Source organism: Sciurus carolinensis, chromosome 14 (genome assembly GCF_902686445.1).
Source record: "Sciurus carolinensis chromosome 14, mSciCar1.2, whole genome shotgun sequence".
Classification (NCBI taxonomy): Eukaryota; Metazoa; Chordata; class Mammalia; order Rodentia; family Sciuridae; genus Sciurus; species Sciurus carolinensis.
This window is the reverse complement of record NC_062226.1, coordinates 39,049,295-39,193,473: the sequence shown is the minus strand read 5'-3', so window position 1 is coordinate 39,193,473 and position 144,179 is coordinate 39,049,295. Positions and strand designations below refer to the sequence as shown.

The 144,179-nt window shown below is 39.3% G+C and overlaps 3 protein-coding genes, 1 long non-coding RNA gene, 1 other non-coding gene and 1 pseudogene across 11 annotated transcripts; 2 read left to right on the top strand and 4 right to left on the bottom strand.

The window, feature by feature from the left end:
- Positions 1 to 53,546: 53,546 nt before the first annotated feature.
- Aptx (aprataxin) lies at positions 53,547 to 65,635 on the bottom strand. 5 transcript variants are annotated; one of them, XM_047525596.1, is made up of 8 exons: positions 65,558 to 65,635; positions 63,624 to 63,760; positions 61,717 to 61,763; positions 61,401 to 61,487; positions 60,510 to 60,569; positions 59,500 to 59,726; positions 59,117 to 59,220; positions 53,547 to 58,337 (listed from the first exon to the last, which is right to left on the bottom strand). In XM_047525596.1, the coding sequence occupies exons 2-8, from the start codon at positions 63,754 to 63,756 to the stop codon at positions 58,183 to 58,185; spliced, it is 813 nt and encodes a 270-aa protein (XP_047381552.1). In that variant the 5' UTR covers positions 63,757 to 63,760; positions 65,558 to 65,635; the 3' UTR covers positions 53,547 to 58,182. The 5 variants fall into 5 exon arrangements, with proteins under 5 accessions (XP_047381552.1, XP_047381551.1, XP_047381553.1 ...); XM_047525593.1 differs by having other exon boundaries at positions 53,550 to 58,337; positions 61,185 to 61,487; XM_047525594.1 differs by lacking the exon at positions 65,558 to 65,635 and adding an exon at positions 65,175 to 65,536 and having other exon boundaries at positions 53,550 to 58,337; positions 61,185 to 61,487.
- A 534-nt stretch (positions 65,636 to 66,169) lies between these two features.
- Positions 66,170 to 79,975, top strand: LOC124963935 (uncharacterized). Its single transcript, XR_007104844.1, has 3 exons — positions 66,170 to 66,617; positions 75,489 to 75,524; positions 79,874 to 79,975. It is a non-coding gene; the product is annotated as an uncharacterized LOC124963935 (long non-coding RNA).
- A 2,852-nt stretch (positions 79,976 to 82,827) lies between these two features.
- On the top strand, positions 82,828 to 93,428 carry Dnaja1 (DnaJ heat shock protein family (Hsp40) member A1). Its single transcript, XM_047525014.1, has 9 exons — positions 82,828 to 82,976; positions 84,130 to 84,271; positions 84,409 to 84,586; positions 87,062 to 87,166; positions 87,298 to 87,525; positions 90,714 to 90,828; positions 91,835 to 91,950; positions 92,253 to 92,353; positions 93,041 to 93,428. The coding sequence occupies exons 2-9, from the start codon at positions 84,140 to 84,142 to the stop codon at positions 93,257 to 93,259; spliced, it is 1,194 nt and encodes a 397-aa protein (XP_047380970.1). The 5' UTR covers positions 82,828 to 82,976; positions 84,130 to 84,139; the 3' UTR covers positions 93,260 to 93,428.
- A 5,055-nt stretch (positions 93,429 to 98,483) lies between these two features.
- Smu1 (SMU1 DNA replication regulator and spliceosomal factor) lies at positions 98,484 to 125,174 on the bottom strand. Of its 3 annotated transcripts, none has more exons than XM_047524132.1 (12): positions 125,055 to 125,174; positions 120,934 to 121,144; positions 118,559 to 118,711; positions 114,567 to 114,677; positions 109,479 to 109,607; positions 107,887 to 108,006; positions 105,507 to 105,623; positions 104,773 to 104,900; positions 104,057 to 104,183; positions 101,886 to 102,053; positions 99,606 to 99,758; positions 98,484 to 98,946 (listed from the first exon to the last, which is right to left on the bottom strand). In XM_047524132.1, exons 1-12 carry the CDS (start codon positions 125,078 to 125,080, stop codon positions 98,848 to 98,850), a joined length of 1,542 nt encoding a protein of 513 aa, XP_047380088.1. In that variant the 5' UTR covers positions 125,081 to 125,174; the 3' UTR covers positions 98,484 to 98,847. The 3 variants fall into 3 exon arrangements, with proteins under 3 accessions (XP_047380088.1, XP_047380086.1, XP_047380089.1); XM_047524130.1 differs by lacking the exon at positions 125,055 to 125,174 and adding an exon at positions 124,894 to 125,021; XM_047524133.1 differs by lacking the exons at positions 107,887 to 108,006; positions 125,055 to 125,174 and adding an exon at positions 124,894 to 125,022.
- Positions 125,175 to 125,704: 530 nt separating this feature from the next.
- Positions 125,705 to 126,587, bottom strand: LOC124964218 (proteasome subunit alpha type-2-like; annotated as a pseudogene).
- Positions 126,588 to 131,787: 5,200 nt separating this feature from the next.
- On the bottom strand, positions 131,788 to 131,859 carry Trnat-agu (transfer RNA threonine (anticodon AGU)). The gene has a single exon. It is a non-coding gene; the product is annotated as a tRNA-Thr (tRNA).
- Positions 131,860 to 144,179: the final 12,320 nt, after the last annotated feature.

Here is a 144,179-nt window from a genome sequence, read left to right as displayed (position 1 = left end):
TAAGATCTTACAATGAAGATTAAAGTGTAACAAAGAAATGAAAAGTGACAATAATGGAAATGAAAATGGATATGATAAGAAGATTTGAATGGCAACACCAAAGCAAAAATGAGAACTAGCCCTTCATAAAGCTACAGTATTAAATACATTTATGAAGTTTAAAGACTATAAAAAAAAAGGTAAAGTTCTTTCAACATATTTTAGCTTAAATTGCAGTAGAAATAGAAATCCACATATTATTGAAATGGAATGCTTATTTATACTTTGGATTGAAGGCTGCCATAAAAAGTAATCTTGGTGGGGCATGGTTATGCACACTCATAATCCCAGCTACTGAGGCAGGAGGACCACATATTTGAGGCCAGTCTTGACAGTTTGGTGAGATCCTGTCTTGAAAAATAAATCCCAATCAGTCTGGCTCACATTCCACACCGTTGAAGTGAATTGCCCCATTGAAAGATGGCAGTAATTCCAAGGAGACTGAAGAACACTTTGTTGCCAGAAAAAGATGGTTTCATAAATCAATGTCAATGTAAATCAATTAACGTTAAGCTATCTGATAATGTGGTAGAAGAAAATAAGAATGCTGCTATGAAATTTGAACCTAAATCCAGGGATCAGTTAAGACAAGTAGTTCTGCTCTCAAATATGGAAGTGGCTATAACCAACGCATGAAGTTGTCTTAGGGAAGTGATGCTGCCAAAAAAGCTCAGGCTAAATGGACTTTTGGGGGCTGGGGCTGTAGCTCAGTGGCAGAGCACTTGCCTGGCATGTGTGAGGCACTGGTTTTGATCCTTAGCACCGCATAAAAATAAACGAACAAAATAAAGGCATTTGTCCATCTACAACTACAAAAATTTTTAAAGGGGGGATGGGGCTGGGGCTCAGTAGTAGAATACTTGCCTAGCATGTGTGAGGCACTAGGTTTGATTCTCAGCACTGCATATAAATAAATGGATGAAATAAAGGTATATCAACATCTAAAAAATATTTTTAAAATAAATAAATAAAGGGACTAATTCACAACACTAAGAGTGCGAAGTTTAAAAATCTTGAAAGTTGATCCAAATTTTGAAAGGATTGTGACAATCTGCAATTGTGACATACTGATACAAGCTACAATACAGGTAAACCTTCAAGCATGCTAATAAAAGAAGCCAGTCACAAAAGATCACAAATTATCTGATTCCATTTACATGAAATGTCCCAAAGAAGCTAATCTATAGATATAGGGAGTAGAAATGATTGCTCAGGACTGAGGAAGAATAAAAGATAATAACTAAATGGTCTGGGGTTTCAATGGTCTATTTCAAGTTATCACGGAGCTAAAAAAAATGTTCAAGGTTTAAAAGGCCAAGATTCCAGAGAAATGAGAAGCTCAGTAGACAAGTCCATTTTGTGAACTTCTTTTCCCCTTGAGGTACTAATGATTCTTAAGATGGTAGGGGCTGAGCAGGGATCAGGGGTGAGATTACTGAGAAATGAGGCAGAGTAGATGGTATGAGGCAGAGGAACAAGAGGAAAAGAGACAAGATTCCTAGGGAGGACAGCCTGCTACTTAATCCTCTAGCAAGACTAAAGAAAAGAGAGAAGCACAAATTACAAATAATAAGAGTAAAAATGTTGACCTCACTCCAGAGCCTATGAACACCAAGGAGTTATTAATGGGCTATAAGAACAATTTTATACCAATACTTTTGAAACTTTAGATAAAACTCCTAGAAAAACAAAACTTACCAAAACTGACTCAAGAAGATCAGAAAATCTGAATAGTACTTTAACTATTAAAGAAACTGGATCTATCATTGAAAATCTTCCCAGAAAGACATCTCTGGATCCACTTGGTTTCACTGATGAATTTTTCCACTTAAGGAAGAAGAAATACCAATACTAAGAAAATTACTGTCGGAGAAGACAATCTATAATAAGTGAATTTATCAAGTTTATCAGTAAACAAAGTTGATATATTTTCCAAAATATTAGAAAATAAAATTTGAAAAATGATACAATAGTAACTACCCCTGCCCAGTAAAGCTCAGATTTCATTTTTAAAATAATCATCTGATACTGAATTTAAAACTTTGGAGTCATAAGAGACAATCTACACTTAAACAACTGGACTTCATTCAACAAACATGAGTGTGTTTGTATCTTCTTTAAGGCCTTCAGAACAACTCTGGCACTCAGCTACAAGGAAGTCCAAAGTCCCAGGTACCTCGACATTTCTAGTATGTCTGCCTGAGCTCTGAGGGAAGAAAGAAAGCTAAGTTACACAGCTGTTTTCCAGGGGCACTGGTCCGGTAAGGATATCTTCCTTGGCCCTGGCTGGAGAATCTTCCAGAAAGGTAAACTAAAGAGTAAGGACCAGAGGCAAAAAAACCCTGGCTAGTGATACCCTAAGGACCAGAATTTTATGAAGAACCCAAATACTTTAACTCTTTCCTTCCACTACTGTGTTACTGCCCCATGGTTGTGTGGAAACAATGATTATAACAGCATTATAAAGGGGTTATTAATGCCCTTAATATATAAGGAGCAAGCAAATATCTATCCCAAAGGCCCCTAAGGCCCCCAAGTACAAATGAACCATGATCCTGAGAGAATTTAAAGGGAAAAAATACCTAATACAAATATAAATGTCCAATAACCATGTATAAAGCATTTGTCTAAGGTAGATATCAAAATTAAAATGAGTTATTTACTTTGGCCAAACATATTACCAAAGATTTTTTTTAATAATAATTTTCCAAAACAATAGGATGGTGGCAGGAGTATATGAATAGATCTTCAAAATCTGTAGAAGCCAAAGATAAGGAAGAGATTTGACAGGGCTGATTCTAACCTAAGTGCTAAGAAGAAGCAAATGCCACGGGGGTGGTTAAAATGTCCCAACCACCTCATGTCCAAATGAGCTGAAACAGCTTCTGCTTGAAATGAGCACTGCCCTCCAGCTACAGCACATAGGAAGACTAGTGTCTTCCTTCATGCCACTGACCTGGTTTTTCTATTATGACTCAGAAATGACCTTAAGAGAGAGCTAAATTGACTGGCAAACTATATTAGAAAGAAGAGTTTGAATAGAACAGACTTCACGTTCAGATTGACAACCTGCTCCCAATATAACCCTCCATAGTGCACAAACACACACACATACTTGGACTCACATAAGCACACATAATTCATCAAAGTGTTTCTTGCCTTTATTTTAAAAGCTTTTCCAAACACACCCCCACTCAATACTCCAACTTCTTTCGACCACTTTCCACTCTGCGCACTAGGGTCACTTGTCTGACCCTTAAATTCCAAATACCAAATGATTTGCATTAACTTTCTTCTCTTTTAAGTTTATACCTTTTATGAATACAATACTCTCAAACTCTAATATTGCTGCAAGAATTCTCTCTCTCTCTCTCTCTCTCTCTCTCTCTCTCTCTCTCTCTCTCTCACTATACATATATATACACACACATATGTAAGAATAACATATATTCTATGTGTGTGTGTGGTACTGGGGATTGAACTCAGGAGCATTCTACCTTTGAGATACATCCCCAGCTCTTTTTAAAATTTTATTTTGAAATAGGGTCTCACTAAGCTGCCAACCCTGGACTTGAATTTACAATCCTCCTGCCTCAGTCTCCCAAGTAGCTGGGATCACAGGCCACTGCACTCAGTTAAGAACTCTATGTTCTGACAACTTCCACATCCATATCCCAACCCTTATGAACTATGCTTGCAAACACTAGATCAATAAATCTTTTATTGGTTTGAAATGTGCCAACTAAAATAAAACCTTTCTTTCTTACACCCATCCCACCTTTTTGTTCCATATTTACTCATTCATTCATTTATACAATCATTATTATTGCATTATTGTTTTACTACTTGTGTGATACTAGTTACTATCGATCACTCATTCTTCCCAGCTAGATACTTGAGAATGAAGTGTCAACCTTCATTCTTCTCAGTCCTTTACCTGCTCAGGTCAACTACAGATTCTACTTAAACAGGTCTCTTAGATTCAGCCCTTCTTTCTTTAAGCCAGTACTCATCATCCCTCACCAGGTGCCTGCAGCACCCTCCTACATATTTTCCCTGCCAGCAGAGTCGGTCCACCTTCCACACAGTTGGCAGAATTATCTTCCTAAAAAATAAATTGGGTCATGTCACTCCCTGTTCTTAAAAGCATTCATAGCCCATAGCAATGATAGGGTCTGCGGACCAAACACATTAGAATCAACTGGGGAGCTCATTAAGCTGTCATCTCCAACTGCATCCATCTCCTTGGAGAGAAGACCCAGGAATCCCCATTTTTAATGAGCTCCCCAGGTGATTCTTGTACCCATTATGGTAGAGAACCACTGCCCTGAAGGGGAGAACCCAAGCTCCTTAGGCAGAAATAGAAAGTCCTCCACCCTCTGAGCCCAGCTAGCCTCCATCCCCTCCATTCTATACCATACACCCTATGCACCAGTCATACTGAATTTCTCACTCTTGCCTAGACACTTCAGCTCCCCCCTTGCCTCCACACCTTTCTCTATACACTGCTCTTCTGCCTCCTTCTGCTTCTAGCAAAACTCTTATCTACCTTCCCCTGTGACTCCTTCCTTTCTGGTCACCCCCTCCTCCATGAGAGTTGTCTCTTCCTCATTCATTCTCCCACAGTCCTTTCTCCCCACCTTCATTGTGGCCACTGGATCACAATTTGTCATTTGTGTGGTGGGCTTCCAAACAGACTATTAGGTAATGGCATTAGCTGACAAAGAATCTTTTATAAAGATTGTCTAATGGATTAACTAACTTCTTTCAATAAGAATTTATCTAGAAAGTAATTGATTTGGGAAGGCCCACTGGATTTAGTAGCTCTTAAAATTTTAAGTTCTGAGAACCAAAGTTGTTTCATGACCAAGAAAAACAACCCTTACCATGTGAATCAGGCATGATTCTGGAGTTGACAGGTTGTAACCTCATAATAAATTATTTCACCAAGAAACTCCCTGTTTTAGTTGCCCACACCCCACATACAATTGTAATTTGATATTATGCTGAATTGTCAGTGTGATGGTTAATTTTATGTGTTAATCTGACCTGAGTGTGCCTGTAGGAATGTTTCTGGGTGAGGTTAACGTTTGCATCAGTAGACTTAGTAAAACTGATCCCTTCTCTCCCCTGCAATGTGAGTGGGTCTCATTCCATCAACTGAAGACCTGAATATAATAGAACAAAAAAACTGAATAAGAGTCTGCCTGATCTAGGACATCGATCTTTTCTGTCCTTCAGTCTCAGACTGAAACATCAGATCTTCTTGGATCTCAATTCTGCTGCCTTTCAGACAGAAACAAATCATATCATCGTCAACTCTCCTGGTTCTCAGACCTTCAGACCTGAACTAAAACTACACATTGACTCTCCAGAGTTTCTAGCTCACCAACTGCAAATCTTGAGTCTTATCATCCTCCATAATAGAGTAAGCCAATTCCTTATTATCATCCCCTGACTCATGTGTGTGTGTGTGCGTGTGTGTGTGTGTGTGTGTGTGTGTTTCTGGTTCTCTGGGATTGGCCATTTGAAAAATACTTCTATTAGTCCCACTGAAAACCTTGTCCAGTGGTCCACTGAAACAGTGACAGATCCAACTTGAACATGCTGCTCCTGCCCAAATGTATCTCTCTTACCAATCCCCTCACTTCCCTGACTTCCATGTTCATAGATCCAACTGTCCACTTAGCATCTCACCTGAGTTATTTCTTCATTGATTCAAATTAGTTCAAATATGTCCAAAAACAGAATTCCTAATTTTGTTCCCTAAGCCAGCCCCATCCTCACCCTCTCATTCATCCTTTTTTATTTTCTTTTTTTTTTTTTTGCAGTGCTGGCTATTGAACCCAGGGACTTGGTTCTACCAACTGAGCTATATCCCCAGCCCCTCATTCCCTCATTCATCCATTTTCTCAAGCTGAAGACCTAAAACAAAAATGAATTCTCTCCTTTGCTCATTACCCTCATGCTGTAAGTCAAACCCTTAACTCCACCTCCACCAGCTTCATTCTGGACAAAGCCACCACCATCTTTCACCCAGACTTTTGCAAAACCTCCTGATTGCTCTCCCTGCTTCCACTCTTTCCCCTTGCAGTCAACTCTCCATACCCCAGCCAGTGGAAATTAGAATTTGACTTTTTTTAAAGATGACATAGCTTCCTACTTAAAACTTCCAAAGCAATCAATCACGCTTAGGGGGAAAAACATCCAAGTCTCTACAAAGCTATACCTGGCAACCTTCTTCATCCTCTCCTACAATTTCCCTGCCACTCACCCCCAACACCCCTGTATCCCCCACCATATACAAGTCCTCTACATTCTCAAGTATTCCAAGTTTGTCCCTGACTCTGGGTCTTGGGAGTTTGCTATTCCTCCTTCTGAAATGCTCTTTGCATGGCTCACTCCCTTCATCATTCAGGCATCTGCTCAGATGTTGCCTACTCAGAGACCCCTTCCCCTGCCTCCCCAACCCTCTCTATCTCATTAATCCCCTTCATTTTTCTGCGGAGCTCTCATCACTGCCTGGCATTACTTTAGTTACTGACTTGTCAACCTCCTCTCCCCAAGAAACTATAAGCCCCATGAAGACAGGCATGGTTGTCTTGTACACCTTCATGTCCATGGTGCCTGAAACACAGCATGTGCACACAAATAGAAAAATGAATGAACTTTTTTTTGGTATGTAGTACCATACTAAGAAAATAAAATATTCTGTTGTTTGCAGACTGATCTACATCCTCTAATGAGACATGGAAACTATATAACTCATCGCATTTCCCTTTTTTCTTAACTTTCAGGAAGCTCACTTCTAAATTTTGTACTCAAGCCCAACAACTTACTTTAAAATGGGTTTTCTTTTTCTTTTTAGTTTTTTGGTTTTTATTTTTTCATTCTCAAAATTGAACCCAGGGCTGGGGATACAACTCAGTAGGTAGAGTGCTTGCCTTGCATGCACAAGGCCCTGGGTTCAATCCCCAGCACCACAAAAAAAAAAAAAAAAAAAAAAAAAAAAATTGAACCCAGAGCCTTGTGCATGCTAAGCACACGTTCCACCACTGAAAGCTGCTCCTCCATCCCGCTAGGTTTCCTTATTAATTATATCCCTACTGAATGACTCCATCTATTTTAACATTTATATAGTTCTCTTTTATTGTGAATCACTTCAATTCCTTGGTGCAGGCAGACTACAAAGATTAATATACGTCTGTTCTCTGCTTTTTTATTGATTAGTATGTACTAATATTGTCTCTCTAACATGATTATAAGCTTCTTGAAAGTAGGTCTTTGTACGGTATTCCTTCATGTGTCCTTGAGCACGTATCAAGGGAAAAACTTATGATATTCGATCTATAACATTCCTAATTCACTGATTTCTTCACTAACTGAATGAATGATCAATAGCATCATCACATTTTGGTTATGAATAAATAACCCAGGGTCTAAAGGAAATTGTCATCACCCTCCCAAGAACTTGACAAAGATTTGTTAGAAGCAAGAGATCAGGTGTTATCTGCACAAAAATGAAGAACTTAACTTGTGAGCTGCATTGGGAGGCCACAGTAGCACAGCCAAGCTTGACCCAAAGCTGCACAGTGGAGTTAAATGTGCCCCCTTGGGAAAACTGGTGACCAGAAAGTGATATCAGGAAAGGAAAGTAATTTGAAGGTGCCTGGAAGAGGGGAGGATAACTGAAAGAAAGGAGAAGATATTGATCCAGAACTTGATGGAGAAATAAAATTGCCTTGGCAGAGTGGCTGGGGTTGAGGGGCAGTGGGATAAATGTGGGATTAAAGGGATAGATGCAGTCAAAGTCTTTGTCATTAATGCAGAGTGAGAATAACCTGGAGGTGATCCTTTTAATCTATGGGGCCTAGACTGAGGTTAGAGCACAACAGATAGGAAGAAAAGAGGGGGAGAGGTGAGTTCTGATGGAAAGCTGGTAGGACGGCCCTTTCACTGTTATTTCTTGACATTCAGCAAAATCCTATCAATTTTAAAGACCAGTACTATCCATGAAGTGAACAGGAGTAGATGCTGGTGTGATGGACACAGTGTATTGGCATCTTTCCAGCTGGCTGGGCACTCTATATCCATACAACCCTATGACGACAGCTGCCGCATTGGACAAGGGCAAGGATTTGAGTTCTGTAGGTGTTTCCACACCCCACCCCCAATGCACACCCTTTGAATCCACAATTTGCATTCTTCACATCAGAAAAGGGTCTTGGGATCCTTCTCATTCAATGGGACAGAAATTTGAAAAGGAATGAACACTTTACAACAGCAACCCTACATCCACACCCTCCCTTTCCAGCATCCGGAGCTTCCTAATAGGCACTTTGCTCAGACATTTTCTACAGAGGGGCCCAGAAATAGGAGGGACAAAATGTGAAGATTTATCTAAAATTGAACCTAATAACTGCAGAGTCAGAGTGACTTACATAATATTCCTGGGTTTTTGTTGTTGTTTTAATGTTCTCTGAGTACCTTTCTCCATTGCTGAGTCACTTAACCTATTATAACACACACAAAAAAAAAGATAGCAGGGCCAATTTTAACATGTGAGGGAGAGCACTTTTGCTCAGAGGACATTTGTCCTATCAACCAACTAAACCTAGACCCATTGACATCTTCAAAATTCCTCCTGAGCATTCATGATGTGAAATAATATTTATCCCACCAACAAGGTAGGCTACACTGATGCAGGAGCTGAAAGCCTACTCATGAATCAAATCTGCTCAGTGGACCAAATGGCATAAAGTCATCTCTCAGTATCTGCAGAGGATTGGTCCCAGAAACCTCCACTTGAAGATGCTAAAATCCAAGAATGCTTAAGTCTCATATAAAATGCTGTCATATTTGCATATAACTTAGGTACATCCTTTTGTATACTTTAATCATTTCTAGATGACTTATAATACTCAACACAACATAAATGCTATGTAGTTGTTGCCCTATATTATTCAGGGAATAATGACAAGTAAAAAAAGGTCTGTACATGTTCAATACAGAAGCAATTATATATATTTTTTTTTCTATCCATAATTAGTTGAATTTGCAGATATGGAACCTGTGGATACAAAGGAAGACCATAAATTCACAATAAATCTTGGATGAAAGGGTCCTAATGGCTTTCATTTCCCTCCTCTCTGTACAAGTAGAGAGCAATGTCTAGTACAGAGATACAGATGTACTATGCAAGAACAACTGTATCTAAACAAGAACCCCTCCATCACAAAAATGAGCATTCACTGAATACCTACTATGTTCCAGACACTATGTTTACAGCATCATCCCATCTAAACTTCCCAGCAGCCCTGGAAGGAAGGTACCACCATGACCAAGTTTCACAGATGAGGAAAACGATCAAGATTAAGCCCTTGCCCAGGTGGTGGAGGGCTACTGAGAGCTTCCATTCTTAGCCTGTAAACAACACTGTCTCCACAGAATGAGACAGGCCCCATGGGGAGAGATGCCAAAAGAGGCATTTCATTCCACAACACCACCTCTGAAGAGCAAGATATGGTTGCAACTAAATCCATAGGAAATGGATTTACACATCAGAGACAGAAAGAATAGGCTCTCAAAGTTCTGAGCATAATAACTCTGAATATAAATAGTTCTATTTGCTAAATTAAACTACAGTGTTAGTTGAAATTACAGTAATGCAGCAATCAGTGCTGTTTTAATCTAGTTGACAATATTTGGAATTTCCTCCAAAAAACAAACAGTTAGGCTTAATAAAGCACTGACCAAATAACTTCTGAGGAGATGAAATATTTCAAAAGGACTTACCATTGACCTCAATGTAGAAATACTTTTAAAATATAAGCTCTAAACCCTGGGTCTCAGCTCCCTGCAGAAGACCACACACACACACACACACACACACACACACACACACACCATATTCATTACAAACACACACACACTACACATGAATGTACTTACACTACAAAAACACACTATTCACATGTAGCACTCACATAATCATCACATAAAAATACACCATAACTACACACACATACAACATATATACCCAACACACAAACCACAGACACATACACTACATATACAAGACACCTGTGCCACGCAAACTGCAGATACAACACACACAATATACACACATGTGTGCGTACACACACACACACTCACACACAAAGTCTCTGAACAGCAAAGTGGTGAGAGCTTCCTTTGTTATCCCCTTTTTGTACCCATTTATGTATAATTGCAGCATTCATTTTCAATTTTCAAAAGCACAGCTCTGCAGGGGCAACTGTTTCAAACCTGAGAAAGCCTCAATTAAATGATGATTTTACTTAAGTTTTTTACTAAAAATGCAGTTTACATTAGCAAAAAAAAAAAAAAAAAAGAAAGAAAAAACAGTATGGGGTTTAAAATTCATGCTCTTAAGCTTCCTAAATCACTGCAATTTTAAAATCTTGAATCTACCATTAGGAAGAAAAGAGGAATCTATTTTGCAATCTGCACATTCTTATGATGAGTTTCTTACTATGACTCATGCTATGGATGTCTTGTGCAACTGTAAAAGAAAATAACAGATTGGTAAGTGAGAAGAATTTCAGTGATGAGAGAGGAGCCATTTGGGTGAGTCAAGTCCTTCCCAGCCTTCACTGACTTGGGGCTCATTGGGTTGCCCACATTATGCTAATCAAAAAAAAAAAAAAAGGTATTCTTTCAGAGTTGGAAAGAACTCTCAGCATAGAATACCAGCGTAAAAAAGAATTTTTTTTTTTTGGTACCAGGGATTGAACCCAGAGGATTTAACCCCCAAGGCACATTCCCAGTCCTTTTATATCTTTAATTTAGTCAGGTCCTCGCTGAGTTGCTTAGAGCCTCGCTAAGTTATTAAGGCTGACTTCAAACTCATGATCCTCCTGCTTCAGCCTCCCAAGGCACTGGGATTACAGGTGTGTGCCATTGTGCCCAGCAAGAGGAGGATTTTTAAACTTGTCCTGATACTCCTATGTGTCCACTGACAAATACTCTGAGACCTAATAGCAAATAATTATTTTATTCTCGTAATTAAAAACCTTTATGATAAATACAACATGGTATATTAGATTAGATCCTGGAACAGAGAAAAAAATAGTTAAAAAAAAATAGTAAACTCTGAGTAAGTTTTTATACTTTAGTTGACAGTATTGTGCCAATATTAGTTTCCTAGTTTTGACAATGTAGCATGGTTACATAAGATGCTAACATTAGGCAAAGCTGCGTGAAGGGCATATGGAAACTCTCCCATACTGTCTTTACAAGTCCTCTGTAACTCTAAAATTATTTCAAAACAAATTTTTAAAAATATTTATGGTAGAGAATATCTTCCCTCTCAATCTATGCTTTCATAAAAAGAACACCAGGTGCAGCAATACTTTTGATGGAATTTATAGGATAGTTGAGCATAGTTTGAGCATAGTGTTATTATCTTTTTTTACTTTTTTGTTCTTTTTAGATATACTTGACAGTAGAATGTATTTTGACATATTATACATACATGGAGTATAACTTCTAATTAGGATCCCATTCTTGCAGTTTTACATGATGTGGACTTTCACTGGTCTTGTATTCATATGTGAACATAGGGAAGTTATGTCTGGTTCATTCTACTCTCTTCCCTATTCCCATCTCCCCTCCCTTTCATTCTTTCCCGTTTGTCTAATCCAATGAACTTCTATTCTTCCCTCCCCACTTATTGTGTGTCAGCATCCAAATATCAGAGAGAATATTTGGCCTTTGTTTTGGGGGGATTGGTTTATTTCACTTAGCATGATATTCTCCAATTCCATCCATTTACCAGCAAATGTCATAATTTCATTCTTCTTTATATCTGAGTAATATTCCATTATGCATATATTGTTTAGAACACTGAAAATACTAGAAATAGAAGAAACATTGTGAAAGCAATATACAACAAACCCAAGGCCAACATCTTTCTAAATGGAGAAAAACTGAAAACATTCCCTCTAAAAACAGGAACAAGACAGGGATGCCCACTTTCACCACTTCTATTCAATATACTCCTGGAAACTCTAGCCAGAGCAATTAGGCAAAGGAAAGGAATTAAAGGGATACAAATAGCAAAAGAAGAGCTCAAACTATCTCTATTTGCTGAGGACATGATTCTATATTTAGAAGACCCAAAAATTCCACCAGTAAACTTCTAGAACTCATAAATGAAGTCAGCAAAGTAGCAAGATACAAAATTAACACCCATTAATCAATTGCACTCCTATACTCCAACAATGAATCAGCTGAAAGAGAAACTAAGAAAACCATCCCATTCACAATAGCCTCAAAAAAAAAAAAAAATACTTAGGAATCAATCTAACCAACAAAAGAGGTGAAGGATCTCTACAATGAAAACTATAGAACACAAAAGGAAGAAATAGAAGACCTTAGAAGATGGAAAGACCTCCCATGCTCTTGGATAGGCAGAATTAATATTGTCAAAATGACTATACTACTGAAGGTTCCTAATACAGATTACAATGCAATTCCCATCAAAATTCCAATGACATTCCTCATAGAAATAGAAGATGCTGTCATGAAATTAATTTGGAAAAATAAGAGATCCAGAATAGCCAAAGCAATCCTTAGCAAGAAAAGTGAAGCAAGAGGCATCACAATACCAGACCTTAAATTATACACAGAGCCACAGTAACAAAAACAGCATGGTATTGGCACCAAAACAGGCAAGACAATGGAATAGAATAGAAGACACAGAGATAAAACCACGTAAGTATAGTTATCTCACATTAGACAAAGGCATCAAAAGATAGCCTTTCAACAAATTATGCTGGGAAAACTGTAAATCCATATGTAGCAAAGTGAAATTAAACTCTTCTCTCTCATCATGCACACAATAACTCAAAATGAATCAAGGACCTAGAATTGGATCAGAATCCCTGTACATACTAGAACAAAATGTAGTCCCAATTCTTCAACATATTGGCTCAGGAACTGACTTCCTTAGCAAGACTCCTAAAGCACAAGAAATAAAATTAAAAATCAACTAATGGGATGGTATCAAACTAAAAAGCTTCTTCACAGAAAAGGAAACAACCAAAAGTATGAAGCAAAAACCTAAAAAATGGGAGAAAATCTTTGCCACTTGCGCTTCAGGAAGGGCATTATTATCCATGACACACAGAGAACTCAAGAAACTTAACACCAAAAAATAAAATAAAGTAAAGTAAAATAAAATAAATGGGCAAAAGAACTGAACAGACACTACTCAAAAAAAAAAAAAGAAATACAAATGGACAACAAATATAAGAAAAAATGTTCAACATCTCTAGCAATTAGAGAAATGCAAATTGAAACTCATTGTACTCAGAATTGCAACTATCAAGAATACAAGTAGCAATAAATGTTGGTGGGGATGTGGGGAAAAGGGTATACTCATACATTGTTAGTGGGACTGCAAATTGCAGCAACCACTCTGGAAAGCAGTGTGAGAATTCCTCAAAAATATTAGGAATGGAACCACCATTTGATTCAGTTATTCCACTCCTCAGCATATATCTGAAGAATTTTAAATCAGCACACCACAGTGACACAGCCACATCAATGTTTATAGCAACTCAATTCACAATAGCTAAGCTATTGAGACAACCTGGGTGCCCTTCAATAGATGAATGGGTAAAGAAATTGTGGTATATGTACACAACAGAATATTACTCAGACATAAAGAAGAATGACTTTATGACATTACCAGTAAATGGATGGATCTGGAGATTATCATGCTAAGTGAAATAAGCCAGTCCAAAATAAAACAAAGGTCAAATGTTTTCACTCCTGTGGAAGCTAAACCACAAGAAAGGGACTGGGAAGGGGAAGAAGAGAATTTCCATGGATTAGACAAAGGGGACTGAAGGGAAGGGAGGAGTGATAGGAATAGGGAAGGAAGGGAGTGATAGGAATAGAAAGATAGTAGAATGAATCTAACATAATTTTCCTATGTACATATATGAAAATACCTGAGGGAATCCCACCATCATGTACACCCACAAGAATGGGGACCTGATTAGAATTAGATATATTCCATGTTTGTATAATTTTATCCAAATGGATTCTACTGTCATGTATAACTACAAAGAACCAATAAAAAATGAATGGATAAATAAATTGTGGTCAGTTATGCAACTGAATATTATCCAGCTTTAAAAAGGAAGGAAATTCTGCCACATGCTGCAACATGGATGAAGCTTGAGGACCTTAAGCTAAGTGAAATAAGTCAGTCACAGAAAGAAAAATATTGCATGATTTCACTTGTTTGAGGTACATAGAGAAGTCAGATCCATGGAGACAGAAAGTAAGATGACAGTTGCCAAGGTCTGGGAGGGAGGAGGAAATGGAGTGAGTGGTTTAATGGGGGTACAGAGGTTCAGTTTACAAGAAGAGCTCTGGAGACGGTTGCCAAACAACCTGAATGTACTTTACTGAACTGTATACTTCAAAGATGTTAAAATGGTAGATTTCATTATGTATATTTTACCACAATTTTTAAAATATTTTTAATCTTATTTCTAGGGAACTAGCATTCTAAGAATTTTATTCTTTCATCCCTCTTCAAAGTCAAGGGTTGAATGTGGGCTACCATGATCACAACTTTTTAGACTGTTAATATTTTTAACTATGCAAATATATATAGGAGAAAAGCTAGAAAACAGAGAAGCCAAAAAAGAAATACAATCTGTTTTAAAACTACCATCATCCCACCACCCAAAAATAACCCTGGATTACATTCTGTTGAGTCCAACCAGGCGTCTTTATTTTTGCAAACCTCAAGTTTGTTTTCAGCATGTTTCTAGCAGCAATTTAAAAGACACCCTACACATAGAGTGTAGGAGTCCACAGAGTGTGGGTGTCGAGTCAAAAGACTGAAAACGTTAGCCCTATAAAGGAGCCTAGAGGTTGACCAGCAAGAGTGTCCTTATTTTACGGGAAAGGAAGAAATCAAACTTCAAAGAGTAGCTATGCAAATAAAAGGTAATGGGAAAACCAGGCCTCAAGGGCACGTGTTAAAGACAGAAAGAATACTGATGGTCACCTCAAACAAATGATGCTGTGATTACTTGTGCCCCGATTACTTGGGCCCCACAATGGTCTAGGGGCAAAGTCAGGCTCCTAGCCAGGTAGCCTGGGCATGAATTCAGGTTCTTTTATTTTGTGTGGTGCTGGGGATCAAACCCAGGGCCTTGGGCTTGCAAAGCAAGCACTCTACTGACTGAGCTATCTCCCCAGCCCCTGAATCCAGGTTCTTTCACGTACTTTTTGGCTACTTGACATTGGTCCAGTTGCCTTACTTCTTAAGCCTCATCTGCAAAATAAGTATAGCAATGGTGCCTACATAAAGATGGTCAGGATTAAAGAAGCAGTGCAAGTAAATATACAATAATTTATAAATGTCAATTACAATCATTGTTACTAAAATAACATTTTCCTAACCAAGGACATTAAAGAGTAGACCCTGTTCACAGCATCTGCTGTACTTGCCCTGACACTGGCTGCTCTTGCAAGGTTCTCTGAATGCTCAGAGGAAATTGGCCCAGTGGGGGACCTCTAAATTGCCACCTTTCCCCACCTTATTTCTGTCAGCAAGTTACTCTTTGACTAGCAGAATGTTTGAATTGCACAAAACAGTTAAGCACAATAACACTTAGAGAAGCCCCGGGCAAGGCCACGCCTGTGAGGGAAGAGTCCGTTCCCGCCAGCATAGATGTAAAAGGTGTGTGAGGCCATCACTGCATGGGTCATTTTGAATGGCTTCTCGCTGACCACACACGGAGGGGCCAATGGACTCATCTCCAAGCCTGAAAAGAGCCAGTGAGGATGTTTTATTTCACTCTGCACACTAGACCAGCACACTCAGGTTTTGAAAAGAGGGTTTTTAATGAGATACTGAGATACAATATGGAAAACCACTGACTGTAAAGTTTTACTACAAATATCAGTGCCATCCACATTCCACAAGTATAGGGATATCATTAATTTACTCTCAAAATAATATTTCTAGGTAGTGGTGAGAAGGTCAGCTGTGACTACGTTTCCTGATCCTTGATAACCTCTCCTTTCACCATTCTGAGAGGTTATGGAGTAATCTGTAAAGTCCAAGTCGAATCAGAAGAATTTAAAGAGAACTATAGCTTGATAGTAGGTGATTAATCAGGCACTAAAAAGGAAATCAAAGTGTTGCACAGGTTGCGGACACTTACCTCAGTCCCCAGTCATTGACCACACCCTGGCTGCATAGATGCCCCTGCTTAAGACCCTGGATGAACTTGACTGGCACCCCTCTTCCCTAGGCATTTGCCCAAAAATGTATCTGTTTTGTTCACAAACATTTCCACATTATCTATTTAGATGTTATCTAAATTATTTAGGTGTTACCTATTTAGATGTTAAGACAACAGTCAATTGGTAGGAGAGTAAGGGGGGAGGATGTTCACTCAAAAAGAGGGAACTAGCCATGGTGGCACCCACCTGTAATCCCAGCAGCTCCGGAGGCTGAGATAGAAAGATTGCAAGTTCAAAGCCAGCCTCAGCAACTGAGTGAGGCCCTAAGCAACTTAGTGAGACCCTGTCTTGAAATAAAAATGAAAATGTTTGGGGATTTAGGTCAGTGACTAATCACCCCTGAGTTCAATTCCTGGTACAAAAATAATAAAAAATAAAAAATCAGAGGGAGATCAGAGCACAGGTGTCTGAATGACTAAGGAAATATAAAACTGGACAAATCTCATTGACGCTTGAAATTAAGGGCAAATCCCATCCAAGAGCCAGAAAATTCTGGAAACACTGAGAGTAGTAACCAGGATGAAGAAAGAGGGTAAGACCGAACATTCAACTCACGTCCCAGAGAATATTGGTTTGGGAAGTGAGTAGAGGAGAACCTGAATCTACTAAACATCCCACCTGCTCTGGAGGAAATTCTCATCAGTGGACAAGGAAGGCAGGAGGGCTGGGGGCCCAGGAGCACAAGCTCCAACCCAGAGCAGAAGAAGAAGGCACATCCTCCTGAGGTACAAGGATGGACCCTGAGACACTGACAGTAATGCTCAGAGGGGCTGGGCAGGGATGGGGGCATCCCTGGAAGAGTGGGCTCTTTCCTCATAGAGGGACAGGAACATGAGGAAGAAGCACAGCTGCTGTGCATCTCATGCCACAGTCATGTCCCCAGAGACACTTGTTCCCTATGTCCTGCCAGGACTACCCAAGGCTCAATGACCTATATGCTCCCTTCAGACTGTCCCATTCCTGATCCAGGATGTAGGCTCCAGGTCCACTTAGGAGGAAGATCCTCAAAGCATCCAAGTGGAACATGAGAAGGCCCAGGAAAAATATGCTTACCTGATTTGAGGATAAATACCAGTCTTGGATAGATCAAATTTGACTACATGGAATTATAGAAATCATGTACTGGGCCTATTTTTTTTTAATCTAATACTGGTAAAAGAACATAGAACTACAGAATAAAATAGTGATCATTACATAGTATAAATTTTCTATTTGCTATTTCGAGCAGTAGCAGGTCTGGGCCTCCTTCCTTGTGGAGGGTTAAGGCAGGGCAGAAAGTAGAAGTTGCTGTGATGCATCCTTTCCTGATTGCAGCTCCAAAGTCTGGCAGGACATATGGCACGAATGTCCAGAAGGAAAAAAGATTGTCTGAGGGGACAGGAAGGAAGTGTGAGTATATTCCCTAAGAAAAGACTCCCAGAAGCCTGTGGTGGGGATAAGGTATTGGGACTAATGACACATTAACTAACTCAGGCTGACTCCTTACTCCCTGGCGAGTGAGCAAGATCAAGGCCTCAAAGGCAGTTTTAATAGTTAATGATGATAAATCGAACCACGGTCAGGGATTGGTTAACAACAGTTCCAATAACGTGATCAGCTCGTGCTTGCCGTATAGTCCTATGGGACTCCCACCTGCGTGAACCACCCCCCCATGCCTTGCTGACCTTTAAGCTGATTGGTTCCCGCCTAGCCTCCACCCTACATAAAAGCTGTGTGACTTCCGATTTCCTGCTGTGACTGGTCTCCCTGACACATCTGATTGTCCCCCGCCTGAAGGGCTGGGTGCGGGCGGTTAGTCGGCCCTACCTATCCCAGTCTGACCTTGTTGGGGAGTGTCCCCTTCCCTTGCCACTGGTTGAGAAGAGCAAGGGAGCTTAAGAGCCCGACAATAAGGTGTCCAGTGACTCTGTACATAGCTGAGACCAGAGTTCTCTCCCTGGCTGATACTGGAATCAGCAAAGAAATTTGTGAGATGTTCCTGATTGTGCCAAAGAGCAAGCACAGTAACAGTAGCCCCAGGACCTGGAGGGAATTTGCTCAAAGATAATCAGTGCCAGGCCTGGAGCATCCACCACAATATCCTAAGGACTCCCTTTTTACCAACCTGGAATGGAAAGGACCATCAAAAATAAAAAGTAAAAAAAGGGCTGGGTCATAGCTCAGTGGTAGAGCACTTGCCTAGCATGTGTGAGTCACTAGGTTCAACTCTCAGCACCACATATAAATAAATTAATTAAATAAATAAAGGTTCATTGACAACTAAAAAAAATTTTTTTTAATTAAGTAAAAAGGAGAATGGGAAAGGAGATGGGGGATCAGAGGGGAAAGGGGGAGATCAAGAACTGAAATCAATTTCCATTCATGTATGAGTTTTTGGGGGAAAGTCCAACTACTATGTATAACAATAAAGCTCTAATAAAATATAAAAAAAAGTAAATGTTCCAAAAATCTAAAGACATTTGGTCCAGGAGTTAACTTAAGGTAATAAACTGAGAGTATAAAGTGTACTTGTTCTAGAATACCTGAGTAAGTAACTACTACATATCTGTTTTGTAGTTTCATTAAGTTGCTTAAAAAACGAATTCTATGTAAATAAGGAACTCCAAAACTCAATAGCAAAAAAATGATAATCGTAATAATAATCCAATTAAAAATGGGCAATAGACATTTTTCAAAAAAGAAAGACATACAAATGGTCAACAGATATCAGCAAAACTAATCATCAGGAAAATGCAAATCAAAACTACAATGAGATATCACCTCCCTCCAGGAGCAATGGCTATTATCAAAAAAGACTAAAAGAAAACAAGTGTGAGCAAAGATATGGAGAAAAGGGAACACTTGCCCACTGTTGGTGAGAATGTCAGTCAGCACAGCCATTAAGGAAAACAATATAAAAAAAATAGAATCTACCATATGATCCAGCAATCCCATTACTGGGTATATATATCCAAATGGAACTAAATCAGTATGTCAAAGAGACATTTGCACTCCCAAGATCATTACAATGCTATTCACAATAGCTAAGAAATGGAAACAACTTAAGTGTCCCTCTCCTGAATGAAGGATAAAGAAAAGGTGGTACGTGCACACAACTGAATACCATTTGGCCATTTAAAAAAAAATGAAGACCTGTCATTTGGACAACATGGATGGAGCTGGAGATCATTAAGTGAAATAAGCCAGACACAAAAAAAATTACTGCATGATCTCGATCATATATGGAATCTAAAAATGTTGACCTCAGAAGTTGAGAGTAGAATATGTAGTGGTTACTAGAGGCTGGGGAGCTCAAGTAGGGATAAGGAAAAGTTGGTCAATAATACAAAGTTACAATTAGGAAGAGAAGTTCAGGTGTGCCGTTACATAGTAGGGTGATAATAATAACATACTGTATTTTACAAAAAATCTAAGAAGGATTTTTTTGAAAGTTTTCACTATGAAGTAATGATAACTGAGGGGATAGATACATTTAATCTGATTTTAACATTATTCAATGTACATACACATGTATCAAACACTTTTTTACATTGCTGGTGGAGTTATAAATTGGTGCAGCCACTCTGGAAAGCAGTGTGGAGATTCCTCAGAAAACTTGGAATGGACCCCCCTTTTGACCCAGTTATCCCACTCCTCAGTTTATACCCAAAGGAATTAAAATTAGCATACTATAGTAACACATTCACATCAATGTTTATAGCAGCTCAATTCACAATAGCTAGATTGTGAAACCAACCTAGATGCCCTTCAACAGATGAATGGATAAAGAAACTGTGGTATATATACACAATGGAATATTATTCAGCCATAAAGAAGAATAATATTATGGCATTTGCAAATAATGGATGGAATTGGGGAATATCATGTTAAGTGAAATAAGCCAATCCCAAAAAATCAAAGGCTGAATGTTTTCCCCATAAGTGGATGATGATATATAATGGGGGTGAGGGGGGTGGGAAGTGAGAGAAGAATGAAGGAACATTAGATTATGTAGAAGGAAATGAGAGGGAGTGGGGTATGAAAAATGGTGGAATGAGACAGACATCATTACCCTATGTACATGTATGATAACATGAATGGTATGAATCTACATTGTATACAACCATAAAAATGAAATGATGTACCCCATTTGTGTACAATGAATCAAAATGCAGTCTGTAAAAATAAAAAAGATTTTAATTAAATAAATAAATAAATAAAATAATTAAATATTACATGATTACCCTATTTAATAGATATAATTCTTTTTTTTTTTTTTTTTTTTTTTTTTTTTTTGCGGTGCTGGGGATTGAACCCAGGGCCTTGTGCTTGCAAGACAAGCACTCTACCAACTGAGCTATATCCCCAGCCCCGATATAATTCTTATGATTTTGTGTATCCATTAAAGACAAACTTTTAAAAAATGAATTCCAGTCGGACCCCAATGGTGCAGGCCATAATTCCAGCAAGTTGGGAGGCTGAGACAGAAGGATTGTGAATTCAAAGTCAGCCTTAGCAAAATCAAAGCACTAAGCAACTCAGTGAGACCCTGTCTGTAAATAAAATACAAAAAAGGGCTGGGGATGAGGCTCAGTGGTCAAGTGGCCCTGAATTCAATCCCAGTACCAAAAAAAAAAAAAAAAAAAAGATTTCTATGAAACAGTAATGCCTAAAAAAATCTACCTAACTTCCTCTTTCTCTGGTCAGGTGATGAAGCCTCTTTAGTTCAAGTGTTCCTCTCTGGGCCATTCATCCCAGACCTGGAGAGAGGGAGGTGTCTCTGAGGTATTGTACTTGCCCCAATGGGACACATCTGGGACAAGATAGTAAGGCAGTTGTTTGCATCAGGAAAGAATCTGGCTGATATCCAAGCAAACTAAAAAGAGATGAGAACAGGAGGAATGTTCTGATACATGTGATGACATGTGATGACAAAAGTTTACCAAAATTGGAAGGATTGCAGAGTGGGATCAGCAACCCAAAAAATTAAATCAATACTCTCTGGGCAAATCTGAGACATTTAATCAGAAGGCTAAAGAAAAAGAACAGAGATAAAATTATGAGAAAGAAAATAAGAGATACTGAGAAAGAGACCAGCAATCTAACATAAAATATATATGCTCAAAGATGGGACCAGAACAAATAGAAAAGAAGTGACAAACTCAAAAAGGAAGAAGAAATACTTGCCTGAACTGAAATAAATAAATAAACAAATAAAGGATACCCCAGATGAGAAGGACTCATTAGGAGCCATTTCTCATTAGGAAATTAATGGCAAAAGACCAACTCCTAGACATGCAAGGATGGCAATAATGAACTTCAAGGTAAGAAATTAAACCTACAGTGTCAGGAAAGCAAAAACAAAGGAATCTACTAAGAAAGAGAAGTTAAGTTGACCTTTGCCACAACACAAAAACTAGTGTTTTAAGGTAGAAGTTGTAATACAAAAATTCCCTTCTAGACAAGTTGTTTCCCATGAAAAGCAGCATGAATACTCAGATGTGCAAAACCTCAGAGCTCACCATCTTCCAGGAAAACTCCTCACACAGCTCTCCCTCCAGCCAGCAGGAGGAAACCAGAGCATAGGAAGTCACCAAACAAAGACTGCAGTGACCACTACAATCCTATCAACATAAAAGCTCAAATGATTATAGAGATGCTCCTTCAAAAGCCATATTCTCATAAGATAAACAGCATTAAAAAATAGATATATGCACAGGTCTGATGCTGAATCATCTAGGGTGAGGTAAACAAGTTTTAGATTAATTCCATTAAGATGTAATAATAGTTAAAAAAAAAAAGAGAGAGAATAAAAGTAGGTCAAGTCATAGGAGATCAATTTAAAATCATCTAAAGCTACAAATAGGATTTTTCCTGAGGCTTTTTTCAAATGGGGTAATACATGCTTCTGCCATTGCCTTTTATTAAGGAATTCATGCATTATGCAATCATTAATGTTTAAACCAAAAAGTATATGTGTAAGTGCAATAGTGAATTTGTGGAAAAAATTAAAATTATTAGGGGGGCAGGAATCTACACATTAGAAGGTGCATGTTGTTTGAAAAAATAGAGGCAGCAGAGACTCACTTCACGTTCTACTGTGTGGCATAGCCCTGTCTTAGTTTGGGCTGGTATGACAAAGTACCACAGTCTGGGTGGCTTAAACAACACATCTATTTCTCATAGTTCTGGAGGCTGGAAGTCCAAGGGCAAGGTACCAGCAGATTCACCTCTACTGAGAGATCTCTTTCTGGCTTGCAGATGGCTGCCTTCTCACTGGGCTCACATGGCCTTTCCTTGATGCCTGTGCCCAGAGAGAGAGGAATCACTGTCCTCCTCTTCTATTAATAGCACTAATCCCACCATGAAGAGCCTACCCTCATGACCTAATCTAAACCTAATTACCTCCAAAAGGCCCCAGCTCCAAACATTATCACCTTGGGGGTTAGGGCTTCAACACATACATGATTTGGGGGAGGGGTATTCGAACATTCAGCCCATAACAGCCCCTCCTCCTCCCATCAGACAGGCAGCCTGCAGTGCTGCACCCAGCGAACCTGCTAGCCACACCACTGTCCTCTGTTGTCCAACCCGCCCCCCCACACACACACAAACATACACACACACACATACCACAACTATGTGCACTAGCTTGGCTGCAACAGAGCCCACACAAGGCAACTTTCTAGCTCTTCAGGTCCAGGTGCTAAACAGCTCCATCACCTAGCACACCCCCCAACCTCCCACTTGACTTCACAAAGCCTTGAGTGTGTCCTGTCAACTGTGAGACACTCTTCCATGTAATCTTTCTGGCACAGGGAGGTGACTCAGAGAGGATGGAGGATGATCCCCTAGATTCCTCCTAGGATGGGAGGGGAAATGGGCTGGGGCAGGGTAGGAGGGTTAGCAGGTTGATCCTAAGTGTGTTTCGTGTCCCCGCAGGGAGAAAACAGCTCACTCAGCTGGCTGCACATCTGACACATTCGGCTCTGAGTGGTCTCAATCACCTTCAAAGCTTAGAGCTGTGGAGGTCAAATGGAGAAAAAGGAAAAGACAGAAGATGTGGGTTCCTTCATGGGCAGGTTTCTCAAAAGGGGGGAGTGTTTGGAGGAAGGGGAAAGCACCGGTGAGGAAGGAGATGACATACATGACCAATAAGTGTGCAACTATTTCTGGCCATAATACGTGCCAAATAAGTTCACATTAAATCCATTTTTTGGTGCAGCCTTAATGAATTTGGGTTATATTGTAATTTGGGGTTATCCATGACTGCATAATTATCTCACCCTGTTTCTTACACACTGTGTTCAGGTTCCAGAGGGCAAAACTGTCAAGAATTGTTTTACCATTTTTTTTCAAATCACTGTTGTAGAATAAATCAGGTATGTGTTTTAATATATGTTGATTACAATTCGCTTTTAAGGTAAGTCTCAAGATTTTCCTGTGAATCATTTATATCACTAAACATGGGCAGAGGTATAGTTCCATGGAAAAGTACATGCTTAGCATTTATGAGGCCTTGGATTCAATCCACAACCCACAAAAATAATGAAAAAGGAATTACTGAACATTTGAGTCATTTATTATCTCTCTTCATATTAAAATAATATAATTTATCTAAACACTATTTCACAAGTGGTAGGGACAGTAAATTTAAAAGACTCTACTGTGTGCTATAAGAAAGGCAGTAACAAAATTGTTTTAGTACTAAAAAGAAGTCTTCTCCTAATCAAACAACATTACCCTATGTAAATTTATGATTACACAAATGGTATGCCTTTACTCCATGTACAAACAGAGAAACAACATGTATCCCATTTGTTTACAATAAAAAAAATTTTAATGAAAAATAAATAAATAAAATAAAATAAAATAATCATTTAAGAACTATAAAAAAATAAAGAAGTCTTCTCCTTGCACATTAAGAATGGAAGAACAGTTACTCAGTCAAAGCAAATATGTTTTGCTTGCAGACTTTCCTTAAACCTTCAAAATCCAGCTAATAAGCATTTTGCTGGTAGGTTGATTTCTATTCTTAAAGGGGGGAAATGTTATTTCTCTTCTTTTAATTTTCCTTATTTCTAAAGAAGGATTAATATAATTTTATTTCACACATCAGTTGACATAATGTGAAAATAGCATACTTCCAATGTACAGATAATTTTCACACTCTGTAATTCATCCCAGGGCATTACATTTGGGGAACAATTTCCTTCATTTAACAAAATTCACAAAGCCTGAACAGAAAAACAGAAAATCAGAAATCAAGCTCCTTATAGATTTAGAATCAAGCTCCTTATAGATTTAGGATCAAGAGAGGGATATCCAGTATTGTAGCTATTATTTAAATTGTTTAGGATATTTTGCCAAAAGGGGGTGGAAGGGAAGGCAATAAAAAAGATAAATATAACTATCAGAAGGTAAACAGGATTATCAGATGACAGTTTATCTAAAAACGTTAGTAAGTCAATTGCCAAGCTATCAGAACTAATCAGAATGTTCACTAAAGAAGTTAGTTATGAAATAAATAAACCAAATCACTAACTTTCCTAAATAGGAGCAATGAGCCAAAACCATGATGAAAAATATAGAACCTGCTCCAATAGCAACGGTATCTTTTTTACACATAAAGAATGACCACTTGAAAAAAAAAAAAAAAAAAAAGAATGACCACTTGCATTACCTTATATACATGTATGGAAAAAAATTTAATTTATAAAAGCATTTAAAAAAAGAATGAACATTTGGAATAAATTTAACAAGAGACATGGAAGATATAGATTGAGGAGAAAAAAACTACAAAACTATCCTGCAAGATATAAAGGAAGATTTGGACCCATTACCAGGAAAGTCAAGAGATGTACAATTGAAGTCCACCCAGGTTCACTGAGGTCCCATTCAAGAACAGAGCCAGTGATTATGCAATGTCAAACCTAAAAAAATTGGGCTTCTGGCAGGATCACTGGATGAGGAGAGGTCACCACACTATAAGCCTCACCAGGTCCATGTTTCTGTGATAAGAAGACTTCACAAAAAGAATATAAACAAACGGAGCTGAACTATTTCCAAAGACTGCCAGGTTTCCTGGGGCAAGAATATTACTTTTTTACTGTAAGTAAAGGTAACACTTGCAACTGTAAAGATAAACCCCATTGTCTCAATAGCAAGATGAAATTAGTTGCCTACTAAAAAATCAAATCTGCCTGAGACGGGGAGAAAGGATAGGAACCAGACAGATTGTGTCCCTGTCATCCTCAATGCTGGCTTTTCAGGTTGCCCTGAACTTCAATGGCACACCAATGAAGAAAGAGGGAGAAGGAACTGAAGCCAGGTCTGAATGAGAAGCCCTTCATTCTGCTCCTATTCCCCTAGATACACTCAGTCTCCATGGTGTAACTGCAAGGGAGGCTGGGAAGTGGACCATAATACTTCCCCTCCCTTACTTAAAGTTTATCGAATGAAGTATGTTTATCAATAAGAAGGAGCCACCCAATTATCTTCTTCATATTACTGGAGTTTGCCCTTTAAACACTTTTTTAATTTTTCACACTTGAAGAAAACTTTTCCAAAAATGCATAACAATTTTCCTGTTCCAAGAGAGTGGATAATAATGATTTTTTTCTATCCTCAAGTCCATCACTAAGAAAATCAGCTCCCTTAACTCTTGAAGAAATTCTGGTTCTTTACTACTATACTAAAAGGCCCTGAATTACTCTCTTTTTATAAACTCTTTTGGCATTTTTCTGTTTTGATTTTGCAGTGCTGGGGATTAAACCTGGCCCTCATATGCATGCTAGGCAAGCACTCTACCACTGAGCTCCATCCCCGGCCCTGTAAATGCTTTGAAATGGTTCACTCTAAACTCCTCTTTAAAGTAAGAATGACATCTGTCATTTCTTACTGCTGCCATCACTGCAGGCTTCTTACAGTTCCTTTTCCCTCTGATGTCTTCCTTCAACTGAGGGCTAATACTAAGGTATAAAAAAATGTGTCTAAAGTTCAAGCAAAAAGCTAGCTCAGACTGAGGCCCACTCCTAAGAAAAGAATAAGAATTTTTAACAACTGGATGTTTAGTTGATTTTGGTAATCCAATAATAGCCTTTTAAAATTTTTTTCTTCCCAAATGTTTACTGTATTTAGCAGGTATAAATAAATAATCATGCTTGATTATTATTGATATGATAGAATCCTATAAAAGAGAATAAAATTATGCTTCAAAGAGAATCACTCTGCAAATAGTTCTGTGAAGAAAATTTTAAAATAAAAAAAAACTAGAATATTAACTAACAAGGAAAGAGGTCTGCAATGTACTGTCATGTAGAAAAAAGCAAGCTACGAGGTGGCTACCGACAATCCTTTTTCTGTATAAAAAAAATTCATGTTTGTATAAGTATAGAAAAAATCTGAAGAAATTTCTGACATGTAGGATTACTGATGACTTTTACTTACAATGTGATTTATGTACTGTTTGCCTATTTTATAAGTAGGTATTTTTTAACCATAAAAACAATAAAACCAGAGAAACAACAGTTGTGCCCCATTTGTGTACAATGAATCTAAATAAATAAGTAAATATAAAAAAAATAAGGATTTTTTTTTTTTTTTTTTTTTTGGAGGCGGGTACCAGGAATTGAACTCAGGGGCACTCGACCACTAAGCTGAAGATGTTTGGAGACGGTGGTCCGCTGACGGTGAGGACGTCTGATGCCCACCTAGTGCACTCAGACATCGGAGACCAGGCTCTGAAGGCACAGATCTAATTTTATTTAGGGTTGTACAGGACATATAAAGGCACATTATCCAATCAGGTTAACACACTTGTTAAAGCATAACAGAATCAGCCTATGGGTGAACTATACGTTGAGGTAGTGTAAACAAACCAAGCATTCGTAAGTAATTCTGCCCAGCAACAGGTCTAAGACAAAGGACTGGGGGGATGGTAAGCTCCTGCACACAGCATGAGGCAAGGCAGCTCAGGCAAGCTCACATCACAGCTTGCTGGAATGCTTGACAGAACGAGGCCTCCCCTCAGCTCCTAACTCAGCCTCAAGAGCTGCAAAGACCTTCATTCCATGGCGAGTCTTTACCATTACCTCAGTTTCTCTGTCCAGACTGTTTGGCTTACTTAGACCATGGTGTCAGCGACTGCTGTCAGATAAGCTTGAGGAATGTTCCCTACACTAAGCCACATCCTCAGCCCCTATTTTGTATTTTATTTATTTTTGTATTTTGTATTTTATTTAGGGTCTCATTGAGTTGCTTAGTACCTTGCCTTTGCTGAAGCTGGCTTTGAACTCACTATCCTCCTGCCTTGGCTTCTCAAGCAACTGGGATCACAGGCATGCACCACTGCACATGGCAACAATAAGGATTTTTAAAGCACATTTAATGCTATCTTCTTAGAACATAAGTTTCTGGAAGTCCTAGCTAACAGATGAGCAGTCCTCTATATATTGCCTGCTGCCACAAATAAAAAGCCTCTAATAAACCTGACATTTTTAGACCAAAAAAAAAAGTATTGAACTCAAAAGTCTATCTCATAGACAGGGGAAGTTCCAGGAAGGGTTGATAGCTTCCCCCCAGAAGACTGCCTGGAAATCTGCTGGATACAATGTTAAATAAAGTTTCAAGAGACTATCAAAGCCCTCACAAGCTTCTTATAATTAGAGCCACAGTGTAACCTATACTAGAATTATGATGAAAATGTACTTTGCTGGGAAGAATTCTGGCAACTACACTGTTATAAAGGCTTTTCCAAATGTACTTCCTTTTCTAATTAAAATATTGGTAATTTAGCATGCAAAACCTAAAGGTACTTAATAGGCTTTTTCCTCTGGGTACCTTCTAAGGGGATCCCATAAGACACCATCTGCCCAGCATTTTGTCTCTATCTTGCATGAATGTCTATAAAAACATTTACATGAATTTAGGCATGAACTCCAGAATACCCCAGGTTAAATGAAAATGCATTCCACTGATATAAGTAATATGCTGCTTAAGTATTGCCACAACAGTACCACATAACAGATTCCCCCAAAATTGAGGGACAGGTAACAGGAAGAATTTATTCTCATGTTCCTAATTCTGCAGGTCTAGCTGGGACAGCTCAGCCTCAGACTGTGAGTCACTTGAGGCAATTCTGCTCCACATGCCACTCATTCTTCTGGGAATTACAGAAAATCTGGGATATGCTCATAGCAATGCAGACCAAGAGGGCAAGACAAAAGCCACAAGCATATTTGAAGCCTTTGCCATCATCATGCCCACTAGAATCTCATGGGTCAAAGCAAATCACATGGCCAATCCTAACATTAGTAGGACAGGGAAAGATACTCCACCTCTGATAAGAAGAACCACAATGCCAGGTTGAAAAACTGGGAACAGCAATGTAGTCTTCCAAAAGTAGCATTAAAAGCAGGACGATAGTTCATGCTGCAGAGCACTCGCCCAGCATGTGCACAGACCCAGGTTCGAATCCCCAGCACCTGGGAGAAGAACCAATAAGCCAAAAGTAGCATTAACTCATTGTTAACCAACAATACAGTACCATCTCTGTTTTTATATTTAGCTAGTCTTAAAAGGAGGACACTAGGGAAGAGGACAAAAGGAAGAGGGAAAGTAGGAGCTACAAACATGTAGCATTTTGGACACTGCCCAGAAAGGGAGGAAGGGTTGGGGAAAGGACCACAGAGGAGGTCCCTGGAAGAGGACATCATAAAGCAGAACACCCTTAGAAAAAATTCACTAATGAGAATTCAGAAATGAAAAAAAAAAAAAAAGAAATTAAGAAAAACAAGGTAAGATAGTAGGAAGATATAAAGGGTAAAATTTTTTTAAAATTCCAGAGAAACACAAATTTTAAGAAAATCATGTCCAGAAATAAAGCCATTCAGGCATGTATTTCTTTTTTTGATTTTTTTTTTAGTTGTGGGTGACAAAATACTTTTATTTTATTTATTTTTATGTGGTGCTGAGGATCAAACCCAAGTGCCTCACGCATGCTATGCAAGTGCTCTACCACTGAGCTACACTCCCGGTCTCATAAATGTATTTCTTCAATTGATGCCAGCACTTCTTATATGATCATCCAAAGCCTATTGTCTGTGGTTTATGATTTATAATCTGAATGCATCTATGAACCCCTATGAGAATCTCTCCACAAGAAAAAAAAAGTGTGTGAGTATGTGTATGTGTGTGTGTGTGTGTGTGTGTGTACAAACAAAATTTTTTCCTTGACCCAGGCAGATCAGTGACTCCCTGGAATGTGAAAGTTGAATATAGACAGACAAACTAAACATGGCAAAAGCTCACTCAGCTTTATTGTTGACCTGAAGAGACTGTCCCATGATTCCTGTCCCCCAGATCCTCAGAGTTACTCCACATTTCTGATCCCTCTGAAGCCCCACTCTGAAATCCTCTCCACATTTCTTTCAGTTCTGTGATTTGTTCTTTCATCCTACCAATAAGGATATGTTTCTGCCTAAATGAGCCAAAATTGGCTTCTGTTGCTTTTAATCAAAAAATTGCATCAGGTACAGGTCCCTTTCCCATTTCCTATTCCATAGATGAGGGGGGTGGGAAGGGATGTGACAGAGCAAGCAAGCACACTAAACATGCCTCAAGCAAATTACAAGGCACACTATCACTCAAGATCTAGTATCTGAAATCATTTCATGAAAACTACCATTACTATGGCAACCTTTCAATGTGTATTCAGTGACTTTATAATAAATTAACATCTTATTGCAAACCAAACTATATTGACTTATTTGGCCTTGATTCCTTTTTAAATATAGATTATTTTGTCTCATAGAAATTATCAGAGTTTCTAAACCAAGATAAGTGAGTGAGCCAGAAAATGTATTTTTCCCTTTAAAGTTTCTATGGAAATAACGATATAAATAAAAACTCTCCATACTTGTCTCCCACCAACACCACTATTCTTTATACACACACACACACACACACACACACACACACACATACACACACCACTCACTGGAGCCTACCTCTTGCCATCAGATCTGTTCCGAAAAAACATGGTTAATATGGTTAATCCCTTCCAGTTAATTGATGCAATTAAAAACAAAGTCAAAATGTTGGTGAGTTTTTTCAAAATACAGAATCTGGCAAGTTGAATAGAAAAATCATCTAGAAAAGTAAATGTATTAGAAGCAATAAAATGTAAAAGAAGAAGGAAACGGGCCAGATAAGACATGGTCACAGAGAAAGTCAAGGGGATGGCAGCAGAAAAGCCCAGAGAGATTATGGAGGTAGAGCCCAAGGGAGAGGTGTGCCTATTTCTCATGCAACCACACAATGCAACTTCCTCATTACCTGCATCCAGAACAAAGTTAGTCAGAATTTGGGACAACAAATTTTTTCCAAGGCCATAGGGGACCACTGAACACCATATAACTCATTCATGTGCCTCAGGATTCTGATGTCAGCCCACTCCCTAATTCAGAGAAGAATTTCATAATTGCAGAAAAAAAAAAAAAAAAACTCAGGCACCCAAAGAAGATGAATAGAAGAGAAATAAGCCCACACTAGAGGGATTTTTCTAAATCTAGTAATAAAGAGAAATAGAATATTTTATGCAATGTGGTGTGACCAAAAAGAAAAAAATGCAAAGAAAAACCAGGAGCTACAAGCAGCAGTTCTTCCCAGACATTGCAAATCCTGAAGTAGGGACACTGGGCAGAAAGAAAAAAAAAAAAAAAAAGGAAGAGTGATAAATAGGAAAGGATAAAAAGGATCCATGGTTAAGGAAACACAGACTGAAGCATGTGTCAGTTTGCCTCATGTTCATGTAAGAATTGTAAGTTTGTTTGTATAGGTGAAATAGAAATAGGAAAGAGAAAGGAGGAGTAGGGAAGAAAATGAATTGAAAAAGAAGAAAAAATAAATAATTTCTATGAAATTATAGTAATGAAAATTGTAGCATGAGTTTAATAGTAGCTCGATAAAACTGTAATAGGGGTCTACAACGAACTCATATATGTACCATCATGGATTATGTAACTTACCTGCACAGCTAATTTTTAATAATCAATATAATATCTTAACAGTAATATAAAGAAAAAGCAAAAAGCAAAGTAATTAAAACAAAATACTTAAAGTGTAATTGCACATGTATATCTATCCTAGAAGATCTTTTTAAAATCCCATAAACTTCCAAACTGCCCCCTCCCACACTTAAAACACCTCTGTAAGCAATAGGAAATCAAGAAAAGATTTTTTCTCCTTTTTTTTAATTTGTTCTAATTAGTTATACATGACAGAAGAATGCATTTTGACACTTCACATATAAATGGAGTATAACTTCTCGTTCATCTGTCTGTATATGATGTAGAATTAATAGGTCATGTAGTCATATATGCACATAAGGTAATAATGTCCAATACATTCTACTATCATTCCTACTCCCATACCCCCTCCACTCCCTTCACTCCCTTTTGTCTAGTCCAAAATACCTCTATTGTCCCCTGCCCCCGACCTTATTGTGAATTAGCAACTGCATATCAGAGAAAATATTCAGCCTTTGGTTCTTTGGATTGGCTTATTTCACTTAGTATAATATTCTCTGGTTCCATTCATTTACTGGCAAGTGTCATAATTTTATTCTTCTTTAAGACTGAGTAATATCCCACAGCTCCAAGAAAAGATTTTAAAGCAGGGACTACCTCCAAGTCTTAGCCTAGCTTCCCTAGAAAACTAGTATTAAGGCTAGTATTAAGTTTTATTGGGAAGTATAATCCCAGTGCAGTGAAGTAAAGGAAAAGGAAAGTGAGGGAAGGATGGAAAATGTAACTAGTCATTTCTCTATGACAGTAATAAAATTGCCCCTCTGATCACTTGGAAGGTAAAAGGTGTACCTGCTAGGCCACATAGGATATCACTGGACAGCCTATATGGAAAAATCATGCCTCAGATAACTCCATGGAAGGGAAGAAAGGAGAGGGGCTTTATGTCCTGACTCCTGGTCAAAGTTGCCCCAGGAGAGGTCATTTCTGTGTCCCTTTGGGTTGCCTCACCAGGTTTTCCAACCAGAAGTACAAAACAAAGCTGGAAACTCCAAGAGTCCGGCTGGTCAACCTAAAGAGGAATTTCAGGGGTCTGCACAGAGTAGTGATCCAAGGGTCTGGAAGTGAGTAAAACCAAGAGAATCTACAGAGGTACAAAAGATATATTTGGCACTGGTAATTAGATTTTCATTTTTAAAAAATTCTGGTAGTAATAGAGTATGCATTTGAAGTGAGGAAGAAGTCAGACAAAAAAAAAAAAAAAACAGGTAGGAAGTCCATAGACTAGGGTGCTCATAGTCAGATGGAGTGGCAGGAGAGGAATTGGTAACACTGAATAATAACCACAGGACAACTAGGCAACATCCACACATGCTCTATCTCATCTAATCTGCTCAAGAAGGAGGTTTCTAAGCCTGGTCAACTAGCTCAACAGCAGAACCACTAAATCAAGAGAGAAATCATGAGATCCAATGTAGTGGGAAAAGATAATGAGTCAGGTATTGGGTATCCCTAGCACCAGAAAAAAGAAAAAGAAAAAACAAAATCTAAGCATCCTATGATTCTGCCTATTAGGAGTTAACATGCACAACACATTGGGCAGAAAATGCACTGCTCTTAATACTGATGCTAAATTTGCCTATAGGCAGCAAATGTTTCCAAATGCAGATGAATGCCCAAAAGGAAGCAAGTGAAAAGCCTAATCCAATTATGAGCTCTTCTTTTTCCTTGACTGAAAATGTCTTAGAAAATGAGTGCACAGAATGGTCAGCAGCACTCAAGGAGGGTGTGCCTATTACAATTGATTAAGTCAGCAATTACAGAAGAAACTCGACCCCTACGACCCAAATTTTTGAAAAGAAGGAAAAAATATTTCTAAATGAAGAAAGAACTGTAGCTGGGCATGGTGGTACATGCCTACTGTAATCCCTGTGGCTTGGGAGGTTGAAGCAGGAGGATTGAGCGTTCAAAGCCAGCCTCAGCAAAAGCAAGGTGCTAAGCAACTCAGTGAGACTCTGTCTCTAAATAAAATATAAAGTAGGGCTGGAGATGTGACTCAGTGACTGAGTTCAATCCCCGGCAACCCTCCCCCACCCCCCCCAAAAAAAAGAAAGGAAAAAAAAGAAAAAGAACTTTATTTCCAGATAACAAGTAAAATACAATCATAAGTAAGCAGAGCCCATGTGCTTGGAAATGAAAGAATTATTCTTGGTAAAGCTGGAAAGGATGTTAAGAGTTTTCTGGTGTGATCAGAAAGTTTCCTACTTCACATGCTCTTATCACACCCTCCCTCACCTTGTAAAAGGTTAAAATGTGAAAGATGTATACTTGCACAGTCATCCCTATGTATCCATCGGGACTGGTTCCAGGACTCCCCTTGAATATGAAAAGTTGCAGATGCTCAAGTCCCTTAGATAAAAAAATGGCAGAGTATTTGCATAAAATCTATGCATGCCCTCCTGTACACTTTAAATAATACTCAATACAAAGTAAATGCTATGTGATAATTGTTATACTGTATCATTCAAAGAACAATGATGAGAAAAATCTGTGTATGTTTCAGTTTTTCCCCCAATGTTTTCATTTCATAGTTGAATGCATGGATGCAGAACCTGCAGGTACAGAGGGCAGATAGTATGTCAAAGGTATAAAATAAAATGTACCTGCAGAACAGATGTAACCCCTTTGTTGGATGAAAGAAATACCAGACATTTTACCAAGTTATGTTTGAAGACAGATAGTCTGTCCCATAGAATACCAAAATCCATTTTACTCAAATGGCCTTAAAGTACCGAACTATCTATATAGGGCAACACCTGCTGTTCAGGGCCTAGCACACAAGGTACTCAACAACCACTAAAATCCACTGCTTTCTTTATGCAGTCAACATTTTTGAGTGCCTAATAGGGGCTAACCATTGTTCTTGACATTAGAGATAGAATTAACACATTTTTTAAATTTTCTTTTTATTTTGATAGGGTTTTTTGGTCTTATAAAAGTATACATGATTGTTGCAAAAGTAAAACAATACATCACAACAATCTCTGAGGTGAGGTATTATTCTGATTTCATGTATACTTTTCAGGGAAATTGGAAATTTTATTCTGGTGGGCTGCAGAGCAAGTAAGAGGCAGAGATGTAATGATTGCAGGTCAATGTGATTCAAACCCTGTGTTCACTCTACCACATTGCATTATTATTTTTTCTTCCAGAAGGAACAAAAGAATAGACTTACTCCTAGATTTTATTCAGCACTGCAGCCAATTCAACAATAAACTGACATATTCGGATTGTCCCAGTTGTATTGATTTGCTTTGCTGAAAACTGGCTAAATCAGCTAATCAATATACCCATTACTTCACATACATTTTTTGTGTTTATTTTTTTTTATTTCAGAAAATAAAACAATACCCTTTTTTCCCTTTGACAATAGTTTTATTATTATACTTCTTATGTTTTAATTAGTTACACATGACAGTAGAATGCATTTTGACACATCATACATAAATGGAGTATAACTTCTCATTCTTCTGGTTGTACATGATGTAGAATCCCACCAGTCATATGTCATAAATGCACATAGGATTATAATGTCCAATTCATTCTACTATTCTTCCTAACCTCATACCCACTCCCCTCCCTGACTCTGTACTGCCTAATCCAAAGTAACTCTATTCTTCCCTAGCTCCCCCTCTTATTGTGAATTAGCATCCATATATCAGAGAAAACATTCGGCCTTTGGTGTTTTGGAATTGGTTTATTTCGCTTAACATAATATTCTCTAACTCCCTCCGTTTACCAGCAAATGCCATCATTTCATTCCTATTTAAAGCTGAGTAATATTCTACTGTGTGTATATATACCACATTTTCTTTATTCATTTTTCTGTTGATGGACATCTAGGTTGGTTCCATAGTTTGAATTGAATTGCTATAAACATTGATGTGGTTGTTTCACTATAGTAAGCTGATTTTAAGTCCTTTGAGTATAAACTGAGGAGTGGGATAGTTGGGTCAAATGGTGGTTCCATTCCAAATTTTCTGAGGAGTCTCCATACTGCTTCCCAGAGTGGTTGCACCAATTTGTAGTCCCACCAGCATTGTATAAGTGTATCTTTTTCCCCCACATCCTTGCCAACATTTATTGTTGTTTGTATTCTTGATAACTGCCATTCTGACTAGAATGAGATGAAATCTTAGAGTAGTTCTGATTTGTATTTCTCTAATTGCTAGAAATGTTGAAAATTTTTTCTTATATTTGTTGATCAATTGTATTTCTTCTTCTGTGAAGTGCCTGTTCAGTTCCTTAGCCCACTTACTGATTGAGCTATTTGTGTTTTTGTTGTTAAGTTTTTTTAGTTCTTTATATATCCTGGAGATTAATGCTGTATCTGGGGTGCATGTGGTAAAGATTTTCTCCCATTCTGTAGGCTCTCTCGTCACACTATTGATTGTTTCCTTTGCTAAGAAGCAGCTTTTTAGTTTGAATCCATCCCATTTATTGATTCTTGATTTTTACTTCTTGCACTTTTGGAGGTCTTATTAAGGAAGTCAGTTCCTAAGCCAACATAGCGAAGATTTGGGCCTACTTTTTCTTCTATTAGTGCAGGGTCTCTGTTCTTGTGCCTAAGTCTTTGATCCATTTTGAGTTGAGTTTCATACAGGGTGAGATATAGGGGTTTAATTTCATTTTGTTGCATATGGATTTCCAATTTTCTCAGCACCATTGGTTGAAGAGGCTATCTTTTCTATAATGAATGTTTTTGGTACCTTTGTCTAGTATGAGATAATGTCTCTGTGTCTTCTATTCTGTACCATTGGTCTACCTGTCTATTTTTGTGCCAATACCATGCCATTTTTGTTATTATGGTTCTGTAGTATAGTTTAAGATCTGGTATTGTGAGGCCACCTGCTTCACTTTTCTTGCTAAGGATTGCTTCGGCTATTCTGGGTCTCTTATTTTTCCAAATGAATTTCATAATTGCTTTTCTATTTCTAAGAATAATGTCATTGTGATTTTAATTAGAATTGCATTAAATCTGTATAATACTTTGGGAGTATGGCCATTTTGATGATATTAATTCTGTCTATCCACAAACATGGGAGGTCTTTCCATCTTCTAAGGTCTTCTTCAATTTCTTTCTTTAGTGTTCTGTAATTTTCATTGTAGAGGTCTTTCACCTCTTTTGTTACATTGATTCCCAAGTAAGAGTGAGAAAACTCAAATTACCAAAATATAGGATGAAAAAGTAAATGTCACAAATGACACTACTGAAATACAGAAGATAAATAGAAACTATTTTGAAAATTTATACTCGAAAAAAAATAGAAAACCTTGAAGACATTGACAAATTTCTACAGACATAAGGACTACCCAACTGAATCAGAAGGACATACACAATTTAAACAAATCAATTTCAAGCAATGAAATAGAAGATGCCATCAAAAGCCTACCAACAAAGAAAAGCCCAGGACCAGATGGATTCTCAGTCAAGTTCTACAACACCCTCAAAAAAGAATTAACACCAATACTCCTCAAATTATTCCATGAAATAGAAAAGGAGGGAACCCTTCCAAACTTATTCTATGAGGCTAATATCACCCTGATACCAAAACCACATAAAGACACCTCAAGGAAAGAAAACTTCAGTCCAATATCCCTGATGAACATAGATGACAAATTCTCAAATTCTGGCAAATTGCATACAAAAACATATTAAAAAGATAGTGCACCACAATCAACTAAGGTTCATCCCAGGGATGCACAGTTGATTCAACATATGGAAATCAAGAAAAGTAATTCATCATATCACATGAGATCAGTCATCCCAATAGATGTAGAAAAAGCATTTGACAAAATACAGCACCCCTTCATGTTCAAAACACTAGAAAAACTAGGGATAGTAGGAACATACCTCAACATCACAAAAGTTATATATGCTAAACCCAAGGCCAACATTATCTAAATGAAGAAAAATTTAAAGCATTTCCTCTAAACACTGGAACAAAACAAGGATGCCCTCTTTCACCACTTCTATTCAACATCATCCTTGAAACTCTCAACAGAGTAATTAGGAGAAAGAAATTAAAGGGATATGAATAGGAAAAGAATAACTCAAACTATCACTATTTGCCAATGACATGATTCTACATTTAGGCAATCCAAAAAATTCCACTAGAAAAGTATCAGCAAAGTAGCAGGATATAAAACCAACACCCATAAATCAAACATGTTCCTATATATCAGTGATGAATCTACTGAAAGAGAAAGCAGAAAAACTACCCCATTCACAACAGCCTCAAAAAAAAAAAATATGTGATACACTACCTTTTTAATATGTACACTTAAGATCTCAGGGCAATTTGCAAGAATACAATTTGTTGTGATTAACAATATATTGTTACATTGTATCATCCAAAGAACAATATAACCATCATATTGTACAATAGGTCTCTTACCTCATGTACATATATGATTGCATGACCAATGTGATCCTATAATATGTACAATCAGAAAAATGAAAAATTTTGCTCCATTTATATATGATTTATCAAAATACATAAATGCATTCTACTGTCATGTATAACTAATTAGAACAAATTTTTAAATTTTTTAAAAGGATTGAACAAAAATAAATTGAGATATAAGAGTTAAAGTAATTCCTTTGTTAAGCACCATATGAATCAGAAATACATTAAAGGAATTCTATCAATAGAATTATCTATAGCTAAAATCATTGTAGATTAAATTACAAGATTTTTTCTTCAGAAAAAAAAAAAACCTTTTTGGTTGATGTCAAATTAAATCCCACAAGCACAAGAACTATAGATCATATCATTTACCTCTTCCCAGCCTGCCAATCATAATTATTTCCCTCGGCTCACTTTTTTTTAACGTTGGCTTTTTGTGGTTGAAAATGACTGTGCAATTAAGTAATTCTGTTTTTTTAAAAGCAAAAAAATTGACTTTTCTCTCAAGAAACAAAACCAAAATTAATACAGTGAAGAGAAACTAAAAAGCAATTCAGAAACACTTTTTATTAAAAAACAAAGTCCTGGTAGGCTAACTACAAATGTGATCATGCACAAAGAACCTGCCTGTATTGTTCATCTTTAAAAAGCCCTTCTTTTCTCTTTGAAAACTCCTTTTTGGATTTTAAATAAAGGAGTAGGTATAGGGCAAAATATAATTACATCATGGCTACAGAAAAGGTCCAAATGGAAAGAAAGAAGTCATGAAAGAGAGAAGATGCCCTGATACCCACCTTTGCTATTAGTCATGTTGGTTTAGTGCTTTACAGGTTCTGTGGGGATAGAACAGGTGGAAAATCCTAAGAAAGGACCCAGAATGTGAATACTATGATAATAACTGGTGCTTATACAAAATGTTAATTTCCACACAGGCGTAACAAATGAGTTGGGGAGTTAATCTGCATGTGATCAAATGACAGCATTGATCTTGAAGTTAACTGTCACTCTAAACATTTGTAAAGTGGATTCACCTAAACTCTTCACCTATCAGATTAGTGTTCCACTTTAAAATATGATAGCTCAGTGGTAGAGCACTTGCCTGGCATGAATTCACCATGGGTTTGAACCCCAGGATTAAAAAAAAAAAAAAAAAAAAAAAGTTAATTAATTAATATAGAAACTACAACCGTAAGCTCTTATCTTTGAAGAGAGGCCAAATTATTTCCTTCCCAAAAATCTTTTGAATTAATAGTGATTTGTTTTGTCAGGGTTGTTTTATTGACTCTTAAGTCATAGTTCACATCACCAAAATCTGCTGGTTGTGCGTTTCCTTAAGATGGAAAAGAAATCAAGAATTCGGATGAATAAATAGACCAGCTTCACAGGAAAGTTTCCTTTGAAAAACAACTCATTATTATTGTCATATTTATTTGGTGACTATCTACAAAGTGCTTTACCCTCTTCTTTTTCACTTAATGTTCACAGTAATCCTATGCAATATAAGGTATTACACTTCTGTTTTGCAGGTGAGAAATCGCAGGGTCAGAAATGTTAAACAACTTGCCCAATGGAACACCATTGCTAAGTGGTCAGTCTGGAAAACTAATAATAACTGAAGCTTTCAGTGTGGGTGTTATCTCAGGTGTGGGTCGTTCTGGTTAACATGAGAGACTAAGAAAAACCAAGAATGGTCACTAAAGAAAAAAGCACAGACATTTCACCATAAGGCTGCAGAGAACCCACATTTAGGCTGGTCACCCTAGAGCCCTTCCTCAGGGTCCAGACCAGGAGCATTTGAGCCTACTGTTGCAGGATGAGCGGCGGGGGACAGGCACCTCCCAGGCCAAGCACCCAGCACCACTCGCAACCACACTTACCCAAGCAAGTCAGCTTGTTGCTCTTGTCCAGCCCTAGCAGGGTCAAGCAGTCGTCCCTATTGTCCAGGTTGTGCCCTGTCCTGGCCAATAGGAGTCCTGCAGGAAGGTTTCTACACCAGCGTCCCCAACCCCTTCTGGGCCCCAGCTCCGCCCACAGAGCAAACCCTGGAGGCGGTGGAGGTTAGTTCCAAGTCTCTTGAGGGCACCTGGTGCACGACTTGAGGCTTCTATCCCCAGCCATCTGGGACCCAGGACACCCTAGGGTTACCGCTTCCCAGGCCCTCCTTCCCTCTGGAGCCCCACTGGACAACCTCCAGGACCTACCATCAAGCCAAGGAGTTAGAAGAGCCCCGGGGGTGCTCTTCTAGTGAGGATTCCGCTGCTGGCTCCTGCAGCTTCTACCCACTCAGAACAGCCCACCAGGCTCAGCTCTCAGTCAGTGCCCCAGGAGGAACAGGCCAGAGCTTCCCAGTTGGAGGAACCACAGCTCCTGGTTGTTTTGCCATCCCTCGACTTCTTCCGGCTCTGCTCTGAGGGACTGGGACGCCATCCACACCTGCCTGATACCTTCTTCCAGCTGGCACTTCCATTCCACTCTACCTCATCACTGTTTCCTCACCCAGGAAAGAAGAGGAAATCAAAACGCACTGGCCAGGCACAGTGCTAGGCACTCCAGATACTTCAATTCATTTACTTCCTGCGGTGTAAACTCTTGATTTTATCCAAAGGAAACTGAGGTACAGAAAAGCCTTTCAGGGCAGGCTAAGAGCCACACCTACTTCTCTCTATGCTCTTCTGCCCTGTGGCAGCAGAGACTTTTTTTTTTTTTTTTTTTTTTTTTGACCACAGGAACCAAAAGGGCTTTATTCCACAAGTCTCAGACTTATATTGAGAACATCAGCCTATCAGAGAGTAGACTACCAGGAAAGTCAGCCTATCAAGGAACAGTCTCCAGGCAGATACCAGGATGGCCTCACATACAACAGCCAACCAGAGTTACTTCCTAAAACTTGTTTACAAGTGCAGCTATGTCTGGCAAGCTGCCAGGCGCCATCTTAGAGATCAGGCCACGGTGCGACTCTGGGGCCCTCAGAGCCCGCCCCTGACATCTCCCCCTTATTCTTTAAATAAAGAAAAGATGACTTGGGACCATGCCTGTCTTAGGTTGTCCATGGCAAATTACATCCTTACCCGTCATTGGAATTCTGACCTCCAGGCGTCAGAACCCTGTCTTAGGTTGGTATGCATTTCCACGGATCTTACCCGTCTTTGACTACTGGTCCAGCATGCTTAGCCATACTTGGGGGGATGTGCCTGTCTCAATGGCTGTCAAAGTCTGTACTATAGCCCGTCGATGACATCGGGCATCTTGGCGAGCTCTGATTTGGCTGCGTATAACATAGGCTATCCCTAAGCAGATAATAATCAGAACAGCTACTGTTCCAGTCCACTGTTTTGTCAATCCCAGGGCTTTAGATAACAAAGAGAACATCTCGGATACCAATGCAACTTGAACCCTGGTGGCATTGACTCTGAGTATTTCAGCTCGTAGCTGACTGGTTAAATTATCAAACGTAGATGACCAATTGCCAGTAAGGTAGACAGAGAGATTTTTAGATAACATAGCCGCAGAGCTAAGGTTATTATAAGCAATAGGGGTGACACACACTGCTCTTAAAAGATAAACCCATCCCAGTCCCAAAAGTTCTTGCAAGATATCCACTTGTTCTTGTAGTAAGTCCACTCTTTGATTTACAAGGAGTATGCCTGCTGTTAGATGTTGGTTTAGGGTCTCTTTAGTCTGTAAGGCTGCAGCTGTATTTTCGACCAAGTGATTGTTGTTGCTGTCTGTATGGTTGTGTCAATGCTGCTGCTGCAGAGGCTGCAATGGCAGTGATCACAGCTGCTGTGATGTCAAAATCTCTTCTGTTTCTTGATAATAGCACTGGCAGTTCTGTATCTGTAACAGAGACTGGGACTGGTAGGAAGGTAGGAATATGCATTAAGACTGCCCGTGAGAACCTGGAAGCATTCCAACATTGAGAGAGATAGCATAAATCTGAAGTACAATTGAGAGAAGCAGTTGTTTCGTTAGTTAGCAGAAACATAAAAAAGGAAAAACACACAAACTGGGATAGGTGGAAAGGTACATAATTGAACTGTTCCTCCTAAGAGACTAAAAAGAGGTTGTAAGTTAGTTCAAGCGGGGAAAGGCTACAAGCATCATGGTCATCAGGAGTATGTTCAGCATCTTCATTTTGTTGGTCTGAGTTACTTGTTGGTAGCATTGGCACTGGTCGAGTTAGTCGCTCAGGAACCCAGATAGGCGATGTTTTATCCTGTGGAAACAGACAAACCGAGCCGCGGCTCCATTAAAGCACTGGGTCCGGGCCGTTCCATTGTCCTGTAAGAACATCCTTCCATTTTACCGTCACTCTATCATGTTGTTTATGATTGCCATGTCTCTCAGCGGCACAGCGACCCTCATTATCCAGAGTTAAAAATTTTTTAAATAAAGAGGCAAAGAGAAAGTTTATCTTTAGGGGACCTGAAGGTCTCCCCTATTCCCCCTTTTTGTTTATATACAGACTTTCTTAGCACTTATTTAGACCCTCATATATTTTATCACATAAGCACTTTCTTACCCAGAAACATTTTGTTTTTCACTAAATATATTTCCATATCTAGAACCTTTTATTTTTTTTTCTTTCCTATCTGTTGACCTCTTTGTTCACATTCTGAAACAACTCTTAACAAGATTAAATATTTTGTTATTTATAGTACTCTAATTGAAACACAGTTGAAACTTTTAGAACCCTTTGTGTATACGCATTAAGACTGCCCGTGAGAACCTGGAGTTATGTACCTGTTAGGACATAACTCTTAGTAACCTTGTTTTTAGTTTAGTGATGACACAAAACAATTTTCTGTACAAACACATTTGAGTAATCCCATGCATGTCAATTCTAATTCACTTATTTTCTTAAAAAAAAACCAAGATATTAGACAAGTGTCCTGAACAGTATTTGCCAGCTTTTTCTTGTTGGAGGAAAGTCCTAGAAAAATTGATATTAGACATTTTATAAACATCAACATTATATTAGTTTGACCACTTAGAGACCTGCAAGTTATTTTCAAGACATTTTACTTCTATTAGTTTACCCAATTTAAATCGAACCTTTTTAAATCACGTGAATTAAAAGTATTTGGATCCATTTTTAAATTTTAATTTTAGGAGCACTCAGTTTTGATACAGACAAAACATGACATCAGACAGCACAACATACACATAACACAAAATCAAAGGCCTTGAAACTTTATAGGTGAATCTCCATTGCAATGTAACAGATGTTCAAAAACTCTAGTTGAATAAAAAATAGAACTGATCAAAAAAATCATGAGCTCAAAAAAAAAACATAATTAAAAAAAAGCAAGAGTCCTGGAAAAATGATACGGCCATTAATTACTTTAGTAAGGCACCATAAAATTTACTTTTGCTGGAGTTTAGGTAAGGCTCTTTTTTACCTTTTTTTTCCTTGGATTTGAGACCGGTCTCCTACTGAGCCTTCAGGCTTTCTCTATTTACATTTCAATGTAAGCCTTGACTGAGATTTGGATCTGAAAGGGGAGAAAATGTTCCAGCAGAAACTTGATGCCTAGGGCATTTTAACCCTTAATCCTGGTTAGTAATCAATTCAGGTTTGGACGCAGAAAATTGTGAAACAATTATCTCCCAATATTTGTGGGGACTGGGGCTACTATATTATACTCCTTACTAGGACATGCCACTGATGGTTGGGCTGGTTACTCCCTCCACACCGGCATATGTGGGACCTCATGGCAAGAGGACTAGGTGGGCTGGGTGGGGCAAACTTGGAGGAGGAGAAGGAATTAGCATAGAAGTGCAAGAAAGAAGAGACTTGAAGATAAGGAATCCCTTTCCATCTGCCCGCTCGCTTGCGGAAGCTGTGTGCCAATGTCTTTGGTAGCCACAATCCACCTTCCCATGGAGCCACCTTTCATCCCTGCACAGGCCAATTTGTTATCGGTAGTCATTCCTTCCCAAACTAACATTTTAACATTTACCGGGAAGGCCCTACAGGGAGGGGGGAGGTTAGAGTTTGTGAGTTTCTGGAAGGAGATGCAATTGGGAGGAGCCGGCGGTTCTTTAGGCAACGGCTCTTTGGGGAGAAACTTGGAGCCCCCTTTGGGAGGTCCTGGAGAGAAGCAGGCCTTAAGGGCGGATAACGTAGGGCAGACTCCTAATGGGGGACCCTCCCCTAAACTGATTTCCCTCTTCCTAACAAGTTGTTCCTCACACCCAGTTTCATTTTCCTTGTCTGTCTCTGATCTTATTGACGCCCTTTCTGATGCTTTAGACCTTTCCTCTTTTATTTCCTCCAAAATCTCTTCCCCTTGTTTTATGGCCTCTCTGCATTTGGTTCGGGCTGTTTTAGTTTTTAATGGCGTCCCATTCGCCTTTAGCATTGCCCGCATGGGTTGCTCCATACGGAGTCTAGACATTTCTGATCCCATAGTTTTCTAAATGATAACTGTAGTCGCGGTCCGTGCACTGCTTTCACTTTAATACCTTAACTTTAATAAAGACCGCTTTCCGCTTAGTCCAGGGTGTAGCTGCCTTTCGCGTGCTACTTTCACTTTAATACCCTCAATGTGGACCGCTTTTCGCTTAGTCCACTGTTTTACTTTCCTTTTTGGACCGCTTTCCGCTTAGTCCGGATAGTCGCGTACCGCGAACGTTAAGGCTGCCTTTCACTTGTTTATTTTTGACCTTTTTATAACCAGTTTAACTTGTTAAAATTTTAGAATATCTTACCTTGTTTTCTTACTTATCCTTGTAAAGTTTTCATTCCCGGGTTTCGGCACCACTTATGATCGCCCACCGCCCACGGGGACAATCACAACGCGTACGCTCTTCTTGACCACAGGAACCAAAAGCGGCAGCAGAGACTTTGATGGAATGATTCAGGCTTTTGTAATACTTTATCCTTTCTCTGTTAATGTGGTTAAAACTGGACCACCACCTTCTAGAAAAAGAAGTGTGCAGCTGGGTAGCAGAGGTGCTACCCTTAGGGAAGAAGATGGATTTTCCAAGTAGCATGTCCCAGCTATCAGTTAGTTATTTCCTTCAGTTCAGTCAGGTTTGGTTATTCTCAATTTTCTTTTTAACATACTGTAACAGAAATTCAAGGCTCAGTCACCAGCTTAAGGAGGCTGTTGTGGGGTCTGGCATGTGGAAGGTGTTCTACTTTCTAATTGCTAGATCCTTCACCTCCTTCCTTGACCTCTGACATGACCACTGAGCTGTAAATTCCTCAAAGGAAGGCATTTTGGCTTTGCTGCCAAGGTTGGTGACTGGCACAAAAGAAACCTCAGGACTATTGATTTAGTGTATCCATACCCAGCAGACCATATTTCCTAGGCCCCTGCAGGAGAGGGGGAAAAAATCTCATCTCAAAGGGACGGTTTCTATTCTCTTGGCAAACATAAAATGAGAATTACTTTTGTCCCCAGAGACTCAACCCCAAATCCCTCCTCACTGTTCACCCTATTGCTCTCTTCGCCATCTCCTTTTCAAGAATGAGTCCCACCCCTTTCTCCAAATGCAGACACTGCTCTGATATTTCTTCTACCACCTTTAACCAAAAAACACTCTGCCTACAGAACGAACACTGAGCTCAGCAAGTCAGCATGGCTCCTGGAAATGCAAACTGGTATTTCAAAAAGATGAAAAGATTGCTAGAGGATTTTTGTGTTTTGGAGAGTGCCTCTGGGCAGATCACACACTGTGACAAGTTCTTTCCAAATTGTGACAATTCAATCATGGGTTGAAGGATTGACTTTTTAGGCTTAATATTGATGATAGCTATTCTTGCTCATTTTCCCCCAAAGTGGTTTTGGTGTTAAGATATTGAGGCAAATGAACAGTTCTTTGAACACTGTTTCTATTCTGTGGAGCCCATGCACTGGAAGATGGACACAGGAGGTGAAAAGCCTCTGCTAATGGTTACTGTGTTGGTCAGATTTCTGCTACTATAAAAAAATACCTGAGATAAATAAACTTACAAAAAGAAAGGTTTCTTTTGGCTCATAGTTTAAGAGATTTCAGTTCATGGTTGTTTGGGCCTGTGGCAAGGCAGTAAATCATAGTGGGAACATGTGATAGAGCAAAGTTTCTCATTTCACAGCAGCTAGGAAGCAAAAAGACAGGAAGGAGCCAGGGTCCCAGTATCACCTTCAAGGACAAGCCCCCTATGACCAGACTTCCTCTCGCTAGGTTCTACCTCTTAAAGGTTCTATCATCTCCCATAATGCCATTAACTAAGGACCAACCCTTTAACAAATGGGACTTTGGGTGACACTTACCTAAACCGTAACAGTTACCTTAGAGTTGAAAACCATTTGATAAATCCAACCCAGAGAAGGCTGCAAGCTGTCAAAAGAAGAAAAAACAGGAGGAAGGATGGAGGTCTCACACTCTAATCTCCCTAATATGCATGGTTTTCTGCAATTATGTTCTTTTCCCTTGAAACTATTCTCCTTAATAGCAAATTCTCATGATCAGGAAATTGGAACAGTAGGAGAAAGAAACATTTCATCTAACAAAATTTCCCTATCAGATAATGTTTGAATCTTATACCTTTCTGCTTTTCTGTTGTTGTTGTTGTTGTTGTTGTTGTTGTTTTGTTTTGTTTTGTTTTTATGGTGCTAGGGATTAAACCCAGGGTCTTGTGCATGTGAGGTAAGCACTCTACCAACTGACCCATATCCTCAGCCCAACCTATCTATAAAATAATTTACTTCAAACGAACCATAGAACTAAATGTAAAATCTAAAACTATAAAACTCCTAGAAGATAACATAAAAGAAAATCTAGGTGACCTTGAGGTTGCCAATGACTGTATAACACCAAACGCATTATCCAAGAAAGAAAAACTAAGTTGGGTTTCATTAAAACCAGTGGGGCACTGTGGCTCACACCTGTGATCCCAGCAACTTGGAAGGCTGCAGCAGGAAAATCACAAGACAAGCCTCAGCAATTTAGGAAGATACTGACTCAAAATAAAAAGTTAAAAAATAAATAAATAAAAGGCCTTGGAATGTAGCTCAGTGGTAAAGCACCACTGGGTTCAATCCCCAGTACCAAAAGAAAAAAAGAAAAAAACAATGAAAAATCCTTTAACTGAGGACAACACTTTTTGTTGTGCAAATAGAGTTGAAATACAGATTCCTATTGGAAAGCAGTAATATTGAGATGCAAAATCATACTAAAATATAAAAGACTAATGGCGAATCTACCAAGCATTATCTGATAGGGAAATTTTGTGATATGGAATATATCCTTCTCTTCCAATGTTCCACTTCCCTTGTCTACATTGACTTGTTCCATAGTTATAGTGGGGATAGGCGAAAGGAAGACAAGGTAAACATCCTAATATAATTACTCATGTACAAAAAAATAGGAAGAAAAGTGTTTGTGAAACACACAAGGAATAAAGCTTCATCTGAGGAATAAACATGCCACTTGAGCATCTTGACATGCTCACCTCTCTGATGAACACCAAGAAACCTGATGGTTCAGGTCTTGAAATTAGAGTAAATATTTCTTGGTTATCAATAGCAAGGCAATCCATATAAGTCTCAGGTCCAACCCAGCATTCAATTTATAGACTTAAATAATTTCATTTTTTAAAATTCAGTTATTAATAGAAAGAAAGAAGAACTCTTAATATTCAGGTGTATTATGTGGGTTAAATACTTAGAAACATAATAAAAAAGAAGTAAAGGTAAAAATAAAGAATTTTTATAAAGACAATCATGAAAGTTACTAATAAACCCAAGAACTACTTTTTTGAAAAATAATATAAGCCAATATCTAGCAAGTATAATAAAGAAAAAAGGATCACAAAATGAAAAACAGAGAGAGAGAACATAATAGCAACAGAAATCAAATAAAAAATAAAGTACATAATTTTTGCTTGCATCACTCAAAAAAATACTAAGGGGATTCAGGTCATATCCAAGATAGCATCCCTTCTCCGAACCCCCTTTTCTCTTCCCCAAACCTCCCAGAGCATGTCACAGCTCCACTTCTCAGATGCCCCAAAGTCTTCCCCAAATATTCACCTCTTATGTCTTTTTTAGTCTTTCTCCTCCCCCTCTCTTCATCATGTAGATCGGTTGAGTTTCTCTAACTTCTTTTTGTATCCTCTCCACTTCTCCCATCACTTACTTCCTCTATCGCAAAGACTATCCTGGAAACTTATACAGCAAGCCAAAATTCTAACCATTCTTCTAATTTTCAAGCTCCATCTGTTCTTCCCCATCTCCTCATACTTTATGTCGAAGTCTGGGTACTATACAAAAAAACCCAGCTAAAAGGGATTAAAGATTTAAATGAAGGCCTAAAACTATGAAACTAGTAGAAGAAAATCTAAGGAAAATGCTTCCAGATGTTGAAATGGGGAAAGATTTTTTGGATAAGATCCAAAAGCAAAAATAGACAAATGAGGGGCTGGGGAGATAGCTCAGTCGGTAGAGTGCTTGCCTTGCAAGCACAAGGCCCTGGGTTCGATCCCCAGCACCCAAAAAAAAAAAAAAAAAAAAAAATAGACAAATGGAATTATGTCCAAGAAAAAAGCTCTGCACTGCCAAGTTTAAAAAAAGATCTATAGAATGATAAAAAGCAACCTAAGCATAGGAGAAAATATTTGCAAACTATTCATCTGTCAAGGAATTGAATATCCCAAACATATAAGGAACTCAAACAACTCAATAACCAAAAAAAAAAAAAAACTAAGATGATTTTAAAATTGGAAATGAACCTAATAAACATTGCTCAAAAGAAGACATACAAATGGTCAATAGGGTACATGAAAAAATGCTCAAAATCACTAATCATGAGTGAAAAGCAAATCAAAACCACAATGAAATATCACCCTACAGCTGTTAGATGAAAAATAACAACTGGCAAAGATGTGGGAAAAGGGAAGCTTTGCACACTGTTGGTAAGAATATAAATTAATATAGCCATTATGAAAAAAACAGTATCATGATTCCAAAAATAAAAATAAAATAGAACTACCATATGATCCCACTACTAGGATATATACAAAGGAAATGAAATCAGTATGTCAAAGAGAAATCTGCTCTCCATGTTCATTGCAGCATTATTCAGCAGAGAAATGAGAACAACCTAAGTGTCCACCAACTCATGATAAATAAAGAAAATGTGGTACATATATGCAATGGAATACTGTTTAGCCACAAAAAAGGATGGAATCCTGTGGTGTGCAACAACATGGATGGAACTGGAGTACATTACCTTAAGGTAAATAATTCAGGCACAGAAAGACAAATAGTACATTATCTTACTCATGTGGAATCTAACGAAGCTGATCTCACTGATGTTGGAAGTAAAATAATGGCTACTAGAGAGACTGGGGAGAGTAGATAGGGAAGAAGGAAAGATAGGAAAGGTCGGTGGATAGGTACTAAGATATAGTTAGGAGAAACAAGTGCTGAAGGTCTGTTGCACAGCAAGATGGCTATAGATTACAATAATGTATTATATATTTCAAAAAAGCTACAGAAAGAATTTTGAATACTTTCACCACAAAGAAATGACAAATGTTTGAGGAGGTAGATATGCTTACCCAGATTTGAACATTACACAGTGTATCCATACATCAAAAATCACACAGAACCCCATACATAATTTTTGTGCTTCAGTTTTTTAAAGTACCAGGTCAAAGCAACCTACAAATCTTATTCTTGATCCATACCCCATCACAAATGTTTGAGTCCAAGTCAAATTAAAAGAGTAACCCTGGAAAACCCCAAGCATTCATCCCCAGAATTCACTGGCAAATCAATATGTGGAAACCTAATGTAACATGTCACATCAACACAACACAAGGGAAATCATGGGATCGCAAAGGGTACTCAAGGTCATTTGTAACTACATATATGAAGTTGCTATGGATGACAATTTTGAATAACTAAAATATAGTTGGTATCTCTGAGAGGCAGAGATTGAGGTTAGGGCAAACAGACAAAATCTACTACTTTTCTAGATCTAGAAATCAGATCCAGAACATGAATTATCTTCAAGTGTGTCATCATTAGGCTCAGTTAAATTTGGCCTTGAAATCTGGCCTTGCAGGATGCCTGTCTGTCTCTGGAGGGCTGAAGAATATCGGAATAGAATGAACATGACTTGTAAAAATTATTAGTCATTTTTTGTTTTAATAAACAACCATTTATTAAATAAATACCTTGCTTATTCCAATAATATAAATAAAATTTATTATTTCAGATATTAATATAAATAACTGAATGTCAAATACATCCTTTGTGCCCTATCATTGTTTTAAATAAAATTGGGTTTTGTTTTCAAAATTGCCTAATATATATTCACTGTACCTAACTTAGAAACATGCACAACATAAACTGTGTGTAGTGGCACATGCCTGAAATCTCAGGTACTTGGGTGGCTGAGGTAGGAGGATCTAAAGTTCAAGGCCAGCCTGAGCAATTTAGTGAGACCCTATCTAAAGAAACAAAAAGGGCTGGGGATGTAGCTCAATGGTACCGTGCCCCTGGGTTCAATCCCCAGTACCACAAGAAAAAGGAAGAGGAAAAATGCACAATCTAACAAAATTAAAATTGCATCTCAGCTAGAGAATTCCACTAATTAACATATTAGGGTATTTATTTTCTTCCAGCATGAATTTGGGAATGTAAACATATTTGATGTTTAATAAAGACATAAGTGTGCTGCTGATATTGTAACAGTCCCAAATCCCTAAATGAAATATCAGTTATTACTAGATTAGAGGTCTGACAGATTCTCCAGGCAAGAGATTAAACATTTGTCTGTCTCACAGCACCAGCATGATTAGACACCTTCCCATTGATAGCAGTCCTTTTTAAATTTTATTTTGAGACACAGTCTCACTAAATTGTCCAGGCTTGAACTTGCCATTCTCCTGCCTTAACCTCCTGAGTAACTGAGATTATAGGCATGTACCACCACCCCCAGCACCTTGAATTTCTACCTTAATTAGGAGAGCAGTAAAACCACATCAACATTATTTTTAAAATTCCTTACATATTTCATTCTGAATCATTGGTTCTGAAACATAAATTATATAACATCTTCCAAAAAAATTTTTTGAATTACAGAAAAATAAGAATTTATTGTTCAAATGCTGCCATCTGGTGGTCAAATATTGCAAACCGTGAAACTAGGCCATTCATGGAAAAGACAGGAAAACCCCAACCACCTGATTTGTTAGTAAATCTGATAATCAGGAACGTACTGTGGAAAAATACTAACCTGCTTATGCACCACTCATTCTGACCTATAATAGATACTTTGCCCATGAACAATGGCAGCTATGTCTATTAGAATAATTCCAAAGACAAAAAGGCAGACTCATCAGACAACACACTTAACAGTTGATGACACAGTGTTATTCTCTATATTTTTGAAGCATATGATACAAGGAACCATTCACTAAATAAAATTTTAGTGGGATCACATTATGTTCCAGATACTCTTGAATTTCAATAAGTACATGATGGAGAACCAAAAAGTTTCTCTTCTAGAGAACCTCATGAAAAACAGGCTCCCCAGTCTGTATGGTCCTACCGTTGTGCCTTATCATGGGCCTTGGTCTCAGATGAACTTGGGCTTCTGCCTGCAGGAGGCACCTTTTCCTCATTTGCATAAAGGGGACATATGGGCTATCACCTTCGGTGGGGGGGCAACTCAGATAGGTGTACCTACTGGAACCTTTTAACAAAATCTTGGGTCTCTTCCCTAATGCATAGCCAGCTGAAAGAAATGCATTTTAGGATTTGACCGCTTTCCTCCTTTTGCTCTGTTATGAATAATTTTCCCTTCATGGGTTGATGAAAGCAATAGTAAGTTTCCAGTCCCTAGTCACTGACCAATGTATCTGTAAGCTAGAGGGTGCTTATGATAATGGAAATGCTGTCAGTAGTAGGTGAGAATCCAGATGCTCAACCTACTCTTCAGACATCCCTGGAAGCCCTCTCTTCTGCTGTGGGCCTGACCTCCTACTTCCAGAATGCAGCTGAGGAAAGAGCAACAAAGGCTGGTAGTCTGTGACTGGGATGTGGAGGTGCCTCATGCTCCTGGCAACTCCAAACAGCATTCTAAAGGTACCTCCTACAGTTATTGGAGAAATTTCTACAAAAGGCCTTTGGGCAGTAACTAGCTATTTAATGTGAATGAATGATACTTTTTTATCTTCCAATCAATGTTAAACAGTTGAGATTGGAAGCAATGGATTGTGTCAGCTTTCCACTTGAAGAACAGGACTATTTGTCTCCTTTTTTCTTGGATCTGATGACACCAGCATGGGACCAGGAGAGCTATCAGAATGTCCAGATGATGTGTGCACTCCAAGTAAGTTGTAAAGTTATTATTCTGCAAGTTGCTTCTCTCTGCTCTTTATAATTCTAGTAGGGTCATCAATCACATGGTCCTCTACCTCACACTTCAAGGTAGTCCTATTACTCCAGATGGCCAGAGTATGCCATCCGCCAAAGCTGAAGACTAATTACTGTGACCTAAACAGAAGAATTGTTCATTTTTGCCCTTTGGTAGGAAAGGGTCAGGAGAACAGGTTTCCCTCTCTCCTGGGTATAGCAAAAATATTCATAGACCTCAGAGAGATTCAGTATGCCCTTCATTTCTCACCATGGGTTCAGTCACCATGAAGTGGGACAGGTGGGTCTTTCTTTAAAAAATTACCTACAGTTTGAAGTATGGATGCAAACAATTTCTTGAGGTTTAGAAAGCTCATCTGTCAATTCCGGTCTTAGAAAAAAAGAAGACCTTTAGGAGAGAGCAATAGGAGGTAACCAAGAATAAAGAATAAAAACTTGAATCTTAAAACTAGCAGTGGCCTCAAATAAAATCTAGGCCAAGGCCTCGGTTTTAAATATAAGAACGTAGGGCTAGAAGGAAAGAGGGCTTATTAAAGGAATACACATTGTGGCTTCACAGATGGATGGGGTTTCAGACTAGGAGACTCATGCTTATGCTCGTTTAATTTTCAGAGTCAGCCTGAAGGTACAGATTTTGGCTCCATTTCAGAGACGAGGAAATTCAAGACAGAGAAACATGACTTGCCCATTGTTACACAGCTAACATGTAACAGAGCTGAACCTCAAATGTAAGCCCAAGATTTTTTTTCTACTGTTCCTTTAGATGAAAATATTATGATACTAGAAGTGAGTGAGACTTAGCAGTGAACCAATGCTTATTCTTCAATAAGGCATCAGCACCTTGATAGCATCTGGGAAGAGTCAAGAGGAAAACTTCAAAAAGGCCAAGATCTGGTTTAAATTGCTGAAAGAGTCCCCTAAGCCTTCAAGTACTAGCTGTTTTCTAAAAACTGAGGAAGTTGACCTGAGGTGGAGCTCAGGAGGTAGCACATGCAAGGCCCTATGTTCAATCCCCAGTACCACAAAAAAAGAAAGAAAAATAATTTTGAGGAAGTTGAAACAGTATAAAAATAAATCTACAAAATGGAATAGGACCTCACCTGCTCTTTAATGACAAAAAATAAAAAAGGAGAGGAAAAAGAAATGGAGCCAGGTGTGATGGTACACACCTGTCATCCCAGCTATTTAGGAGGTTGAGGCAGGAGAATTTCAAGTTCAAATCTAGCCTGGGCAACTCAGTGAGTCTCAAAAATTTTTAAATAATATAAAAAATATTATATTTTATATTATTTAAAATAAAGTAAAAAGGGGTTAGGCATGTAACTCAGTAGTACAGCACTTGCCTAGTATGCCCAAGGCCCTGGATTCAATCCACAGCATCACAAACAAAAATAGAATAGGCCAAAGGAGTTGAGTAGAAGCCTAGATATCTAAACTCCATTCCCACTCCCCCACACCCTGGCCATTCCTTTCCCTGAGGTTAAGTTCTCGTGCATTTGGGTATGTCACTAATTTAACAAGTCACTTACAATTACCTACATAATGCTCATCTATCAACTCCATCCTGATTTGCACCAGAATTCTAATCATTGGAATCTAAAACCCAAAACCATTCCCTGGTGGTAGTTTGTTTGCTAAGAAATGAATATTGTAAGATATAGATATTGGATTTCTCCATTTTAGTCTAATGGACTGAGAGCCATTCTCTATACTCTGTTCAAGCTCTTTCATGCTCTCTGATAAGAAACTCGCTTTCTCAGTTTCTGAGTCCCAACACCATCTACCTTCTCTTACAGTAACAACGGAGCTAGACTATACATTTGTCTTTTTGGCTAGATTGAGGTAACCCTCCATATTCAACTGCTTTATTTTAATAAAACTGCTGCCTTGCCTGGCTATGATGGGACCAAGATAAAAGGATAGCCCCTTATGGAGGAAATACTAGAATTTGGCACCACGAATATGATTTATTTGCTTTTGGTTTACATTTTCACACGAGTACTCCCTACACCCTCAGAAGACGCCGCCTAATTGTAATGCTATGATAAATCTGGGTTAAATAGGTGTAGAAAAGGTCTTTTTTTTCTTTCTTTCTTCTAGGGCTAAAAAATAGCCCAACTAGGAGAGTGGGGTCATAGGACATTTATACTCAATATCTCACATCCTTTTTCTGGTCTCTCCAAGTCATTATTCACACTTTGTTTTTCTAAAGGATGAATTTTTCAAGGTCAAGTCTGACTGAACAAAGGATTTGAAAGTGGTCACCCCACTCTTCCAAATTTTCCTTCATTTCATCACATATTTCACTGTCTGATAGTCTCTCCTGAGATGCAATTTCTAATCAAATATTCATTTTGATCTTAATACTGGTAGTCTAAACTACATAGCATTGTTAATTTGGTGGAAATAAATTGCTCTTACAGTATATTTTTTTAAAAGGCATACCAGAGAAACTTTATCTGAAGTCTGGTTAAATGTTCTATAATTCTCAAGAGCATTGGCTGGGGCCTTCATAAAATCTCTGCCTTGAGCTAGCAGTACACACTGCTACAAGCTGTGTCTTCAATACAGCTTGTACTGTTAACATACTGTACCCAAGAATTGCAACTCCCACTGTCCTTGGACAGTCACAAGGCAGCTGATCTATCTGTTCAGATTACTGGTACTCTTTTCCCCTAGATATTTATCCTAGTAAAGTAGACTGAATGTCCTTATATAGCTTATAGAGTCTGATAGCAGAGTTCTTGAACATCTCAGAACCACTGAGGATTTCCCCATGTCCCAAAACTGTTGCCCAAGTATGGAGGCTAAACTGGAATCTGCAGTCTCTAGGCTTGAACTCCACCTCCAACCAGAGGCCCGCAGGATGTCCATGCACCAAAGAGCTGAAGAGAGAGCACTGAGATCAAAGAGCATCCCCAAAATGTCCTGGAGGTGAGGTCTTTCCCTAATCCCCTATAGTGACCCCAGGCCCTTTCTAAACATCCCAGATGTATAGTGATGATCCTTTTCTCTAGAATAAAGATTCTTAAACAGAGTTCCACAGACCCCTAGAATCTATGGACTCTTCAATGACTTAATGAACTCCTTGATGACATACATGAAATGGTATATATACACATGGCTTCATGGTTTTCACATTTTTTTTAATTTAGTATTTAGTAGAATCTTCAATTTTCTCTGAAAGTCTCCAAGTTGGAGTTGTTAGGAGCAGAGGGTAACAGGCTAACTCTGACAGACGAGCCCTAAGTCTGCTATCCAGCCACATTCAGTGTATGTGACTAAATACCAGATGCCAAGCTCTAGAAAATGTCTCTCAAATTGCAGAGATCTTTATAACCATCTCAAGTCTACTCTGCTCCCTGAAAGAACCATTTGTATCTGGATCTCAAGAGACAGAACCAGAGAAAGAAAAATGCTTATACTCTTGACCCTAAGGCTGGCAGAATTTGTTACATGTCCTAGACCAAGCCACTGGACTGACCTCTGGGCATGAAAAGGGAAGAGATTTAGGGGAACAGTCATCAACTCCAGACCTGGATCCCAAAAGCCTGGGACCAGGGACTTACCCTAGCCCTGACAGAAAAGAAAAGTCAGTCCGTATAGACAGACATTCTCCTTCACCTAATGCCCAGTGTCTCCCTGAATCTAAAATAACCCTTGACCCTGCAGAAAGGAGGAAGGCCTGCAACTGGCTCAGGCAGCCAACTAAAATTTGGTGCTATCTGTCCTAGAAGAGCACAGTCAAATCTAGAAGTTTTAGAAATGCAAGATGCTTTGAAGCAAGGTGATTTATACTGTGGATCTCAAACCTTAATAGAATGAAGAAAACCTTCAATTTTTTAAAATACATATTCCTAGACCATTGGGATTATGATTCAGTAGTTCTGGGGTAGAACCAAGGTATTTACATTTTTTAAAGGGAAACCAGTAATTCTGACCTCAGGAGGCTAAAATCTTTAGAAATTTCTAAGAGCCCTAAAGTACCAATACAGAGAAAGGGTTAGATCAGGTGAACCCCTCTTTCAAACCTCCACCAAGATAATACCAGAGGCTTTCAGTTACCATATCTAGGGTCATCTACACACTACATACTCTACTGAGCCCTACATGGACTATTTTATTTAATCCTATTGTGCCCTAATGTGCCCATTTACACATGTGAATAATGAAGTGGAGAAATAAATTGACCAAGATCCTTCAGTTCTGAGTAGCAGAGTCAGAATTAACACCTAAGTCTGAATCCAGATCTGTTCTTAACTAATCTACCTAGGATTTTGAAGAGTTTCAGTGTCTGGTACCTGATGACAGCAAAGGGGAAGATATGAAGTCACATCCCTTCTGCAGATGGGGAAGAACTTGAAAGAACACAGGGTAAGTGGACAACCACTGCAAGAAAGCCGATAATCAGGCAAGCTGTCAAGACAGACAGAAGGAACAATGGGCAGATGGGCTGACAAGGTAAGGATTACATTCCTAGAGTGCAGAAGGAACTGAGGACAGAGATGATAGATGAAAAATGGACAAAAAGGGCTTGAAAAAAACTGGCTGGCCTCAGGGAAATCAGAAAAATGCCAAGGGGAGCTTTTGATCAATATAAATCCAAGGGTCCTGGGTCCTATGGCTAGTCCTGCAATTATACTGTCAAACTGATGAGAAATAACGAGTTTGAGGCATCAAAACCAAGACCAACTTTGGAACCCAGAACTCTTTACAGAATATTAGTTCCCCATCCATAAAGGGGCATAACAATAATACCTACTTTAGAGAGTTATGTACACTGAAAATTAAATGAGATAATTTGAATAAAGTGCTTCTTATAATATTGAACACATAGGAATTGGAAAATGGTAGCTCTGTAATCACTAATTACTACTGAAACCATGCTCAATAAGCAACCTGTGGCATGCTGTTCATTTGTGACAAAAACTGAGATTAAATGTGTTCTCAATAGACTGAAGTTTTCTCTCTACAGAGAAGCTTTTGTTAACAGTGTTCTTTTTTTTCACAACTCAAAAGTAATAGTTGGGAGGGCTAAGGATACAGCTCAGTTGGTAGAGTGCTTGCCTAGGATGCACAAAGCCCTAGGTTCAATCCCCAGCACCACCAAAAAAAAGTAAAAAGTCATCTCCAAATATGTCAACAATCCAATCAAAACCAACTTTTAGCTTTCCCTTTACTTTTAGTTCTGATAAAAACCAACTTGATACAACTGTTCCATCCAAATTTGCTCTTGAGGAAAAGTAAAGCTGCTGATGGTCAGCAGAACTTTCAATAATTTTCAACTACTTGGGAGAGATGCTCAAACAAATGGATAGATCCAAGAAGTCCAGTAAAAAGACCTGACTGCTAAAGTGCAATGAATGTGGCTAAGTGTTTCCTTACCAGCCAGGAACCCTGTGACTAGAGGAAAACTCCACCTTCTACTCCCTCATCTAGCCTCACTGTTCGGTGAAGAACTGATGAGACAGACTTCCCGAGAGGGAGCATTTAGGTGACCTTGGGTGGGCAGGAGTAGAAGAGACAGAACAAACTAAGTACTTTCAATGAAAGAGGAAAGAAGAGTAGTATAGTACAGATTAAGGTCAGAGAACTTGACCCCTCAGAGCCTTCAGGATAAGCAAGCTGCTTTGACAAAAAGGTACCACATGCCTCCAGGGAGAGAAGATAAATGTAAGGAACAAAAATACATGACCAGCCCCTCTGCTGGTCCTGGAAATGGCAATCAAGCATGTCCCAGCAACTTCATCAGAGAATACATTCCTAATTCCTGAACTATTTCTACCTAATAATTCCTGAACTATTTTGAGCCACCCTACATTGTGGCTCAAGAATAAAATAAGTTTTGTAAAAAACTGCATGTTTTAATTTGGGAAATGAGAAAATCTTCACAAGCAACCAAGAAGAGGTGCTAGCAGGTTCATTCCCATCAGTCACACTTGTGGCGGAAGTTCAGGATCTGCAGAATCATTTTGTCCAGTGCTTCCTGAGATGCTCTTTCAGCTGAGGAATGGTAGGCAGCAGCTGCTGGCACTCATGACAACGAAGGGGCAGCTTCAAGAGCTCAGACATCCCATCTCGAACAGTCACTCTGCCAGACTCTTGTACCACCTTGATCACAGCTGCAATCAAGGAAGAAAAGTTCAGATCCAAGCCTCTCTGGAAGGCCAATGTAATTAGTATGTAAATAACAAACAAACAAACAAAAAAACCACACACACATAACTCCAGTCAGTATGTCAGATATTCTAAAGCTAGTAAACTTGAGGTTACACAGTTGGTTAATGGGCCTGATGATCAGATTCTTGATCAGATTCTAAATCAGCAATCTTTGAGACAATACACTCCTTCAAAAAAAAAAAAAAAAATACACTCCTTTAGAACATGCTCCATGTTCCTATGTCAAGGGCTTATTACAGACCTTAATCCCTGGTTGGTCCTTGGTTAATCGTAGCTGTCACCATAAATACTTTCTCAATACTGAAGTTCTACAGAACATATACCAAGCAATGCTTCCTCCAAATATATACACCTTCCTGTATACATTAACCACTCCTAACATGAGGCAGTCCCCAAGCTCCTGCCCATCACCCTGATGGCAGAAGACACAACTGTTCAGAGCTTTCTCATCCATGGACTCCAATAATTCTCCTGTTGTCACAACAAAACACTTTTGACTGTGACAGACAGCTTACTAGTTTTCTCAAAAAGGCTGCTCACAGAAAAATGACAATCATATTACAATCCAAATATTCCAGTTTCTTTCAATAGTGCTCTTTTTACAGAGAACATAAAGTTGTACATGGGTTTTTGAGGCCAGGTTTTTATTTAGCAAAATAACTGATTCAAGTGAACGCTTGAAAAAATGAAACCAATGTCAAAACCAAAGAATACTGTTTACCTTCTGATTCTAGGAAGTATTCTGTATTGAAAGAATTCCAATGTTTTTTGTTTTTAAGGCAAGGAGAATCAAAATCTTGACTGATTACATGAAGGTGTACATGGCTAGTCAAAAGAAAAAAAAATTCATCATTAAACTCATTAAAAACAATTGCTTGCCAGGCACAGTGGTGCATGCCTGTAATCCCAGTGGCTCAGGTGGCTGAGGCAGGAGGATTGTGAGTTCAAAACCAGCCTCAGCAACTTAGTGAGGCCCTAAGCAACTCAGTGAGACCCTGTCTCTAATAAAATATTAAAAAGGGCTGGGGATGTGGCTCAGTGGTTAAGTGCTCCTGGGTTCAATTCCTTGGTACCAAAAGAAAAAAAAAAAAAAAAAAAGCATACCTCATGCTGGGAATGGCATGGTAGCCCAATCGGAAGCGGAGTTTGCCAGATCCAGCAAAATCTGCAATCACCTTTTCCCCAACAGTGTGCATATGCTTGAGGAGTTCCAAGTGTTCCCTGGTCACATCCTTCAGGCTAGAAATGGAGGCCCATGGTAAGACCAGCCAGTGATGACAGGCCTTAGGATATTTATCCTTAATCACCACCACCTGCTCATCTTTGTAAACCTGGCAGAGGGGTACAAGAGCAGGAAACAGACATCTGAGAATCTTCTGTGCTCAAGGTACTGTCATATTCATTAAGTCACTTAATTCCTAAAACTATATTGTGCAAAAGGGAGGTGAGGAAAAAAAAAAGAAGTAAGAGAACTGAGACTTAGGAGGTTGAGAGTGTCTTACAAGTCACGTAGCCAATAAGTGGGAAATCTAGGATTTCAACTCAAATGAAGTGGACTCCAGAGTCTGTGTGTTTTCAATCACCATACTATACAGAACACACAGAAGATGGATGGCACAAAATAGTTTCCAAGGATCTGATATTAAAATTTCAGCAGATATCAATTCAAATGCATCTACTCTAACACAGCAGACAGTGTGGTACACATGCATGGGTTCTGTGGAGCCCTAACAGACCTGGTCCCTTGCCAATCAGCATAGAAAGGAAGCAGACCTCAAAGGTTCCTCAGGGATTATGGCTGACTTAATCCCAGTGCAGACAGTACTATAGTCACTATACATTAAGGAACCATGCTAAAGTTATATGACTTCTCTTAACAATACCAAAAAATTTAAGAGACAAGGCAGAAGGCATATTCTTTTAAAGAACTTACTTCTTTCCAAAGAACCTTGCAACTTTGTTGCCAATGGGAAAAAGCACTTGTTCTCATAGAATAGCAAAATAAATCTCACTTGGAAGGACTGATAACCTTTCATTTCATTTGTATATATGGCCTCTGCAGAGTGGTCATGTACAACATGAAATGTACTTAAGTTCCAAAATTTTATTCTGACCTGCATTTTGGGGTCCTGCATAGAAACCTTCAAGCCTTGACTCCAATGGCCCAGTGATTCCTAAACAAAAAAGAACAATGTAAATTGCCAATACAAATAATTCACCATTAGTTATTACTATGTGACAGAAAAGTCCAACCAAATTTTGAAGGTTAGATTTTGAGAATTAAACTAGACTTCCTTTACTTCAATTTTTTCCCCTTGGGCCAAAGGCCCATCTCTGTTGTCTTCCTATATTCAGAACTGGATTTCAAGATGGAAGCCAGAAATACCAGAGCATGAATTACATCTTTGCCCTCTCACACTCCAACTACAGCCTGACCAAAATTTCACATCGATATCAGCCTATGAACTACATGATCTTTGAAAAGTGTTCCAATGCTTTCTACAGATATACAAATGACCCATTTCAGTTGTTCAATGTTAAGTACACTATTATCATACTTCCTTCCTTCAAGTAATTTACCTCAGGAATTCAAGAGACAAGCACATAAAGGGACACTCACCCAAATGATTCTCATGCCACAAACAAATGACTCTTTCATCATGGTTAACAACCTTCATTATGGTTAATTACCCCTCATACATGTCTTGGCTTTACAGTGTACAAAACAATTAAGCAGTCATTATATCTCATTTAATCTCCACATCATCTATCAATCACACTACCCTCACCTTTTTGTTAGATGCATCTTTCCCCTTTTGGGGGGCCACAGAGCATTGGTTGGAGCTGCTCCCAGGTTCCAGCCCTGTCCCAGGTTCAGTTTCCCGGACAGCATCCCTTTCTACAGAATCACTATTGCCTGACCTCTTTCTCTTCCTGTGTGTTTCTAAGCCAGGGTTCTTTGTCTCTTCCTCAAACTCTATAATATATGGATAAAGTTCATTCACCATGTGGAGAACCTGGCCAGGCTGCAGCTTCATCTCTTGGTCCTTTCCAATTATGACTGAGTCAATGCTGGTGGGATTGACCCCAACCTAGGGAATAAATAATCAGAAAATAATTATAATAATAGCAACACCACCACTAGTAATATAGCTGCTGCTTTACTGACCACTTACTATGTGCCAGTCACTAGCTTAATGTTTATTATTCTATCACTTCCACACATCAGAGAAGCCTTTGCTAGTTGGCACAGACACTCTAAAGGCAACAGCATAGGCAAACCAAGTATAAAATGGAAATGCAAATTACACACACACATACCTGCTTTACCTTGACATATCCCTTGTTACACTCTGCTTTCAACTGTACTGAAAAAGATTGGAAAAAGTTAAACACAAATGCAACACAAACCAGGCACTTGCTCCCATTCTCCGTAAAGCACAATAAGGCAATGAATGCCTTATTACACAAGGCATCCTAGGTGGCTAGGATTCCAAATCCTTCCATAGAATATCCATTAGTATACATATTGCCTTAACTACTGCTAATATCCTATGAGAAAGCTTCAATGAATCCCTACAAGATTCCCTATGATAGAACCCCTGGCCAGCTCAAGATCACAGACTCCACCAACAAAGTCCAAGTTCTTGGTTTAAAATTAAGTTAGGCTTCTGCCATTATTTTAAAAAAGCAACTATCACTGGGCGCAGTGACACATGCCTGTAATCCGTAACTGGGGAGGCTGAAGCAGGAAGATCCCAAGTTCAAAGCTGGCCTCAGCAACTTAGTGAGGCCCTTAGCATCTTAGCAAAACTCTGTCTCAAAAATAAAACATAAATATCTTTTAAAAAAATTTTAAAAAGGGGGCAAAGTGCCCCTGGGTTCAATCCCCAGTACCAAAAAAAAAATAGAAAAAATAACTATCAAAGGCTGAGGGCATAGCTCTGTGGCAAGAGCACTGGTTCAGCATGCTTGAGCTCTGGATTCAATTCTCAGCACCACAAAAAAAATTTTAAATACGAACAAAAAACTATCAGATAGTCAGGCATGGTGGCACACACCTGTAATCCCAAGGACTCAGGAGGTGAGGCAGGAGGATTGCAAGTCTGAGACCAACCTTGGCAACTTAGTAAGCCCTAAGGACTTAGCAAGATCCAGTCTCAAAATAAAACATTGGAAGAAAAAGAAAAAAAAGCTGAGAATGTGACTCTGTTTAAGTGACCCTGGGTTCAATCCCTGGTACCAAAAGAAAAAGAAAAAAAAAATTATCAGATACCTTCAAGAGAGAAAGAGGTAAAACAGAAAGCCCAGTTGACCTTGGTTGGAAGGAAAAGAAATAATATTTTAGAAAAAGAACTGCAGGGATGGAACAGTCTGAGTAAGTGTAGGAAAAGGTAACATTTAGCACTCTCATTCAGGTAAATAAACTAAGTATCTGGGGGCAAGAGACACCACAGCTGCTCACTAGGAAAAGACAGGCAGAGGGCCAGCTGATAGACACACATGACCTAGAGTTGCTGCTATGAGGAGGACAGGGAGAGACAGTGACTGCTTCTGTCTCTTGGTCCTGTCCAAAGTTTACAGGAAAAAGTGAGGGTACCTAGTAAGGCTTTTTCCTGAGAGCAAGGACTTTCATTTCATTAAACCTCATGAAAAGGAGAAATACTGGGGAATGATACTGGCCCAATTACATTGTTATACATGGGCACGCAGAAATATGTAACAATGAATCCCATTATATGTAATTATAATGCACCAAGGAAAAATATGGAATATGAATAAATAAACCCAATGAAAGGTAAGAGTTGGATGCCATATAGTCTTATAAAGACATTGCCCTCTGTGAGAGGCATATGTAAGGAATGACATAACCCACTGCTTCTCAGACATGGTAGCGGTCTGGAGACTCCAGAATTTATCTGCCTCGTTGCCCAGTATGTAATCTCCCTGGACAAAGCAGTGTACAGGACTCAATTCCATCATCCCATGATAAGAGCATGAATCCTGCCCGTACTGAACCCTCAACTCACCCTGCCTAGAACGTTACCACATTGGGAATGTGCAATCAAAACAATGGGGCCCTGGTATTGTCTAAAGAAGAGATCAGTTCTTGAGTTTCTGGTAGACAATAGGATTTCCAGCAAAAGCACCCAGGAAATATGCATCTTTGGTGATCACTATTTTCTGGAACCAAACACAGTAATCTTCATATTTCTATGACCAGGTACCTTGCTGTCGAGAACATTTCTTATCAGTGATCTTGGTCTCTGGGCCACGCCCAATCACAACTGCTTCCAAATGTGGAAGTTTGATTCGCTGGTGCCGGATGTCTTGTCTCACCAACCAGCACACCCGCATCATTACTCTGAGAGACAAAACAAGAAAATCACTGGAAAAACAGATGCACTAGCACAAGTCCTCCAGGGCCACACCCCAGCACCACCATTCATGTGAGTTATCAGCTGTTGGTCTTAAGGCAGGTGACTTCACCTCCCTAGCCTCAATTTCCTCATGTATAAATCTGTGATAATAACAAGACTCAATCAGGCTCCTATGAGGATTCAATGAGATAATACAGGTATTTACCTCCCTGCCTGAATCATGCAATCAAACATTTGTTGCACATTTATTGATACACTTTATGTGTTGGGCATTAAGGCTACATGCTCAGAGTCCCTTGTGATGAAGAAGACATTGTTTATGTACTTGAGGAGCCCGAAGTGCAGTGGGATAAATTCATATACCAATTATGGTAATACAATGTGGTAAGCACTATAAGAAAAGAGTAACCAAATATGGCATTAGCCCAGGGAGAGAACTGACTCTTTTATTTATTTATTTATTTATTTTTGTGATGCTGGGGATTGAACCTAAGGCCTTGTGCTTGCAAGGCAGGCACTCCACCAACTGAGCTATATCCCCAGCACAGACTCTTGAGGAGGGTATTTTAAAAGGTTTCATAAGGAAGGGATACACATCAGGGTTTTAAAATAAGTGAAGGAGTTTGCCTATCAGAGAACTACAGACACAAGAACAAAGATACAGTTCTTAGGTGTCTTTATGTCTATTAGGTTTTCCTTTCTTAATTGAAATAACATACTGCTGTTAAAACAATTTTTGTCATACAAATAAGCAAATCTATAATTTCTAAGGTGTAAAAAGAAAGCCTTTGTGTAATATACTCCTGTACAGTGGAGGGGCTGATGTTCTTTTGAAAAGGATGAAATTTTTAAAAGGGGGTTGGGATATAGCTCAGTGGTAGACCACTTGCTTAGAATATAGGAGGTTCACTAGAAGGTTAAAAAAGAAAGGAAATTAATTAATTTGAGGGAAAGCCTATCAGATGACTGTAATTTACTCCATAAAATAATAGGTAACAACAGAGTTTGGTGTTTGGGAATTTATTGAACACCTGAAGGAAATCGGTATGGAATAGTGACGAACATCCAAGCCTTTAAGGTTAGACTGCTTGAATTCAAATCTTGGCTGGACCACCTACTCACTGTGTAACACTGTGTAGCAAATTATTTTAACTCAACACTTTCCATTTCTGTTAGTAGTGAAGGTTGGACTAAAGTAGGAAACTGCAGATATGTCGACAGACCATCCAAAAGCTACGACTGTGCAACTAAGGTCAAAGGACACAATTTGTATTGTATCCTCAAGTGTTCTACTAAATTCCCAACATAAGTCGAACTCTCAAAAGGCTCCAAACCCGGGTCGCATTAACTCCAAATGGGATGGATTTTCAAATATCCCTGCTTTGCTGATCTGCTCACTCGTCTGTACGGGAAAACGCTTGCTTCTGTTTAAGTCATGCTTCCTACAAGGCCCGTTGAGGACCCTGCGATGCGAAGTGTTTCTGGCAGAAAGAACCTTTCTCGACAGGTTGTGGCCTTGGGTCCTTGGGCTAATTTTTTTCGGCTTGAATAGCGACCAAGGTGGGTCCGGGTGTGGCGAAGAGGGGCGGAGACCACCGTGAACGCACGCTAAGACACGCCCACGAGAGCAGGCGAGGATGAAGACACATCTGCCAAGAAAGAATGCCTGAGAGCGTCGTTCAGGCCACGTCGCTCAAGGAGAGCAGCAGCCCCGGCCTAACGCCGACGCCCCACTTCAGCCCACACGGCCAGAAGGACAGGTAGGCCGACCACTGCCTTACCGCGAGAAGATGAGACCGACACGTTCACGCTACTCCACCCGTGCTTCTCCGCTTCCGGCGCCGCGGGATGACGTCACGAGACGGCTGCCAAGCCCCAAAGGCGCCTCTGGTTCCTCTCTGAAAATTGACTGGAACGGTCTCGCCCAGTGCCCGGATCGAAAAGCGCCCGCCCCAGTTGACCCCTCACTATTCCAAGCGCGCTTCCTGGCAGTTATCCTGGTGGGGAGAGTTCTCTCAGCGTCTCCCTACCTGAGGGCCACTCGTTGTCACTGCCTCTGACTCTGAATTAGGAAAGACTTAAAGCAGCAGTGTCCTCTGTGGCTTTTCTCCGCAGACGTGCAGCGTCTTGACACTCCCTTTGTAAGAAGAAGCTCACTACATTTAGGGCCATCACTCAAGCTGAAGGCAGAACCTGCTGGAGCATTGCCGCCCCCTTTCTAAACTACAATCGGCTGTCTCTCTTTGAGAGGGGCTAGTGGGAGAGAAAAGACTGGAGAGGAGAGAGGCAGAGGGAAACCTGAACTGAGGGACAATCGGGAGAAAACAGGAGGGCTGGGTGAGACGTGTGTACTGATTTTTTTTTTTTTTTTTTTAGCAGTTCCAAGATGTTTCCTTAAAGTCACATACTGTAGTTATTCAAAGGCATCTTGGTAAAAATCTTGAAAGATCTGTCCGACCGCGACAACTCAGCAAGACCCTATCTCAAAAATTTAAAAAGGAATAGAGACATAGTTCTCATAGAGCACTCTCAATTCCCATCTCCTGAGTGAAAGCTGTGTAGAATTTTTCTCAAAAGCAATGAAACTGAATTTAAGGAGTCCCAATTCTTGATCAACGTGTAATACTTCCATGGCAAAGCAGACTCCACTGTAAGGCAGAGCTCAAGACAAAAGGGTGGGAGGAGCTTCCGGCAAACAAGGGAGAGACTTGCTTTTGTTAGCAAAGATGCAGGTTTATATTAGGCTCACACAAGGAAGTGGGGAGCACAGGAAGCACCTCAGCAGCCATACAAGCCTCACAGCGGAAAAATGTGGTTCACAACTGCTCAAGATGAAAAGAGGTAGTTCTGGTGACCAGTTTTTGTTGTTTACTCAGAATTAAGCTTCCCTCAGCCTCTGTTATAACTGACCTGCTCTGGTATTTCTTGTTAACAATTTGATTGGATCATGCTAATTGCATTATTCATCATATAATGTGCAAAATAGGCAGCATTTCCATGCCCAGCTTGTTAGGTCTAGCGCATTGTGTATGGTGTATTAGTGGCCAAAAAAATTAAGGTCACATGGCATAATGTGTGGCTAAGAGCATGGCAGGCACTTAAGACTCAGTAGCAGGACATGGTAGAACACAACTGTAATCCTGGCAAATCAGGAGACTGAGGCAGGAGGATTGCAAGTTGGAGGCCAGCCTCAGCAATTTAGCAAGTCCCTAAGCAACTTAGTGAGAGCCTGTCTCAAAAAATAAAAAGAACTAGGGATGTGGCTCAGTGGTTAAGTGTCCCTGGGTTCAATCCCCAGTACTAAGAAAAGATTTTCAGTGACTTCATATTGTTGTGCAAATAATCTCCAGAACTTTTCCATCTTGCAAAATTAAAGCTCTTGTCAATTAAGCAACTCATTTTCCCCTCCCTAATCCCTGGTAACCCCATTGTTCTACTTTCAGTTTCCATAAACTTAACCACTCTAAAAGCCTCATCTAAATAAATTCATACACCATTTGTCTTTTTGTGACTGGCTTATTTCACTTAATATAATGTCCTAAAGTTTCATCCACATTGTAGCATGTGGCAGAATTTCCTTTTTAAGGGTGAATAATTTTCCCCGTGTATGCACCATATTTTATACATTTATCCATCAATGGATATTAGATTGCTGCTACCTTTTGGCTATTGCAAATAATGCTGGTTTGAACATGAATATGCAAGCATCACTTCAAGATCTTGCTTTCAGAGCTGCAGATGTAGCTCAATGTGGAGCACTTGCCCAGCATATGCAAGACCCTGGGCTTTAATCCCTAGTACACCCACACCCACACCCACATAAGAGCTTGCTTTCAATTGGATCTACACACACAAAGGAGATTGTTGAGTCAAATGGTAACTTTGTTTTTAATACTGTAAGAAATTGCCATTATGTTTCCCATAGCAGTTGCACCATTTTACATTCCCACCAATAGTGTACTGGAGTTCAACTATTCCACATACTTACCAATACTTGTTACTTTTTTTTTTTTTTTTTTTTTTTTTTTTTTTTTTTTTTTGATACAGCCATCCTCACCCACAGTGAGGTGATATCTCACTGTGGTTTTGATTTATATTTCTCTAAAGACTGGTTAATTCCATTTGTATATCTTCTGAAAAATATTCCTAGTTTTTACCCATTTTTCAACCAGGTTATTTGTTTTGTTGTTGTTGCTATTGAGTTCTTCATATATTCTAGATATTAACCTCAGATTTAATATTTCAAAATATTTTCTTCCATTTTTCAGGTTGTCTATTCACTGTTGTGTCCTTGGATCTACAGAAAAATTTGCTTTCTCATACTGGGGGATCAAACCCAGGGGTGTTTACTGAGCTATATCATGATCTTTTTTTTTTTTTTTTTTTTTTTTTTTTTTTTTTTTTTAAGACAAAATCATGCTAAGTTCCTGAGGCTAGCCCCCAAAATGTGATTCTCCTACCTCAGCCTCCTGAGTTTCTGGGATTACAGGCATGTGCCACCACACCAAGCAGAAATTTACATTTACATGATTTAATTTTATCTCTAATTTTGTTGCCTGTGCTTTTGGTGTCATGGTCAAGAAATCATTGCCAAATCTTTTCCTCTGTTTTCTAAGAGTTTATAATTTTAGGTCTTACACTTAGGTCTTTGATTCATTTTTAGTTCCTGTTTTATACTGTGTAAGGTAAGGATCCAACTACATTCTTTTTGTTGTTTTGCTTTTTGAAACAAGGTCTCACTATATTGCCCAGGTTGGGTTCAAACTTTTGATCTTCCAGCCTCAGCCTTTGGGATTACAGGTAGACATCACCACACCTGGCTCAACTTCATTCTTTTGCATATGGATATCCAGTTTTCCCAATACCATTTGTTGAAGATTGCTCTTTCCTCAATAAAGTCTTGTCATCCTCCCTGAAAACATCTGAGCCAGGCACACTGGTGCACACCTGTAATCCCAGTGACTCAGGAAGCTGAGGCAGGAGGATTACAAGTTTGAGGCCAGCCTCAGTAACTTAGCAAGGCCCTCAGTAACTTAGTAAGACCCTATCTCAAAATTTAAAAAAAAAAAAAAAAAAATTAAAGGCTGGGTTGTGGCCCAGTGCAAAGCCCCTTTGGATTCAATCCCCAATATCAAAAGAAAAAATAAAGAAAATCATTTGACCATTTATGCAAGGGTTTATTTCCAGGATTACTGTTCTACCCCATTGGTCTGTGTCTGTCTTTATGCCAGTATCACACTGTTTTGATTATTATAGCTTTATAATAATTTTTAAATAAGGAAGTGTGAGATGTGCAATGTTGTTCTTTTTCCAATCATTTTGGCTGTTCTGCTCTGGGATTTTTTAAATTCCAATGGAAATTAGATCTCATATGAAAATCAGAATTTCTGGCCTCTTGAAAAAAATTAATAAATCTAGCACATCCTGGCAATGAATAGGTAGAACTGAATAACTGACATCTGTTCTCCAGTTTGCCACTGTCTACACCTACTCATTTCTATAACCTGTCTGAACCCCTAAAGTCCTTTCTCTCTTGGATATTTCAAGATTCCTGGTCTAAAAAGCAGCCAGAGCCAGAGGACCTATCTGATCTAAGGAAAAGGCAGTTGAAGCCAGAGGCTATGCTTGTCTGGTTCAGAGTCTTACTCTGAAGCAATGGAGTATAGCTAGGAAATCACATTTTGTTTCAGTGTTGGAAGGTTATATTAGAGTTCTTCCTAGAAATAGTAAGGATAGGAGAAAGTTGGGAGGGGAGTCAGGAAAGGCCTATTTGAGGGGAAAGACAATAGTAAACAACTGAAGACTTGATGAAAGAATAGTCTAAGTCTATGATCCAAGTTGAGGAAAAATAATGTACATAGGTCCTACAACAAGGATTTTAGCATATTCTTTCAGGCATAATAGAAATCCAGTGTAGCTGAAAGTCTAATGGAGATGGTAATGAAAGAAAAACAATGAGATCTGAGCAAGAGCCAGATAGTAAACCATTTAGGAACTGTGTGTGGGTTCATCATTCAGTGAAAAGTAAGCTGGGGAAAAACATATCTTGACTTTCATTTTATGAAGATCACTGTGGCTGCTGTGAGGAAGAATGCATTGAAGAGGAGGGCAAGAGTAGGAAGGCTGAGAATAGTCAGGAGTTTACTGATGTAGTGCAAAGAATGCTGGCAGCATGAACAAAGGAGAGAAGTGAAACTGACTTGAGATATTTCAGAAGCAGTAACAATTAGACAAGACAAGACATATTCTCTGTTGGCAGACCTTGGTCACATTCCAAATCATAAAACTTACTTAGTTGTAATAGGACCCAAATCAATTGAAACAGAAATTTCGTTGCATGTTTCATATATCCAAAAACTTCTTACTACAAAATCTGTGATGTTGCCTGCCTGTTTCCTCTGGCTCCAGGAACCTTCTCTGACCACATATAGGATAAAGTAAGGGAACTGATACCCCCAGGAGCAGTAATGAAAATGATGTAAACAGGTGAATGGGTAAACATTTCCTCACTCTTCATGAAACAAATTCGAAGCATGTAATGTACTGTCTCCCAGGGGCTCGCTAGCCAGACTAAGCCCAATTGCCCAGTGAAGTAACCTGCACCCCATAATGGTTTCCTTCCCATCCCTGTCCCATTACTTCATTCCCCTACTAGTACTTCTTGGAATCAGTTCTAAACAAACTAACATTCAAAATCTTGTGTCCATGCCTCCTACTGTTTCCCAACTTTGTAATGTGATGGTCAAAAGATAAAATTATAGTATTTGCAGAACACACTGGAGTAAACTTGAGGGGACTAGAGAAGTCCTACTTAGTGAAAATTTTTCATATTTTCTTTATAATTATATGCAATAAGATTTTAAAACAGAATGGGAACTGGAGGTATAGTTCAGTGGTAGAACACTTGCTTAGCATGTACAAGACCCTATATTTGACATTTGGCAGCACAAAACCAATTAATTAGTAAGAATTAATTAATTAAAAACAGTATATGGGGAAATAATGTTGATTTTGGCTAATATTTTAAAGTTTTCATGAGAAACTCAAGCATGTTTCTGAGAACATAACCTTTATGACTACTTTTCATGATGAAATGGCTATATAATTTCTGATTAAGATATTTTAATGATAATACTTCAGATTTTTGGTAGTCATGCCTGTAACTGGCGTAACTGTAGGGAAGCTCAGTCCTATAAACATGATGATGTATCCATAAACTATACCCTACAATTTACTTTAAAATCTTCCACCTATAATTTATACTTTTGTTTTCAACTCCTGCTTTAGGACTGGTGAACTTCTCCCACAGTGTGCTGATTTCACAACTGTGTTAGTTAGCTTTTTGTGTATCCAAAAGACTTAGAGGAGAAAAAATTTGCCTCATGGTTTCAGAGTTTCAGTCCACGGCCAGTCTAAGCTCTGGGCCCAAGATGAGACAGAACATCATTGCAAAAGGGCCTGGCAGAGGAAAACTACTCAGTTCATGACAGCCAGGAGCAGAGAGTGCGTGAGTGCAAGGAGTCAGGGATAATACAATCCCCACAGGCTTGTTCCCAGTGACCTACTTCCTCTGACTATGCCCTACTTGCCTACAGTTACCACCTACTGATCTATTCAAATTATTAATCCATCGAATGGATGGATCCACTGATTAGGTTACAGTTCTCATAACCTGATCATTTCATCTCTGAACATTTCTGCATTATCTCACACATGAGTTTAGGGGATACCTCATAAACAAACCATAACATAGCATAACTCTCTCAAGGATCTAATTTCCAAAGGTTTAGGGACAGTCACTGTATTCCCAAATACTGATATTCATACTACTGATGGGTCAATTCACAGATAATCACAAAATCTGTGTAAATCACAGATGTTGTGGTAGACATCCTAAAATTTCTTTTAAACATTAAGAAGAAAGACACAGGAATTTCTTCTAGCTCATCCCACTTTGCCTTCCCAGTCTATAACAACAACAATGAACTTCCAGTTCTTTCCCCTATCCCAATATATCAATCTTTTTAATTCTCTTATTTCATACCATTCCCTCTGGAATGTTCTTTCTTTTCTCCCTAATTCACTCTTGGTCCCTCCAATTCATTCATAGCACCTAGAGAAAATACCTCAAAAGATAACAAATCTCATTATGTCACTCTACCGCTTAAATCCTCTCAAGGAATTCCACTGTACACAAAATTAAAACTACTGTAAACTCCTTGTTCAGTCTTAATTCTAGAGAAGGTCTTGTCTACCTCTCCAATCCCATTTACCACTGTTTACCTATCAACATCTTTAAGACAAGGGCTTCCTTTTTTTTTTTTTTTTTTTTTTTTTTTTTGGGTGCTGGGGATCGAACCCAGGGCCTTGTGCTTGTAAGGCAAGCACTCTACCAACTGAGCTATCTCCCCAGCCCCTTCCTTTTCATTTCTTGAACCCACTCAGTAAGTTTCTTGAAATGAAACCTAGAAAACTTCTCAAGCTACTTTACAGATTGATGGGTCTACCCTCTGTACCACCTCCAAACCATATGAATCCTGTCCTATCCAGATCTTCACAATCACAGATAGGTAATAGTGGGTCCCCTAGCAGGAGCACCTGGGATTCTTGACATTGTTATATCAGTTCCTCCTGATGGTCTAATGGGAGGGACATGACTGTATGAGCCTACATGGACACCTGCATCCCAGTATCCAGGGTGTTGACTTGCAACCAGATGAAAGCAGCTCTAGTTTTCCATTTGCTGGTCTACTTATTCATTAATTCAACTCTTCAGCACCTTCTATTGTCAGGCATTCTCAGAACTAGGACTATCACAGTGAACAAAATTCCTGCTTTCAAGAGTTTACAATCTAGAGGTGAAAAGCAGACCATAAATGAAGAAATGTATAGGTCATGTGAAGACAAATACTATAAAGAAAAACAGGGTGGAGAGTAATGAGGATCTTTTGTGTACTGTGGAAGGCTTCTCTTGAGCACAACTGAAAGAAGAAAATCTTATGGATATCTGAATGAAATGAGAAATCATCAAAGCATTTTAATCAGAAAATTTGACATTTCTTTTTTTTTTTTTTTTTTTTTTTTTTTTGAGATGGGGTCTTGCCCCTGGCCTGGCTGGTCTCAAACTCCTAGGCTAAAACAATCCTCCTGATTCAGCCTCCTGAATAGCTGGGATTACCGTCATGTACCAGCACACTGTCTGTGACATGTTTTGTTTAAAGGACCACTCTATTTTATGGCACAAAGATCTTAAGAGAAGGGATGGTTTTCAACTCTGTAGTTTCTTCAAACTTTGATGCCTATATCCATTCAACAAACACATAAAAGTATCTCCTCTGCCAGACAGTAAGCTAGGTTTTTAGGACTGAGATGTCACAAAGCCAGACGTAGGCCTTCCCTTAAGGAGCCTTCTATCTACTAAAGACAGCTCTAGCACACATTCCCTTCTCACAGTCTTAACTTTGAGCTTTTCTACTCCTCTGAACTTACTGGTATCCTTACTGACTTACCAGATCTTTCTCTCATTTGTCTTTCTGATCACACTTCAGATTGGATGCTTAGGGGCATTTTCCTGATAATGGTTTGGCTCCTCTTGACACTAAATTTGTAGCTCTATACTTTTATACTATTCAGTCAACCCTAGGACTCTCCTTCCTTGGTACCCTTTTCACTAGCAAAGTTCCAGCTCTCCGTGTCAAAATTTCATCAATTTACTCTTTCTTCACCATAGTTTCAGTCAGAGTAAAACCTTTACTTACACAGAATAATATCACTAAATTATATGGCCTATAACAAAAAAAATTTTTACCAAAATCCAAAGGGATTTGATATAGGAGAGACCTTACTTACCTTCCATCTATGTAAATTCTTCCCAGATAATGTGTGTGTGTGTGTGTGTGTGTGTGTGTGTGTGTGTGTGTGTGTTGCTATGGATCAAACCCAGGGCCTCCTGCATGCTATACAAGTGCTCTACCATTGAGCAACATTCCCAGCACCTCCCCAGATATTTTAGAGAGAAGGGAGATAGCAAATGTGACTGAGGAGGAAAAAAGAACAATTTTTTTAAGAAAACATTTATTTAGCCTTTCTCTCTATGGTAATCTATTACTTTAGTAGATGCAGAGATTCACACTTTTCAGAATTTTCAACTTTGTATAGTTTCCCTTGCACATTGACTCAGGACAAAGCCAAGTGACAAGCTTTGGCTAATGGGACATTAACAAGCTTAATGCAAGCAGAACCTTGATGTTTATACACTGCAGCCTACATGGTTAAGCTCTTGGGGTGCTCCTGTTCAGAACCCAGCTGCCATGTAGTAAGAAACCCAAACTAGACATATGAAGGAGAACCAAGCACCCAGCTGAGCGTCGAACCAACAGCCAGCATACAAGAGATCTAGCTTGGAAGTTAGATTCTCCAACCCCAATTAAGCCATCCCAGCAAATGCTACATGAAACAGAGATAAGCTGCCCCTGCTAAGCCCTGCCCCAAATGAAGAATTTTTAGCAATTACACCACTAAATTTGGAGGTAGTGCATTAAACAGCATAAGATAACCAGAACATTCTCTTTAAAAAGAAAAAAGGGCACTATTCCTACTGTGTGCTTGCTTTTTTGCAGGGTGCAGTACTGGGGATTTAACCCAAGAGCACTTTTAGCACCGAGATACATCCATAGTCCTTTATATTTTGAGACAGGGCCTTGCTTAGTTCCTGAGGTCTTGCTAAATTACCCAGGCTGGTCTCAAACTTGCAATCCTCCTGCTTCCACATCCCAAATCACTGGGATTACAGGCATGTGCCACCACACCACACCTGACTATGTGCTGGAATTCTTAAGACTGAAATGTATGAAATCTGAGTCAAGGCTCAACTTCCCTAATAAGAGAACTGCCTTATATACTTGTGTAAATGTCAGTTTAATCTCTGTGCCCCCAACTCATTCTGTAAGATCAGAGGGAAAGGATTATGTCCATCATGGTCAACATTGTTTCACTGACCTAGAAAAGACCCTGGCACATAGCAGGCATTCAATCAATATTTTAGTAAATCAGTTGAGAGTGTAGCTCAGCAGTGGAGAACACTTCAGTGGAAAAAAAAAGTAAATCAACATTATATTACACTAACTAGTTATATCATCTCCTCTGCTTGAATTAGGATAGCAACTTTTATGACCATTATTGTTATTATCAAATACTTACACGTTTATTACATGCAGATACTATTCTACGCACTTTGTACATAGACTCATACATTAACAATGGAGGTATGTTTTGAGAATTGCATCAAAGGTGATTTTGTCATTGTATAAACATGTAGGGTATACTGAGATAAACTATGATGGCTATGAAGTTACTAGGCAATATAATCTTATGGGACCACCATTGTATATGCAGTCTATCGTTAAACCCAAACATCATTATATTAATTTAATCTTCATGATAACCCAATGAGCGAGGTACTATTATTTTTCCCTTTTACATATGAGGAAACTCAGGCATAGAAAAGATAAGTAAACTTGCTTATGGTAGTGCCAGGATTAAAACCCACAGAGTCTGTTTCCAGAATTCATTCTTTTTTTTTTTTTTAATACTGGGGGGATCAATCCCAGGACTTCATGCATGCTAAGCAGACATTCTACCACTGAGCTACATCCACAACCCTCAGAATCCATACTCTTAACCCCTATACTCTTTCCCTGTTTCCTGTCCTAGGTCTGACAGTGCCCTTGCTATTGAATCAAGGAAAAGGTAAGATTATGCAGTAGAAGAGGAATGGCAGAAAAGTATCTTCACCACGTCTCATGATGAAGCCATCATCATGACTAGGCAGGTTGAAAGCTATACATAGGGGCCAGCCTCCTGCTCCATAAAACCTTTATGATGTCAGTGACAAGAGGAAGATGAAAGTCAAGAATGAGAACTAGTAACAACCACCTGGGAACGACTTTTACACTAGGCCCTATCCCTAGGCCTCTAACTCTGGTGGCTAAAATGGCTGAACTCCATCCTGAGGGCTTAGCCCAACCCGAGTCTCCCAACAGGACTATAAAGAGCTCTGAATCAGTAACTGCTAGCTCAGTACTAATTCCCTTTAATGTTACTATGACTTATGGTTGGGTCTTCATGATGCTCACATTGAAACTGATGGCAAAGGCCAACTTTGATACCATTATCAGACCTGCTTTTGCTCTGAGGAACATGCTGGATTCAGGAGTCTAGATCTAACTCACATGGTTATCTGAGGGCTAACCTCTCAGTTAGATAAGAACAGTACTTTCCAATGCTATCACCACCAGCATGTGTGTAGGCTCACACATACAAACAACACTGGTCTCCCTCCCATATTTGAAGAAAATGTCAGAAATTTAACATTAAAATATTAAAATGGTAGTTTAATCCAACAATAAAGAAATATTCCCTAACAGTTCATCTTACTAGTCACAAAAGGGATGCAGATTGAGGAAACGGGACTTCAGGTCTTGAAAATCATGGGAATCTTCCTAGAGGAAGTCTTCGAACTAGGTCTTCTCCTTTAGACATTAATACTTTTTGATACCTGCTATCTGCCAATCACCATACTAGGTGCTCAAGATAAAACATTAAGAGCCTTGATCATTAAGCCAGCCCTCCACCTCAGAAGCATTGCTTTATCCTAGTGAATTGCCTTTTGTTGTGCTGCCATCAGGCTGTAAGAAGCATCCCTAGTTAGGAACATTGTCAAGGACACTGCTCCTCATATAACACAATGTGCTCTTCACAGGCATTCCTGGGAGACATTCCAATCTGATCTTACTTCCAAGAATAGTTTTACTTCTCCAAAATAACGGGTTTGTTTTTTATTTTCATATACCATGAATTGTAGGACCAATAATGTTGTCAGTTTAGACACAAATTCATGGTTCAGCTGTAGTAAACATGAAGGTCATTCCTACATGCATTTTTAGTTTTGTCTCTGGCTCTACTTTGTCTCTGATCATGTCTTTTAAATTTCTTCATTCTTCACACTTTGTTTACAGCATCTTGAGGTGTGTAGTTGTCTTGTTTGTTTTTTGTTTTTTGTTTTTTTGGTGTGTGTGTGTGTCTTTGGAAGTGGCTATGAACTTTTCTGGAAGAAGGCATTTTCATTACCTTCAACATTTACAATACAGTATATATAAATGCAAAGATAAAGATGTGTCCACAGGGTGATATAAGACTATGACAGGACTTATAAATTAGTCAAAAGCATTAAAGAAGCTGGGAAGAGTGGCATTCACCTGTAATCTCAGCTACTCTGGAGACTAAGGCAGGAAGAGGGCAAGTTCAAGGCCAGTCTGAGCAAAACCCTCTCTCAACAAAAAGTTAAAAGAACTGAGAATTGAGTCAGGAATGGTGGTGCATGCCCTCCCAGCACCTCAGGAGGCTGAGACAGGAGGATGGTGAGTTCAAAGCCAGTTTCAGCAAAAGTGAGGCACTAAGCAACTCAGTGAGACCCTGTCTCCAAATAAAATACAAAATAGGGCTGGGGATGTGGCTTAATGGTCAAGTGCCCCTGAATTCAATCCCTGCTACCCCTGCAAAAAAAAAGAACTGAGAATGTAGTTCAGTGGTACACTGCTTACCTAGGCATGCACAAAGCCCTGGGTTCAATCCCCAGTACCACAAAATAATAATACTAATTTTAAAATAAAGCATTAGAAATGACCTTGCACTGGGGTCACTGCTTGAGGTGGGATTTTTGTTTTGTTTTGTTTTATTCTTTGCTTCATTGGAGTTTATTCACAATACATCAATCTTCAAAATTAGATGGTTGCCAAATGCAAGATATTTTTTAAAAATCTTGTAGATATTAGTGTGATAGCATGGACTTATGGGACACCATAGAAATTACTTACAATAAATTGAAGTTATTGCCACAAGTTTCCTTTCATCAATTTTTTTCCTCACAAAAAGCTTACGGGGGCTGGGGCTGTAGCACAGTGGTAGAGCACTTGCCTAGCATGTGTGAGGCACTGGGTTTGATCCTCAGTACCACATAAAAATAAATGAATAAAATAAAGGTATTGTGTCCATCTATAACAAAAATAAATTTTAAAAAAAGCTTATGGGGCAAAACCATTCATTTCTGTGTCAGAATTTACCTGCAGAGAAAATTCAGATGCAATATCCAACTTTACCTAGAAGATATTTGATAGCAAAGTGAGCAGAATTAAAATAATTATCTGGAAGAGATATATATACAAAATACGATCAATTGAATTATTCAAATAAATGATGCCAAACGTGATCTAAGAGTTTCTATTATGCAGATAAAGTGCCTGAGATTTGTAAATGATTTTAAAAATAATTTTGTTGCTGGGCACAGTTGAACACGCCTGTAATCCCAGTGACTCAGGAAGTTGAGGCAGGAGGATCACCTTCTTAACAATAGGGTCCATTAGGTTGCTTAGGGTCTTGCTAAATTGCTGAGGCTGGCTTAGAATTTGACATCCTCCTGCCTTAGACTCCTGAGTCACTGGGATTACAGGCTTGGGTCACTGCACCTGGATCAAAAAATAACTAACTTAATTTTTTTTTGACAATCCTAAGAATTGAGCCCAGGGCCTCACACATGCTAGGCAAGCATTCTGCCACTGAACCACGTCCCCAGTCCTTTCTATTTTTAGATAGGGTCTCACTTAAGTTGCTGAGGCTGGTCTCCAACTTGTGGTCTTCCTGCCTCAACCTCCCAAATAGCTAGGATTACAGACATATGCCACCACACAGGATCAAATAATTTTTCTTTAAAAGGAAGGAAAAAGTACACCAAATGTACGTATGTTTACCTTTGACATCTTTCAGCTATCAGGCCTGGAACCTTAAAAAGAATACTACTCTGCCTGCATTGAAGAAAACTATGCATTGTTTTTTAATTTCTTAAAATTTTTTTATAAAAATTGTGCATTTTTAACTTAGAGAGGTTAAATAGAATGCATTACTTTCTATACCCCTCACCCTTTTCTCTTCTTTTTTTTTTTTTTTTTTTTTGTGGTACTGGGGATCGAACTCAGGGCCTTGTGCTTGCAAGGCAAGCACTCTACCAGCTGAGCTATCTCCCCAGCCCTTCTCTTCTTTTTTAGTGCTACAGATTGAACCCAAGGCCTTGCACATGCTAAGCATATGCTATATCACTGAGCTATAGTCTCAGACCTGTTCTTCACCTTTTTTTTGTTTTAAGCAGTTTAAAAAAAAAAAAAAAAAAAAAAAACTTGGGCTGGGGGCTCAATGGTAAGACGCCCAGGGTTCTATCCCCAGCACCAGAGGAAAACAAAACAAAACATCTTCCAGAAGTTTTAAAATAAAATTCAAACTTCTTAGTATAGTGCCCAAGTCCTTACGACTTGGCTCCTGCCATGTCTACCGTCACCTCCAGTTACCTCCATGAAAGTTGCAAAGTATCTCCTTCTTAAACTTTATATGACCAAAAGATACATAGACATTAAATGAAAACCTAATACACTAAAGAAAATAACATCAACTATCCCTAACATAAAAGTGCCAATATAACTGGGCACAGTGGTACATGCCTGTCATCCTAGTAAACCAGGAAGCCAAGGCAGGAGAATAGTAAGTTCAAGGTCAGCCTGGGCAACACAGAAAGACCCTGTCCTTGGCTTCAGTCCCCAGTACCGCAACAACAAAGTATTTGTAGAACACTGGAAATTGCTGAAATGTTCATCAACGGGAATAGTCATATTTCATATTATGAAGTTTTCAAAAAATGACAAGGTAGATTTATTTATCCTAACAATAGACAATAAAGTGTAAAAGGCAAATTGTAAACACCATGTGTAATATCCCTTTTCTCTCTCTCTCTTTTTCCTTGGAGGTACTAGGAATTGAACTCAGGGGTGTTTTACCATGGAGGTACATTCCCAGTCCTTTTTATTTTTGCTTTTGGGGGGTAAGATTCACAGGCTGGCCTTAAGCTTGCAATCCTCCTGCCTCAGCCTCCCAAGTCCTAGGGATAACAGGCATGTGCCACCACTTCTATACAAAAATATCATATATAAAGTTATTGCTAATATTTGTATATTTTATGTAAATAAGAATGTTTTTCTTTTTTCTTTCCTTTACAGAAAAGATGCTGGGGATGAAACAAAGGACTCACACAAGCTAGGCAAGCACTCTACCAATGTTAACTTCTATTACTGAAAAGTCAGAATATTCATAAATACACGTTTTCAACATCATTGAAATCTATTAAGAAAAAAAGTCAAAACATGTAATGATGGGTATTTTGGGGTTTTGTGCTTTTCAGTGAATGCTAAGCTTACACATTTATCACTGAGCTACATCCTCAGCACTAATGATGGCTCCCCCCCCCCCCCCCCCCCCCGCTCCTTTGGTACCAGGGATGAACCCAGGGGAGCTTAACCACTGAACCATAGCCTTAACCCCCCTCCTTTTTTTTTTCATTTTGAGACAGGGTCTCACTAAGTTGCTGAGACTGACTTTGAATTTGCGATCCTCCTGCCTCAGCCTCCCAAGACATAATTATGGTTTTTAAAGAAACTAAGAATCACCTGTGTGAGGGCAACAAATTACTAATTCAAAGCTTGCATAAGAAAAAGGGAATGTTATGCTTTTCTAATTTTTTGAACAAGTACTACATTCAAATGGGTCATAAATTCAGAAGTTACACAATGGTATACTGTGAAATGTCTTCCTCCTATCCCCTTTTACCCAGTCAACACGCAGACGGGCAAGCATATTACATATTTCAATGTGTCCTTCAAAAGCAGTCTCTGTACATATAGTTCAAGCAAAAAAAGTACATTTTCCCTTTAAAAAAAAATTTTATGACCTTTATTGTATTGTTCAAATGAGGAATTCTCAATAAATAAGCTTGTGAATGTTAAACGTATTTTCAACATCAGATATCATAGTCTTATGTTGGCAGTCTTGAGGTATTTTTATGCTGGCATCACACTTGCACCTTTCTCAAAGTTGTGGGAATTACATTGGGTTCCTGAGGCACAAACAAACACTAAGCAATGGTCATCTAAATGCAGGCAATATTTACAAAACACTAGACATGGTCATCTTATTGGGAAAACTCCTGGTTCATATGCTTAACCAACATTAAATTCACAGATGCATGGCTCATGTTACAGTAAAAGCAGGAACTTTAGGACTATAACACCTTTGACAATATTTAACTAATTGTTCATGTTTTCACACTTGCTGGTCTGCCTCACATGTTCAACTGGATGGTGCAAGACTCCCTTTTCTCCTGGACCTGACAGTCTTCACTTATCACACTACACTTCATGTTTCTGGTTCCCTGTGGGCTGTTTCTTCAAGGCAGGGACTGTGACTTACCAAAAAAATTTTTTTTCTTGTGGGAATTGGATCCAGGGATGCTTTACTACTGAGCTACATCCTCAGTCCTTTTTGAGACATGGTCTCCTTAAGTTGCTGAGGCTGGCCACCTTTCTGCCTCAGCCTCCAGAGTCAACTGAGCAACCCCACCCAGTGACTTACAGGATTTTTATATTACCAAGTCCTATTATGATGCCTGGCAGTATTAGACTTTCGCTTAAAAGTGTTGAAGGGGAAAAAAAAAAAATACCAGAGGTGATACTTGAGAAGGTAACACCTAAGATTAGGTGTTTGTCAGCCAAAACAAAAGCACAGAGGTGAAAAAAGTAGTTGAAAACTGAAGACAGTTGTGTGTGAATGAAATAACAGTTTAAATTAAGACGTAAGGTGGAAGAAGTAGCATGGGATGCTTCCAGGGTGAGGTTCAAAATCCTCAGCCTAGACATGATATTCCAATAGGTAAAGGTATTCCCAACTAGCTTTGAACCACTCCAGTTCCCTGAGTTCTGGCTACAATTGCTTGCAATTTTCTAAAAACATATTCCACACTTCAGTCTTCCCTTGTGCTTTGTCCATTACTAAGATACTCTTCTGCCTTCTTCAAAATTCACCTCGATTGCCAATTTCACAGCAAAACTTTATCTGATCCATGGGAATACAGGAACCTTCCCTGTACTGACTATCATGGTTTCTCTTACAGTTCTTTGATTCATTTGGTTCCCCACTAAAGTCTAAGCCATGCGAATTGGATGTTTTTAACTTTGCCTCTCCAGTTTCTTCGTGGTAGATACTGATATATTTGTTGTGTTTCTGAATAAGGCAGACACTCCATTTCTCACTTTGTTCCCCTCCTAATATGTGAAAGCCCAAGGACTCGCTCTACAGATTGCAGCTTCTGGTTTCATTGGTGCGACTTAAAAGTGAGGTTGAATAATTAATTTAACAGCCTTTACTGCTGTTACTCTGTAGTCAAACTGCGTGGAAGTTTGACCAGAATCCATAGTTGTTTGCATCAAGGCTTTCCAAACATGCCCTGTTTAGCTCAGCTCCATGATACCTGCCATCGACACAAAGCAATCAGTAAGATCCAGGAGCCCCAAAGTCGGAGACGGATATAACGAGTGCCTAAGAGCCCCGACAACTTCGCAGTCTGGTGAACTAGGAAGCTTTGGACTGCGCGTGGAAGAGAGCAAGAGCCAAGCCTGGGAGCTTGGTCTAGAAGTAAGGCCCGCCTTGCTCAGCATATCTTGCACAGCGCGTTTCTAGAACCTCTGGGCTCAGAACCAAAGCGGTTAGAGACGCCAAAAAGGACGAAGGAGGCGCCGGGGGCTGCGTGCAGGGCTTTGTTCCAAAAGGTTCCCCTTCTTGCACACAGCTCCTCCGGGACCCTGTGCCCGATCCGATCCCTTCCTGGTCCTCCCGAGCGGTGACCATTCCCCCGCTGATTTGGAAACCCCTAGTTGCCTCGGAATCGCACCAGGCCTACGCCGTGCCGGCTCCGGCCGGAGACATCAGTACTTTCTGGCCCGCGCAGTGGAGGAAAAGGCTCGAGAATATTCCATGAGCCTCAGCAACCCGGGCTTGCCCCCATCCCCACAAGGCCATTCGACACAGCCCTTGCCGGCCCGAGCGCCCCCGCGCCGTTGCCGGGTAACCGCGGGGCGGTGGCAGGGGCCGAAGGGGCGGGACTTCCGGCGAGTGACGCGCCCGGGCTCGGCTACAAAAGACGACGGCTGCGGCGCGCCGGGCGGAACTTTCCAGAACGCTCGGTGAGAGGTGGAGGAGCGGCGGCTGCCCGAGCTGCACAGAGTTACGCGCTCCTTCCCACTCCCCCACTCGGCCTCAGCCCGCTCACCGGTGAGTTTCAACCCTCGCGCTTCTCCTAGTCTCCTAGCTGAGGCTGTTAGCGGCACCAGGAAGCCGGATGGAGCCGCAGTTGGGAGGCGGTTGGCTCCGCGTGGGCGGGAGGGTTGTCGGTTCCTAGATTCATAATTCCATTTTGGGAGGGCCGGTGTGGTGCCCCGGCAACCTATCCTCATGTCGCTGGAAGAGAGTCCAAGACCTTTCTTGAACCTCCCCTGCCTAACTTAAGCTCTCCAAGGAGCTGCCTTAGGTTTTCCATCCGTGCGCGCCCCCGCGCCCCTCGGCGCCCCTCCGCCTGCGCTCGCTCCGGGTGGGCAATTCTGCGCGCACGCGCAGGAGTGAGGCAGGGGCGAGGGGCTGCGAGAGGAGCCGGGCGGAGGCTGCAGCTTTCGCTTCTCCTCTCCTGTCTCCCCTCCCTCTCTTTGTTGAGGGCAGGGCTTCCCCCTCCGCCCCTTCGATCCAGGGTGGGAGGGAGAAAGGAAGGAAACCTTCACGGTCGGCACCAAGTGCAAGGGGGAATCTAAGGACGATTAAACTACGCCGGCCTGCGGGCCGAGAGGGGTTCGGCTGTGAAATTGGGGAGGTTGTAAGCAATGTGACCAAAAAAAAAAAAAAAAAAAGGACAGAAAAAAGAAAAAGAAAAAAACCAGTTAAGAGCTCCTTCCCCAGTAACTGGAACTGGGGGCTTGCTTTCTGGAACCAGTTTCATAAATCCCTCCCTCACCCCTGTGTACCTCAGTGTCCCTTAGGGGCGGTGTATGGCATTTATCAATGTACAAAGACAGTGAAAATATAATAACCGAAGGAGTGAACCTTGGATTACTGTTGTCAGTCACCTCGGGGGAAGGGAGACCGGAAGAATCCAGATTACAATCATGTTAACTTGTCAGTACGGAAGCTGTAGTGTGGGAGAGAAGGAACCAGCTGCTAGAACGCTTTTGAATTCTCCGATGATTTTTCGCTTACATTTTGTCTACTAGAACTTGTAGCAGAATTATCACAGGAATTGTTAACTTTCTGTGAAGTTGAGCGGAAGTGGTGGTTTTAAAGTCAGATTTGACAAAGAACAGGTCGCTGTGCCCTAGCCCTGACTTTACTAATTAAAAACTACCAGTTGAAAGCTGGTTAAAATTGCATTTTATTTCAGGCTGTAGAAAATGGTGAAAGAAACCACTTATTATGATGTTTTGGGGGTCAAACCCAATGCCACCCAGGAAGAATTGAAAAAGGCTTACAGGAAACTGGCCTTGAAGTACCACCCTGATAAGAATCCAAATGAAGGAGAAAAGGCAAGTAATATTCTTTGCCAATGTGTATAATGTTTCTATTACTAAATTGAGTGTTTAGTGTAGTGGTCATGTTTGTAACTTTTTTTTTTTTTTTTTTTTTTTTTTAAAAGAAAATTGACTTTCTTTTTCTCAAATAGTTTAAACAGATTTCTCAAGCTTATGAAGTTCTCTCTGATGCCAAGAAAAGGGAATTATATGACAAAGGAGGAGAACAGGCAATTAAGGAGGGTGGAGCAGGTGGTGGTTTTGGCTCCCCCATGGACATCTTTGATATGTTTTTTGGAGGAGGAGGAAGGATGCAGAGAGAAAGGAGAGGTAAGAAAAATTTAGTACATGCAGCAAATTACAATAGCTGTTGATCAAAAATTTTTTTAAGAAATCACTTATTTTAAGTGCTTGTTGATTTGTGTAATATTACAGACTGACCCATAAACTGCTTCTGTTTGATTTCTGATTTTTTTTTTTTTTTTTTTTTGGTGGGGGGGTGCTGGGGATCGAACCCAGGGCCTTGTGCTTACAAGGCAAGCACTCTCTGAGCTATCTCCCCAGCCCCCTGATGTATTTTTTTAAATGAGATTTGGTGTAACTAAAAATAGCTAAGCCAATCAAGTGGTAACAAATGAGTGCTTTTAAAGCCCTTGGTTGGACATATCCAGCTCCCTCAGGTTACCAAACATGAGTTAAGGGAACAAAGCATAGTAACAGAATTTTAAAACCCTTTTGCAAATCTTGCTTGGTTCCCCCAGCTCTGGAACCCATGGTACATATCTTTTTCAGTCAGGTGAGTGAAGTTCAAAAATAAACTATTCAAGCTCATACCGCAAAGCAAATAGTAGAGCTAGCATTGAAAACACGAACTCATTAACGTTATACAACCCATCGTCTATTTAATCTTTATTTTCTCAAAATATGTACATTGACTACTTATCAGAGAAGTAGTCTGTAGGCTGTACAAATATTGTCGTAGCATTAGTGTTCAGCTCAAGAGAAGGCAATCTCAGTTCCCTATGTAGTTTATACAAATAAGGGCAGATGAGTAGATGAAATTTTTGGTAGAATAAATAGGCAAGCCATTAAATTTCACTTTGATCTTATAAAAGTTCAAAAAGGCTTGGGAAATTGTTCATTCGGTTATTTTGTTTTTATTTTGGGATCATTAAGGAGAGGATTATGTTAAGTTTACAAGGAAGAAAATCAGAACTCTAAATCACTTGTTTAATAAATCATTAGGTGGTTTGTCCTACAGAAAAGTATTTGTAGTTTTGGGGGTTTTTTTGTTTTTTGTTTTTTTAATTTATCTTTTTTAAAATAAAGAATTGGCCTAAAATTTATCACTGCAAAATCCTACAATCCTATGTGACTTCAATCATTTGTCCAAACTCTAGAAATTTATTTTTTCCTTCCCTGTACTTTCCACATAAAGTGAACTGGGAGTGGTGGTATATGCCTTTAATTCCAGACACTTGGGGAGTCTGAGGCAGGAGCATCACATGAGCAACTTAGCAAGAACCTGTCTCAAATTGAAGAAGAGCTGGGGGTGTAGCACAGAGGTAGAAGACTCCTGTACTGTAAAAAGAATTGGTAAGAAAGGTGGCTTTCAGCATGCCAAAACCAACTACATGGACTCTTTGTGATATAGAATCCAAAGGTGAAGGTAGGAGCAGAAGGATATAGTTATTAGTGCTTCACATTTTATTTAGGAAGTTAAAATGTTCAGTAGGCATGTTGTACAGAAAAGAGTTTGAGAACTTGTTTTCAGTTAGGCATGGGTAATACCATTGGTGGATAAAGTCCTTGTGGAAGAATCATTAGCTAGAAACTTATTAACCATTGGTGAAGGGTTTCATTTCTGTTGTCTTACTGTCCTTATGTGATCTCAAACCTCCACTCCCTGTTCTAATATAAAAGTGATGTGTAGCGCTCCTTTGAAAACTCTGATCACCTGAGGATCTTTAAATATAAATTTGGGACAAAAAAGAAAATACAATTCTTCAGTTGCAGTAGTTATTACATTTTATTGTGTGCCCACTAAGCACTTGTGACTAGTGGCTGCTGTAATTGGACAGTACAACTATAACATTTCCATTGCTGCAGAAGGTTCTGTTGGGCCAATGCGGTTTTAAAGGTATGAGAAATTTATCCTTTAAAATAACCAGTGCTGGCCCTGTGGTAAATGTGCTATTCCTACTGAATCAGGAAGAAGTAGGAATTGATATTTCAGTGGTTCTCAATATTGGCTTCCCTGGCCAATCTTGATTAGTAGGAATTTTCTGTGCTAAAGAATGTTTGGATGAAGTAATTGACTGTGTTGCTCAATGTCAGAGCTTCAAAGAAGATATTGGCACAGAAATAACATGTTTGAATTACTTGTGAAATGTACCTGGCTGGGGTTGTAGCTCAGTGATAGAGCACTTGCCTAGCATATGAGAGGCAGAGTGTTTGATCTTCAGCACCACATATAAATAAAGGTCCATTGACAACTAAAAGAAATTTTTTAAAATTAAAAAAAAAATTAATTTGGAGGTAATATCTTTGATTGCCATTATTTCTGAAATGGTACATGGGTGTCCTTGGGCAGGTTATGTATGCTCTGACCCAGTTTTCCTCATCTGTAAGTATATCACAGTTTGACAATCATGTGATAACTTTCTGTGAGTAGGTACTTAACTGATGATGGACCCTTATGAGGCTCATCTTTCATTATTCCTTACCATTTTTTTATAGTGCCTTCAACACAAATGAGATAATAGTATCTTAGATGAATTTTTAATGAGTAGTGTTTTGTTCTAGGTAAAAATGTTGTGCATCAGCTCTCAGTGACGTTAGAAGATTTATATAATGGTGCAACAAGAAAACTGGCTCTGCAAAAGAATGTGATTTGTGACAAATGTGAAGGTATAGTCTTTTAATATCCTTTACATAACTGAGAATGGAGCTGAGACTGTAAATAGTTAAAACTGACAGGTATATATGCACTACTGTAACTGCAGCTAAACTTACATATAATTTTCTTTTAAACACTTAAGGCCGAGGTGGTAAGAAAGGAGCAGTAGAGTGCTGTCCTAACTGCCGAGGTACTGGAATGCAAATAAGAATTCATCAGATAGGACCTGGAATGGTTCAGCAAATTCAGTCTGTGTGCATGGAGTGCCAGGGCCATGGGGAACGTATCAGTCCTAAAGATAGATGTAAAAGCTGCAATGGAAGGAAAATAGTTCGAGAGAAGAAGATTCTAGAAGTTCATATTGACAAAGGTGAGTTCTGATCCACTTCTAGAGTGAAGTCTTAAGTGCTGTGGCAAGTTTAATAATACTATTAATTTCTAAAGCACTTTCTTAATTAGATTATATGTATGATTCTGAAACCCCTCAGTGTAACAGTCATTTTCTGGCATAAGTGGTTCTTTAAATGGTTGAATAATGTTCCATCCAAACTTAATTCCCGTTGCACCGTAATTCTTTCACCTTTTAAAATTAAATTATACTTAAGCTCTATACCCATTTTTATATTTTTAGGAATTATTAGATTAAGGGAACTGCATACTTTTAAGGATTTGAGAAGAGGGTTTAAGTGAAGAATGGTCTCATTCAAATTTATGTCTTAAACTTTGGAGCATGTTTAAATGTTCTTAATTGTCCACTTCTTATTTAACTCTACTGCCCATTATTGTTTTAAAATGCTGTGCTATATTTCTCTTTCTTCTCCCCCGCCTTTTTATTTCCCCCCCTCTCTTTATTTCCCCCCCCCCCTCTTTGAAAGGCATCTCACTGTGTTAACCAGGCTGGCATCAAACCACTGGGCTTAAGCCATCCCTCTGCCTCAGTCTTAACTGGGACTGTAGGTGTGTGCTGCCATGCCTGTCACAATGTTCTGTTTTTTTAATTGATTTGTAAGGACTTAGATTTAGATGACTTATACTGTTTTTCTGGCTTTTCAGATTTTATGCTGTAGACCTCTCAGTTTCAACCTGATGGGCTCTAGATTATAACTACTTAACTATTTTTGCGCATTTTAGGATTTAATTATTTTGTCATTTTCTCAATTTTGTCAACTAAAAATTTTAGATGTATTACAGCAATGCATGTTTGTTTTAGAAATGTGTGCAACCCTAGAGAAAAAGTTTGTGAAACAGTCAACATTATGGTAATGATCTCTTTTAGAGTGCCATTATAAAATGAAACTAACATTGTACCTACCAAGCTGGAATTGTTAATATTATGAACATCTTTCCATAATAATATACAACTCATGTTAATTTAAGTAGCTACTTTATTAAAGTTGCCCTCTGTTGTGCATCTCCAGATTCAGCCAACCTTGGGTTGAAAATGTTTGGGGAAGAATGTATTTGTACTGAATTATAGGCTTTTTTTCCCCCTTATTTCTTTTTTTTTTTTTTTTTTTTTTTTTTTTTGGGGGGGGGTGGTGGTGTGCTGGGGATCGAACCCAGGGCCTTGTGCTTGCAAGGCAAGCACTCTACCGACTGAGCTATCTCCCCAGCTTCTCCCCCTTATTTCTTAAAACAATACAGTAAAAAAACTAGTTACAACTCTCTTTTTTTGCAGTGCTGGGGATTGAACCCAGGGCCTTGTGCTTGCAAGGCAAGCACTCTACCAACTGAGCTATATCCCCAGCCCTAGTTACAACTTAATTGTATTAGGTGTTACAAGTAATCTAGACATGATTAAGTATGCAGGAAGATGAGGTTGTATGCAAATGCTGCATCATTTTATTGTGTAAGGGACTTCATCCTTATTTTGGTATTTGAGGCTGATCCAGGGACCAATCTCCTGCTGATATCAAGGTATAACTATATTCTACCATATAAATCATGATATTCCCCTCTCACCCCAGTGCCATATATTGGAAAAATTTTAATTTTTCTTAGCCAGATAACTTTGACATATTTTCACAAATTTGATTTACAAATTAATTTGACCCATGATGAATAGGACTTACGCTTTGAGTTTTCCTTTCTGGTTCAATGCCTTCTCTTAAACACAGCAGTATATACTTAGAGTGTTGATTGCAAATGAAGTCAATAATGCTGTGCTCTTTTCATTGAGAGCAGCCAAGAAAAATTAGCTGAATTTAATTGCTTTACCTGTGTAACGAGAGTAGCTTTGCCTCGTATATAAAGACAGATTATTAAATTTTGTCAGTGTGCAGCACTGACTGGTATTATGGTTTTAAGTCCATATTGGAATATTTGTGTATTAATTTTGCTTTAGAATAACAATGGGGAGAACCTGTGGAAGTGTAATACATAAAATATTAATCATGGGTTAACCATAGAATCTAGATTGATCTATGGAAATGCATTGTGCTGCTGACTGTATTTGTATGGGTTTAATGTTTTCTATACTATAAAGTGGAATCATAACTGCTTATGTTCAGTGACCTTGGTAATCATTGGTTCAGTAGTTTACTGCTGCAGTATGATCTGCAAACAAGGTTTTCTTACATAAGTTGTGTTGGTGGTGGTGTTATAGCCTTTACTGGACTAAAGTTATATGGGATAGAGAAGTGGAAGTTGATAAGAATCTCAGTAAAAATATTGATCTTTTAAAAATATCCTGCTGGAAAATCATCTTCCCTGTGTTTTTGATATTGACCACAGCAAACCTTCTCCCCCCCTCAATAGTTTGGGTTGTTGTAGTGTTGAGGGATCAAAACCAGAGCCTTGCTTGCATATGTTGGGCAAGTGCTCTACCATCAAGCTGCACTCCCAGACCCAATATACACATTTTTTAAATATTTTTAATCTAGATTCTCTTTTGTAAATAGTACAGTAGTGAGAAGAAAGTTGATTTACTGTTAGACTTAATGTAAGTAATTTGAAAAGAATTCTTAAATGTGATACGGTGGAAGTAGTTAACATTTATTGTTTATAATGGTAATTTGCCAGTTTGTTATTAGCATAGGTATTTTGCGGGGGAGCACAGTTTATTGCTTTGCAATTTTGTGTATAGCTTGAGTTTTCTCTTATGATGGCCCTCTCATTTTCTTTAATGTGATAGTTTAGGCATTTTTGCTTAAATCCTCTCAGCAGCCCTAATGAGGTAGGTGTCTTTTTGAAGAAGTTGAAACTTAGTTCCCCAGAGTAGTCCGACAACTAAATAGCACCTCGGAGCTTTGAAGCCTTGTCTGCTTGCTTCTAGTGTTTGTTCTCTGATAGCTTTCTTCTAATTAAGAAGTCATTAGGGCTGGGGAGATAGCTCAGCTGGTAGAGTGCTTGCCTCGCAAGCACAAGACTCTGGGTTCGAACCCCAGTACTGCAAAAAAAAAAAAAAAAAGACGTCATTAGTCATTTCTGTGATAATTTAACATTCACAGATTTTCATGTACACACAAACACATCTGTGTGTGTTAATAGATTTTGCAGTTCTCAGCTCAGTGGTGGATGGATGTTCAGCAAGAGTACATATTGCTCTCTTGTTTTTAGGCATGAAAGATGGACAGAAGATAACATTCCATGGTGAAGGAGACCAAGAACCAGGACTGGAACCAGGAGATATTATAATTGTGTTAGATCAGAAGGACCATGCTGTTTTTACTCGGTAAAGATTCAAATGACATCTTGTGTATTTGGTGGTATTTATTTGTTTTAATTTAAATGAGCTTTCCATTACCCTTAGAACATTATTTCTCAAAATCCTAATCTGAAACTTGAAAGTTGTGTATATTAATTAGGAGATATTTTCTGTGAACATGAATGGTAGCAGGTGGCTGGAAGGAAACATCCCTAGACAAAATTTTTTCCTCAGTCTTTGTATAAACAGTTACAGTAAATGTCATAAAACTTTCAAGTATTAACTATCTAAAACCATCTCAAAAGAAACAAAAGCAAACAAAAGTTTGGGCTCTAGTGGTAGTTCGAGTCTACCACTTTAAAATATTTAATACTGAGAGAACTTGTTTAGAATGAATTACATGGGGATATTTCACAAGTGTCTCAAAAATAATGAGAAATGCTGCCAAGTTCAGAATTAGATATATCAGTAAGGAAATTCTTCTATCCTTGAAATTAAGTAATTAATTTCACAGAGCCTAAATAATCTAGGACCCAGCCCAGGTCGTTCCAATTTGAACACTGTAATATTCTCTGTCCCTGATGTGTAGATTTTTAAAATATTTTTTAGTTATAGATGGATACAATGCCTTTATTTTTTATGTGGTACTGAGGATCAAACCCAGTGCCTCACAGGTGCCAAGCAGGCACTCTGCCACTGAGCCACAACCCAGCCCTGTGTTCACTTTCTTTAAACCTCATCCTTGTGAGAATTGATCTTTCCCAAGAAACCTGATTTTAAATTAGGTAATGAAGCAATTCAGGAATGTTAAGTGGTACAGGTTACCAGAATGTGTGGAAGGATTTTTAATTTAAGCCTTATCCAGGAATTGATGTTCCCAGTTCTTAGCTCTTTTCCATTTGGGGGTGGGGGAACAGCTATATGTGAAATGTGCCCTATCTTTTACTAAAGAAGAAAGCAATGCCCACTGTGGTACTTTAAATCATTGGTAGTTTGAGAGATGTAAATATGTGCCATGTTTGCATCGATACAGACGAGGAGAAGACCTTTTCATGTGTATGGACATACAGCTGGTGGAAGCATTATGTGGATTCCAGAAACCAATATCCACTCTTGATAATCGAACCATAGTCATCACCTCTCATCCAGGTATGGTAACTTGATGAGTTTTTCTCTCTTCTAGTTTTCCTGGTCTCCTGATAACTAAGAAGTAGAGGCACTTGGAGGAGATACTGGTGTTTTTCCTTCCTCTATTGTATATCATTCCCTGGGTTGATAGGAAGCCAAAAGGTCTTGCCTCTTTTTTGGTTGCCCCTGGAAAACTCATAAACAGAAGAGACTAGGATTGTTTTGTCACATAAATTAACTCCTATCAATTAGGACATTTCCTTTGTTGTGTTCCTTGCCTTGTAAACATAGAACCATACTTAACTTGACTTTGATGTTTTTAGGTCAGATTGTCAAGCATGGAGATATAAAGTGTGTGTTAAACGAAGGTATGCCAATTTATCGTAGACCATATGAAAAGGGTCGCCTAATCATTGAGTTTAAGGTAAGTTATAATACTCAAGGGTATTTGAGAATGGTTAGCTTATTAAAATCTGGTACAGAATTAACATTTTGAGTGCCAAATAGCCACATTTATGTTCCCCCTTGCATAGAAAGAAATACCTTGATCTCTTAATACTACTACCTACTCCTATTACATTAAGCATATTTATTAAGTTGGGGATAGGTTTATTTGCATCACTAAGAAACTTTTAAAGTCAGAAGAGTTTTGTTAATCTCTTAAGGATTAGACATTTCCAAAGGTGAATTCTTATGTTTTAAACATCTGTTCTCTGAGTAAAGCAATGCTAGAAGAAGCAATTTTTGTTTTTGTTTTAAAGACCTGGCTTTTGCCAGGTAACTCATGAGTTATTCGTGAGATTGAGGCAAGAGATCACAAATTCAAGACCAGCCTGGGCAACTTAGATCTTCTGTCTCAAATTTTTCTTCAGAAGGCTGGGATATAGCTCAGCACTTGGCCTTAACAATTAGCACAAGGCCCTGGGTTTAATCTCAGTACAGCAAGAAAAAAAGATGACCTGACTTTTGTCATAATTCTTAAACTAGGGTTCACAGTGTTGGCCTTTAGCGTATTCATTTAAAAATTATGTATTTCGGGGGGAAATGGATTCATGATACTTTAAGAGGCTACTGATGAAATCAAATTAACAGTAGAGATTTCTTTTTGTAGGTAAACTTTCCTGAAAATGGCTTTCTCTCTCCTGACAAACTCTCTTTGCTGGAAAAACTCCTACCTGAGAGGAAGGAAGTAGAAGAGACTGATGAAATGGATCAGGTAGAACTGGTGGACTTTGATCCAAATCAGGAAAGACGGCGCCATTATAATGGAGAAGCATATGAGGATGATGAACATCATCCCAGAGGTGGTGTTCAGTGTCAAACCTCTTAATGGGGCCAGTGAATAACACTCACTGCAGGCATTTTATATGCAGTAGTGAATGAGTGAAGGACTATAATCATAATATGCTCACTACTTGCTATTGTTTTTGTTTTAATATTCAATTATAGTAGTGTTTTAAAAGTTAAATGAAGAATAAACGCAAATATAAAAGCTCTGACTTTGCCCTGTATGTATGATGACTTCAGTGTGCAAGAAGTTGTTTAATACCTGTAAAAACTACTTTTAAAAAAAGTTCCCCTGGCATCTGTTAGGCCATACCTTGTAATTGATTTCAGCTGTGTATGTGGACAAACTTAGACTGAAATACTAGGTATATGTGTTGGTTTCAGTGTATGACCCTTCATTGTTAAGCTATAAAATTAAAACTGTATTTAACTGGCAATCAGAAAAAGAAAACTTAATTTGTAGAGGAGTGTTGGTCTGTCTAGTTATTTGTATTAAGTGGGATTCATTGTGATGCCTCTGCATTCTATTGCCTCAGCTTACTTGAAGGTGGCATAACGTATAATTTCCCTTCTGGTATCAGTGAAAGAAATGATACTTTTCTAAAGAAGGTGTTTATCATTATATGCTGCTTCTTAAGGGCTTGCACTTGTAGAATTGCATTCCCTTCTATTGTGCCATCTTTTAAAAAAAAAAAATATATATATATATATATACATACACATATATATATAAAATTGTGTTGACCGGTCCTGGTTACATTAATTTTCCCTTCTCTTTGGACAATGATAAGCCCTCGTAGTGAATTCCAGAGCTGGATAACATAGAAATTAAAATGAAGAGACCTATACATGGAGAAGTAGTTTGCATGTATAATATAGGAAGGTGTTCCTTAGGTATGTTACAGGCTTACTTTAAACCATTTGACTTATGCTCCAAAGTAACTGTAATTTGATGTTGGTAGTCTAGCGAATATGATGAATAGCTTTAACTGTATGTTTAAGTCATCATATGTTCACACGCTTAAATCTGGATATCAGAATTTAAGCAATTCTTGAACTGTATGAATGTCTCCTTAATACACTGATTATAAAGCATTTCCAGTGTGTCACTACAGGCTTTTTTTTTCCCCCCCTCAGATCATGAAACCATTAGCTTCTAATTAAGATACATAGCTTCATTTTACTTAAAATTAGTAACAAACTTACTAAAAGATAATTAAACGTTTCATATTAAACATGGGTGGGGAGTGAAAGTGGAGGGTTGACTTGTTATGAGTCAAGAGAAAGGGGCTTTAAAAACTAGTCAACCTGAGGGTAGGAACTTTTTACCTTAAACATTTCTAACCTGGAAGTAACCTGAAAGTTTCCTTCGTACACTAAAAAGGAGAAACTAAAACTTGGGATAAAAAATGATACCCAAATCTTCAGTGTTGGTTTGGCACTGGTTCTCAATCTTGGCTACGATTGAAATTACCTGAAAAACTAAAACTGATCTATTCCCACTTTCCAGGGATTTGGATATAATTGGGCTGGGTGTACATGAAGTTGAAAACCATCAACACAAGGGTAGTACTGTATTAGTCACCTAAGACAGTATTGTCATTGACAGGAGGACTTCCCAACACGGTGCATACTGTATTTCATAGCAGTTTCTCAACAGTGGAAAAGGAATCTCTACAACCGCAGAGTGAATGCTAGCAAGCTGCACAATACAAAAATGCTATTCTTGGCACCTTCATCTTTCAAATTTTGTCATCTCATCCACCTTTGGAGACCGGTTGCAAGAACTTAAACACGTTTTTCTATGGGGAAACTATTCTGTAGTCTACTGGCTTCTCAAATTTGAATGTGCTTTCCAGGCCCCACCATCAGTTTGACGCTGTAGGTCTGAGGTAGGACCTAAGAATTTGTCTTTCAAACGAGTTGTCAAACAACGTTAAAAAACCAGTGTTGTGGACTGGGGAGATAGCTCACTCGGTAGAGTGCTTGCCTTGTAAGCACAAGGACCTGGGTTCGATCCCCAGCACCCCCCCACCAAAAAAAAAAAAAAAAAAAAAAACAGTGTTGTAGCTTAAGTAAAAGCTAGCAACAGCAAAGACAGGTACAGATTTTGTAATTTATTTATTTCTACTTCCCTCACTACCTGTGGTTTGCTTGGGTAAATATTTTAACAGAATGTGGAGAGACCATCCATGGATTCTTTGCCTTAGCCCAAACCTAAAAATTGAGCAAAAGAGCAAGACAAAGCTTGAGGCAAGGAGAGGGAAGAAGTGAAGCTCTGGAATCATCTGGTTTTCAATGTGTGCTCCATGCAAGTTGTGTCATTAAGGTATATAAGTCTGGAAATCGTTTCTTCCTATTTGCAGAGTCTTAGTAGAAGAATCTCTCTACTAAAGTGGTTCTGAGACCACTTTAAGGCATGATTGCATAGTAAGCTAGAGCTCAATAAAGGCTATATTAGCAAAAATACAGATCGAGAGAACATCTAGTGAAGAGGATATTGTACCTGATATTTCATTTGTCATTTAAAAATGTTAGTTTAAAATACCTCGGTTGGTATTTCACGTATTAAGTAGGGGAGGATAGGACATATGTCCTTATTCTAATGGACTTTGATGTCACATATTTTTGAGTGTATGTGCTAAAGAGGAAGGAGTGTCAATTAAGTCTGGTGGGCCTAGGCAGAGTACCTCCCAGGAACCTAAACCCATATAATTTCGAAGGAAGTGCACATTGATCCCTGGCACCCTTAGCCTCTGCCATCACGCTAGTAACATGATCCTGACTGGGGGTTGTTTCTCTTCAGGTCAAGCCCAGGGCCTCCTGCATGCTAGATGAGCATTTTAGCACCAAGCTCTTAGTCCAAGGCTGTGGGTTTTGTAAAGTAAAAAAAAAGTAGCACCACCTGATCTTCAGCCCCTAACCCCATGTCGTTGGTAAGTGGGGTGGGCACCCCTGCCAAAATGGCCTAGACTCAGGTACTGCTACCTCTTTTTCTGTAGAACCAGGGGCACCCAAAAGAAAAGTGTTGGCTCCCCTCCTGGCCAGGCTGCCACCCTAGTACAGACAGCTGGCCAGTCTTAAGTCCCTCTCTTCAGCCCTACAGGGCTGGCCACACGGGCCTTTAGAAAGAAGACACAAGACAATGAACATGCATGCCCCTTTTTTTTTGTGGTGCTGGGGTTTGAACCCAGGACCTTGTACTTGCAAGGCAAGCAGTCTACCAACTGAGCCATATCCCCAGCCCTGCACTCCCATTTTTTAACCCTATCTTCAACTTTGTGCGAAACAAAAGGCAAAATATTTAATTTTGTTTGCTTGTTAAGATACATAGATACATGCATTATGTTAATTAAAAAATGTAATGGCTTCCAATCCAGGCTTCTGCCTGGTCGACCTCCCAAGACTACCAATTTGTCCAGCATTTGCCTTGCTGCCTCACTACTTTGCCATTCCTGGAAAGGTTCCCTCTCCTGAGATGTCAAACACCTACTGTTCTATTTAGTTACATGACAGCAGAATGCATTTTATATATTCTTTTTCAGTTGTAGGTGGACACAATACCTTTATTTTATTTCTATGTGGTGCTGACACTGGAACCCAGGGCCTCACACATGCTAGGTGAATGCTCTACCACTGAGCCACAACCGCAGCATTTTGATTCATTGTACACAAGCGGAATACAACTTTTCATTTCTCTGGTTGTACATGATGTAGAGTCACACCATTTATGTAATCCTACATGTAATGATTGTCTCATTCCACTATTTACTATCCCCTGCCCCCTCCCCAGCACTTTTTCCCCCCAGTACTGGGTACTGAATCTGGGAGGATGCTCTACCACTGAGTTACAGCCCCAACTCTCTCACCCCGCACACGCCCCTTTATTTACTAGACAGTCTGGCTAATTTGCCTAGGCTAGCCTCAAACTTGGGATCATACTTCAGTTTCCAGACTCACTGTTTTACAGGTATGTGCCACTGCACTTGGCTTTCAACTAGCATTTTTAAACATCAAAATAACATCAAATGACATCTTGGACAGAAGCTGCAGGTTTTGTGGCAAAGGGGAAATAGGTTATGGAATGTGAAAGGGATTTCTTAATGCTGAGCAGAATTCAGCTAGTACTGAGCATTACATGCCAGGCACAGGATCATGCTGCATTTCAAGTCACAAAGGTAAACTAAAGGGCTGAGAATGTAGCTCAGAGGTAGAGCATTTGCCCTAGGTTCAATTCAAAGGACCATTTAAATAAATAAATTAGGAGCCAGGTGCAGTGGCACATACTTAATCAATATTCAGGAGGCTGATCAGGGCAAGAGGATCACAAGTTCAAGTCTAACCTGGATAATTTATAGTGAGATCTTGTCTCAAATGAAAAGAGTGCCCCTGGGTTCAATCCCCAGTACTAAAGAGAGAGCCTGTGTGCAGAGGCACAAGCCTGTTATATCAGCAACTTAGACTGAGGCAGGAAGATCACAAGTTCAAGACCAGCGTCAGCAACTTAGAGACCATCTCAAAATAAAAAAGGCTGGGGACTGAGCTGAGTGATTTAGTAAACCTGGTTCAGTCTCCAATACCAGAAAGAAGTAAAATGCCAACATTAAAATAAGGGAGCAAAGAAGGCCTACAGAAACAAGATCTCACTTTCTTCAAAGTGCTTAGCATAGGACCTTCGTACATCTATCTTTGGTTGAAACACAAAAAAGACATCCATATGTAAAATTGTTTTCGAGAAAAAATGCTTATGCACAAGGCCCTGGGTTCAATCTCTAGCACCACACACACAAAAAAAGAGAAAGCACTTTACTTTAACTAACTGATAATGATGCACATTGCAAGAAACTTGTCTTAGATTTTTTAAAACAACAGCATATTTTCAATGCCAGACCTTCCCCCACATACAAAAAAAGAAATGCCAAGACTTTGTGAATTTTCCTAAGTGATCCTGCAACTAGTTCCATCCAGAAGATGGAGATATTTCCTGGAGTTAGTCTGAACATGTGAGAAGGCACAGCTAAGAAATGAGCAAAAGGATGAGGGCAGTTAACAACAGATCCTATGCTGTCACCTGACCTTTCTGTGTCACCTGACACAGCAGTCTTATCCTACTATCCCAGGAACATGCTGGATTTGAGATCAAGGATCACAATTATTTCCTCCAAATCCCACCCCCACCATTTGATCCTAAGTAAATATGTTAAATAAATGAGCACTTATTTACAAGATCTCCAGAAAGGTGTAAAGTTTATTAACATCTTAAAAAAAAAAAAAACAGCTATTGAATGTGGGGATACTTATTTACAAGTGTTACAGTGGGAGGCACGTTTTAATCAGCATTTCAAATAATCAAAGAACATTTTCTTCCTAGAAATATCATTATTTCACTCTCCAGGAAGAAGATAAATGAAAACATTAAGTGACTGCCCCACTTAGAAGCAGATAAACTAATACCTTAAAAATATTTTTTTAGAAAGGGTAATTGCTACTTAAGCAAGAATTTTCACAAATTATTCCCATGGCTAACTCAATTTCTTTGCTTAAAAAAGCTGTTCTAAGAAGCAAAAGAGCAACACATGAATATGTCCTCACTTAAACACATGCTGTCAAGCTAGTTTTTGAAAAGTTGAATTAGGGTTTCCAGAGCTTTAGGAGTCCATCTTCACTATAGGTAGCAATGAGGTTCTGATGAGGGTGATGTGCAATACCAATCACATCCTTCTCATGAACCTGGAACAGGTTAAAGCACAGATTAGTGTTTGCATATCTCTTAACAAATCACTCTGAATGGGCTTTCAGAGCTGGGGTGGTTGGGGTGGAAAAGAGATACTGAGAAGCCACATATTGCAAATGGCATAGCTGCAAGGCAGAGAAGAGCTATCCAACTCACATCACATTGTGTCATAATAAAAAACTTACTGTGTGAAGCCCCTGAGATTTTAAGACTGTTAAAGCGCCTGCATTACTTTTTGTACTGAGTTTAATACCACAAGAGTTAGAAATTTCAAAAACATCCTAATCGATTTGAGAAAAATAATACTCAAGTAATGTGCCTTCAAAGGATATGGTGAAAAGTACTTTATCTGTCACTCTCCCAGCTCTACAAGAAAATGCTGACTAATCTACCTGGTCAGACAGGTACGTACCTTTCCTTCTCTTGTACACACTTATTCTATCCACCTGAAGCTGTGGGAGAGATCACTGAAGAATGCCTTGACTTGATAAAAGAGGCAATGTCAACCTTTAATTTTACTTAATGTAAAAATGCCTCCATTGCATTTCTTGTACTGAGGTTCACAATGATAGCAGAATTTGGAAATGGTGTGTACTTCAGAGTTCAGAAGAACAAGGTTATCATAATTTCTTTAAATGATCTGGGTAATACTCACTGTCAAAGTTCTCTCCAGTTTGCCAGTGACTGTACTGAAACAGTAGAGCACAAAGTCCTCCCCAACACAGTAGATCCATTCACCACGGGGGGAGAGGGCACAGCAAACAAAGTCACCACCTTCTCTCTTACCAGAGCTGAAGCTTCTGACGATCTAGAGTATATCATATCCCAAAAAGACAACAATGAAGAGAAAAAAGAACATTAGATCAGCAATAGCTCACCTGGGGAGAGATCTAAACATTTTTAAAATAACACTTTGAAATAACTTTGTTTCAGTTCTGGGGGATTAAACCCAGGGGCCCTCTAGCAATGAGCTGTATCCCCAGTCCTTTATTTATTTATTTGAGACACAGTCTGACCAAATTGCAAAGGCTGCCTTCAAACTTGCAATGCTCCTGCATCAGCTTCCTGAGTACCTGGGATTATAGGCATGCATCACCACACACGGCACTATAAATGACATTTTAAAAACTGCCATTTTTTAATTATTACTTTGTACCGTGGTTTACCAACATTTATAATTAGATCTCCAATTCCATTCATCATGTGCTAAATCTTCTTACCTGGGAAATATTCAATGGATAAGCTACCTATAAAGTAAGTAAGTGACAGACATGAATTTCAAATTCATACACCCATGTCACAGATCCTGCTCTTTAGTCTACTGACCATATTACCCTGAAGCAAATTCATTACAATGATTTTCAAAATAAGTATAATACTAGTTCTCAATGCTTTAGACTTATGTTCTCCAATTTCCTATAACAAAATGCGTTGCTTTCCCCATGCAGGATGGAACTATCTCCAACACTCTGCTTGGTCTATATTCTCTAACATTAAAATCATCATAAATCAATTTCAATTTCAAAAGAGAAACCAACCTCAAAAGGCTAAGTATATACCATGTGATTCTATCTATGTACCATTTGCAAAATACATCATAATGAAAACAGATTAGTGGTTGCCAGGGGGTGGGTTAGGGTTTGAAATTATGCAAAACTATTTACATTAGCACCAAAAACAAAAATATGAAATACTTAGATATAAAGCAAAATACACATGATTATATGAGGAATAACTATAAAACTGATGGAAGATATCAAAGAATTAAACAGAAATATGCATGTTCATGGATAGGAACACAATATGGTCAAGATATCTTCCCAACCTAATTTACAAATTCAATGCAATCCAAATCAAAATCCCCACGAATTATTGCAGATAATGGGAAACCAATTCTGAAGTTTAAATGGAATAGTCAAAAGATCCAGAATAGCCAATTCAGTATTGAAGGAGGAGAACAAAGTTGACTGACACTACCCAATCTCAAGACCTATTATAAAGCTTCAGTAATCAAGACAGTATGGCACTGGCAACAGAATAGATAAATAGATCAATGGAACAGAACAGAGTCTGGAAATAGGGTCACATAAATGTAATTAAATGATCTTTCACAAAGGAGCAAAAGCTCCTTTATGAAAAAGGAGAAAAGATAGCTTTTTTTGGTATTAGAATTGATCTGGAGCACTTTACCACTGAGCTACATTCCCAGACCTTTTTATTTTTAAAGTTGCTAAGGGTCTAGCTAAGTTGCTAAAGCTGACCTTAAACTTGTGATCCTCCTGCCTCAGTTTCCCAAGTCACTGAGATTATAGGCATGTGCTACCACGCCCAGAAAAGACAGACTTTTCAACAAGTGGTACCAGAACAAATACAACACATGCAAAACCATGAATCTAGACACAGACATTACACTCTCCATAAAAAGTAATTTAAAAAGTAACCTTGATGTTCCAAATACCCCTAATGCTACCTCACAATATGGTCAAAATATCTTCCCAACCTTCACAGTCCACAAAAAGTGAGATTCCTTGAAAACCTTGTTTGTTGTCCTGATTGGAAATACACATTATGAGAACACAGTTGCCCCTCTCCTATTGATGTTCCACTTTAGCTCATGAGGTAGCTAGGAGATGTCCTGAGTTGGTAAATGGAGACAAAGATTGTTATCTTAAAATTTTCAATGAGATTCTAAATGGGGTTTAAAGAAAGATCAGAGACTCATTTATCCAAAGGAAGAAAAGGAAACAGCATAATTACAAATACCCTGAGGAAAGAAAATAATTTTTGAAACACCAAAGAGAAGTTCTGTAGAGCTATAGTTTAAGTGTCTGAAAAATAAATACCCCTTATATGGTTTATCAAGTGGTGAAACTTTATTTGGTTACAGGGAGGGCCAGAACTGGGTTCTGTGCAAAGGTACTTTCTGAGTACTCACCTGCCCTTGCATGTTCATGATGACCACTGTGTTTGACCTGTTGCACACCACAAAATGCTCTGGATTTTTAGGAAGCAGGATCACACTGTTGACAGTAATGTCTGTCCCCGCAGTGCTTCCCAGAGATTTAAAGGTATTTGAACATTCTGTAGTCTTCATATTCCAGATCTACCAAATAAAAATTTAAAACAAACATTTTTCAGTATAAGAATTTCTAGACTGGGATTGCTCAGTGGTGGAGCACTTGCCTGGCATGTGTGAGGCATTGGGTTCAATTCTCAGCACCACATGTAAATAAACAAAATAAAGGTCCATTGACAGTTTAAAAAAAAAAAAAAGAATTTCTAAAGTTTTATGGCTTACAAAATTAAGGATCAGGTTCTAAAAAAGAGTAAAATTCACTCATAAAATGTTTCTTATAATTTTTAAGGCCAAATACCCAGCAATGCAATGTACATAGTAAGAACTCATCTATTTAATTAACTGGCATAAACAAATTGAAAGTTACAAATTAAATTATAAAACCCCCAATCTATGATCTTTCCTTACAAATGTTTCTTAGCTAATAGTTACCTATCTTTGAATTTAGCTATGTATCAACACTGCTACTGTCATAAACAACCAGAAGGCTACCTTTGGACATCAAAGCCAAAAAGGGGTTGTACGCTTAAGACCCTACCTCAAAACTCACAATAGGTCTGGGGTGAGATATAGGTATGGGCCTTTTTTTAAAGTTTCAAAAAATGATTCTAACATACAGTTTGTATTCAGAATGACCGAAAAGAAGTCACATCGTTATTAGCAAACACACAGAATCGATGAAGAGGAAGTCACTCATCCAAAAACATTTCACCTTGTCCTTCTGAGCTCTTACAAACTAAAGGGGTTAAATCAGACAATCCGGAAATCTGCAATATGCTTAAAGGAGTGCCAAGAATGCATGGCACTGTCCCAACATCATTCACTTAATGAGGCATAAAAGCCTCTAAGGCACATCTCTGTCACGTTTCCTCTGTGACTAACACAGAGCTTGGCACAATACAGCTGTTTAATAAATTCCATAAACAGGAGGAAATAACCCCACTAGTTGCTCTGGTGCACCATCACTTGCCCTAGTCTTCTCTTTGAAGCCCAGCTGCCTAAAGGAAAAATGAACAATTAAGATACCAAGAGTTCTAAGGATTCTAGGGTTTCTGTTCAAAAAATTAATGAGATGCTTTACCCCAATCACTACAGAAGGGGAAAGACCACAAAACAAAAAGGCCTAGACAAACCACCTCACAACGGCATGGCATTTACAAGTTGTGAGACCCATAAATACAGCAAAAAGGGGGTGAATCCCATGACTAAAGTACCAAGAATTCTGTGTGTTTCCCCATCCATCCCAAAGAGTACATCTGCTTCGGAGTTTCTTGTTAAATTCCCAACCAAGAATAATTTCAGATGGTAGTCTGACATGTAAGTGCTTATGTTAAAATGTCTAGATCTACCAACAAAGTATATATATAAGGCAATTTAAGAGCAGCAGGTCCAGAATGTAAAGGAGTGTCTTAAAGATCTCTAGTCAATTTTCTACTTGGTTGTTTCTTATCTTTTCTAGAAAAAAAGGCCCTCATTAAATAAATAAATCTTTTAAGATACTAAAGATCCATTACTTTCAGCTAAGAGTATAGGGCAGTGAATAAGTATTAAGAGAGAGTTTAGCTCTACTCTATACCTCCTCAGTCCTATAAAAATGCTGTTAGGGAGACACTAAATTGGGGGGCCTGGTATAGGGTAAGGCTGTGCAACTAAAAGCGATCTATACATCTGGCTATTGAGTCTTTTGTGCATATGACTGATAAGGGTTAGACATATTACAGCATAACAGATTCAACAGCTGTACCTGTGAAAGGAAAATCACCCAAGTTCACCCAAGTCTAGAATCCACACACTTCCTCTTTCTCTACACATTGATAAAGTCTCTTTGGACTATAGATTTGAGCTTTAGGATCCCCATGCCAATAGGGATTCCCACAGAATCCTGACTCAGAATCACCTGTGTTCTAAAATAGCTAGTAAAGAGATTTATTCCACCATCATCAATATTATCACCACTGTAATCTTCTCAAAGGACTAAGATCAAAAAATAATTTAAAAATCACAAAATGAACCAGTAGCAAATACTTAACCTTTACAGTGCCATCAGAGGATGCACTAATAATATAATGTCCATCTTGTGTAAATGTTGCTTCATTAACAAAGGAGGAATGGCCACGAAATTCCTTCAGGGTTTTCCCAGACTTTAAACCATGAATTCTATCACAAATAAAAGCAAATGAAAAGAAAAATTAAAATCCTATATATTATGGTTAGGGCCAAGTAAGTGTTGAATGCATTTTAGATGTATTACAGAAACTCATGTTATAATATTAAATGAAGAGAGCTATGCAACTGTATATGGTATAATTTTCATGAGCTCAAACCATGAAACAAAACCAAAACAAACTACACAAAGAGACTAGAGAAAAATGTAATGATACCACAAGCTTCTGTTCAAGGTTGAACCTCTAAAAACTAGTAAACAGAAGACTCAGAATCAGTGGGTCTCAGCTGGATCCCAGGAATCTATCTGTAACAGGCATTGGCCCTCTAAAGTGATTATGATGCAGGTGGGCCCACAGACCACACTCTGAGAAACATAAAGCACTGCTATACCTTTCAAAACTCTGTCTGTAGAGTGAAGGGAAGAACTCAAATGGACAGAAAAATAGTATTGTTAGCTGTATTTTGGGGAAAAGAAGTCTCATATGCCCTAACTTTCCCTATCAACCCATACTAATGAAGTCTCCTCCAGAACCTCATTATATCAAACCAAAGCAAAGTTAGTTTTGGGATTCTTACTTACCTAATTGTCTGGTCAAAAGAGGCACTAAGGATCTGACTGCTGTCCTTAGAAAAACTCAGACAGGTAACACCTTTACTATGTGCCCTTTCAAATCTCCTTAAACACTGTCCACTCTGAATCTTCCAGACCTTTATTTTAAAAAAGAATAATAAAAGTTGTAATAATATCCCATGATAGCCCACAGAGCCAAGCAAGATGCAATGTTCACTAATGTACCAAAACAACATTAAAAATGCATGCTAATAGCTGAATATGATATGTTTGGTTCTTGTAGTACAATGATAACTGAATCCACTGTAACTTAAAACCCTATCCTTATAAATTATTGAAACAAAAATTTAGACTCTTAAATCCACTTAGTAGAGATCATTTCTGTGTTTTTATCTAGGACAGCATGTATTACCAGCAATTAAATACAAACCCACAGCTAATCAGCTATCCACCATCTATCCCCTAGAAAAAATCAAATTCAATATACCATACACAGTAAAACAGTGTGGTATGACAGGAAGGCATGAATAGGACTAAAGTCCTAGAGTTGCCAGTCACCTACTATGTGACCTTAAGCACTGAACCACTCCAAGAAAAGTTATTATTAGAATTAAACAAAAAAATACAGTGATTAGCATAAAGGCAATGCTCTATAAATTGCTCAGTATCATGTGTAGGACATTACCGAATTACAGAAGTCTCAAAATGTCTACATACATACAAGGGTTTATGTCAATCTATACCTTGATTTTTCCATCTTGAGCTCCAGTTGCTAACATTTCTGTATCTCTACTAAAACACATGCAGAGAACAGCATCGTCCATCATCATAAAGTTATCCTGGGCCTGGTACTTAAGATCCTAGAAGAAATGATAGTTAGCAGTTATCAAAATAACACAAAAGCCAAGACCCCAGTGGACCAGGTGTCAAGAAACTCACTAAAAACAGGAAAATGAAATGCATCTACTCTAAACCTCCAAAGCAGATGACGGTGCTATGTGCACACTTTTAATGGAAAGCTGATATTGCTGGGAACAAATAATGTTTTGTTATTTTTTGTGTAAAATAACAAATTTTACACAATACAAACTAATACTGTAAAAAATGCCAACATAAGCCAGGTGTGGTGGTGCTCATCTATATTCCCAGCTACTCAGGAATCTTGAGGCAGGAAGACTGTTTGAGCCCAGGAGTTCTAGATCAGCCTGAGAACATAGCAAGACCCTCCGCTCTTTAAAAAAAACAAAGTCAACAAAATACTGCAAATATTCTGTTTACTAACCTTTTCAAGGCAAAATCACTCTATAGTTTCATATTTTACACCTTTAGTAAACCTGAATTTACTATTCTGAGCAATGATATGAAAAAGTAAACTAATATTTTCCTCCGAAGTGTCAGCTCCTTTTCATAAAACCATTTGCTATTTATTTGTGATGCTTCTTTTATCATGTTATTGTTCAAATAGAAATACCCTTATTGTGTTTTTTTTCTAACTTAAACAGAGACAGTTTCATAGAAAAAAAAAGAGGCAAATTAGTATGTAAAGTACAAAGTGAAAATCACTCACAAATCCACTACCCATGGAGTAGAATTTAGTAGTCTATTTAAAGACTACATTTTAAATCAATGCATAAAAGTCAATAAATAGCTATTTGAGGAAAACATTAAGTTGGATTTATATCAATTTTATCCTTCTTAACAAATTCTAATTAATCAAACACTAAATATTAAACATAAAAATACTAGAAGAAATTGTAGGAGAAAAGATGGAAAAATTTTATCTGTAAAACAAAACCATAACCAAAATTAAAATATAAAGTCAAAATTAAAAAAAATTTGCAATGCATATTCTGATTTCCTCCATATATATAGTGGTCTTACAAATCAATAAAAAAAATGTCCAATAGAAAAATGGACAAAGGATATTAACAGACTTCACAGAATAGGAAACATTGATAGCTTTTCACATATAAAAAAATGTTGATTCATAGTAAGAGAAGTAGAATTAGATTAGATTGGAAACAAGCTTAAATATGGATCAAACTACACAATGAAATATAGCAATTATCTGCAAGATATACTATAAAGAGAAAAGCAAGAAGCATAACACAGTATACAGTATGCTACCACTTGTATTTTTTTAAATGGAAAAGGAAATATAGTAAGTGACTGCACAAATATAGAATATTCTGGGAAGGTTACACCAGAAACTGGTAACCCAACCTGGTCCAAGGAAAACTGACTGGCTAAGGGACATGGGCTCTACTTAAATAAACTTACTCTGTTTTTTTTGAATGTGTTATCAGATGTACATATTACCCATTCAAAATATAAGTTTTGGACTGGGAATGTAGTTTAGTAGCAGAGTGCCTGCCTACTACGTGTGAAGCCCTGGGTTCAATTCCCAGCACAGCAAAAACAATAATATATGGGGCTGGGGTTGTGGCTCAGCGGTAGAGCACTTGCCCAGTATGTGTGAGGCACCAGGTTCCATCCTCAGCACCACATAAAAATAAAGGTATTTAAAAAAAAAAAAAACAAAATAAAAAAAACAAAAACAATAATATATGTAATAAGTAAATTTACTTGTATATATATATATATATATATATGTGTGTGTGTGTATACACACACAAACACACACACACACATAGACACATTAAAATTATAATAGCTACAGCTAATAGTTGCTAATTTTTTAATAATAAATTTAGAGTTTAATTAAAAATAACTTCAGGTGGGCACCATGTGGCATGCTTGTAATCCCAGCTACTAGGGAGACTAAAAGAGGAAGTTCCAGGCCACCCAGCCTCAGCAACTTATTGAGAACCTGTCTCAAAAAAAAACAAGGGCTGGGGATATAGCTCAGTGGTACAGTAAATGCCTAGCAGGTTTGAGGTACCAAGCACTACAAAAACAAAAGCAAAAACTTCAAAAGGATTTTTAAATAATTAAAGTACTACATGTGCATTACATACAGATCCTTCCTCAAATGATCTATGACTTAGAAATAATCGGCCTAGGGAAAAAAGGTATAGATAATTAAAAATAAGGCATAGATAATTCAAAATCAGAATTAATTCTTCCACTGGAAAGTTAACTAATGTATTTAAAATACTTTACCTTCCTGATTTTTCCAGTAGTAAAGTTCCATACTTCAATGAATCCATCAACAGACCCAGTAACCAGATACTGACCATCTGGAGAAAATCGAGCACACTCCACATGTGATTTCTGACCAAACTGTTTCAAATGAAATAATGAAACACACATTTTTATCTAGTGATCTTAAAACAAATCCCATTTTAACCTTACATATAATCATAGCTGGTCCATCTTATGGAATACTGGAGGGAAGTTTCTATACCTGAACAGAGGGAGCTGGTAAATAGGTTTCTAATTATGAGATTATTATCAGCTACTTTAGCATAACTCTCACATTCAACTTACCATGACCTAATATGTTCCTGTTGTGCATCTGGGGCGAAAACTAAAAAAATGTATTTTCCTATACTATTTTGCAAACTAACTTCCCATCTCTTTCATAACCTTCATTTAATCATGTGATAATGTATGTCTCATCAAGTTGAGGACTAATTACCGAACATTAGACAGATGGGAAGAACAGAGAAAAGCTCTAATGTAGTTTTCATTTTCAATGCCAAAAATAGAAAGTGTTTATAACAGAAAATCTTAGCCTGGAGGCATAATTATAGTAGATTTCTATTTGTCTGAAGGTTTTAGCCAGGTGATAAAGGTGCTCCTCAAAAATATCATTACATGTAAATAATGTATATATTCCAGAAAAGACAAATCCAAAATGCTAAACTAAAGTCTAAGATTTGAGGAATAAGAAATATTTTAAAACCAATTTCAATCTGAGCTAAAAGCCCAGAAAGAAAATATGAAGAAGATGCTAAAGTAATATATACTTATAATTCTGGGAAATGGAGCAATTACTTGATTATGCTTTTGCCTAGAAAAGTACCAGATTAAAATTTAAAATAAGGGCTGGGATGAAGGTCAGTGGTAGAGTACTTGCCTATCATATGAGAGGCCTGGAGTTCAATCCCCAGCACCACAAAAAAAAAAATCAGAATCAGACATAAGCCCACTTTTTTTTTTTTTTTTTTTTTGGTGGGGGTGGGGTTGGTGTTTGCTGGGAATTGAACTCAGGGTACTCGGCCACATGGCCAGCTCTATTTAGAGACAGGGTCTCACTGAGTTGCTCAGTGCCTCACTTTTGTTGAGGCTGGCTTTGAATTCATGATCCTCCTGCTTCAGCCTCCCAAGCAGCTGGGATTACAGGCGTACACCACCACGCCCGGCTCATAAGTCCACTTTATAATGCCACAACTGGCACTCTGCCTGACATGCAGCAGACAAAAACATAAATGTTTAACAGGACAAGTATATAGAAAGTTCAGTTTGTTCCAGGCTTAAACAAGAATTAACCATCCTTCCAAATGTAGGTTTCATGAGAGGAAGCGCAAAGGCAGATGATTGGGCCAGATCTCAGATATACATCCACTTGGTCATACATCTGAAATGTGCCACTACCGGGTAACAGCAGTACCTCAGTGAACAAAAAAAGTAAACTTGAGTGCTGTCATAGCCAAAGAATGAGTTCACCTTCCCAATACCAAAGCTCATGATACAGGGACTGGCTGAGTCCATAAGTACTCAACGAATGATTACCGTCTGGCTGATCTCACCTTAATATGCCTGCTCAGCTGTGTAGGAAACTTTTCCTCTTCCACATCTTTGACAGCTGCTTTGCCACGAAACAAATCTATGGTCATACCAGGAGGAAGTAACCCCTGATGCTGCTGCCACTTTAGTGCCTATGAAAAAAAGAAGGTACAGCAATCCACTGAGGTGATTTTGAAGTCTGGGCATTGCTCAGATAAAAACCAAGTCTGTAGTGATGAGGTCCAGACACCAGCAGTCTTTGGCTATCCAAACACAACATAAACTGCAGTTTTCAGTGTGTCTAAGAACACAAGGCTGATTTCAGGGTGGGAGGGGACTCTAGGCACCAACGAGTCTATCAACCTCATACCTACTTGCTTTACATGTACAACTCTTTTATTATAAACAAAACTGGGAAACAGAAACTTCCCAAAGTTCCAAATATTCAAACACAGCAACTGTTAACATTTGACATGGTACCTTCTAGACTTTTCTCTTTATATAAAATGTTTAATTATCCTATTAGTAATTACATATAAATTTTATATTCTCGTTTTCACCTATCATCAGATCACACTATGATATAACTAGCACTTGAACAGTGATAGTTATTCCTTGTATGATACCCTGTCTAGTGAATGCTTCAGTTTACTTAATCAATATGTTAGGGGACTCTTACACTGCTTCCAACTTTTTACTCATCTAAACAATGCTGCACTGAACATCTCTGGATATAAGACATTTTCTATTTGGGGAACATTCTATTCCCCACTGAGTATATTGCTACAAGAAAAATTACTGAATCCATAAAAAAAGAATACAAATGGTTAAGACTCTTGATATAGGGCTAGGGACATAGCTCAGTGGTAGAATGCTTGCCTAGCATGCTCAAAGACACAGGTTCAATCCCCAGCACCAAAAAAAAACTAGATATAAGACCTTTCCGTGTTCCATTAAACAACAGGTGACGACAGAAAATCATAATTTGCTCTATATTTCCAAAATGCTACAAGAAGTCAAGTGTGGTGGCACACACCCATAATCCCAGTGACTTGGGAGCTGAAGCAGAGGGATTCAAAGTTTGAAGTCAGACTAGCCTTGGCCACTTAGCAAGATCATATCTTAAAAAAAAAAAAAAAAAAAAAACACAGGACTGGAGGGGTTAGAGATATAGCTCAGGGTTCAAGTGTCCCTGGGTTCTATCCCCAGCATCACAAAAAAAGAAATTTAAAAAAGAAAAAAAAAAAAAAAAAAAAAAAAGCTAGAAGATTTTAAATGTTTTCACCATAAAGAAACAATAAGTATTTGAAGAGACAGATATACCTTGATTTGAACATTACACAATGTATACATGTATCTAAATATCACATGGTACCCCACAAATATGTATAATTTTTGTGTCAATTAATTAAGGGGGAAAAAAGAAACCTAACTCTGAACCTCAGAATCACTACAAGCCCAGGGTGAGGGTGTAGCTCAGTGGCAGAGTACTTACCTAGTGTGTGCAAGGTTCAGGATTTAATTCCCATCATCACATACTCATACACAAAAAAAGAAAAAAGATCACTACAAGTCTGCAACAAATAGCTTTTTGGTTCTTTTCTAAATGCAGATTTAACCCAAAGAAGTTTTTTTTATCCCTATTAATCACTGGTGATCTTTGCTCCTTACAAAACATCTACTATTTTAGGTAGTTTTACAATAACAACTAGGCTAAGCCCATAAGTCTTCAAAAAGTGATTACCATCTGACTGATCTAAAGATCCTACCTTAATATGCATTAATATTTAATGCTAAAAATACCACTATTCTAGTATCACTCTGATACCAAAACCAAAGACACATCAAGGAAAGAAAACTTTAGACCAATATTTCTAATGAACATAGGCACAAAAAAAACCTTTAAAAAAATCTGGCAAATCACATACAAAAACATATTAAGAAGATGGTGCACCACAATCAAGTGGGGTTCATCCCGGGGATGCAAGGTTGGTTCAACATCTGGAAATCAATAAATGTAACTCATCACATCAACTTAACTTAAGGTTAAGAATCATATGATTATTTCTTTTTTGGTAGTGCTCGGGATTGAACCCAAGGCCTTGTGCTTCCAAGGCAAGCACTCTACCAACTGAGCTATATCCCCAGCCCAGTGAGCTATATCCCCAGCCCTGATTATTTCAATAGATCCAGAGAAAGCGTTTGACAAAATACAACACCCCTTCATGCTCAAAACACTAGAAAAAATAGGGATATTAGGAACATACCTCAACATTGTAAAGGCTATTTATGCTAATCCCACGGCCAACATCATTCTTTTTTTTTTTTTTTTTTGCCGTACTGGGGATCGAACTCAGGGCCTTGTGCTTGCAAGGCAAGCACTCTACCAGCTGAGCTATCTCCCCAGCCCCAACATCATTCTTAATGGAGAAAAACTAAAAGCATTCCCTCTAAAAATTGGAACAACACAGGGATGACCTCTTTCACCACTTCTATTCAACATCACACTAGCCAGAGCAATTAGACAGACTAAAGAAATTAAAGGGATACAAATAGGAAAAGAACTCAAGCTATCACTATTTGCTGATGATGTGATTCTATGTTTAAAGGACCCAAAAAACTCCACTAGAAAACTTCTAGAACTAATAAATGAATTCAGCAAAATAGCAGGATATAAAATCAACACTCACAAATCTAATGCATTTCTATTCATAAGTGATGAATCCTCTAAAAGAGAAATTAGGAAAACAACTCCACTCAAAGTAGCCTCAAAAAAAATAAAATACTTGGGAATCTATCTAACAAAAGAGGTGAAAGAACTCTACAATGAAAATTACAGAACATTAAAGAAAAAAACTTAAAAAAACCTTAGAAGATGGCAAGACCTCCCATGTTCTTGGACAGGCAGAATTAATATTGTCAAAATTAATATTGTAATATTCTACCAAAGGCACTATACAGATTCAATGCAATTCCAAATAAAATCCCAATTACATTCCTCATAGAAATAGAGAAAGCAATCATGAACTTCATCTGGAAGAACAAAAGACCCAGAATAGCTAAAGTAACCCTGAGCAGAAAGAGTGAAGCAGGAAGTATCACAATATCAGACCTTAAACTCTACTATAGAGCAACAGTAACAAAAATAGCATGGTATTGACAGGTAGACCAATGGTACAGAATAGAAGACACAGAAGCAAACACACATAAGTATAGTTATCTCATACTAGACAAAGGTGCCAAAACATACAATGGAGAAAAGATAGCCTCTTCAACAAATAGTGCTGACAAAACTGGAAATTCATATGCAGCAAAATGAAATCAAACCCCTATCTCTCACCCTGTACAAAACTCAACTCAAAATGGATCAAGGATCTAGGAATTAGACCTAAGACCCTTCACCAAATAGAAGAAAAAGTAGGCCTGAATCTCTATCACATTGGCTTAGGACCAGACTTCCTTAACAAGACCCCCAGAGCACAAGAACTAAAAGCAAGAATCAATAAATGAGATGAATTCAAGGGGCTGGGGAGATAGCTCAGTCAGTAGAGTGCTTGCCTTGTAAGCACAAGGCCCTGGGTTCAATCCCCAGCACCCCCCAAAAAAAAAAAAGAAATGAGATGAATTCAAACTGAAAAGCTTTTTCTCAGTAAAAGAAACAATCAATAATGTGAAAAGAAAGCCTACAGAGTGGGAAAAAATCTTTTCCACACACACTTCAGAGAGAGCACTAATCTCCAAAATTTACAAAGAACTTAAAAACTTTACACCAAAAATACAAAGAACCCAATCAATAAGTGGGCTAAGGAACTGTGCAGACACTTCATAGAAGATATACAGGTGATTAACAAATATATGAAAAAGTGCTCATCATCCAACAAGAACAAAAGCAGTAATAAGTGTTGGCATGGATGTGGGGGAAAAGGCACACTCATACATTGCTAGTGGAGTTGAAAATTGGTGCAGCCTCTCTGGAAAGCAGTGTGGAGAATCCTCAGAAAACTTGGAATGGAATCACCATCTGACCCAGCTATCCTACTCATCGGTTTATACCCAAAGGACTTAAAATCAGCATAGTACAGTGACGCAGTCACATCAATGTTCACAGCTTCTCAATTCACAATAGCTAGATTGTGGAACCAACGGAGATGCCCTTCAATTGATGAATGGATAAAGACACTGTGGTATATATACACAATGGAATAGTACTCAGTCATAAAGAAGAATAAAATTATGGCATTTGCTGGTAAATGGATGGAGTTAGAGAATATGCTAAGTGAAACAGGTCAAGCCCCAAAAACCAAAGGCCGAATGTTTTCTCTGATAAGTGGATGATGATACATAACGGGGGGTGCAGGAGGACAACTTTGGATGGCGTAGAGGAAAATGGGGCAGGAGGGGGTGGGGGTAGGAAAGATAGTAGAGTGAGACAGACATTATTACCCTAGGTACATGTATGATTACATGAATGGTGTGAATCTACATTGTGTACAATTATAGAAATGAAAAGTTGTACCCCATTTGTGTACAATGAATCAAAATGCAATCTGTAAAAATTTTTAAAAATTAAAAAATACTACCACCACTACTACTACTACTAAAAAAAAAAAAAAAAAAAAAATCATCAGCAGCTACCATTTACTATTTACTAGGTGTGCCAGGCAATATATGAAGTACTTTATGAGCATTATCTCATCTAATCTTTACTACACCACCACAAAGAATGGGATAAGAATAGCTGTCACGTGCCAAGACCATATAGCTGATAAGTGAGCTTGGATTCTACCCAGTGTGATCATTTAATCCAATTTCCCCAGGATAATTTTCATTTGCACCTGATATCCTAGCATGCTGATCAATAAACTCATCAACGTTATCTCAGGCAGGATGATATGATCAACCTATGATCACACTAATTCTGACACTACAGCTTATGTTCTTAACCAATAAAGGACATTGCCTATCCCAGAAAAGGAAAGCACAGCTTGACACAGCTGCTTATACAAGCAGCTCTACAAGTAGTGCCCAATTCTTATGGTGTCTGATTTCTTTAGCTCAAGAAAGAGTACCAGGAGTTCACAGTAATTTCATTTCTATAGACATTTAATTACCTGTCCCAGCAATGCCATGAGACGAGACGGAGGCACCACACTAACTTCCCCAGCTAAGGCCTGGGCAATTGCTGCTCTTCTCTTCTCTTTGCTACTTCCATCTGGATATGCCTAAAGAAAGGAGAGGAGCTAGCATTATTGCCAAGAAACAAGACACAAATGTGCTTATTTAAAACAAACAAGCAAAACATTCAAAGAGGAAAACAAGAAAAGAAACTATACAGTAAATAGGGAATTAATTAAATCAATGTATTTTATTTTCAAATGGCTTCCCAATTCTGCCCACCTGAATTTCAAAAATTTGAGCTAGGAGAGAATGGAAGACATCAGTTAATCCACACTGTTATTTCTGAAAAAGAGTCCAAGTAAACCATGTCAAAGCAAGAGATGTTTTAACAATTTTTAAAAACTTTGCGGGGTCAAAGACTTTTTTTTTTGGTAGTACTGAGGATTGAAGCCAGGGCCTTGCATATGCCAAGCAAACACTATCACTGAGCTACACCCCCAGTCCTCTTTTATATTCTTTAGAAATCTATTTCAATTTAACGACACTCAGCTCAGAAGCATTTCACCACTTCTAACATAAATCATGTACTGGTAATCTAAACTCCCTTCCTTCATCTTCATGATTTCTGTAAGCTCACTTTAATTTTCTATTATCCAGTACCTATTAAATTCTTCCTTTTGACAATGCTCTAGTGAAGGTTAGGGGTATAACTATTACATATCTCTGTCACACACATCCCTACATATATAAAATATGTTTTGGAAGAATAAAGAAATTATCAGCAAGGTTGGTTCAACATCAGGAAATCAATAAATGTAATTCACCATATCAATAGACTTAAAGTCAAGAATCACATGATTATTTCAATAGATGCAGAAAAAGCATTTGATAAAATACAGCACCCCTCCATGCTCAAAACACTAGAAAAAAATAGGGATAGTGGGAACGTTTCTTAACATTGTAAAGGCCATCTACGCTAAGCCCATGGCTAATATCATTCTAAATGGTGAAAAACTGAAAGCATTCCCCCTAAAATCTGGAACAAGGCAGGGATGCCCTCTTTCACCACTCCTATTCAATATCGTCCTTGAAACTCTAGCCAGAGCAATTAGACAGACCAAAGAAATTAAAGAACTCAAACTATCCCTGTTTGCTGATGATATGATTATATACTTAGAGGAACCAGGAAATTCCACCAGAAAACTCTTAGAACTCATAAGTGAATTTAGTAAAGTAGCGGGATATAAGATCAATGCTCATAAATCTAATGCATTTTTATACATAAGTGATGAATCTTCAGAAAGAGAAGTTAGGAAAACTACCCCCTTCACAATAGCCTCGAAAAAAATAAAATACTTGGGAATCAATCTCACAAAAGAGGTGAAAGACCTCTACAATGAGAACTACAGAACACTAAAGAAAGAAATTAAAGAAAATCTTAGAAGATGGAAAGATCTCCCATGTTCCTGGATAGGCAGAATTAATATTGTCAAAATGGCCATACTACCAAAAGTGCTATACAGATTCAATGCAATTCCAATTAAAATCCCAACGACGTGCCTTACAGAAATAGAACAAGCAATCATGAAATTCATCTGGAAGAATAAGAAACCCAGAATGGCTAAAGCAATCCTTCGCAGGAAAAATGAAGCAGGGGGTATTGCAATACCAGAACTTCAACTATACTACAAAGCAACAGTAACAAAAACGGCATGGTATTGGCACCAAAATAGACAGGTAGATCAATGGTACAGAATAGAGGACATGGACACAAACCCAAATAAATATAATTTTCTCGTACTAGACAAAGGTGCCAAAAATATGTAATGGAGAAAAGATAGCCTCTTCAACAAATGGTGCTGAGAGAATTGGAAATCCATATGCAACAGAATGAAACTAAACCCATATCTCTCACCGTGCACGAAACTAAACTCAAAATGGATTAAGGACCTCGGAATCAGACCAGAGACCCTGCATCTTATAGAAGAAAAAGTAGGTCCAGATCTTCAACATGTCAGCTTAGGACCAGATTTCCTCAACAGGACTCCCATAGCATAAGAAATAAAAGCAAGAATCAACAACTGGGATAGATTCAAACTAAAAAGCTTTCTCTCAGCAAAGGAAACTATCAGCAATGCGAAGAAAGAGCCTACAGAGTGGGAGAAAATCTTTGCCAATCATACTTCAGATAGAGCAATAATCTCCAGAATCTATAAAGAACTCAAAAAACTCAACACCAAGACTACAAATAACCCAATCGACACATGGTCTAAGGAAATGAAAGACACTTCACAGAAGAAGACCTACAAGCAATCAACAAACATATGGAAAAATGTTCAACATCTCTAGTAATAAGAGAAATGCAAATCAAAACCACCCTAAGATTCCATCTCACCCCAATTAGAATGGCGATTATCAAGAATACAAGCAACAACAGGTGTTGGCGAGGATGTGGGGAAAAAGGTACACTCATACATTGCTGGTGGGGTTGCAAATTAGTGCAGCCACTCTGGAAAGCAGTATGGAGATTCCTTAGAAAACTTGGAATGGAACTACCATTTGACCCAGCTATCCAGATACAGCCACATCAATGTTCATTGCTGCTCAATTCACCATAGCCAGATTGTGGAACCAACCTAGATGCCCTTCAGTTGATGAATGGATAAAGAAACTGTGGCATATATATATAATGGAATATTACTCAGCCATAAAGAATGATAAAATTATGGCATTTGCAGGCAAATGGATGAAATTGGAGAATATCATGCTAAGTGAGATAAGCCAATCTCAAAAAACCAAAGGAAGAATGATCTCACTGATAAGTGGATGATGATACATAATGGGGCGTGGGAGGGGTTAGTTTTAGAGTTAGAGTTAGGGTTAGGGAGGGGGGCAAGAATGGGGGAAGGAAGGACTGTATAGAGGGAAAAGAGGGATGGGAGGGGTGGGGGGAAGGGAAAAAATAACAGAATGAATCAACCAACATTACCCTATGTAAATTTATGATTACACAAATGGTATGCCTTTACTCTATGTACAAACAGAGAAACATGTATCCCATTTGTTTACAATAAAAAAAATAAAAATAAAAAAAAAGAAATTATCAGTCACCATGTTCCACTAGTTAAGCATAATTATGCTGGATGTGGTGGTGCATGCCTGTAATCCCAGTGACTCAAGAGGCTGAGGCAGAAGGATTACAAGTTCAAGGCTGGCCTCAGCAATTTGGTGATGACCTAAGTAACTTAGCAAGACCCAAGTAACTTAGCAAGAGCCGATCTCAAAATAAAAAATAAAAGGGACTGAGGATGTCACTCAGTGGTAAAGCAACTCTGGGTTCAATCACCAGTAAAAAAAAAAAAAAAAAGCACAAACAGATCAGAGGCAAAAGCACAAGCTTTCTGGGAATGGAAAAAGTTGGAAGTAAACTGCAATTGTCAGAGGCAAGGGACACAAATACTCACTGAACATCCATCAGTCTGGCAGCATATCAGGGCCAGATAAGTACTTGAGCTAATGTAGAAATGACATCAGAACAAAATGTTTTGCTCCTTTTTGTTTTTCTATGAAATTCTTTTCTTTTGGTGTGTGTGTGTCTGTCTGTTTGGAGTTTTTTTGTTGTTGTTGTTTGGGGTTTTTTTTTTTCATTTTTTTTTTTTTAATTTAAAAATGAGGATGTGGGGCTGGGGAGATAGTTCAGTCAGTAGAGTGCTTGCCTTGTAAGCACAAGGCCCTGGGTTCGATCCCCAGCACCCAAAAAAAAAAAAAAAAAATGAGGATGTATGGACAGAGAAGACTCTCACACTCAGAAAACGGAACAGAACTATTTCTTTAACATATGCACATTTCAGTCAACATATGAATAGAAGTTAAACCAAAATCACAAAGTGTTCAATAAAATGGTTTTTTTTAAAAAAAAGACCGCATTATTGCATATTTTATATTTTCACAATTAACAAGTTTATTTTTGTTACCACAGACATACCTCACGAGGATCAAAATAAGACCTTGCCAAGAGGTTCTCCAGATGAATATACCGTTCTGGCTGTGTTTGTTTTAACATGATCATGGGGTCAGTCTGTCTCAGAAGTGACCTGGCAGCACCCAATTCACGGAGCTCTATCAATTCCAAAACAACCTGGACAATGGAAAGAAAATAGATTTTTCAATACATTCTCTTATAAATATTTCTATCTCAGTTAAACTTTTAACACATATATGGCCTGCCCAAATGATTTCCAATACTAGGAAATGCTCCTTTTCCTTTGCACTAGCAGTTTTTAGTTAACAACTAAAATAACTATAAACAACAATTTCAATTCTTCAAACTTCACCTTTCATTTTTATCTGCTAATCTCTCCTCTTCCCAACCTTCTTGTTCATAATATATACACTAATGAAAACTTAAGGTGGGCCGGGTTATGGTGGTGCACATCTGTAATCTCAGTGACTCAGGAGGCTGGGGCACAATCATTTCAAGTTCAAGGCCAGCTTGGGCCACTCAGCAAGATCCTATTTCAAAACAAAAAAGTCTGGAAACATAACACAGAGGCAGAATATTTCTGGGTTCAATTCCCAGTACCATAAAAAAGAAAAGAAAGAAAACGAGACGTAAGAATACCTCCATGGGCTCCAGAAAAACCTTTTTCCAGTTACTAAAACTTTCTTTGGGGAATTACTGAACTTAAAGAAACAAACCAATTGTTCTATTTTTACTTCAAACACTACAATCTTATTTCCAGAAAATCCATTCTGTTCAGTTTGTTTTCCTACAAAACAAAAAACTAATGGTTATACCTTTCTTGTCAATTCTTATTTTGCAAGGGTTTTTTTGTTTTGTTTTGTTTTTCGGTGTGTGCGTGCACGCGTTTTTGTTTTTTGGTTGGTTGGGACTAGGGATTGAACCCAGGAGTGCTTTATCACTGAGTTACATCCCCAACCCTATTTTCATTTTTTATTTTGAGACAGGGTCTCACTAAGTTGCTATGGCTGGCATCAAACTTGTAATCCTCCTGCCTTGGCCCCCACCAAGTCTTTGGGATTATAGGCATGCACTACCACACCCCCCAGCTGATTATGTTGGTTTTTTTTTTTTTTTTTTAGTTGCAGATGAACAGAATAACTTTGTTATTTAATTTTATGTGGTGCTGAGGATCGAATCCAATGCCTCACATTTGCTAGGCAAGTGCTCTACCACTGAGTCATAATCCCAGCCCCCTTGTGTGTTCTTAATATATTGTTCTATAATAAACAATTTGATCTTTGTCCTAGGATTCTAGCTTAGAGCTTCAAAAATCCTTGGAATTTTGCTAGTGACTGGAGTATATTTGTACTCACTGGCTCCTTGAATCACGTTTGAGTTTGTGCTAACACAGTGGCTCGGGATAGGGACTGGTTACCAGAAAGACCAACCATGTAATTAGAAAGTTAAGGCTTTGAGCCTACCTGATCTCTGGTGGTAAGGAATACTGAACACAGGGGCCAGTGACTGAATTATCAATCATTTCCACATGATGAAGCCCCAATAAATAACTCAATGGAATCTCCTGCTTAGTGAACATATTAACATGCCAGGTTGGTGTATGCCACAATTCCACAGGGATAGCACAAAGGCTATACAATCTGGACGCCCTTCAGACTATGCACTGTACGTCTCTTCATTCAGCTGTTCCTGATCTGTATCCTTGATGATAAAACTATAATCATTAAGTACAGAGTTCTTAGTTCTAGTGAATTATCAAGCCTGAGCAGGTCATAAGAACCCTCAAATTTGTAGACATTTCATCAAAAGTATGGGTATCCTGGAGACCCCCAAAGTGCAGCTAATATCTGAAGTGAGGACAACCCTGTGGAGGATGAAGCATTTAACTTGTGGGGGTCTATGCTACCTACAGGTATTAGTGACAGAATTAAACCACAGTACATCAGTTGGTGTCAGAATAGTTCATTTAATGATCACTTAAGAAATAATTTTAGACTGCACAGTGGACCACATCTATAATCTCAGTTACTTGGGATGCTGAGGCAAGAAGATAGTAAATTCAAGAGAATCTGTGTCTCAAAATAAAAAAAAAATTTTAAAGGGACAGGTATGTAGCTCAGTGACAGAGTGCTTGCCGAGCACATATGAGACTTTGGGTTCAATTACAAGTATTACAGGAAAAAAAGGGAAGAATTTCAATTTGGGAATATCTCAGATTTTCCAAAAATAAAGAAAGACACTGTCAAGCCTTGAAGTATAAGTTTTACAGGCAGTTATAGCCCTAAAGTATTTAAAGGAATAAATGCTTATACTTGCAAGTCAGAGGACCAGTCCACAACAAACCAATGCATGGGGTTCAGCATCATCACCACTCTTACCTGTTCATAGAGGTCAATAAGGGTTTTGTCTGGCAACTTCAAGGACTGTATAGCCTGTAGAACAGTATCCCAATGACCACTATTAATGTCAGCCACAAAACTCTCAATGCTGTCCACAGTATTCAGGGACACAGTAGTCTCCTCCTGTAATGTGGCCAATGCCCGATGTAAACTGTTCTCCTTCAGGTACTGCATGATCAGACGGATCACACTGAAAGAAAGCAAGTCATTCAGTTCAGGAATCCTCTCTCACCAGAAGCCAAAATAAAATCTACCCCAGTTTATTTCTCCTACTTAATCTTCCTCCTTTATCTACTTTCCATCTCTTGATCACATGATTAAAACTTCCAAAAAATTAAAGAATCAGCCAAGCATGGTGGCACACGCCTGTAGTCGAAACAACTCAGGAGGCTGCGGGAGGAAGATCTCAAGTTCAAGGCCAGTCTCAGCAACTCAGCAAGACCCTATCTCAAAATAAAATATTTTTAGGGCTAGGGATATAGCTCAGTTGGTAGAGTGCTTGCCTTGCAAACACAAGACCCTGGGTTCAATCCCCAGTAATGCAAAAAAAAAAAAAAAAAAAAAAAAATTTTTTTTAATTTAAAAGGATCAGGGATGTAGCTCAGTCACAGAACACATCTGAATTCCATCCTCAGTACCAAAATAAATAAATAAATCACAGAATCTAAGTTCCAAAGGATCCTCATTCTAGAGATAAGAGAACTGGGATGCAAAGAGGAGAAATCATTTGCCAAATCTCTCACAGTCAGAAAGGGAGTTAGTACCAATGTGACTCTTACTTCCTAGGTCAGAGTTCAGTGTCTTTTTAATTCATGTCATTGTAATTACTGCACACTTTTCATGAAAAAAAAAATGTATTTTTCCAGTACTGGGGAGTGAATCCAGAGGCACTATATCACTGAGCTACATTTCCAGACACTTTTCATTTTTTATTTTGAGGCAAGATATTGCAAAGTTGCCCAGGCTAGACTCAAACTTGGAATCCTCCTGCCTCAGTCTCTCAAGTAACGGGGATTACAGGTGTGTACCACCATGCCAGGCCTCACAGTTTATTTTAAATCTATGTTAGTCGTTAACAGAAAATCATCTAAATGATTGTAGGATGATTTGGTCCTCTTATATAAAGACAACCAAAAAAAAAAAAAAAAAAAAAAAACCACATGAACTAAAATCATCTTACTGGGGTTTGTGGAACACAAATAAGTAGAGTCACACCATATATAAAGGCAAAATAAAGTTATGCCTCATTTGCAAAAATAACACCCACTGCTTTCATTACCAAATTTTCAAGACAAGTGAAATAAAAACATCGTGGAATCGATTTCCCAAGAAAAGAGGACCCAGACAACTTCTGCATATTAAAAGAATAAGGATCTGGGTGCCATGGCACACATCTGTAATTCTAGCACCTTTGGTGGCTGAGGCAGGAGGATCACAACCAACCTCAGCAATTCAGTGAGGCCCTAAGCAACTTAATGAGACTGTGTATCAAAATAAAAACTAAAAAGGGCTGGGGATATGGCTCATGGTTAAGAGCCCCTGGGTTCAATCCTGGAACAACAAAAAAAGAATAAGCAACCATTGTTAATATATGACAGAAAATTTATAAGCATTTTGTATTTATTTTTAATTAAATAGTTACTTATAGTACAAAAATTTTTTAAAGTACTAGGAATGAAACTTGGTTCCTAGTACAGCTAAAAAAAAAAAAAAAAAAAAAAAAATCACTGAACAGTGTTGATACATTGTTTTCCTTCATTCTTAAAAGTAAGTATGTAGAGCTGGGGCTATAGCCCCAGTTGGTAGAGTGCTTGCCTCCCAAACATAAGGCCCTGGGTTCAATCCCCTGCATCGCCAAAAAAAAAAAAAAAAAAAAAAGTATGTGGCTCCCACTATATTTGCATTGGACAGCACTAGGATAGAGGGCCAGTACCCTGGATGTAAAGACTTCAGATTGGAATTTAGTCAATCCCCTTTCCCAGAGAAATAATAATAAAACAATAATCAACAATATGCATTCATTTACTCCTCAAAAAACCCTAAGATAGGGGTGGGGCTGTATAGCTCAATGTCAGAGCACTTGCCTACCACATGTGAGGTACTGGGTTCTAAGCTTAGCACCACATAAAAATAAACAAATAAAGGCATTCTGTTCATTAAAAAAAAAAAAAAAAGAAAGAAAGAAAGAAAGAAATATTTAAAAAAAAAAAAAAAAAAAAAACCTATGAAAAGGAGATGTACTGGGGAGTGAAATTGGCCAAATTATGTTATATGCATTTAATCTTATATGCATGCCACAATGAAACCCACTATTCTGAATATTTAATACATACCAATAAAAAAGAAAAATATCCCAACCCTATGATGCAGATATCAATATTATTCCCAATTTACGCAGGAGGATTTGACAGAATAAAAGAAATAAGAAGTGGAAAAACAAAGATTCAAATTGGCAGTATGGCTCTTGAGTATATATCCCTGTTGGGAAAGTAAACACTTCTTAAAAACTCATGCAGAAAGGAGTCATTTACTGTTACCTGCAAAAGTCTTTTTCCCCCCACATGGCCCTTTCACAAAGTACCCAGAACTACGCCTCCAGTATTCGAAGATGAAAAAAATATTCTAATATGGGACTATCTTTCTTAGCACAATTCCACTGACTTCTATTTTGCATTCCCTTCCCCACAAAGACCTCATACTTCCCACTGCAGAAATCAAATTCACTACCTTCAAACACAATTAATAAAGAGCTAAAAGTTTTGGAGATAACCTGGGATTTGAATCAGAATTCTGTCATTTACTGTGATGTGTTTCCTCATCTGTTAAGAAAAAGGCCTGTCTTGGAGAGTTGATAAAAGAATTGACTATCCTAGTTATAGCATGCTCAGCACAGAAAGCACTTTACTAAGTAGTATGTATTATTGATAATAAGAACACGCAGCAGTCACTGCTGCTATTGCAGGGTCTTCAAGGCTGGGACAGTGGCTGTTACAGCTATCTTTCAAGCCCCAAAGCATGCAATCCTTTCCAGCTCTTACCCTGACTTGGTTACCTTAACCTCTATCACTCCTCAACATTCTTTGCTTTATTTTTCTCCATAATATTTACTATGTTACCCTTCACATCTTACTTACTGTATGCATTGTCTGCCTTTCCCAATCAAAATATGCACTCTATAAGGGCATGGATTTTTGCCTAGTTTGTTCACTACTATATCTCCAGCATCTTTTTTTTTTTTTTTTTTTTTTTTTTTTTGCGGTACTGGGGATCGAACTCAGGGCCTTAAGCTTGCAAGGCAAGCACTCTACCAGCTGAGCTATCTCCCCAGCCCTATCTCCAGCATCTTGAACTGAACATAATAAACTTCAATGTCTGTTGAATGAAAAAGAACTCCCTTCCTCCTATGCAGGTCTTCAGGATATGTCCTCTCCCTTACACTCAGAACACAAAAGTTATGTCTGCTAATTTAATTTTTAAGTTTTGGCAAGGGCAGGTGGAGGGTGGAGTGCTGGTGATGTCCACTAAAGACTTTCTTCAGTCACTCACCATTTCCCCACCTCCCTCTCCCACCAACTATCAGTCTTCAGACCCAATATCCAGATTCTGTCTCTCCTTTTTGGCTACGAAGAACTCGCAGACAAACCAAAATTCAGGGCCAGATTTGAGACTGATGATCTGATGATAACAGCTAGACGTTCATGCATTCCTAAAGCAGTAACTGAGTATGCTAAGTACTGGGACTACAAGAAAAAGAAGTCCATAAACACCTTACAGTCCAAGGGTGGCAGGGAAACAGCAAAACTAATACAGGGAGGTAAGTGCTAAGAAAAGCAAAGGTTAAAACCAGGTCTGCAAAGTGTGCTGTTCCTCAGCCCCGCACCGCCTCCCGTGGGGCTTTGGGCTTCATGTTTGATAGTTGCTTCCTTCCTGTGGGCCCACCTCTGAGGTAGCTGTATCCAAGAAGCTTCTTTGTGGGTAAGGAAATGGCCCTTCATTCCTTAGGCCCTCGCACGCCTCCCCATGAATATCCTCCACCCCCTCCCCACCATTAACTTCCCGGCCCCTGCCACGCCGCGAACATCAGCCATAGCAGGACTCACTCCGAAGACTCGATTTCGATCGACATAGTGGTAAATTCCCGTGCGCAGGCCCCACTCCACTCTCAGGCCCAGTCGCGCAACACACCGACACCTCCGGCGGCCGTCTTACGTCACTTCCGCTCGGTGTCTGAGCCCGCCCTGGAGGTGGAACGGACGGAGACCGGGCGTGGAATGCGTGAGGGCGGGGCCTCGAGGGGCTGTCAGAGGTCTGTGTCTGTGCGCCTGCTCCAGAGAAAAATGCTCTGCTCGACGAAGACTTCCGCTTAGAGGCACTGGTTTGGAAATTTTGCTTTCATTTGATGCAATTAATTGATTAAAATTAAAGATGGGACTGAATTTGCAATACCTGATTGGGAGATTAGTACATTTTAAACCAATTTAACACTAGCCAGCATACCTAGAAGGATTTGAGTTTAAAAAAAAAAAAAAAAAAACAGTTTAATCAACCTAAGCGCTGTTTGAGGCCCAATTAGGATTTGCATACCCACTTCTTGGAAAGAGCTAAATTACTTATCATATTTCCAACTAGGTACTGGGTTCAAAAGGGTCGCACCACAGTGGTACGGTTATTGGAAAAACCAAATGCAAATGTGTAAAGAGATTTGAGACTCCTTTATATAGACTTTAAACCATACATTATTTTTTTTTTGGATTTAACAGTTTATTATGATTTATAAGTGTCATTTTTAAAAACATCAGTCCATTAAACCATGTAGAAATAAGTATGCAAAAAGTCTGCAAAACAAAATATTCTTTAAACATGTTTAAGTAGATAGATTATCTGAAATTCTGGATTGTTCAGTCACTTCATTATTATGCTATGGCAGCCAAGTAATCCTTAACTTCAGTTGGAGTAAGTAGCCTAAATCCAGCTTCATTGCAGATTCCAACTTCAATGTTATCTTCTGTCATTTGCCCTTCAAAACTTTCCTTTAGGGTTAAGATGGCTGTATGAATGGCATCTTCAAGTTCCAAATCTTCATTGTATCTTTTCTCAAGGAATGTTTTCCCATTCACATAGTTCTTTCCCATGGCTGTGGCCTTCCAGGCAAAGTAAGCTCCAGATGGATTTGACTGAAATAAATATGGTCGTCCCTCATTCCATCCACAAATAAGTAAAGAAACTCCAAATGGACGAACACCACCTGACTGGGTGTACTCTTGCATCACAGAAGCTACTCTCTGAACCAGCTGAGCTGTGGGAATGGGTTCTTGGTAAACAAGATAATATTGCTGAGCCAGTTTTCAAGCTCTGTGCACAAGCACTCTGTAATCTGGGCCCATGCCACTATAGACCAAACCTATATGTTTGGTAATTGGTTCCACTTTGTGTACACTTCGCTCATCATACAGAATGGATTTCTGTTTCTTCTCAGTTGCTAATACCACACCATTTGCAGCTTTAATTCCCACTGAAGGGGCTCCTCCAGCTACAGCAGCCAAAGCGTATTCAATCTGGACAAGTTTACCAGAGGGGCTGAATGTAGTCAACGAAAAGCTGTAACCGCTCTCCGCCATCTTTACCCCTAAACCATGCATTATTAAATTACTAGTGACAATATGTAGAGATATCAATGAATTTCATAAAAAAGACTTTTTAAAATATTGATGTAAATTTTAAAAGTTACTTGCAGCACAATGATGAATCTATGTTGTAAAATTACATATTGAAATAAATAACTTATTTGGGGAATTCCTATTCGATTTCACTCTTATCTGATATAAATGTCTGCCACACAACTTCTTTCTTTGTATTATCTCTCTCTCTTTCTCTCTCTCTCTCTCTCTCTCTCTCTCTCTCTCTCTCTCTCTCTCTCTTTCTCTCTCTCTTGTTCTGGTTATCAAACCCAAGGACCTTGCACTATACACTTTTCACATTGTCCTTTTTTTACCATCAAACCCTCAGCATTTTTTTTCTCAGTACTAGGGATTAAAATTAGGGTGCTTTACCACTGAGTTACATCTCCAGCTCTTTTTATTTTTATTTATTTATTTATTTACTTATTTTTAGTCAGGGTCTTGCTAACTTGCTGAGGTTGATCTCAAACGTGTGATCCTCCTGCCTCAGCCTCCCCAGTCACTGGGATTACAAGTTTCCATCACCACTTCTGGCACCTCTAAACAAAAGGAAGAGGGTAGAAAAGGGAAGAGAGTAAGAGAGGAAAAGAGATGAAAGGGTATAAACTGCAGGGATTGTGGGCTGAAACTGTATTCTGTCTACCTTACTTGCTGCTTGAGAAAATCCCTAGTGCCGAGTACTCTTACCTATTTCAAGTCAGAACTTGTTATTTGCTACTGTGCCTGTGGTTTTTGTATTCATGTCAGTTAGATCATGGACATCAACCTTGAGAAATGAAAAGTTACCATTATTGTTGACAGCCACAAATGTATCCTCATCCTTTGTTTCTTAAGTGTTCTCAATTTTTTAGATTTTAATTTAATTTTTTTGTATGGTACTAGGGATTGAACCCAGGGGTACTCTACCACTGAGCTACATCCCAATCCTTTTTATTTTTTACTTTGAACAGGCTCTAGCTAAGTTGCCCAGGCTGGCTTTGAACTTGCAATCCTCCTGCTGACATTCAGTGCCCCTACGCCTCTGCTTTCTTCATCCATGTTTCCTCTGTGAAGATGGACTGGATTATGATGTTTTTGTTATCATATAGAATGAAACTTCACTCTTTACTTTTTTTTGGTGGTGATACTGGAGATTGAACCTACCATATATTAAAGGGGCACTCTGCAATTCAGCCACATTCCCCGTCCCTGAAACTGCAATCTACCTAGTTAGGGAAGGGTTTCCCCCAAACTACTTGTTTATGTAAGTATGCCAAATATGTAGTCAACTTCCATGCTTTCCAGACCCAAAAGCATAAGCTTTGTTCCTTTGTTGATCTCTTGTTAGCAAGTTGATAAACTTGCCAATTTCTAAATATCCATTTGTCTAGGGAACTTTATTTTTAACACTAGACAAGTGAGGTCTCTTTTACTTCCCTCATCCATATATGGACAAAGAATCTCAAACAGGCATACACACAGAGCCAACTTCTAATCTCTAAACCAGGCAGTTGTATTCCCCAGAAATCTTCCCATCCCATACTCAGAGGCTGGGTCAGAGCCTCCTGGACATGATTTCTAGAGAACAAAGCACCCTAAGTAACCCTGAGGGAAATCCTGCTCATGTCCCCACTTTTCCAGAAAGTTGTCCCTTACCAGAAGTTCATATATCTGCAGTTTACCTCCTTAAGCCAGCAGAGGGCAGGACAGCCACATAAAAGCTACCATTATAAACCCAGCCTCCAGATGTCTTAATTAGTTATTTAGGAGAGAGAAAGGAGAGAAATCCCTTGGTCTCCTGGATAATAGAAGTAAAAGTCAAGGTCAATATTTGAGAACCAAAGTGGGGTGAAAGATTGACTTTACTTCCTTCTAAACAAGACCAATTTCACCTAACATGATAAGTCAAAGTCTAGAAAAAAATTACCCCAGGATTCAATCTGCTTGTGGCAGGACATAGCTTAGAGGATCTTCTAACACAATCTCCTCCTATTTTTTTTTTTTCCTTTTTATCAGTGCTGGGGATTGGATCCAAGGCCTTATTCATGATAGGCAAGTGCTCTACCACTGAATTCATCCCCAGCCCTTTTTATTCTTTTATTTGAGACAGTGTCTAGCTAAATTGCCCAGGCTGTCCTCAAACTTGACATCCTCCTGCCTTGGCATAGCTGGGATTACAGGCATGCACCACCATACCCAACCAACCTCCTCCTTTTTTTTAACCCCACTTCCCACCCCAGGATAGGAATCCCTACATCATCCCGACAAAGGACCCTCACCTTTTTTTTTATACCTCCATGAATGAAAGCCGTATGGTCCAACTTGGAACAAAATACACTTTTCTTTGACACCCAAAGAATAAGCCTGTTCCCTTTAGAAATTGCAATGTGTACCTGACCTCTGCATCAGAAAATGAGATTCTCCTCATGGGTCAATTTTTATCGGGTACAAAAACATTTCCCAATAACCCATCCCATTTCTGCTGATACAGCCAAGGCAACAGCACATGTACTTTATCAAGAGAAAGCCAACACTGGCAAGGGGAAGGGAATTACCTACCCACATACTTGCACTCTGGGGCTGTAGAAGGACCACTTTCCTAAGCATCCACACCAATCTCAGGTCATGTGGCATTCTGCTCTATAGGACTGTTTAGGGATATTAAAGAGCCCTGTCACACAGACAAGAAAGTAGAGAGGAGGAAATGAAAGGCCCCACCCAAATCTCACAGTGATGAAGTCTCAAGCTTGTAAAAACCCATTTTTGCTGACTCTTGCCCCTTCCCTGCCTTCTTTAACCAACACCTGAATCAATGGCTACAGATGTTGTCCTTGAAGGAGTAACCAAGTAAATAGAAAGTACCCAGGCCCATGTGATTGGAAGAAAGCAGATGGGTAAGAACCCTTCCTAGGAAGTGAAGGAAATGGGACTGACTTGGGGAACAGAATAGTTTAAGCCTAAGGGCATGATACTTGGACAGGACCTGCACTACACTTACCTATCATAGAGGCACCTTCTAAGGACAGCACCTCATCCATACCACTGTCTAAAAGGGTTTATGTCACGTGATATCAATCCCCACTACTAGTCCCAACTCACTGGGCTACAAGTGACACCACACCGAAGAGCAGATGAACCACAAGCTGATCAGTATCTTACAACCTGCACTGGCTCAAAAAGATGAGTTGAGCCACTCAGTTTTTCTCTCTGCCTCAAAAAGACCTTGAAAATGTGGAAAGACCAAGATACTTAGGAGCAGGTGCTAAAAGGTCCTGAGAGAAAGGTCCAGAGACCATGAAAGGAGTAAAAAAGAAATGTAGCATGTTTACATGAGAAATAGAAAAGATATTGAGATGAGGAAAGGAAAACCAGCGAGTACATATATAAAGGGAGCATGGAGAAGACATGGGAAATATGGAGAGTGATGTTGATAGAGGCATAGGGAAGCAGGGAGCTTTGAACTTTACCTTACTGCTAAGGATGCTGGAGTGACCTGTGAGCCCATGAAAATTTCCATTTCCAGGCTCCTAAATGCTTGACTGCCTTGTGGTACATATAATGCATATAAAACACTTGGAACAGTTAGTAGGCATATAGTAAGCACTAAGGGTTTGCTATCGTTAAGAAGTCAAAGTCCTTCTGTTATTTCCTTAAAACAATGAAAAAATGAATACTGTAAGTCAAAACAAAGTCTAAAACTGATCAGTGTGGGAGTGAGGGACTACTTCCCTCGTCGATGAGATTCTGCTCAAACAGATGGGCTCATACCCTGCTCATAAGCCACCAGATGGTGACCGGCTGGTCCTCCACTTTGTTCTGACCACTGGAATCCTTTTGTATGTTCCACTGTTCAATTAAGCCTCTGTGACACAAAGCCACAGTGAAGCATGAAGCCAGCACCTCCTGTATTTATACAGAAAGGATTTTTGCCACAAGGCCGGGTTCAGGTGGGAGACCAATTCCCCACACTGTGACTTGTTAGCACTTGCAGTTTGCAGAGGCTTCCTTTAGCGCACCTTTGATCTTGGATCTGTGCAAACAGAATCCATGGGGCCAGTCTCAACGAGCCCCAGCTTCTTGTACTTTTCCCACGGAATTTCCCAATGTAATTGTCCTTTTAAATGATATCTATAACCTCTTTCCCAGACTGCTTTCCTACAACCTCCAGGAACTCTAGGGCACAGAATAAGTACTAAACTTGTATAAATGAAATGCCTGGCCATCCTTTAACTAGATCAAGGGGAAAATTTCACCCTTCGTCCCCTGCCAATAGACTATCAAGGGATTCTCCATTTCTACAATCACAATGGACAGTTTTTGGGGTATCTGGAAAGCTCACAAGTCCCCTTTCTCCCTGTGGTACTCCAATCACCCCCAGGGGTAAGCCAACAAAAGCCACATTCTGTCAGGTTTCTCTTCCCACCATATTTAATGACCCAGTCAGTGGTAGACCCTGACCCCAAATAAATTGATTGGATTCTCTCTTCTGGATATTAAGAATTAGGATCAAAATAGTCTCACTGTAACTGGCCTAAAATGTTGAAGATTTGAACAGTCACTTTCTGTTGTATGACTAGGAAGCAGGAAACACCAGGCAGCGGAGAAAAGATTAGAACCAGCTATGCAGGGCAAAAAAAACGTGAGAGCTACCAAGAGTACCATCTGGGTTTCCAATTGCTTTTCTTCCCCATCCAAACTCTGTGTGGGCCAGGTGCAATGACACACACCTCTAATCCCAGTAGCTTGGGAGGCTAAGGCAGGAGGATTCCAAGTTCAAAGTCAACCTTGGCAACTTAGTGAGGCCCTAAGCAACTTTGTGAGACACTGTCTCAAAAAAAAAAAAAAGAAAAGAAAAAAGAAAAGAAAAGAAAGAAAAATAGAACCAGGCTATAAATGTGACTCTGTGGCTAAGCACCCTAGAGACTACTAGAATATTAATATGTATGAGGAAACTGAGGCATAAAATTGATGCATGTTCAAGTGGCAACAGATGATCTAGCTTTTCCTAAGAAGGATACAATTTGGGTGTCCTGGTTGTGTGATTTGGAAAAAGATTCCTTTTATCCTCTCTAAACTGGTTTGACTTGGGATTCTGTCACTTTTGGTTAAAAGAACACTGATGAAAGAGAGATGAGATGGATTCTTTCATTTTTCAGGGTCTATTTTTCTTTCTTTTTGACAGTACTGGGGATTGAACCCAGAGCCTCGTGTGTACTAGGCACATGCTCTACCCCTAAGCTATACCCCCAGCCTAGGATAGACCTAACCTTGGATATGAGGAAGGACACCAAGATACAGGAAAGGTGGTAAGAAAGGGGATGGGCAGCTACAGGCACATTTAGAGGTGGGAGGGGCAGGAAACGGAGAAAGTTCATAACACTCACCTCAGATTTTTTCTGTGAGGTGTTATGACTCAAGGTCTTTGTGTTAAGACCACAGCACTTAGGGTGGGGACATGGTGCAGCTGGGAAAATGAATAACTGAGGGAATAGGAGAAGAAAGGCAGTTTATCAGGTTGAGGAATCCCCAGTTGTGGCTACAGGTGTTAATTCCAGGTGGATCCAGGCCTGTGGGCTTTTCTCAAGGCTTAACTGCATTATTGGGGATTAGCTGGATGGGACCATACTAGGAGGACACTAGGACATTAAGGGTGCTGAGAGAAAACTGCTGGGCTGTGAAATGTTGGAGGCCTCCAGGTGGTGAGAGTGTGAAAGAACTGAAGGGAGAGAGGTGTATGTCAAAACTAAGAGACTGGATTTTGAAACTTCTGAGGTGGAGCCCTTCTTACTAATGACAGGAGTCAGGACATGACCACAAGAGGGAGAGACTGAAATAGAGCAAAAGGTAGATGTGAGAATGGAGGAAACAATGAAATTTGGGGGCAAATACATATAAACATATCAGCATAGAAACATATACAAACTTATCAGATATACCCAGACACAATGCAGACATACATGCAGAGATACATACAGGCACACAGCACAGGCAGGCATTTACAAATTCATGGGTACAAGACACAACCCTCTTCTCCCTTCCAGCATACAACAAAGAGGGGCACACACAACAAGACATATGTACAGGTGTGACACATATATAAAGACACACATAATCATGTGACAGACTTGGAAACTTTGACGCACACACCACAGTCCTGTGACTTAAGGGAGTTAGGTTTTCCCCTGGGCATTGTTTTTCTTGTTGACTCTGGCCAGTGTGGTGTCCACGTGGCACATCCACAGTTCTTAATAGAAGGACAGAAACCTGAAGCCTCTCCCAAGTTAGAAACAAAGGCCCTGGCACAGCCCAGCCCTGGCTTACCAGTCCAGGATGTTTGTTCCTACTTTTGTCTCCCTGGAACTGGCATTCTGGCTCCAACACTGCCCCAGGGGCTCTTAGTCAAGGGAAACAGAGCCTTCCCCCAGTACAGAGTGCCACAGGGACAGCTGGCAGGGCAGAGCAGACACTCTGACACCAGAGCCTCCACAATCCCCAACCCAAATATCTCTTTCCCAGACAACCAGCCTTACCCCACTCAGCAGCCTGCTAGGGAGGAGGCTCAAGAGTGAGAAAAGTGAAACTGGAGAGACAGGTTAGAAACTAACACTTCAGCCTGAAGAAAATGAAGAAAACATGAGGTGTTACTGAGTGGGAGACTGACATGTTTAAATCTCTATTGTGGAGCTCCCAACTCCTAGCACATAATAAACATGAATGTATAATCGAAAGTGTAAATAAATATAATTATGAGTGTGTGCCTGGAACATAATCAATGTGAATGACTCTGGTAGCTCCATATAGGAGGACTTGGAAACTGGTAGCCCTGGTTCAGTCAGGAGCATTTGATCAGGTAAGAGGAGATGGGGGATTGGTCTATGGCCAAGGGCAATGTAGGGTGAAAAGAGAAAGAAATGAAAGGGACTGGGGATTTGATAAGAAAGGCTGGCTAAAGCTGGCCAGAACTGGGCCCATGGCCTCTTTGCTCATGCTTACTAAAACACCACTATAAGGCAGATATAGAAAGCTAACTTGTTAATTTACTATACGAAAGGTATCTGTCATAGAGATGGAAAATTGTGTGTATGTGTGTGTGTGTGTGTGTGTGTGTGACTTTATCTGTGTGTGTCACCAGCATAAATTTTCCCATCAGCATATAAACATGGTCTGATGTCTTTCATTGGTAAAATTCTTCCTTGACCCAGATCATTCCACTTCATATCCCACCCCTTTTCTTTGCTTTCCTTCATAGCCAAATTTCTAGAAAGTTTCTCCCAAATGGTATTTCTACTCCTTTATCTATTCAGTCTACCTTATTCCAGTATGACTTTCTTCTCTACCAGTCCACAAAACCTTGTCAAGATCACTAATGATTTCCATTTGCCATATCCAATAAGCACACCAAGATCCTCATCTAGAGAAATTTGAGGCTCAGAAAGTTAAGTAGAATTTCACTTCTTGCTACTTGTCCCAGTCCTCCTGCTGAAGTCATCTAAAAAATATAAAACAAATATGCTTGAAGGTATAATAATATAATAATATAAGAGATAATAAATGGGTGTTTGAGACTACTTTTTCCCCTAAGGGGTATATGTCCACACTAACTAGAATGGATGACCACAAGGCAAATGACTTTTTTCTTTTTTAAATGCAATGGTAAAATTGGAAATTCTGGGTTTTTTTATTGATTCTTTTTAGTTATATATGACAGTAGGATTCATTTTAATATGATTGTACAGGCATGGAATCCCATTTTTTTTTTTTTCTTTTGCAGTGCTGGGGATCAAACCCAGGGACTTGTGCTTGCAATGCAAGCACTCTACCGACTGAGCTATCTCCCCAGCCCCTGGAATCCCATTCTTATTGCTGTACATGATGGTGGGATTCACTGTGTTATATTCATATAAGTATATAGGAAAATTATTTTGAATTCATTCCACTGTCTTTCCTTTTCCTATCCCCTGCTCCCTTCATTCCCCTTTTTCTAATCTACTGGATATCTATTCTTCCTCCACCCTACCCTTCTCATCATGGGTTGGCTTCCACATATCAGTGAAAACATTTGACCTTTGGTTTTTTGGGACTGGCTTATTTCACTTAGCATGATAGTCTCCAGATCCATCCATTTACTTGCAAATGTCATAAAGTCATTCTTCTTTAGGTTGACTCAATTCTTATTTATTTGTTTATTTATTTTGGTGCTGGGACCCAGGGTCTTATACATACACTTATGGTTGTAAAGGTATCAAATCTCAGACTAGGGGTATAGCTCAGCGGTAGAGCATATATGTCAAAGAAAAAAAAAAACGATAAGCCCTAGATTCACAGTCATTTTAATCAAAATCTCACAACAGTGGGATTGTTTTCTGTAGATGCTGATAAGCTGATTTTATATGTGTGTGTGTGTGTATTCATATATCTATATATATGACTTTTTATGTGTGTGTGGTACTGGGGATTGAACCCAGAGCCTCATGCATAATAGGCAAATGCTCTACCACAGAGCTACATTCCTAGTCCTTTGACAAGCTAATTATACAGTTTATATGGAAATGCAAGAGCCAAGACACTCATAAAGAAAAAGAACAAAGTTTATTAAGAAGCTGCACTAAACTGGGCTGCATGTCTATAATTCCAGCAACTTGGGAGGATGAGACAGAAGGATCCCAAGGTTAAGGACAGGCTTGGCAATTTAGCAAGACCCTCAGCAACTTGACAAGACTGTCTCAAAATAAAAAATAAAAATGACTGGGAATGTGGCCCAGTGGTAAAGTACCCCTGGGATTCAATTTCAAGTACCAAAAGAAAAAAAAAGTTACAATAATTAAAACAATATGGTAGTGGCACAAAGATAGTTAGAGAATGAACCAGGATATCCAGAAATAACCCCTCCTCCCAGGTCTGGATACTTGCTTTATAACAAAGATGGCACTATAGAACAGTGGGAAAGGGATGACAGCCTTGTCAATATATGGGATGGGGATAACTGAATATCAGTATGGAAAAAAACATTTGCCCAGAGTTCCCCCAAGTGTGGAAGTGCTTTGTGACCCAGAAGTGCTGTGAGCACCTGTGGGGGAGCCTGTGTCACTGAGGTGATTACTGCCTTCAGGGTAAGCAGACATGGCCTTGGCCCATAGCCCTAAAGCCCCTGGTGGGTCCCCTCCTATTGTCTGTCAAGTGCAGGTAGCAGGAGAGCACCAGGTCACCTTGGAAAAGAGTGGCCTTCTGACTGGCTCCCCGCAGGGGGAACTGGCAGGAGGCCAGCCTTTCAGCCCAGGTGCTCAGGGCTGGAGAAATTCCACAGAGCAGTGAGGGGATGATGTTTTGAGGTCCCCTTGGGGGTCTGCCTCAGGCTGTGTTTGGGAGGAGGCAGGAATTGGGTCATCAGAGACACTCAGGACAAGTTTGGTGTCACACTTTATGCGCTGAATTTTTGTGGTTTTGAGGCTACAGTCCAAGGGGTGAGGCAAACTGAAGAGGAAAAAAGCAACAGGCCCTTCCAGGAAAACTCACAGCAAAGGCCTAGTTCCCTTTGGACTCTGTGCCATGCCCTTAGGGTTTCTTGGAACTGCCAGGGGCTGCCTTTTCTTCCTCCTTCCCCACCCTGATTTCCTGGATTGACAAAGTTGAACCTTTGTTTCTAGCCTTGAGGCCTTAGGGGAGAAGGAGAGACATGTCTTAGGCTTCCAGCAACCTTGAAACTGACTGCAGGGCTGGAGAAATAAAGACCGAAATCACCCCAGAGAATTTTCTTAGAATAAGCTGGCAGTTCTAAAGGGCCTTCACAGTCATCCCACAAAGTTTCTAGATAAGGATCAGAGAGACATGATCTATGAAGGATTAAGGAAAATAATATTTCTACAAGACAGCTCCCCAAGAAAAATGGAGGGACAGTGTGGCTTGTGAGGAGGGAGGGGAAATTAGGCAAACATTAAACCTCTCCCAGTGCACCCTTTCCCAATAACAATGGGTCCTAAGGGGAAAAAGCAAACTTTCATCCCTTCCCAGGTTCATCCCCAACATCTCCACCAAAAGCAAACATTTACCCCTTCCCAACACCAATGCATCTTGAAGGAAGGATGCAAATACTGAATGCTGGGTGCTAAACTTTGGACCTCTCCCATTGCAAATTAGTCCTAAATGGAGGCATAGCAAATATTGAAATTCTGGAAAACAATGGATCCCAGAGAAAGAAAAGCAATAGGCAAGATTTGAATACTCATCCCTCAGGATCTGAACTCCTCTCTCCTCAGATAATAATGAGTTTCAACCTTTTTACAACTACCTTCCCTAAGTTAAAGTTTTAACCTGTACAACTAGCCCATGACTGTCAAAACTGCATGTCTGCAGTCTCCAGTGAAACTATAAAACCCAGACTCCTGTAACCTGGAGGCCAGCTTCATACCCAGAAAATGGGCCCTCCCATGCCTGATCATTGGACTTTGCAGCAGAATAAAGGAAAGCTGCTGATCCGAGGTTTGCTTCCCATCTCCTGCCTCTGTCATTTGTGAGCCATGAGCTTACAATCTGACCTTGGTTCCTCAAGAGTCAGCTGTGGTCTCCCAGGCCAGGGCTCCCTCAGTTCCCTGTGTTGCCCACACTCTCCAATAGTGAGGCATCCCCAGCAGTGTGCTAGCTTGTGTCCTTGCCTCAGAAGTGGAGAGGAGTCAGGGAAGGGTTTGTTGGGTCTTGTTTCCCATGAAGAAAAGCCCTGGAACAATCTCCTGGAAGTTGTGGATAGTGAACCTGAAAGACAGAGTAGGCACAAACCAGGGAGAGTGTCCACAGATGCTAGGAGCCAGCAGAGTCCTACCATCAGCCAAACACAAATGACCAAGTCAGGGCTGGGAAGAGACACACAGTATCAGAGTCAGACACAGACATTCAGAGCCAGGAATGGCCACACTGACGTCTGAGATACCTTACCCAACAGATAAACTGGGTTTGGGGGTAATTTCTCCTGTCCTCAGCATGTAGTTAGTTCTCTTCTCCCTATTCCATAGTCTCTTTGTGGCTTGGTAAGTGTTTATCCAGAGCAAACCACATAAAACACAAATCATTGGGGTCTGGAGTTGATGAATTTATACCCCTCAGCCTGCTTTTTAGAGCTCTTGGTTCAGCCTTTCTAAAAATTATGAATCATCAAAACAAACCACAGTCCCTCACTTCACTTGGAAACTGCCTTTGACGGAGAATATACAGGGGATGGTGATTAGAAATAGTGTGACAGTCAACCTCCCCATGTGGAGGAGGAGAGGTGCCCAAAAGGAAAAGGAAAACTGAGCAGGGATCCAGACCTCAGCAAAGATGCTTCTGCTGCCCTTCTGGGTTTCTGCAGCCTTGAGACAGATACTGTGATGAGATCCTGGACACTAGATGCTGGCCTAGGGCAGAGAGAGGTCTAAGAGGATGAAAAACTAGGGACTGGTCTGCTGCCCATGGTGACGCTTCCAGAGGCAGAAAGCCCTACTTCTTCAGGTTCTTGTGAATTCTCAGCCCCCAGAGATTCCCTTCCTCCTTCTTCTCCATGCCTCAGGCCTTGCACCTTTATGGATGATTTTAGTGTTAACCATTCCTATATGTCTCACAGGCAGAGGCAATGCTGGTGCCCCAACATAACAAGCTGTGACTGCCAAGTCCACTAGGTTCCCAAGTCCTCTTAAACTATAAAGGGAAAGCAAAACAAAACATACACAGTCTCACTGGAGAAAAACTCTTGGGTCCAGCCCTGGATCTAACACTTATCTCAGCAATGCTGCTAAGGCCAGCTCTGGGTGAGACCAGAGGCAAAGCAACCCTCAGCCTCCAGCCTCCATCTCCCATACTGTGTTATGGAAAGAACTAGTGAGGCTGGATGAGGGGCTGGTCCAGTGGCTAGAACCCTGGGTTGGGACTCAGAAGGTCAAGGTCAGATGCTCTGGCAAGTCATGTGACCCCCTCCCCCCACCAGCTTAAGTTTCCAGTGATGGGGATTAATACAGAGCAGGTGGAATTCTGAGCATGCTCATAAAGAGTGAAGCCAGGTGAGGGACTAATATCACACAGCCGTTCGAGTCTACCTGTTCCCTTTCTCTTCCATGCTCCCGTCCATCAGGTTTGCCTTTGGTGAAGCTGGGACCTACAGGGCTGGGGTCTTGAATCTGGCCTGTTCCCTGTCCTTTCTGTCATCAAGGTAGACCAAAGACACTGCAACCACAGCAATAGTACACTTTCACAGTCAGGGAGCACTCTAAAGGCCCCACCAATGGCCCAATGGTACTGACTGCATAATCTTTGGTGACTCACCCTATCTAAGCCTTTTAGTGCAGAAAGCTCCAGCTGGCCTTGCTCCATGGAACTGAACAGGGTGGGGCAGGGCTGGGCACACAGCCCTTGGCATCCCACAAGATAGAATTCAAGGATAGAGGCTCGCACTCTTTTTGGTCTCGGCCTGGCACATGCCTCCCAGGCAAGTACCCAGTCCAGAAGCACTGGCCAACTGTCCAGCATTCCCATCTGGCCCGGAAATGAGTCTTGGACAACTCCAGGTTCAAGTCTGCGTCAAAATCCAGATGTCAGGGCCTCGTTAGGCAGAATATGGGGTTCCTAGATTCTGGGACCAAAGCTCCACTGACAGGGGGATCCCCTCACTTCTTCTCAGGCTCCTGCTCCTCCCAGGGCCCACATCGGGCACTTTAGGCCAGAGCCAGGTCACAACACTTCCTCTTTTTTTTGTTGTTGTTGTTCTTATAACTTTTTTTTTTTTTTAAATACCAGTGTAAGAGGCATGAGAAGTCAGTTGCTTTCAGGAAAGAGTGGTAAGAAATTTCAAAACTTTTCCTAAATCTGAGAGAATTACTAGAAGCCCCCTAAGTCTGTGTTGAGCTACTAGGAGTTCAGCTTCCTTGGGCATTCCCACAACCATGCCACATCCTGCCACATGTGAACAGGGCTCAGTCCCCCACTAGTTCCCATGGGAGGAAGTCCCCATCTCCCTTCCAAGTCTGGGGAGACCTGCAGGAAATAAGACAATGCAGCTTGTTTTCTCTCTAAAGTACATTTTCTTTCTTTTTATTTTCTTTCTTTCTTTCTTTTTTTTTTTTTTTTTTTCAGTACTGGAGTTAGAACCCAGGGCCTTGAACATGTTAGTGCTCTACCACTGAGCTACAACCCGATCCTCAGCTTGTCGTCTCAATGGGGCCAACAATGAACAAAAAGTCTTAGTTCTCAGCTCTAGAAACATTAAAAGTTGTTACCCCTCTGTAGGGTATCCAAAGCAAGAACCTGGCCCAAGGCTGTGCAGAGAAGGGAAAACTGTCCCCAATTTTTACTCATGCATCTGCTCCCACAATTATCTGCTCCCATAATTACAGGGTAATTTCTGCACTAAATTATTCATACATTTTCCGTCCATGTATGGAAATTCCATTCTGTAGTTTGCATTTTCTTCTTGAACCTCTTTCCAATCAATAAATATAGATCCACTTCATTCTCAATGGCTGCATAATACTCAATTGAATGTACATCATTTTACTTAGCACAGCCCCTAAATGATGATGATTCTTATCTTCCAGGGTTACAGGCAGTGCTAGGGTGAATGTGGCTGCCCGTACATATTGAAACAGGGAGTGGATTGTTTTCTTAGACTGAATTCCTAAAAGCTGAATTGTGGGGTTAGCAGGTAAATCCACTTTTAAGATTTATTTCTCTACAGTCCACTTCCAGAAAGGCTGTACTAATGTGGCCGCACTCTTGCCAACACCAAGTCATGAGTCTGTCTCTCCTGAGTGTCCCACTCAACCTCCAGATTTCAGGATCTGACAGAAAACTTAGGGTCCCACTTCTGACACCAGGGGACCCAGTATCCATCTAGACAGAATCTGTCTAGCTGACTCTCCCCATTTTAATCCCCTGGTATAATCTGGCCCCAGCTTGTCATTTCTTCCTTTCAAAAGCCTCCAGCCCCATTTCTAGTTTCTGCCAACAATAAATGGGAGCCTAGTGGGCATTCTGGGAATAAATGCCATCTTGCTCTCTGATTCTAAGGTACTGCCTGAGTCCTGGCTTCACCTTTCCCACCCAAGACACACATGGCTAAGGAATGGTTGTACCTACGTCAGAGCTTTGCTACAGATCAGCTTCCCTAGGGAAGGACAGTGTTTGTCTTGGGAAAAAGTACTGTTTGAAAAGCTAATCCTCTGGGACAGAGTGTTGAGCTGGATTCAGCAACCAAGACGAGTCCCCATGATCTGCCAGTCCTCAGGTGGCATGTCCCACATGACCAGCCCACCCCTCTCTCAAATCTCCCCATGGAGTCTGGGACTATCCACCATACCTGGTCACCTTTTACAATAAAATAGAAGAGGTGAAGCCTTGACCTCAGGGAGCCTTATTTTATTTTAAAAATTGTGATAAAATGTACATAAAAAATTTATCCCTGTAACCATTTTAAGATGTATCATTCTGTGGCATCAGGTACATTCATATTGTTGTGCTACCATCACCACCATCATCTCCAGAACCATTCATCTCCAGAATGAATACAGAATGAAAAATTCTGTATTCATTTAACACTAACTCCCCATTCTTCTCTCCCTAGTGCCTTCTGGCAACCACCATTCTACTTTCTGTCTTCATGAAATCTACTATTCTAGATGACTCATGTAAGTGAAATCATACATTATTTGTTCTTTTGTGCTTTTCCACTTAGCATAATGTCCTCAGAGTTCATCCATGTTGTAGTGTATGTCAGAATTTCCTTTCTATTTTAAGGTTAAATAATGTCCCATTTTATGTACATAGCACTTTTTATCCACTCATTCATCAGTGGATACGGATTGTTTTCTTTTGGCTAGTGTCAATAATGCTACTATGAACAAATATCTGTTCAAGTCCCTGCTTTTGTTTCTTTTGGATATATACTCAGATCATATGGAAATTCTGTTTAATATTTTGAGGAATTGCTTACCATTTTCCACAGGGGCTGCACCATTTTATATTCCCACCAGTAATACCAATGTCTACATATCCTTGCTAAATTTTATCTTGATTTGTTAATAATAGCCATCCTAATGGATGTGAATCATTGTGTTTTTTGTTTGCATTTTCACTGGGAACCTTCTTAAGGTCAAAAAGTCTGAGACCCTTTTGTCACAAGCAGAGGATCTAGATTGAAAGGAATCTGGTTATGGAGGAGGTTCCACCCTTAATGTTACCTCCTCCCAGGAGCTGAGCAAAGGTTCAGGCGCCCCACCCTTATCCCCTATGCTTTTCCCTCAGTTTCCCCTGGATGCTCTGCTGCCTGCTAAACTTGGTAGGGGATGATCAGCAAGCCTGAGGGGTTTTGGTTGTTGTTTTGCAGTGCTGGGGATCAAACCCAAGGCTTTGTACATGCTAGGCAAGCACTCTACTACTGAGCCACATCCCCAGCCCAAGCTTGAGTTCTCCTAAGGGAGAAGCCAGGCACTATAATCTCAATTCCTGAGGAGGTGGAGGCAGGAGGATCACAAGTTCAAGCCCAGCCTGGGCAACTTAATGAGACCCTGACTCAAAATAAAACATAAAAAGGACTGGGGGTGCTCAGTGATAGAGCATTCCTGGGTTCAATCCCAGTACTACTTAGGAGAAGAAGGGGGGAGTGAGGAGGAGAGGACAGGAGAGGAGAGGTGAGGAGAGGAGAGGAGAGGAGAGAAATGCTCCTGATGGGCAGTAGTTAGCATGGACTGAGTACCCAGAGCACAGAGGGGCATCAAGTGGAAGAGGGCCATGTCATCAATATCATTCCAGCCTTCCCTCCCTTGCCAGGTGGAACCTTAATAGTTAACTTGTGATGCCCAGGAAACCCTGGGAGGGAAGGAAGGAGCCAGTAGGGATGGTCCTGCTGTTTTTACAAATGAAGACCTAGAAATACAGCGATTTCCTTTAGGATCCCAGAAAATGTTAGTCTCAAGGGACAAAAGAAAAACCCAAGATCAGAGCAAGTCATAAAATGAAAGAACAGAGACCCAGAAAGGGAAATGAACTTGCCCAAAGTCACACAGAAAGCAGGATGGCAGAGAAAACCAGAGAATCATTGTTCATATAGTTTCTTCCTGACTGTCTTCCTGGGCTCCCTGCCCGGTAACCTGTGGCATTCACTCTCTACAAATACACCATGACATTCTTATGCCCTGTCCCCCACCTTGGAGACCCTGGCATGTATCTTTTCGAAGTGAAATGTCCTTGTAGTGCCACCTCCCTCTGATTTTCAGCCTATTTACCCTATCACCCCATAACAACTGGACCCCACACTTCCTCTGCCTCACACCCTGGGTTTAGGTCCTGAAACCCAGATGAAGGCAGCAGTCACATTCCTTGCCGTGGGACTCTGCCAAAGAAGGAAATGAGGCTTGTCTGGCATGACCAGCTCAGCCAGACAAACTTCATTTCCTTTCTAATGGGATAAGAAGTTCCAGTTCTAAGAAGAAATTAGCCTCTGGGAATGTCTGAGCTCCCACCTTCTGGAAGAACTAAAAGGAGGGGAGTCTGGATATGTGGTAGAAATGGGAAATAAGAATGCAGCCATCTTCTCATTTCGTAGCCTTCTCCCTACCCTCCCCACACACGACTTGCCTGGTGAAGAACATCAAACTCTCCTCGCAGAGGAGGCTCCACTCTTACACCTCACAGACACACTCCTTCTGGGCTCCACAGCCCTGCCTCCAGAAAATATCTTTAGGTCAATGACTTGGCACCCTGGTCACATTCTCCCACAGCAAAGAGGTAGTATGTGGGGGATCTGGTGCCCATCAAATCAACTCTCTTGTTTATTGGGCTCTGCCTGATTCAGACTTGGTTCTGGGTCCCTTGTGAAGTGGGAGAATACAGACAACATTTCTTGAAGATGTGGCCAGGTCGAGGAGCCTGTTCTTGCTGCCCTTCCTCTTATCTCCCTTCCTGGTCCATTGGAGTCCACCAGAGATATTGAAGCTCTCTCCCTCCCTGAGGCAGTCATTCCAAATACCTTCACTGGGGTGGAGTGAGGAAGGTGTAAGGAAAACACCAATGGTGAGGTCCTGGGTGTCTCCAGAAGAGGAGCAGTCACCCTCATGCTCACCCACCCAAACACCATAGCAAAGTTCCAGACACACACCATAGAAGAGGTAAAAGGAAGCGCCCCAGTACTTGAGCAGGTGAATATGTGTATTTGTATAATGTGTACATAGCAATACATGTACATGTCAACATAAATGCCCACATGCCTTTTTAAAAATCGAACAGGCATTTATTAACACTTACAATGCTTATTATGAGCCAGGCATATTCTAAGTAATTCATAAATATTAATTTACTTAAGCTTCTTAACAATATAAGAAGTAGCTATTACACCTATTATACAGATCAAGAAACTGAAGTCAGGCGTGGTGGTGCATTCCTGTAATCCCAGCAGCTCAGGGGACTGAGGAAGGAGGATCATGAGTTCAAAGCCAACCTTAGCAACTTAGCAAGACCCTGTCTCTAAATAAAATATAAAAAAGGACTGGGGATGTGGCTCAGTGCTTAAGCACACCTAGGTTCAATCCCTGGTACCAAAAGAAAATAAAATAATAA

Excerpts from the sequence above, each read along its gene's own strand:
- Dnaja1 (XM_047525014.1), top strand. The coding sequence starts at position 84,140 with ATGGTGAAAGAAACCACTTATTATGATGTTTTGGGGGTCAAACCCAAT. Across the intron at positions 84,587-87,061 it reads GATGCAGAGAGAAAGGAGAG|GTAAAAATGTTGTGCATCAG; the intron begins GTAAGAAAAATT and ends GTTTTGTTCTAG. Across the intron at positions 91,951-92,252 it reads AGTCATCACCTCTCATCCAG|GTCAGATTGTCAAGCATGGA; the intron begins GTATGGTAACTT and ends TGATGTTTTTAG.
- Smu1 (XM_047524130.1), bottom strand. The coding sequence starts at position 124,949 with ATGAAGGGCCATTTCCTTACCCACAAAGAAGCTTCTTGGATACAGCTA. Across the intron at positions 99,759-101,885 it reads TCATGAACATGCAAGGGCAG|ATCGTCAGAAGCTTCAGCTC; the intron begins GTGAGTACTCAG and ends GATATACTCTAG. Across the intron at positions 98,947-99,605 it reads AACTGGAGAGAACTTTGACA|GTTCATGAGAAGGATGTGAT; the intron begins GTGAGTATTACC and ends AACCTGTTCCAG.
- Aptx (XM_047525593.1), bottom strand. The coding sequence starts at position 63,756 with ATGATGCGGGTGTGCTGGTTGGTGAGACAAGACATCCGGCACCAGCGA. Across the intron at positions 59,727-60,509 it reads TGCAGGACCCCAAAATGCAG|GTTTACAAAGATGAGCAGGT; the intron begins GTCAGAATAAAA and ends CCCCTCTGCCAG. Across the intron at positions 59,221-59,499 it reads CATGCCATTCCCAGCATGAG|CCATGTACACCTTCATGTAA; the intron begins GTATGCTTTTTT and ends TCTTTTGACTAG.